The sequence below is a fragment of the Schistocerca serialis genome, chromosome 6 (genome assembly GCF_023864345.2).
Source record: "Schistocerca serialis cubense isolate TAMUIC-IGC-003099 chromosome 6, iqSchSeri2.2, whole genome shotgun sequence".
NCBI classification, from domain to species: domain Eukaryota; kingdom Metazoa; phylum Arthropoda; class Insecta; order Orthoptera; family Acrididae; genus Schistocerca; species Schistocerca serialis.
This window is the reverse complement of record NC_064643.1, coordinates 674,498,546-674,642,724: the sequence shown is the minus strand read 5'-3', so window position 1 is coordinate 674,642,724 and position 144,179 is coordinate 674,498,546.

The following is a 144,179-nucleotide window of genomic DNA, read 5'->3' as shown; positions in this document are numbered from 1 at the left end:
ATCGGACATAATCCAGACAATTACTGAAACAACGAGAACGCACCACAGACATTTGTGAATGTGGAGCAGACAGCAGCCCAGACCGTTATCGTCTGTTAGTGTGGCAAAGGTCCCGAGTTCGAGTCTCGGTCGGGCACACAGTTTTAATCTGCCAGGAAGTTTCATATCAGCGCACACTCCGCTGCAGAGTGAAAATCTCATTCTGTAAACAATATAATTAACAATAAAGTTATGATGAAAGCGTTACGAGAATGGTAGCAGAATCCGCAAACTAGATTGTCACCCAAGACGTGAGAAATCGAAGTCCCTTTCATGATCATAGTTCACGAAAGATTTACCAATTGAAAACAGATCAGGGTTCCACATGACCTCTCACAAATTAACAGGCATGATAACAGCAAAAACAGTCTATTTCAACACCGTAATGCAATCGAAGAAGGAGAATTCTAGCGAGCTTCCGGCGTCCAGAATGAATAACTTACGTGACCGAATAACTCACGTCATCTTAGGCAGGTCAGCCTTCTTTCAGAACGAGTGTAAAAGTGCCTGCTTCTAGATCTGAAATTAACATGGCTTGAAAGTTAAAATCTTGTAGTGGCCGTTCACCACATCTACAGCACCAAATACTACACAATATCACAGGCAGGTCTGCCTTCTTCAAGAGCTCCACATAAAGTGTCCTAAATCGCTTCCTTGAGGGCATCATTCCAGAAAAGTATTCGTCTCTACTTGACTTCAACTGTGCTCTGCCACTGCCTGCTTCCCCACTGGCTTAGGGCCGTCCCAGAAAAAATACATCTTTCTCGAGTTCTACAGACGTGATTTGACTGAAATTGATCACTTCCCTCACCAAACGAACGTAGTACAACAATATTTAAATAAATAAATATTCTAAACATTTAGTCACACACACACTTCACAATAATTACAAATAAGGGTTGGTTGATAGATAAATAAGCTAATATTGTTGTGTCTGTAGGCCGCTTTACCTCAGTAACATGAACCATAGTGTCTCATTATCCACAAGTAACGTTCCCAAAGAGTTCCAGACGCACAGGAAGGTGCTGGGCAAAATCCGTCAACAGCGCTGTGCTCGGCCGTTAACCCTGCTGCGCTTCGGTACGCCGCTTACGATTCGCTCAGCTGCTATCCTCTACGGAGACGCCCGTTTTGTTCCCGCGAATTGGACATTAGTTGTGTAATCAGGCTTTTTGCCCTCGAAAGGGGCCCCACCTGTGGATATTCATCGTCAGTTGACACAAGTATATGTCCATTCAACACGGCCGAAAGTGGTGCATGGAATTGGTGCCTGTCGGAAGGAGATCCATCATGAAGAAAAGATTGGAGGACCTTCAGTTTCCGAGGCGGTTATCGAGAAGGGTTAACGTGAAGTGCTTCAAAACTGGAGGATCCCCTTCATGAACTTACTGTTAGGACTCCTGGGAGTTCTTACGGTACAGCTGAAGGAACTTTGACGGAACAATTGAGGTAGCAGAAGTGTTGTGATTGAAGGCTACCGAGTATTTTAATAGCAGAACACAAGTAGAAACTCCTTCACTGTGCTAGCCACATTCTTCAAAATGGTGAAAAAGAAGGATTGTTGGACTCCATTGTTACACGAGATAAAACGTAGGTATTTCATTTCACTCATTCGACGAAAGAAAAATCCAAACAATGACATCACTCTGGGTCATTTACAAAGAAGTTCAAACAAACTCCCTCAGCTGGCATAGTTATAGCCACCGTGATTTGGGATCGTAATGGAATAATGTTGATCTAATTCAGGGACCCTGGAACAACAATCAACTGACACAGTTAAAATACAGCTAAGTGTCTTCTTTCGAATGATGTAAATTTCTGTAAGAGTAAACAATACTGGGTGCTTCAAAAAATGAAAGGAACCTTACTTCTGAAGCAACCCTCGTATTTCATGGTAATCTTTCAGAACATGCTGCTTCGGTCTCCAGCCTAAAGAATTTAACATTGTGTTAGGCGGCCTGTTAATAACCCAGATGGCTGTTACCTCGTTGAGGAGAGACACTAAAATTGTCTGTGTTTGTTTACAGCTACCTTTGGCGTTTACAAAAGCCTCCAATATATTTTTCCGGTCGGGCAGAAAGCGATGGAGAACATACTGGCCATGAATTTTAGTCTCCACCTCCACATTATTCTTATCGCTCTCTGCAAAAGATGTTCCTACTTGCTATTTACATCTACATCTACATCTACATTGATACTCCGCAAGCCACCCAACGGTGTGTGGCGGAGGGCACTTTACGTGCCACTGTCATTACCTCCCTTTCCTGTTCCAGTCGCGTATGGTTCGCGGGAAGAACGACTGTCTGAAAGCCTCCGTGCGCGCTCTAATCTCTCTAATTTTACATTCGTGATCCCCTCGGGAGGTATAAGTAGGGGGAAGCAATATATTCGATACCTCATCCAGAAACGCACCCTCTCGAAACCTGGCGAGCAAGCTACACCGCGATGCAGAGCGCCTCTCTTGCAGAGTCTGCCACTTGAGTTTATTAAACATCTCCGTAACGCTATCACGGTTACCAAATAACCCGGTGACAAAACGCGCCGCTCTTCTTTGGATCTTCTCTATCTCCTCCGTCAACCCGACCTGGTACGGATCCCACACTGATGAGCAATACTCAAGTATAGGTCGAACGAGTGTTTTGTAAGCCACCTCCTTTGTTGATGGACTACATTTTCTAAGCACTCTCCCAATGAATCTCAACCTGGTACCCGCCTTACCAACAATTAATTTTATATGATCATTCCACTTCAAATCGTTCCGTACGCACACTCCCAGATATTTTACAGAAGTAACTGCTACCAGTGTTTGTCCCGCTATCATATAATCATACAATAAAGGATCCTTCTTTCTATGTATTCGCAATACATTACATTTGTCTATGTTAAGGGTCAGTTGCCACTCCCTGCACCAAGTGCCTATCCGCTGCAGATCTTCCTGTATTTCGCTACAATTTTCTAATGCAGCAACTTCTCTGTATACTACAGCATCATCCGCGAAAAGCCGCATGGAACTTCCGACACTATCTACTAGGTCATTTATATATATTGTGAAAAGCAATGCTCCCATAACACTCCCCTGTGGCACGCCAGAGGTTACTTTAACGTCTGGAGACGTCTCTCCATTGAGAACAACATGCTGTGTTCTGTTTGCTAAAAACTCTTCAATCCAGCCACACAGCCACACAGCTGGTCTGATATTCCGTAGGCTCTTACTTTGTTTATCAGGCGACAGTGCGGAACTGTATCGAACGCCTTCCGGAAGTCAAGAAAAATAGCATCTACCTGGGAGCCTGTATCTAATATTTTCTGGGTCTCATGAACAAATAAGGCGAGTTGGGTCTCACACGATCGCTGTTTCCGGAATCCATGTTGATTCCTACATAGTAGATTCTGGGTTTCCAGAAATGACATGATACGCGAGCAAAAAACATGTTCTAAAATTCTACAAGAGATCGACGTAAGAGATATAGGTCTATAGTTTTGCGCATCTGCTCGACGACCCTTCTTGAAGACTGGGACTATCTGTGCTCTTTTCCAATCATTTGGAACCCTCCGTTCCTCTAGAGACTTGCGGTACACGGCTGTTAGAAGGGGGGCAAGTTCTTTCGCGTACTCAGTGTAGAATCGAATTGGTATCCCGTCAGGTGCAGTGGACTTTCCTCTATTGAGTGATTCCAGTTGCTTTTCTATTCCTTGGACACTTATTTCGATGTCAGCCATTTTTTCGTTTGTGCGAGGATTTACAGAAGGAACTGCAGTGCGGTCTTCCTCTGTGAAACAGCTTTGGAAAAAGGTGTTTAGTATTTCAGCTTTACGCGTGTCATCCTCTGTTTCAATGCCATCATCATCCCGTAGTGTCTGGATATGCTGTTTCGAGCCACTTACTGATTTAACGTAAGACCAGAACTTCCTAGGATTTTCTGTCAAGTCGGTACATAGAATTTTACTTTCGAATTCAATGAACGCTTCACGCATAGCCCTCCTTACGCTAACTTTGACATCGTTTAGCTTCTGTTTGTCTGAGAGGTTTTGGCTGCGTTTAAACTTGGAGTGGAGCTCTCTTTGCTTTCGCAGTAGTTTCCTAACTTTGTTGTTGTACCACGGTGGATTTTTCCCGTCCCTCACAGTTTTACTCGGCACGTACCTGTCTAAAACGCATTTTACGATTGCCTTGAACTTTTTCCATAAACACTCAACATTGTCAGTGTCGGAACAGAAATTTTCGTTTTGATCTGTTAGGTAGTCTGAAAGCTGCCTTCTATTACTCTTGCTAAACAGATAAACCTTCCTCCCTTTTTTTATATTCCTATTAACTTCCATATTCAGGGATGCTGCAACGGCCTTATGATCACTGATTCCCTGTTCTGTACATACAGAGTCGAAAAGTTCGGGTCTGTTTGTTATCAGTAGGTCCAAGATGTTATCTCCACGAGTCGGTTCTCTGTTTAATTGCTCGAGGTAATTTTCGGATAGTGCACTCAGTATAATGTCACTCGATGCTCTGTCCCTACCACCCGTCCTAAACATCTGAGTGTCCCAGTCTATAACTCGTAAATTGAAATCTCCACCTAAGACTATAACATGCTGAGAAAATTTATGTGAAATGTATTCCAAATTTTCTCTCAGTTGTTCTGCCACTAATGCTGCTGAGTCGGGAGGTCGGTAAAAGGAGCCAATTATTAACCTAGTTCGGTTGTTTAGTGTAACCTCCACCCATAATAATTCACAGGAACTATCCACTTCTACTTCACTACAGGATAAACTACTACTAACAGCGACGAACACTCCACCACCGGTTGCATGCAATCTATCCTTTCTAAACACCATCTGTACCTTTGTAAAAATTTCGGCAGAATTTATCTCTGGCTTAAGCCAGCTTTCTGTACCTATAACGATTTCAGCTTCGGTGCTTTCTATCAGCGCTTGAAGTTCCGGTACTTTGCCAACGCAGCTTCGACAGTTGACAATTACAATACCGATTGCTGCTTGGTCCCCGCATGTCCTGACTTTGCCCCGCACCCGTTGAGGCTGTTGCCCTTTCTGTACTTGCCCAAGGCCATCTAACCTAAAAAACCGCCCAGCCCACGCCACACAACCCCTGCTACCCGTGTAGCCGCTTGTTACTCAGCAAGATCAGGAACTACGACCACAAATAAAAGTGTTCAGTTTTAACTGACTGATACATATTTTTATACATCAGACACACATAATAGTATGTGTAATAATAATAATAATAATAATGATAATGATAATATCCCTCTCGAAAGCAGCACTATTAACGGTTCTGAGGCAACCTCTAAGGGAAGTTGAAAGTAAAACGGTATATCGCTCTGACTTCTAATTACCAAACGTTGATTACCAACCCCAAAAGTGGAAAATTAATGGCTGCACTTGCCACACGGTTTTGTCAGCATTACTCTCGCCACGCAATTACTTCCGGGATAGCTAGATGATCTAGACCAGTGTACAGTCCTCTCGAGCTCACTTCCTACTTTTACGGCAAAACGCATTCAGGTCTGCTCTGGTTTGTCGTTATCCGCGGCCAAACTCACACAGGTTTTTGACTGACCCGAGCATACGGCTACCTCGGTGCGAAGAGCCTTCTTCACTGCCTCTCTGGCCGTCTTTGTATATGAGTGCAGCGGACCGGCAAACGGAACATCTGCTATCAACTGCCCCTGGCTGCTTACCTTCTAGTTCCATGTCCGTCTTTTCCGGTTTCATCTCTCCCGTCAGGTGTGACATCTGTGAAACCCACTTTCTGGGACACTCTTTAACTGATTCACGACCTGGAGCAAACTTTGTCCTACTTCAGAATTCTCTCAAAATATTTTTTTGTTTAATGTGTGACCTGTACTCGTTAAGAAATACTGTTTTAAATTCCGAAAATTTTGCATCTAATCGTTGTGTCAGCTGACCATCGCAAAGCATCTCCTGACTAATGATTTCTAATTAAAGAAATTTTATGACGCTCTGTCCATGCATTTGGTAAAATATCCTCAAAATCATTCCAGAACTCTAATGGATGGATCTATTTGTCTGGATCAAAACGTAAAAATTAACTACACCCGGTAAAAGCTGCATGAACTGACGCAACATGCTGTACATTAGTATTACAAGAGCTACCAGACATTACTCTGTTTTCCATGTTAGCAACACTGCTATTTATTTCTTCTACTTGTAGTTCTGCTTCCTCCACTGCGTCATAAAATTTTTTATCAAGATCCTTACATAATTTGACACAGCCAGATTTTAGTTTCTTAATATTCTGATGTCAAGCATTTACTTTATTAGTTACTTCCTCAAACCCATTAGAGCAAAGTTGTGATTCATTGTATATTCTTTCTGATGATATCCCTTGCGTGAGGTCATCCACGTCTTTGAAATCTTTGCGAACTTCAGCAGTTTTGGTTTTGAATATACTATGCAATTTAGTTAGCTTTTATCGTGCTTCGGCTTGCACTTCATTGTGGTTAGAATCAGTTTTATAACTTAGATTATTCAGTTCTGAGGTGGTTTCATTCTTCATTCCTTTAGTTCCTTACTACGAGATTCAATCTTGTTGTTCAATTATTTGTAATATATTCAAGTTCAGATGACAGTGAATGCATCCAGATTGGTGCTTCTACCTCGCCCCTTGATTTTTCAAACTGTTTTAAAGGAGATCCCGGGTCCAAGTCCCGGTCGGGGCACACTTTTTCAACTGTCCCCGTTGACGTACATGAACGCCTGTATGCAGGTAGGGGTATTCATTTCCTTGTAATTTCATTCTAACGAACCGGATGGTCACTGATGTTATCTGCTATTCGGACATATCAGAAAGAACAGATACCATCTTCATTTATAAATATGTTTTAAAGGAGTTTGTTGCATTCGCAGAGTTGGCTAAATTTCAAAAGAATTTAACTCAGTTTGATTATCAGGTAACTTTATCAACTCCACTTTCTCATTTTTTAATTCATGAATACATCACCATCGATCGAACTTCGCAATAACGCTGAAATCTACCTCCGATTCTACCTTTCACAAATCACATTCAGATTTGTACTTATTACTTTGACGGAACCACCCTCGTGAAATCCAATTTTTAATTCTGGGGATTCATCGTCAGAGACTAGTTCTATCTTAAGTTTCTAATCATCCTTCTCCTTACATTCTCTCTTTTATAGGCTGTTAGAAACAATTAACAAATACTTTAAATATTCTTGACTTCATTTAATTCATTGATCTCAACGAGGGACGTAAAGCACGCAGCAGCAGCAGTACCTCTGGGGGTTTGAATTACGGTAGGTATCGCCTAGTACCTCCGTAGGCGGGGGGGGGGGGGGGGGGGGGGTTACTTTGACACCCGGTCAGGACACGCAGTACCTTGCAGGTAACTTAGAGGTCCACCACAAAGCTCTGTGATGATGGACCATCTTCTTCTAACCTCAGCGCCCGTGACAGCCACGATGTAGTATCATCTTACTTCCTTATCTAATGTTCAAGAATACTGTGGCCAACGTTCACAATTTAGATTCCACATTCACGAGAAATTCTTAACAATATTCTCGCACTGGTTTCGGCATTTTTCACTTCGATATCTGGTTAGTGCCTAGCGACTTCCCTGTTTTGTGTCGATCACTTTCACAGTGCAGTTTCCCGCCGATGCACCATATATGGGGCGTCAGGTAGATAATCCAGATAGTGAAGCTTCCTGGCAGAATAAAACTGTGTCGGACCGAGACTCGAACTCGGGTGGCTGCTTTATACGTCATTTAAAAAACACAGAAAACTATTTTTGCGGTCATCCAGAAAGCAATTTCCAGTCTGCAAGTCCACATTATTTTTTGTGCTTACTGAAATAAAATGTTTCTGTTTGCTAAGTACTTGGCATCATCAGAAACTATTACCATACATTAACGTTTCGAGTGTCAACTGACTGATTATCTGTAAAATGTACATGCACGAAATATAATAACATCCCTAGTAATAATAATAATAATAATATCGCCTTCGGAAAGAGCACTCGTAACAATTCAGAGGCGATCTCTAGGCTAAGTACCAAGTAAAACGGTCTATCGCTCTGACTTCTAACCACCAAAAGTTAGTTTCTCGCTTCAAAAGTGGAAAATTAATCTGCCACTTGCCACAGGGGTTTGCCAACATTGCGGTGGCACAAACACAGTTACTTCCGTGAAACGTAAGCGATCCAGTACGGTGTTCAGTCCTCGCGAGTGCTCTGGCTAATTTTACAAAACACGCGTTCAGGTGTGCCCAGCTCTGACATGATCAGAGGCCCAAAGCAACGGGCTTTTGACTGACGTTAACAGATTAAAATCTCGATGCGAGGAATCTCTTTTCGCTGCCTCTCTGGCCGCATTTATATATGGGAGCAGTGGTCCGCTACACGGAACATCTGTTATCAGCCACCATAGGTACCGGTAGCAGCGTCTAAATGGCCCGTTTCACGGATGCATATTAATTAATACCTCTGCCGTTTAAGTATTTATAATTTACTTATCTTTTTATATACAAATAAAATTATGTTGGCTTTAGTTACTGAGAAAGTCTTAGCTCGAGTGCATTTAAACCTTGCCGGCTGAATTCTAAGAACGGAACTGACAGTAGAACATGACTCTAGAACAGCCTTTTTTAATTCTTTCTTATTATTGTTATTATTTACAACAAAATCTTGAAACTTGGTACAGCAATTCTATTGCATTCAGTAATCAAGTGCTGTAGTTAGAAATTTCTATTACAAACACAAATGATTCTTAATCGACCACAAATACGGAGTTTCCGTTTTAAATTTGGGTTTTATTAAATAACGTACAAATTAATATATGTGGCTTATTGCTGTAACGTATATAAAGTTTTCACATGTAACTGAGGTTCTATACGAATTTTTATGATGCTGAGTCTAATGTTTAACTCCTTCAATTTATTTAAAAAACGCTGCTTTTGTCCAAAATATTACTGTGATCAAAGGAGACTTGTAACTTTTAATCGTGACATTCGTTTTCACATTCTGAAAAATATTTAGCTTTGTAGCCTTATTATTCAGCGCCAGTTATTTTTTTTTCAGGTTGTATAATTCACCTAACTTATTCATTTGATCACTCAGAGACTTTACCATTTTAACATAGTATACTTAAGCATCTAATGAAGCAGTTTTGAAAAGTTATCTTAATTTTTAAATTCACTCTTACATTACGCTGTCCTCTGTATGTTAAGCACAGGTGCGTTATTCATTACTTGACGCTCGGCTCACTCGCTCGCCTTTATATCTCTTACAATAACACAGCGTTCGTTTCGCCTGAAATGCACTAGTACCGAGCTCTTGATTACTCTTTCACAACACCTGTACCTGTCACTTACATGTAAACAATAAGTTAAAAAAGACGCCAAGAAGCATATTCAGAGCATTGTATACCTTTTAGTTTCTGGAGAATACCCAGTATTGCAGAACACTCAGTATAATTTCGTTTATTGAAACTGAACTACACTTTTCGAACAATCACTATATACACACAAAAACGTATAACTTGTAGAGAACCATTCATCAAGAGTGTCGGTGAGGTCTGTCGGAGCTGATCCTAGCTCGGCGAGGAAATGGGTGTACTACTGCTGCCCTGGCCTTATAAAGCCGGTGGAGGTCGGCGGAGTACTCCAACTTTCCCTATATCTGTGAGGCGACCTCTGCAGAAAAAGGTTCGCATTAGTCTCTAGCAAGTTCTGTTTGATTTGAAGAATTGTTTTTCTCTTGGTTGCGCCTGCAAGTGCTTGTGTACGTTGTATGGTACACAGGGTTGTCTTGAGTGTAGTTTGCCTGTCAGGGGTCGTCTGTGGCAGACGTAAGAGTTTCTGTGCTGGAGTATACTACGGTGTGTGTGATAAAATTAAAATATAAATTACATAATTCACCAAACCTGCTCGTATGGGGCACATTCGATACATAGAAATTGACTCTTCGCACAGCCTGGCGACCAATGCTCATGAATCATAAAATATGCTGAAACTTAGTTCCGTACTCTATACATTTTTCCCAACAAAGCGTCTATTAATATGACGTGTGACACGTAGGTTGATGACTGCTAGTAGATCTTCTGCCATACTTATGCCGTTCACGTTCGCTTGCTGTACTCAGTTATGTAGGAAGCTGTACAAGCGACAGAAGCAGCTGAATATTAAACCATCTTTGATCTAGGGTTTAACAAATGGCTACGTCTCCTCAACGAACGGTGTGTCTCAACAATTGGAGAACAAATGGCAGTTTCCTATGTACGACACACTAATGCGGCCTTATACAACAAACCCAATAGGCCTACCCATCTTAAGATGCCTGACTTCAGAAACACATTCACACAACGCTGTTCTGTATACACTGAAATCTTTGAAGTCCCAACACGACACCATTAGAGACACAAATGGTACAACTGTTCGACTACGATATCTTCAAGGCAGCCTAAGAAATGCAACCAAATAACGAAGAAGCTGGAAATTACTATTTCCCAAATACATCAATTAATACATTTATTGAATCTGTAAAATGTCAATACACGTGAATGTCAGAATGGCTTCATGTAATATACTGACGGACAGAAAAGAGAGGCATCCAAAAGAGGAGTAGAAAAGAAATGTAACTTCATGAGTTGAAAGTACTTGCCATGTTAATTCAGTAATTAAAAACTGTACTCCAATTTGCAAAGAACTTTGCGGTATGAGCCCATTGATCAGTACGACGCTGCATGCCCCCTGGTCTCGATTCGTGCACTGATGCTGGTGGAAAGGGTCTAAACCAGTTGAATCTTCTTATGAGGCGAGATTCCGTAAAACAATGGCAACAAGTCCTTCATATCCTGGACACTGGTGGTGGCTGTCATTAAAACAAAGGCGTTTTTCGGTGCGACAGGACCTCCTCATGATATTTCGATCATCAACTTTCTCCTCAGAGTGTGAAAATATTTTACTGTCACCCATCTACACGGGGAGGAATGATCATCATAACAAAACAAGAAAAGTCAGAGGTAACAAGGAAAGATTTAAGTGTTCGTTTTTTCCGAGCGTCGTTCGTGATCGAAACGTTAGAAAAGCAGTTTAAATGTGGTTCAATGAAACCTCTGCTAGGCGCTTAATGGCGAATTGCGGAGTAATCTTGTAGATGTTGCCTGAGAGGTAACCCATGAGGTAGGAGAATGTCCGTGATGCATTGCTGTTCGGTATAAAGAACCCATGAGTTCGTGGTGTCTGCAATCGGATCAGTTTGAATATACGGCATATATGAAAGAAAAAAAATCTGTATTCGACATCAGTTATTTTAGATTTCGTAAACACACACACACACACACACACACACACACACACACATATATATATATATATATATATATATATATATATATAGGGAGGGGTCCGTTGATCGTGATGGGGCCAAATATCTCACGAAATAAGCATCAAACAAAAAAACTTCAAAGAATGAAACTTGCCTAACTTGAAGGGGGAAAACAGATGGTGCTAAGGTTGGTCCACGAGATGGCGCTGCCATAGGTCAAACGAATAACAACTGTATTTGCTTTAATAGGGACCCCATTTTATATTACATATTCGTGTAGTACGAAAAGAAATGTCAGTGTTTTAGTTGGACCACTCTTTTCACTTTGTGATAGATGGCGGTGTAGTAGTCACAAACATATGGCTCACAATTTTAGACGAACAGTTCGAAACAGGTAGGTTTTTTGGTTAAAATGGTTCAAATTGCTCTGAGAACAATGGGACTTAACTGCTGTGGTCATCAGTCCCCTAGAACTTAGAACTACTTAAACCTAACTAACCTAAGAACATCACACACATCCATACCCGAGGGAGGATTCGAACCTGCGACCGTAGCGGTCGCGCGGTTCCAGACTATAGCGCCTAGAACCAATCGGCCACTCCGGCCGGCGTAGGTTTTTTAAATTAAAACACAGAACGTAGGTACGTTTGAACATTTTATTTCGGTTGTTCCTATGCGATGCATGTACCTTTGTGAACTTATCATTTCTGAGAACGCATGCTGTTACAGCGTGATTACCTGTAAATACCACATTAATGCAATAAATCCTCAAAATGATGTCCGTTAACCTCAATGCATTTGGCAATACGTGTAACGACACTCCTCTCAACAGCGAATAGTTCGCCTTCGTAATGTTCGCACGTGCATTGACAATGCGCTGACGCATGTTGTCAGGCGTTGTCGGTGGATCACGATAGGAAATATCCTTCAGCTTTCCCCACAGAAAGAAATCCGTGGATGTCAAATCCGGTGAACGTGCGAGCCATGGTATGGTGCTTCGACGACCAATCCACCTGTTATGAAATATGCTATTCATCTGCTTCAATCGCACACGAGCTATGTGCCGGACATCCATCATGTTGGAAGGGCATCGCCATTCTGTCATGCAGTGAAACATCTTGTAGTAACATCGGTAGAACATTACGTATGAAATCAGCATACATTGCGCCATTTAGATTCCCATCGATAAAATGGAGGCCAATTATCCTTCCTCCCATAATTTCGCACCATACATCGACCCGCCACGGTCGCTGGTGTTCCACTTGTCGCAGTCATCGTGGATTTTCCGTTGCCCAATAGTGCATATTATGCTGGTTTACGTTAGCGCTGTTGGTGAATGACGCTTCGTCGCAAAATAGAACGCGTGCAAAGGATCAGTCAATGTCCCGTAATTCCTCTTTTGCCCAGTGGCAGAACTGTACACGACGTTCAAAGTCGTCGCGAAGCAATTCCTGGTGCATAGAAATGTGGTAGGGGTGCAATCGATGTTGATGTAGCATTCTCAACACCGACATTTTTAAGATTCCAGATTCTCGCGCAATTTGTCTACTACTGATGTGCGGAATAGCCGCGACAGAATCTAAAACACCTACTTGGGCATCATCATTTGTTGCAGGTCGTGGTTGACGTTTCACATGTGGCTGAACACTCCCTGTTTCCTTAAATAACGTAACTATCCGGCGAATGGTCCGTACACTTGGATGATGTCGTCCAGGATACCGAGCAGCATACATAGCACACGCCCGTTGGGTATTTTGATCACGATAGCCATACGTCAACAAGATATCGACTTTTTCCGCAATTGGTAAACGGTCCTTTTTAACACGGGTAATGTATCACGAAGCAAATACCGTCCGCACTGGAATAATGTTACGTGATACCACGTACTTATACGTTTGTGGCTATTACAGCGCCATCTATCACAAAACGAAAGAAGTGGTCCAGCTGTAACATTCATATATCTTTACGCACTACACGAATATGTAATAAAAAATGGGGGTTCCTATTTTTAAAAAAACGCAGTTGATATCCGTTTGACCTATGGCAGCGCCATCTAGCGGGCCAACTATAGCGCCATCTAGTTTCCCCCTTCAAGGTAGACGAGTTTCGTTCTTTGTAGTTTTTTCGTTTGATGCTTATTTCGTGAGATATTTAGCCCGGTCACTATCAATGGACCACCCTGTATATGATTCAAGTCCATACCAGATTAATGAAACGTCCTGTATACAGTATTACCTGTAATTTTGATAACAATCCCGAGTAATCTGTGACAAATGATTTAAAATCTGTAAGAAGACTGAGACCTGAATGCATGTTTTCCTGCTTACTAGGCACATATGTTAGCCATTACAGCAGAACAGCACTACAGCTAGAATGGCTGCATGAACTTCTACAGTCCAATGCCCTCCACAATACAAACCTATTCACATCTCACCCTTATTTTCCCCCATTAGATCGTCACTACTGCTGAGGCTCTCCGATATTCGAATAGCACCTCACTGGTAGACGTAACGGGGATATCCTGCCTGTACCTAAGGCATAGGTCATATGTGAACTGAAGCTTGTGTGAGAAACGACATTGGAGTCGGGTAGTCTGTACAGCTATATTAGCTACAAGGTTTCGTTGGTGTAATGGCTGGCATACCTAGCCATCGCACAAATTTTATATCAATTCTTCAGCTTTCATCATTATCGTAGATAAAGATGAGACTCAAATCTCTCGAGGAAAATTTGATCATAAACCTGAATAAGCTTAAAGATCTTATCGTTTATTGACGATACGGTCAATTCCTTCAACTAGTATTATCTGAAATGTGTTCAAATGTCTCTGAGCACTATGGGACTTAACTTCGGAGGTCATCAGTCCCCTAGAACTTAGAACTACTTAAACCTAACTAACCTTAGGACATCACACACATCCATGCCCGAGGCAGGATTAGAACCTGCGACCGTAGCGGTCGCGCGGTTCATGACTGTAGCGCCTAGAACCGCTCGGCCACTCCGGCCGGCTAATAATAGCACACGTGCGGCGCACTATAGAATGTACATTTATGTCTTTCACAAGTAGAATTTTCTTTATATGGAGTCGGATGGTCACTGCTATTGTTATGTAAGACGTTTCTTGACTAGAAATTGAGTTTTGTTACGGTTCTGCGTCAACAAGCTTCTCGGCACTCCATCGATGTCATCTGCACCTGTCAACAGGGTATGAAAGTTCCGGTAGAAGTTATCATTCAGCTCAGCAGGAAGTTCATTCTAACCATTATCCTCTGCCCGCATCTCGTGGTCGTGCGGTAGCGTTCTCGCTTCCCACGCCCGGGTTCCCGGGTTCGATTCCCGGCGGCATCAGGGATTTTCTCTGCCTCGTGATGGCTGGGTGTTGTGTGCAGTCCTTAGGTTAGTTAGGTTTAAGTAGTTCTAAGTTCTAGGGGACTGATGACCATAGATGTTAAGTCCCATAGTGCTCAGAGCCATTTGAACCATTTGAACCAATTATTCTCAAATGTCTACAGGTTCATGTGTGGTGAGAATACTAAGAGAGAAGCCCATTAATTAGCCTTGGTAGAAACAATAACACCAATGTCTTGCCATTCTTTAAGTTCATTTGCAGTTTGGTCTCTAAGTACATGACGAACGGGACGGATCCTAGGTTGCGCACTGTCCTCCAGTGTAATTCTCAATGGAGAGAAGTCTTCCGAAGTAAGAGTGATTTCAGGTGTGGCTGAGGGGAGTGTCGTAGGACCGTTAATATTCATATTATTCATAAATGACCTTGTGGATAACATCGGAAGTTCACTGATGGTTTTTGCGGATGATGCTGTGGTATATCGAGAGGTTGTAACAATGGAAAATTGTGCTGAAATGCAGGAGGATCTGCAGTGAATTGACGCATGGTGCAGAGAATGGCAATTTAATCTCAATGTAGACAATTGTAATGTGCTGCGATTACATAGAAAGAAAGATGTCTTATCATTTAGCTACAATATAGCAGGTCTGCATCTGGAAGCAGTTAATTCCATAAATTATTTGGGAGTACGCATCAGGAGTGATTTAAAATGGACTGATCATATAAAGTTCACCGTCGGTAAAGGAGATGCCAGACTGAGATTCATTGGAAGAATCCTAAATAAATGCAATCCGAAAACAAAGGAAATAGGTTACAGTACACTTGTTCGCCCACTGCTAGAACACTGCTCACCAGTGTGGGATCCGTACCAGATAGGCTTGATAGAATAGATAGAGAAGATCCAACGGAGAGCAGCGCGCTTCATTACAGGATCATTTAGTAATCGCGAAAGCGTTACGGAGATGATAGATAAACTCCAGTGGAAGACTCTGCAGGAGAGACGCTCAGTAGCTCGGTACCGGCTTTTGTTGAATTTTCGGGAACATACCTTCACTGAGGAGTTAAGCAGTATATTGCTCCCTCCTACGTATATCTCACGAAGAGACCATGTGGATAAAATCAGAGAGATTAGAGCCCACACAGAGGCATACAGACAATCCTTCTTTCCACGAACAATATGAGACTGGAATAGAAGGGAGAACCGATAGAGGTACTAAAGGTACCCTCCGCCACACACCGTCAGGTGGCTTGCGGAGCATGGATGTAGATGTAGGTGTAGAACGTACACCACGAAATTATTCATCCTGCCAAGCTTTCACAAAATAAATCAGGGAACTCCTCAATCAACTGAGTAACACTGTCTTTTGGGTTGAAAGCAGAAACAGAAAGTTCATTGCCCTGAATACGAAAACCAAACAAAGCAAAAGAATCTAATTCAAATATATTTTCAAAGTCTTATGAAAGCAGAATTGTAAATCTCACGGTTCTGGTGTCAAGCATGAATGGGGCAGGCAGACTGCATGTGCCAAGCACTGGAATGTCCCGACCATTGTACATAGTAAGTTGAGTGTAAGATTTTGTCAACTGTAGCGAGCCAAACTGTTCATAAGTGACATGATTAAGCAGTGTGATGGAAGCGCCAGCGTCTCACTGAAGTTGCACAAAGCGTTCAGCAATGACTGAGCTGTTGTGCAGCATTTTAATGGTGTGAATGCACATATCATAATTGGTCGTGACCAGTACTGCTAGCCATTGTGCAAGAAGCTACATCCACTGAATGAGAAGTTGCTCTTCCCTTACGAGAGCCCACGTGGATAGAGCTCTTTTCCTGTCGCATGCACACAGACGGTACAAAACCTGGCATTCCACAAGCAAAGCAAGTCGCGTTGTGTTAAAGATTATTTTGTCTTTTAAGTGTAGAATAACTGTCGGGATACAATTTTACAGCAGACACATGCGTTGACACTTGTTTACTCTGGCTATATGGCGATGACCTGTTAGTGCAAGGTGGTCGATCTTAAGGCGGTATTTTTGGGCTACACTACAAATGGGACCTACCTCAAAGTTCAGATGGTTTCAACGGCTCTGAGCACTACGCGACTTAACATCTAAGGTCATCAGTTTCCCTGGAACTTAGAACTACTTGAACCTAACTGACCTAAGGACATGAAGCACATTCATGCCCGAGGCAGGATTCGAATCTGCCACCGTTACGGTCGCGCGGTTTCCGGAAAAGTTTTCCACGGCACTATCACTTGAGTCTTGAGGTTCAATAATTTGTTACACACGATTCAGAGTAGGATCTGAATGTTTGAGATTTTATTCTCGAAGCCTACTGTCTGGCACATTGCATCACAAAATGTTGTGCCACCTTAATACTGTCCACAGATACAATGAAAATGACACTTTCTGTGCTGGCTTTCTTCTGAAACTGAAGAAACTTGTAACGAGCTACAGCAATCTGTACCTGAGCTTCGTAATACCTAGTGAGAGCGGAAGCTAAAACCTTCAAACACCAGCATCTCGGACCTACTAGTTGGAAATAACTTCTGAGCGAGGTGGTAAACTCCTGTGCCGGCAGTTGACAAGAAATAAGTATGTTTTATAGTACGTTGCACTTGTTGGGTAGCACAATGAGCGCGAAACGATAAAATACCTGACGGCTTACCAGAGAGGACATTATCATCGTTGATAAAGAACGTCCGTCCTCAGAGACCAAAAACAGGAAAAGTTAACGTAATATTGGTAAACTGCAGGAGTATCCAGGGCAAGGTTCCTGAATTAGTATCTCTTATTGAAGGAAATAGTGCGCATATAGTATTAGGAACGGAAAGTTGGTTAAAACAGGAAGTGAACAGTAACGAAATCCTAGACACAGAATGGAATATATACCGCAAGGATAGGATAAACGCCAATGGTGGAGGAGTATTTATAGCAGTAAAGAATTCAATAATATCCAGTGAAGTTATTAGCGAATGCGAATGTGAAATAATCTGGGTTAAGTTAAGTATCAAAGGTGGGTCAGATATGATAGTCGGATGCTTCTATAGACCACCTGCATCAGCAACCGTAGTAGTTGAGCGCCTCAGAGAGAACCTGCAGAACGTCGTGAAGAAGTTTCGTGATCATACTATTGTAATAGGGGGAGACTTCAATCTACCAGGTATAGAATGGGATAGTCACACAATCAGAACTGGAGCCAGGGACAGAGACTCTTGTGACATTATCCTGACTGCCTTGTCCGAGAATTACTTCGAGCAGATAGTTAGAGAACCAACTCGTGAAGCTAACGTTTTAGACCTCATAGCAACAAATAGACCGGAACTTTTCGACTCCGTGAATGTAGAAGAGGGTATCAGTGATCATAAGTCAGTGGTTGCATCAATGACTACAAGTGTAATAAGAAATGCCAAGAAAGGAAGGAAAATATATTTGCTTAACAAGAGTGATAGGGCACAAATCGCAGAATATCTGAGTGACCACCATCAAACGTTCATTTCTGAGGAAGAGGATGTGGAACAAAAATGGAAAAAATTCAGAAACATCGTCCAGTACGCCTTAGATAAGTTCGTACCGACTAAGGTCCAAAGCGAGGGGAAAGATCCACCGTGGTATAACAATCATGTACGAAAGGTACTACGGAAACAAAGAAAGCTTCATCATAGGTTTAAGAGTAGTCGAATCATAGCTGATAAGGAAAAGCTGAACGAAGCGAAAAAGAGCGTAAAGAGAGCAATGAGAGAAGCATTCAACGAATTCGAACATAAAACATTGGCAAACAATCTAAACAAGAACCCTAAAAAGTATTGGTCATATGTAAAATCGGTAAGCGGATCTAAATCCCCTATTCAGTCACTCGTTGACCACGATGGCACCGAAACAGAGGACGACCGAAGAAAGGCAGAAATACTGAATTCAGTGTTCCGAAACTGTTTCACTGCGGAAAATCGTAACACGGTCCCTGACTTCAGCCGTCGCACGGACGCCAAAATGGAAAATATTGAAATAAACGATATCGGAATTGAAAAACAACTGCTATCACTTAGTAGCGGAAAAGCATCCGGACTAGACGAGATACCCTTAAGATTCTACAGTGATTATGCTAAAGAACTTGCCCCCTTTCTATCAGCAATTTATCGTAGATCGCTGGAAGAACGTAAAGTACCTAGCGACTGGAAGAAAGCGCAGGTCGTTCCCATTTTCAAGAAGGGTCATAAATCAGATGCGAATAATTATAGGCCTATTTCGCTTACGTCAATCTGTTGTAGAATAATGGAACATGTTTTGTGTTCTCGTATTATGACGTTCTTAGATAATACAAATCTCCTTCATCATAACCAACATGGATTCCGCAAACAGAGATCATGTGAAACTCAGCTCGCCCTATTTGCCCAAGAAATTCACAGTGCCGTAGACACTGGCGAGCAGATTGATGCCGTATTCCTGGACTTCAGGAAGGCATTTGATACGGTTCCGCACTTACGTTTAGTGAAAAAAATACGAGCTTACGGAATATCGGACCAGGTTTGTGATTGGATTCAGGATTTCCTAGAAGAAAGAACACAACATGTCATTCTTAACGGTTCAAAATCTGCAGATGTGGAGGTAATTTCGGGAGTACCGCAGGGAAGCGTGATAGGACCTTTATTGTTTACAATATACATAAATGACTTAGTTGACAACATCGGTAGCTCCGTGAGGCTATTTGCAGATGACACGGTTGTCTACAAGAAAGTAGCAACATCAGAAGACTCGTACGTACTCCAGGAGGACCTGCAGAGGATTAATGCATGGTGCGACAGCTGGCAGCTTTCCCTAAACGTAGATAAATGTAATATAATGCGCATACATAGGGGCAGAAATCCATTCCAGTACGATTATGCCATAGGTGGTAAATCATTGGAAGCGGTAACGACCGTAAAATACTTAGGAGTTACTATCCGGAGCGATCTGAAGTGGAATGATCACATAAAACAAATAGTGGGAAAAGCAGGCGCCAGGTTGAGATTCATAGGAAGAATTCTAAGAAAATGTGACTCATCGACGAAAGAAGTAGCTTACAAAACGCTTGTTCGTCCGATTCTTGAGTATTGCTCATCAGTATGGGACCCTTACCAGGTTGGATTAATAGAAGAGATAGACATGATCCAGCGAAAAGCAGCGCGATTCGTCATGGGGACATTTAGTCAGCGCGAGAGCGTTACGGAGATGCTGAACAAGCTCCAGTGGCGGACACTTCAAGAAAGGCGTTACGCAATACGGAGAGGTTTATTATCGAAATTACGAGAGAGCACATTCCGGGAAGAGATGGGCAACATATTACTACCGCCCACATATATCTCGCGTAATGATCACAACGAAAAGATCCGAGAAATTAGAGCAAATACGGAGACTTACAAGCAGTCGTTCTTCCCACGCACAATTCGTGAATGGAACAGGGAAGGGGGGATCAGATAGTGGTACAATAAGTACCCTCCGCCACACACCGTAAGGTGGCTCGCGGAGTATAGATGTAGATGTAGATGAAATAACCGTGGTACTCGTTCCATTCCTCTTGTTGTTCATTGAAAGCTTTGAACAATGGAATGCATGGAGGAAGGGCCATGGATGTGGCTGGCTGTTCTGGCGGATGCAGCAGCGGCTTGTGTGCTAATGAGCTGCTGAAACTGAATCAACTGCTTTAGATCAAAGCGAGCAGCAGTCGGAGGTGTAGGCGCAAGTGGTGTAGGAGGCACGTTAGAGGCCATTTTAATGAGAGGAGTGGTTCATCAAAGTAATTATTTATAAACAGCGGAAGCGTGGCGGCTAGTATATGAGAAATAAAACAATTAGTGGCAATGCACCTCTGAAAGAAGAACAGAGAAATATTAGCGATGCACCGGGACGGAGAGGTGTAGAGCGAAGGTAGCTTTGGTTCTGGAACCCGCATCACTAGATGTTGCGGGGGCTACTGTGGGAGTCAGCAGCGACACAAACAAGGAAACAGAGAAGTAGCAGGAATAAAAGAAAATCTGCGCAAAGTGCTTTCAAATCAATAGAAAAGTTAATTTCTATTAAGAGAAGAAACAATACTTCCTGTGTTTCCTGCGCCTCCTACAGGCGATTAAACTGATAACCTATTACCACTCGCAGAACGCAGGCTGAGTAACGTCTTTCTATTACTCAATACCGATGCTCTCAAAATCCACAACCGAATTGGAACGACCAGCGATGGGCTGTGGTCTGCTGGTAAAATCAGCGTTGACAGGTGGTGTTGAACTCTGTCTTCCTGGAGGTACCGCCTACCACTCTTTTCATTAGGGCGCGGGTCAGCGCCTTCTCGTTGCCGCTTCTCGACGCTGCGCTTGTCGGTGTGCTGTCGATGTTTTAAGACTGCACAGCATTATTCTTCATTTTTTGCTGATGCAATATGAACTGTTTGTGTAAAGTCTCGCTACTTAACTTCTCGATTTTATATAATTACCTCTTGTGTATTTTATTAGTTTAATGTAGTCAGCTTACATAAGCCGTTTAATTTATCTTACCCTCATTACCAGAGCCAATACTCGGTACTTACTATTAACTTCCGCTCTTAGGTCGCAGCACGCCGCGTCCTCAACGCCTCAGCAGATTTTTCATTGGCTACGGTACTTGTTTATTAGTCAGAAGCATGCCAGTGAACGCTGACAAACGTACACTACATGATACTGGCGCTTCGTGAGTTCATTTACCTCTCTTACTTTGAATACTTCGCTTCACGTGGTTTTTGTGGATTTTCACTCCTGCATGGTCAGTGTTTTATCGTTTCAGGATTTTTATGCTTATCTGACGACAGATTTTCTGGCATCAATCAATTTTATTAACTAAGGTGATTATTAACTAAGGTGATGGCCGCCATGGCTTTTTAATTGTAACTAATGCGGTCTCCACTGCCTCTTTAAGGTTTCTTTGTATCCTTGCAGCATGAGGCTACTCCGAATTTAATTGTTTAGGTAGGCTCTTGAAAAAACAATCTCATGTTACAATTACTTTGGCATGTTTTACAGTTAATATGATAGTGAGCAAAGAGCGCAAAAAGTATCATCTACTATAAATATTGATGGGTGGGTGTGTTGTCCTTAGCGTAACTTACTTTAAGTTAGATTAAGTAGTGTGTAAGCCTAGGGACCGCTAACCTTAGCAGTTAGCTCCCATAGGAACGAACCACAAATTTTTAAAATAAATGTTGCAACAGAGACTGTATTCTATTTTGAATCGCTAAAGTACTGTTGCTGCACCAGGTCAGAGTGGAATGCAGCAGTTTGTAACTTCAACAACATGTCAAAGCTATTGTACACTAAGTATCATGAAATGCATAATGAAATGTTACTTAAATGTGATGGAATGGCAACCAGTTGACGTCTGTAATGACACCTATATGTAGTGAAATGTCATCTAAATGTGTTGAAATACCCACTAAATGTAATAAAACGTAATGAAATTTCGACTCAGTATGATGAGCTGTCATGTTTTACTTCTTTTTTTCTTTCGTCGTCAGTCTTGTTACTGGTTTCATGCGGCCCGCCACGAATTCCTCTCTTGTGCAAACCTCTTCATCTCAGAGTAGCGCTTGCAACCTACGCTCTACATTATTTGCTGGATGTACTCCTGTGTCTTCCTCTACAGTTTTTGCCCTCTCCTGCTCCTTCTAGTACCATGGAGGTCATTTTTTCCCATTTCTTATCAGATGTCCTATCATCCTGTCCCTTCTCCTTATCAGCGTTTTCCACATATTCCTTTCTTCTCCGATTCTGCGTAGAATTTCCTCATTCCTTACCTTATCGTACACATAATATTCAACATTCGTCTGTAGCACCACATCTCAAATCCTTCGATTCTCTTCTGTTCCGGTTTTCCCACAGCCCATTTTTCACTACCATACAATGCTGTACTCCTGACGTACATCCTCAGAAATTTCTTCCTCAAATTATGGCCAATATTTGATATTAGTAGACTTTTCTTGGGCAGGAATGCCTTTTTTTCCATAGCTAATCTGCTTTTGATGTCATCCTTGGTCCGTCCGTCATTTGTTATATTACCTCCTAGGCAGGAGAATTCCTTAATTTCATCTACTTCGTGACCATCAATCCTGATGTTAAGCTTCTCGCTGTTCTCATTTCTACTACATCTCATGACTTTCATCTTTCTTCGATTTACTCTCAGTCCATACCCTGTACTTATTAGACTGTACATTCCGTTCAGCTGATCATGTAATTTTTCTTCACTTTCACTCAGGATAGCAGTGTCATTAGGGAATCATATCATTGGTATCCTTTCACCTTGAATTTTAATTCCACTCCTTTTATTTCCATAATTGGGTCCTCGATGTGCCGATTGAAGAGTAGGGACGAAAGACTACATCCCTGTCTTACACCCTTTTTTATCCTAACATTTCGTTCTTGGTCGTCCTCTCTTATTATTTCCTCTCGGCTTTTGTACATATTGTATATGGCCCTATAGCTTACCCCTTCTTTTATCATAAGTTCGAACATCTTGCACCATTTGACATTGTCGAATGCTTTTTCCAGGTCGACAAATCCTATGAACGTGTATAAATTTTTCTTTTGCCTTGCTTCCATTATTAGCCGTAACGTCAGAATTGCCTCTCTCGTCCTTTTACTTTTTCTAAAGCCAAACTGCTCGTCATCTAGCGGATCCTCAGTTTTCTTTCTCATTCTTCCGTGTATTATTCCTGCAAGCAACTTGAATTCACGAGCTGTTAAGAAGATTGTGCGATAATTTTCACACTTGTCAGCTCTTGCCGTCTTCTGAACTGTGTGGATAACCCTTTTCCGAAAGTCCGATGATATATCGCCAGACTCATACATTCACGCACCAACGTGAATAGTCGTTTTATTGCCACTTCCGCCAATGATATTAGAAATTCTGATGGTATGTTATCTATCCCTTCTGCTTTATTTTACATTGAGTCCTCCAAAGCTCTTTTAAATTCTGCCTCTAATACTGGATGCCCTATCTCTTCTAGATCGACTCGTGTTTCTTCTTCTATCACATGAGACAAATCTTCCCCCTCATAGAAGTTTTCGATGTATTCCTTCCACCTATCCGCTCTCTCCTCTGCATTTAACGGTGGAATTCCCGTTGCGCTCTTAATGTTACCACCCTTGCTTTTAATGTCACTGAAGTTTGTTCTAACTTTCCTGTACGCTGAGTCTGCCCTTCCGACAATCATGTCTTTTAGTTGTCTTCACATTTTCCTACAGCCATTTCATCTTAGCTTCCTTGCAGTTCCTATTTATTTCATTCCTCAGTGACTTGTATTTCTGTATTCCTGTGTTTCCCCGAACATTTTTGTACTTCCTACTTTCATCAATCAACCGAAGTACTTCTTCTGTTACCCATGATTTGTTGCAGTAATCCTCTTTGTACATATGTTTCCCGTCCCAAATTCTGCGATGGCCCTTTTTGTAGATGTCCATTCCTCTTCAATTGTACTGCCTACTGAGCTATTCCGTATTGCTGTATCTATAGCCTTAGAGAAGTTCAATCGTATCTCGTCATTCCTTAGTAATTCCGTATCCCACTTTTTTGCGTGTTGACTCTCCTGACTAGTGTCTTAAGCTTCAGCCAACTCTTCATCACTACTATATTGTGATCTGAGTCTATATCTCCTCCTGGGTACACCTTACAAACCAGTGTCTGTTTTCGGAATCTCTGTCTGACTATGATGTAATCTAACTGAAATCTTCCCGTATCACCCTGCCTTTTCCAAGTATACCTCATCCTCTTCTGGTTCTTGAACAGGTTATTCACTGTTACTAGCTGAAACTTGTTCCCGAACACAATTAGTCTTTCTCCTCTGTCATGCCTTGTCCCAAACCCGTATCCTCCTGTAACATTTTCTTCTGCTCCTTCGCCTATAATTGCATTCGAGTCCCATATGACTATTAGATTTTCATCCCCCTTTACATACTGTATTACCCTTTCAGTATCCTCATACACTTTCTCTATCTAGTCATCTTTAGCTGGCAACGTCGGCATGTACATCTGAACTATCTTTGTCGGTGTTGGTGTGCTGTCGATTATGATAAGAACAACCCTGTCACTGAACTATTTACAGAAACACACTCTCTGTTCTACGTTCCTATTCATAACGAATCCTACTCCCATTATACAATTTTCTGCTCCTATTGATATTACTCTATACTCATCTTACCAGAAATCCTTGTCTGCTTTCTACTTCACTTCACTGACCCCTACTATATCTAGATTGAGCCTTTGCATTTCCCTTTTCATATTTTCTAGTTCCCCTACCACGTTCCAGCTTCTGACATTCCACGCCCAGACTCGTAGAACCTTATCCTTCCGTTGATCATTCAATATTTTTGTCATGGTAACCTCCCCCTTGGCTGTCCCCTCCCGGAGATCAGAAGGGGGGACTTTGTCGAAATCTTTTGCTAATGGAGAGATCATCATGACACTTCCCCAACTACAGGCCACATGCCCTGTGGATACACGTTACGTGTTTTTCTTTTGCATTGGTTTCCATTGCCTTCTGCATCCTCGTGCCGTTGATCATTGCTTACTCTCACGCTTTTAGGGGCAGTTGCCCACCCCTAGAACGTGAGAGTGCCCTGAAACTCAGTACGATGCGTCGCCCTCTTTGACAAGGCCGTTGGCAGAATGAGGGCGACTTCTTATGCCGGAAGTCTTCGGCGGCCAACGCTGATTATTGATCAAAATTTAAGCAGCGGTGGGATTCGAACGCGAGACCGAAGACTTTTTGATTATTAATCAAAGGCAGCCGCTACCGTCCCACAGACTTTTACTTTTTTGTCTTTGTGTTTGTTCGGGGTGGACGTCCCATGACACTCATTCACGTTCGACGTACATCCATTCACTCAGATTTTTTGTTACAGAGGACCGCTATCCCTCTCACCGAACACTCTGAGCTTCCGTGTCGGCAATTAAGTGTCGGTATAAACCAGATGCTATGTCATCTAAATTGAAAGTGTTTCACATCCCAAATAACTTGTGTACAAGAGTCTGAAGTAACACAAATGGTACCTGACACGACGTCTTCTGGTGTTGTAATTGAAAGTAGTTATCCCCCTTTATATAACGAAAAGTTTAGTACCGAAACAAGAAACACAGGCCTACCATCTTGGCAGGTGGGTGCACTCTCCCTGCAGTCACTTCCATTACGTGAATACCTGACTGCATACAAACGACTTCAGGTGTGCACAATGAGAAAAAATAAGAATAACAAATCCCGTAGTGGTGCAACACGCTTCTCTCTGCTGCACATGAAGTTTTGTTATCGCACCATATCAAAAGACTATCTCGTCAATCTTGTGATGCAGCTGCTGAATCCGTCATCACACAGTGCTTTACGTGCTGAATATCCGCCATCAAAAATTATTAAGAAAAAGAAGAATGGTAAGAAATACCAGATCAGTTACCATCATTTCGGAATAAGTTAATACACTCACACACACGCAAACACGAACACACACACTCACACACACACACACACACACACATACACACACAAACACACACAGCAGCCTGAACAATTTTAAAAGACATTTCAGTACTGAACAATATTAGTAATACTACGTGGGAGATAAAAAAGCCCGCTGTAAACCTTCTTTGGATAGTAGAAGAGCACCACCCAACAACATTGAGTACTGAAACTAATGTCACCACAAACAGTAAGCCATGAGGCTGCAAGATGGCAAAGTATGTAAATCTATAAGTCTAGTACGTTACAACAATGACATCAACATAAGGGAATAATTAACTGCTGAGAATTTCCAATGCCATAATCGTAGTGTAGAAGTTATTCAAGCTATTGTACATTCTATTGCAGGGAAAATGGGTGCTTGGTGAATGTCATATCATTTGATTTTGTTACTAAGATTTGTGAGGTCACAAAAAGTACCCACATTTATTATACAACATCGTTGAAGGTGTTGGTGTTAAGTCGAGAGATGGCAAAATGCTAATGCAGGTGGAAGCTGAAACAGGAAATGGGGTCACGAAATTCCTGTTCCTATCAGTAACTGCATTCATAGTGGAATACATTTTTGGCATTGATTTCCTAAGGCAGAAGGACACATACTTCGAATTCTCTTCAGGCAAACATTTTCTAAACATCGATAGGCAAAAGATTTTGGCTGACTTAGTAAAAACAAAGAAAAAAGCACTGTAACACCACCAGGTCTCAAAGATGAAGTTTCTTCATACAAACTCACCATATGTCAGTGGTAGGCCTTCCAAAATTAATCAGATTGAGAATGCCGAAAATCAATAAAAAATAAGATCACAGTCTACTACTACTGATTCCTTTCAACAGACAGAATTAAATGAACTGTTAAGATATGTAAATGTATTTGGAAACAAATCTGGTACAATGAAAACGTACCTACATCAAATGAAAGTTTGCCCCTGTGACATATACTATCAGAATACCTGCTCCTTCCCTTTGACCAAGAGCCAAAACAAGTTATGTATGTAGTAACGCCGTGGAATACCTTCACAAAACATGTTCAGAAATATGCTACAAAGGCTACTGCAGTGGGTACAATGATTAAAGTGCATCAGATGTCACTAGAAAACATCTGTACATAAATAGGAAGTTACATGGATACTAATATCACGCTTTCACCCACACAGCAGTCCCATAACATGTGTTTTCATGAGTTTCTCTTTTCATCCAAGCAAATACACATTGGAGAGAATATTTAGAGGTATTTGAACTGATTATCAATGACTTGCCACTGTACAACACACACTTCATTTCAGCTGACCTAATTTGCAAAACAAAAGAGAAGAATGTCTTCAGATAGAGGAATGCGTCTGGGAAGAAAATGCATGACTAACGTTAGTGAAAACTGTGATAAATCTACTATAGTAAATCAGGATGGCAAATGCCATAATTAGGAAGGAGAATGTATTCTGGAGCAATATCACATGAAATTTTAATATTAAAAATTAACTCTAATGCAGGGGTTCTTACTAAAGGACGAAGCCGGTTAACGTATAAATTCAAGGGATTATGTTCCCACCACACTCTTAGAAGGTTCCTACATGAATGATTACTCTTATTTATTTTATGTGAGTTCCTAGTAATCAAACTGGTTATTAACTGTGATCAAGGAACTGGCTTCAACATATTGTTAGCAGAAATATTTTAGTGTAATATGCTGGCTAAGTAGCTTTATTAAGTGAAATAATATTATGAGATATGTACTACTGGTGCATGGACTTTCATTACAAAGAGAAAATTTAGGTTAGCCGTATTTAGGAGCTGAAGTTCATACTCACCAACCATTATAAATGTCAAATCATTTGATTCGTAGACACTTTTGTCCAAAGGTTATTCACATATATTTCACATATATATTCATATATATATATATATATATATATATATATATATATATATATGTATTCAGATTGGTATTAACATGAATACAACTTGGACAGCGTGCTATGAGAGACAGAATCTACTTGTCGTAGTGATAAACGAGGTAGATAAATTAACTCATGAACTAAGCAAGAAGTTTCACTTTTCTCATCATGGGACAGAGGTGAACTGATGGGACGCTCATCCGCAAGTTTTCACAGACTAAGAACTTGGGCGCTGCATGCACCAGAGACACACATGGACGCAGAGGCTTAGCCAGCTGTTCTCCGGTTTGGGTAATACATCTGAATGTCGCTGTAGCTACTTGGCGCGCTGTCACTATTGTTTTCAGGTGAGTATTTAAAACACTAATAAACTGCCCAGTAGAGAAATTTAGGCAGTGCATGTTGCGAACATTAATTACAAAAGGGATTTCGACTTAATAAACTCGTTCATCATAAATGCCAGCAGTTAAAATTCTGTTTATTAAGCAGTTAGAGATGAACTGTAGATAAAAGACGCCAAGGTGAGCCCGTTGCTGAACATGAATCCATTCCATACATTCAATTTGTCATTTTTGCTTCTTAAAAAATTTTTTTTCTACAATTACGAAGATTTTTCTATCAGTATGACTTATATAGAGCCTACATAGTGTAGCAGTGATTCTAGTGCACAATTGTTTCACGTTACTGTCTCTCTGAGGCAACCCCGAGATGCAAAGAAACTCAGCACAACTAACGACGTCACCTGCTCTTTAGCCTTGAGTCCGTCGCACCTCGTCATCGCTTATAGGAATATCCAGCCCTTCCTTCAATCAAACATCCAAAGAATATTAATGCATGTTGTTGCAAATAAAATGTTTCAGTAACCATCCTGTTACGGACACCACCTTTCTTATCATTTCTTGAACGCTGTGTATTATTTACGGAAACAACAGAACTAAGATGGACGAGAGGCATTCATTACGTAAGGCAACACATTCAATTTAGGTTGAAAAAATGTGGGATTTGTCGTGGGACTCATGGAATATTCGCTCTTAAGTCACTATAGTTTCATAAAGTTCCGATAGGTATAGCGGTGCTGTAAGAAATCTTCAAAATGGGGTCTGTAATGAAGGTGCGTTCAAAGCAGAGAGCTGTCATTGAGTTTCTTTTTGCAGAAAACCAGAGCATGTCAGATATTCATAGGCGCTAGGAGAATGTGTACTGAGACCTGGCTGTGAACTAACGCATGGCAGTTGACTGGGTGAGGAATCTGTCATAACCGCAACATAGCCAAGCAAAAGTGTCCGATTTCCCATGTGCAAGCCGGCTGCAAGCAGATGTGGCTCTTGCAGTGTTGGAATGTGTTAACATTCCTGTTAAAGTGATTGACGTGTAGCGTATCGACCACATTCGGTTAAGAAGTACGCCAAAGTGGAAGTGAGTTGCAACAGAGCTAGCCACAGGCGGCAAAGCATGTTCGAGCAGGGCAAGCGTACATCAGCAAAGAGACATCAGTGGATTCAATACTCAGAGCATAGCAGCAACAGAAGGTAATTGAATTCACAAAAGGGTAGTATTTCGGATAATTAATTCATTACAACTAGTAAGTATGGGGCCGAGATTTATAAGTTACTATGCAAGGAGCTTAATAATGAAATACGTTCCATGCTGTTTTAGTCAAAGGACAGGGCAAGATACCCAGTTGGAATGTCAAAGATTATGTGATAAGATTAAGGAAACCAACTGGTAGAATATTTCTTAAAAGATAAAATAGGGCAAGTGGGGCAGATCATCTGGAAATACACTCCTGGAAATTGAAATAAGAACACCATGAGTTCATTGTCCCAGGAAGGGGAAACTTTATTGACACATTCCTGGGGTCAGATACATCACATGATCACACTGACAGAACCACAGGCACATAGACACAGGCAACAGAGCATGCACAATGTCGGCACTAGTACAGTGTATATCCACCTTTCGCAGCAATGCAGGCTGATATTCTCCCATGGAGACGATCGTAGAGATGCTGGATGTAGTCCTGTGGAACGGCTTGCCATGCCATTTCCACCTGGCGCCTCAGTTGGACCAGCGTTCGTGCTGGACGTGCAGACCGCGTGAGACGACGCTTCATCCAGTTCCAAACATGCTCAATGGGGGACAGATCCGGAGATCTTGCTGGCCAGGGTAGTTGACTTACACCTTCTAGAGCACGTTGGATGGCACGGGATACATGCGGACGTGCATTGTCCTGTTGGAACAGCAAGTTCCCTTGCCGGTCTAGGAATGGTAGAACGATGGGTTCGATGACGGCTTGGATGTACCGTGCACTATTCAGTGTCCCCTCGACGATCACCAGTGGTGTACGGCCAGTGTAGGAGATCGCTCCCCACACCATGATGCCGGGTGTTGGCCCTGTGTGCCTCGGTCGTATGCAGTCCTGATTGTGGCGCTCACCTGCACGGCGCCAAACACGCATACGACCATCATTGGCACCAAGGCAGAAGCGACTCTCATCGCTGAAGACAACACGTCTCCATTCGTCCCTCCATTCACGCCTGTCGCGACACCACTGGAGGCGGGCTGCACGATGTTGGGGCGTGAGCGGAAGACGGCCTAAAGGTGTGCGGGACCGTAGCCCAGCTTCATGGAGACGGTTGCGAATGGTCCTCGGCGATATCCCAGGAGCAACAGTGTCCCTAATTTGCTGGGAAGTGGCGGTGCGGTCCCCTACGGCACTGCGTAGGATCCTATGGTCTTGGCGTGCATCCGTGCGTCGCTGCGGTCCGCTCCCAGGTCGACGGGCACGTGCACCTTCCGCCGACCACTGGCGACAACATCGATGTACTGTGGAGACCTCTCGCCCCACGTGTTGGGCAATTCGGCGGTACGTCCACCCAGCCTCCCGCATGCCCACTATACGCTCTCGCTCAAAGTCCGTCAACTGCACATACGGTTCACGTCCACGCTGTCGCGGCATGCTACCAGTGTTAAAGACTGCGATGGAGCTCCGTATGCCACGGCAAACTGGCTGACACTGACGGCGGCGGTGCACAAATGCTGCGCAGCTAGCGCCATTCGACGGCCAACACCGCGGTTCCTGGTGTGTCCGCTGTGCCGTGCGTGTGATCATTGCTTGTACAGCACTCTCGCAGTGTCCGGAGCAAGTATGGTGGGTCTGACACACCGGTGTCAATGTGTTCTTTTTTCCATTTCCAGGAGTGTATATTGTAAATGATTGTCTAATTTGGTCCACCCGAGAGACTGGATGTTGAGAAACGGGAAGGCAATGTAGCATGTCGACCATGTTCAGTCCAAAAGTACGGCAGAGTGGAAGTAAGTGGCAGCAGAGGCAGGCACATGCAGGCAATCATGTTATGCGTTACGAAGCAAAACGAGGTCAACAGGCATTGCGAAACAGAGCCAGCTGGAAATGGTGTAGCAAGAGTCGACGTTGCAGTAGCGGGAGGACGGAACCCTTGTCTCACTTGCCAACGTGGAAATGGTTAGAGTACATGCCATAAGCCCCAAACGAACAAACTCAGGAGCATATAAATACTCAACCATTTGCGTACTAAAATATTCTTCCCTCAGTATGCAACACCGACACCACGATGCCGAGAGTGACAGCATAGAACGCAATATTGGGTACACTGTTCGACCACGGGGCAGGGCAGCTTGACCTTAATCAAGACAGTAACCAACACTGGGGAAGTTAACTAAATACATTTACTGTCGTCCTCACGTCTCTATTTCACTTACCACCGATGATAATCCATGGATCATGTAATAGAGTGATCACAGTCAAAAAATTCTCTGCTCAAGTGAAAGCCTCTATTGATAGCGCTGGTAAACTCATCCACCATTTAGGGTACTCGAAAGTTTGTTCCCTCTGGCTTGCTCGGCTCCTGACGCTAGACCGTAAAATAGACCTTAAAATGCAACGGACGACCGTTTGAGCGGTATTGCTTGCGCTTTACACGCCCGATTCTGACAGCAGTTTTTTGAACAACGTTACAGGTGGTGAACCAGGGGCTCATCACATCAAAGTGGGTACAAAACGGCAACCCATGAAGTGGCGATACACAACCTCTCATCCGATGCAACGCTGCACCCTTAGCCGGCAGTGACGACGGCATTTTTCTGGTACACTGAAAGGGTTATCCTCTTTGATGGTCTCTCTCGCGGTGGAACGATCACCTCTGAAGTGTAGCGTGCTACTCTCATAAAATAGAAGGATTGACTTCAGCGTGTTCGTCGCCAAGGCTTCACCCAAGTGTGTGCACACAAGAGGACCTCCCAAAACATTATTTGACTATTCTTTATCATCCACCCCACAGCTTGGCTCTCGCACCTTCTGACTTCCATCTTTTTGGCCGAACGAAGGATGCATTCAGCGAGAAACATTACGTAAATAATGGGAAGTTTCTTGATGTAGCAAGACGTTGGCTCTGACATCGACCAGTAAAGTGGTACGATGCGGTCGCCCTACGAGTAAGGTGGCGAAAGGCCGTCGCGCTTAACTCTCTTGTAGAAAAATAACTTTGTGTTGCCAGAAATGTGAGAAATAATATGGTGTACTGTAATCCTGAATAAAACCTACCTGCTTTCAGAAAAAAAGTGTTGCAATACTTATTGAATGCGCTTCGTACCGACCCTTATTAAAAATATACACAGAATTTTCGATATTCTCATTCTTGAAATGATCGTACACCAAAATCTTAGGTTTTACGTACGAAAGAAAACGTCCTGCGGGAAAGTACATGCAATGTAATAGGATGGACACACCAGTGTTTAAATAGCAGAACGAAATGTTTATTTTGCCATTGCTGCAGTTGCTAGGTTTTGCAACCTCTTTGAAGAAAAAAAGTCCATTTTCATGTACATAAGGCTCTTTCCTTGAGTATGTAATTCATATGCTCCATCAAGCCATCATTTTGAAAGTGTGTTGAAGTTATTTCTTTTTTTGCTCACACATTTTCTCAGAATTGTAACGCTAATCCAAGTAAGCAAATAATGGTTTCTTTCATCATTGTCATCATAATCTGCAGCAGCAACAGTAACAGTGTTACGTATAGGACTTTTCATCAAACCATCACAGAAATACTTACTATAATGTGGAATGTAATTGAGTAAACGTTAAATGTCTTGTATTTTGTTCCTCGTAACAGCCTTTGGTGCCGTGCAAGTCTTTCCAGAATTAAAAACAGAGACTTCTGAGAACAGAAGGTCAAATATACGCTTATGTAAGCCTCCTATATATTAATAAGCCTCACAACCTTACTGCAATGTAGTACGTTCAGAGTGTCAAAACCGAATTCCTGAGCTTCTGGAACATGTCTGACTTTTGATGTATTCTGGAACCGTCCTTTGCTGTATTATGTTAGCCACCACTTACAGCTTCTTAGTTTATAGTAGCTTGCTATTTTCTAAAGCATTGGGAAACATTTCTCAATATTCTGTCTTCCTACTTATTTGTTCAGCTATTCTGGTTACCCGTTTCACAATGGCGTATTTCCCGTCTTACACATTACAGAATCTCCATGTCTAAGAAATATATTGTTCGATGTTATGAAAATGTCTAGCGTTCGCTAAAGATGCACACATCCCAGTCGTAGAGTTATTCTTATTTTTCACAAGCAATCATCCGAAAACCGACGTAACTGTAACAATTTCTGAACGATATTCTTTTACATAGTCAGAAACGAAGTACACCACATTTGCTCCTTTCTTAGCAATGCCTTCATGGTATATATGCATTACAGTCTCATTATTCTTCGTGCTATTGATAGAAAATATATTTACCCATAGCTGCGTGAAGTCTAAATTAGTACCAAGAATTGAATCACTATGTTGGAATATTTCCTAGGTAACGTTCATGCTTTTGGACAATATATCAGCTCAGCATTTGTGTATAATACAAGGATATCAGTAGCAGCTGCCTTTTAGCAGTATCGTTTAACGTAGGTCATCTGTGTTGTGATTTCTTCGCATTTCAGCTGTGTTTCAACTAGTGGTGGAGGGAATGAGAGGTTGAAATGTTTCCTGAAATATTTAGCATATCGACATTACTTGTATGTAATGGCAGAACTGGGATATTTTGTTTGAAACAAGGCGTAATTTGCCCGAAATGTGAGGCTGTTGTCAAAATATATAAATTCACGTGAATACTCCCGCGACTCTTGTATTGGAAATGACTCTATGTGATCATGAATGAGTCTCACACTTGCGGGTATCATAGCACGGTTCTTATTACCAATTCTCTGCATGTCTTGTGGACTCTTCATCTGTATCATTACTGACTGAAGCCTGCTTACTCTATTCACTGTTGTAGAAGAGAGACAGCAAAGCTGTACAGCATACTTTACGTCTTTGATTATTTACTGGCACAGAAAATCATAGGGAGACATTTGTGACCAGTTCCTGGTAGACTAATGCTCTGTGGCCGTCCTTCTTCAACGTACTGGATTTGCAACAAGAAAGCTAATTAAAAATGCGTCTTATTCATTTTTTTGTTGTGAACTTTAGGAAGCGCCGCAGTATATCAATACAGTCATTTTCTGGGCGCTTTTCAAACTACTTGAATTGGCAACTAGAAGATATCGAAACAAATAAAACATAATAATTTTCAGATGCAATATGCACCATCAAAAGTAATACTACATCTTCATTCAACTGTGAAAGCACTGAAGTGACCTGCATTGTTCACCGGTTTTTGTTTCTGAAGCGGGTGGTGTAGTCAGGACCTTCCACATTTGCTGCCTGTACTACACTTTGTTCATAGTTTCCAACAATACGTTCTAACTGCTTTCATTTCTTTGTACTTCCGTTGCATCCCGGCTCAGTACTCGACGCCATTTTACACCTCACTATACAAGTTCAGAAATGAAAACAGTTAGACTATGAATGGCAAAGCGTGACGCGTAATGCGTGAGGTATTTGATAGATGTCATGCGGAGATTGTCACCAGTGAAAGCCTTTTCAAAGATTACGCCGCTATATTGACGTCCCAAAACCACATTTACAATGTGTGGAATACATCCCTTTTCATGCAGAAAGGTAGATCTATGTGTATAGAATGTGATACCGTTCTTAACTCGTTTTGTCATGATTTTGAGTAAGGTGCTTTCAATAATGTCTGTATCATTCCTCATACATGACGAGTTAATCATAAGAATTTAATCTGCCAATATGACAAATCGCCTTTCAAAAACAAAACTGTACTCAATGTTTTTTAGATCCGTAAAATATGGCATATATTTCATTTTGAAAAAAATAACATTTGTCGTTCGTGAAGTGTCAACGGCTGAAGGCCATGTCGCAATTTTCTTAGGTTTACTGTCAACGGTACCCAGAAGGGGGTTTGTACAAGGAGGGGCGGGGGAGGGGAATATTTATCTAAATAGTCCCGAACTCAGTTCAAATTCCAGACATTAACAGCCGAACCATTTAACATTTTGTTACCAAAACATTAAGTGATCGGTTGTGATTCATGGCGTGCTTAAAACGTCGCGGTAAAAAAAAGACTCTTCAGTTAAACTTTCAGTATGGCGAAAACCACCTAGTTAGAAACCTTAACTAGATGACACTGTGTTCCTATAGTATTTTATAGTATATCCACATGTCACTGTTGCGTCAAGCTTGAATTCATACCATTCATTCTGAATTAATGCAAATACTCAGTCCCTATGTGAACTATAGTTGAATAGTGAAAACTAACTATGATAGACATTATCGTCGCCAGTCGAAGGGGCATTATGACGAATCATGCTATTCATAGTATCTGCGATCGGATCAGTTTCAGTTTATGGAGTCAGATCTTCTTCTGGCTGCCCTATTGTATCCAGACCGCCCTCCTGAAAGGTACTCTAGTCCTTACTATCACTTATTTGATTTGCGTAAGAGTCCTGAATAAGGTTAACCATGTTTACATTTATTGAGACAGTGATCAGTTCCTTCTAGTAACATTATTTTGGGTCTATGTAAAAATTGCAGCTATTTAAGCTGTTGGAAGTGGACGGTTTGCTAACTCCTTCAGGACAAGTCGACCCTGCAATCTAATTCTCTTTTTACGAGGTTCTATTATCATGACTATTCTCATGCAAATCATGCCTGGAACTGATATTTAATATTTTCACGGTCTTGAATCACCAAGTTTCTTCTTTCTCAGACAACGACTTCTGTACCTTACTTTCAACATGACGTGAAATTTTAGCTGGTAGTTATCACTGACACAGCATGAACTTCATTTTAGTCATCAACATAAAAATATCTACAGCTTCAAGTTATTCTTGTTACGCTCCCGCTGTCGTCCTTGTGATATGACTTAACACTTGATCAATTACTACAAAGAATTTCAGTTTATTAATTTTATTTTCTTCAATGGACACTTTACGTACGTCCAAGTGCCTTAAATCACTAGTAGCTGTGCCCTGAGGCGACACGCGTTAGCTCCACACACGAGGATGCCACTTTAGCACTGTTTGCGTCTACAAAACTTCGGAAGGATGGAACCATTTCTCATGTCACCACTACACTCCCCGACAATACTTATCCAGGGCAGCGCAGAATCGCGAAGTGAAGCGATCCACCAGTAGTCCAAACTTCTCGGTGATGGCGGAACTCTAAACACAGACGTTTTTCTGCCCCTGCATGGGAGTCCTTTAGTTGTTCTCGGATAACAGGCATATATTTGAAATCCTTACAGTGTGTTTGTTGCACAGAACGGCGATATTTTCTTTTGGGGGGGGGGGGGGGGAGGCGCAGACGTGGTCGACCGGAAACTACCTGCCCCTATGTTTCCATGCAGTTCAACACAAAGCCACTGACACATCTCAATGCCATTTAAATCTGGACACTATCAGAGTCGAGTAGACGGCCAAATTAAGACCCCCAATGGTGTCGCTTTTAAACTGTCTTAGGTGCTGATAACATTGTCTCAAGAAGTACGCTGAATATACGACCCCTTCACAATCATCTCCCACCGTACGAATCAGTTCATGCTTCTTACATAACAAACCACGCCTAGTAACAAGACTAAACACGTTCTACCTCTTACAGAGACATGCAGATCGGATCAGTTACCCGCCTACCGATTATATGTGCATGTACGAAATTATGTTGACGACTGAAGATGTCCTCTGGTTGCCAAAATATTTTGTCAGGCTCTATACATAACATGTTTGGATATAGACGTTGTTGGCCGTAAGGGGATCACAATCGATTTAGAGTGCCTTGATGTCGGGCATTGTTCATTGGCGCTACTTTAGGCAGCCCGAATCGATTGAAGCTTGTCGCTGATTGTCTCTGGCAGAGCGACTTATAAAGGAATCCTTAAGCAGCGTTGCTGGGGCAGTAAGAGCACGGGAGCGGGTGACAGCGGACTAGAGGGCACCACGGGTCGAGTTCTGGACATGGAGGGTCAGTCGGCCGTTATCTTTGTTTATGTCAAGACATGGTGTAGCTGGTAAAGTCGGAGTTACTTCACTGAGCTGAGAAAGCCGTCCCCGCTGATTTGTCCGGCTTTGGTATCCCACGCTGAGCAGGACTGCGTGCTGGGAGCCGCTCTGGATATTTCTGGATTATATCTTCCGCATCGTACTTATACGGTCAGTATTTCTCGCACTACGATCGGGCACCTTTAATATCTGCGCTTGATTGCTTATTGAAATAATTATTTTGGCGAAATTATCTGAGCTCAGGTCTGGTGGCTTCAGATTATTTATATTTCTAAAGAGTCGAATATATTGCTGCATATGCAATTAGGCCTGTACAAGAAATTTCTATGTACCTCTGAGAGCTTCATTTTAGTGTATTTGCGTTCGCAATATGCAGTGCGAAACACTAAATTCAGTGATTTACCTTAATGTTAGACTTTCCTAATTGACATGGCTGTCAGCTTTCTTGTGTCATATTATTCTGGGAAAATGTTTTGGCAGTAAAACGTGGCAAAAAATTTTGTAGCATAAATTATGATTGTGATTGTTTCAAAGTATTTCGTGTTCAATTTTAAATTTAGAATTTGTGTGCTTCAACAGCAATTTCTTAAGTTGGGGGAATAGGCGGGCGTCACACAAGGTACTGTTATCAAAGATGGCAGCGAAGACGTCATCGAATATGGCGGCTTTTTGGCGGGAAGTCTGAATTTTGGCGGGAACATAGGTCAATTGGGCTACCTCCACTAACCTAAGTCATCTGACCGCCACCTCTTCCTAGGGATTGGCGGGAAAATGACTGAGCCTCCGCTGGGCTTGTGGAGAGAGGAAGGAGTGTACTTTATTTATTTTGGGACTGTTTAATTATGGGTGGATTTTGAGAGATACCTTATTTATTACACTGATACAAAACGCACGCTCTGACATGCTTGGAGTCACGCAACACAGCCAACCGACCTGTAAACTACACCTAAATTACCGAAATAACGCATATATAACGCTGAGCAAACGCGCTTGCTAATTGTAAACTGTCGAAATAATGCATCGCACAGCCTACAGACCTGCAAACCACTCGCAAATAATGCAAAACATTTATATCCAGAGAGCCAAATAACTCGTAAATTGTCAAAATAATAATCCATCTAAAAGAGTCTGCAAACATGCTTGCTAATCGCCAACTGATGAAATCATTCACCACTCTTTATTTAAGCGATTCGAGGCACTACCGCCATCCAGTGTGTTCACCACGAGGTCCAGAGTCCAACTGACCTAGCGTACAGTACCATCACCCGAAAGTGCTGTCATCTGTTCCGTTCCGTGACGCAATCCAAGATGGCGGTGGAGAACAGAGGGAAACAGTGTATTCACCACGCGGTCTGGGCCTAGTGCACAATCTGGTACCGCACGCTGCGGAATTTGAATCCGCGCCAGACGTCATGGGCGTCGGAGACTCCTAGAGGTCTGTGCACCATCGCGCCGTAAGCTGTGACGGCGTGCGCCTCCTGACCCGCTTTTAGTGTGAGGGTGCCACAGTGGGACACGTCGTTCCAGCGGCCAATAGCTGTGCCCCCAGATCGTGTATTTACGCTCCTGCCTCTCGCTCAGCCAGCGAGTCTTATCGTTGCTTGCGTATAGACATATTGCCTCGTCAACAGACAGCGTGTTTACCATTCTTTGTTTTCATTATTAGTGGAGATCTTGGATTCGTTGCGTTGTTTGTCTCCCCGTTGCTTCTTGCGTGTTGTTGTCGTAAGGTCTCTCTCGATCGTCCATTGTTGTTTCGTGTCCGTCCTTTCCGTTTGTTGGTTTGTTCTCGGGCCACTCTCCGTGTTGGTCCCGCCGCGCTTCCTTGGGCACTTTGCGAGCATTCCGGTCGCGGTTACAACACACAGTACCGCCACTAGAGTGCGCTGCCACTGCTCTCATCTGTTCGACCGCTCTCTCTCTTTCTCATAAGTCTAACGGGACACGTGTGACGTGTCTAACCCGCACATTCACGCATAGTGACGTCACAGCGTCTAGCCTCTGTGCGAATACTGGTGTCACAGATTGTGCAATAGAAATCTGATCCACCAATCGTGATTCTAACAGAACACGTGTGACGTGTAGCTGACGGGTCGCCACATCTAAGAGGATTCTCAGCGTTATATTCAATTCGCATCATCATGTAAAATTAGGAACCAAGTCGAACTCTCAGAGCCGGCCGGAGTGGCTGTGCGGTTCTAGGCGCTACAGTCTCGAGCCGATCTACCGCTACGGTCGCAGGTTCGAATCCTGCCTCGGGCATGGATGTGTGTGATGTCCTTAGGTTAGTTAGGTTTAATTAGTTCTAAGTTGTAGGCGACTGATGACCTCAGAAGTTAACTCGCACAGTGCTCAGAGCCCTTTGAACAATTTTTTGAACCATTTTTCGAACTCTCAGAAATTCTATAGTGTCCCAGAATTACTTTATATTCGCTTTCTTTATGCCTCAGCTTGTCGGTATTGAAAAAAAAGTCCTGCCCAAACATAAACTATTTACCAAAGTAGCCTACAATTTCATGCTTTCCACTCTATACAAATCCTAAATACTAAAAGAATCTCTATTTTACCATCTCAAGACTTGTAAATGATTTGCTTCAGCCTTTACGAAGCTAAGCTACATGTAAAAAACACTAGTTTTATACCAGCAACCTAGAACTACCTGTATATAGCATTCACCTTTGGAAATCACTAAGTTCGCAAACTTTGAGCGAGATGCAATAAAAACACCTCCCTTCCTTGATCAAGAATATATCTAATTGCATTCACCACAGATCAGCTTGTCAAATACACATAATGACTTCAGATGCACACGTTGAATTCGATATCATCCAGTGGGTATTGCAAAAAGTATTTTAACTCATGGTATCAATTCTTTCACTGTAAATATATACATTATCATAGACTCAGTTTTCCTCAAGGCACTGGAAGCATCTGACTAGTTCACCTTTCAGTCAGTAGGCCTCTTAGAAGTCCCTCCCCCCCCCCCCCCCCCCCCCCGAAATGTTCAAATGTTCAACACTCATTTGTTCATGCTCAGATTACGTGATACTACGTCATCAATATAAGGAATCGCTCTCCAACAGTCTTTCTCACTCATCCTTAGTTCGTCTCTCATCGTTTGTGTGTGTGTGTCTGTGTTCGCTATTTCTTTTATCGCCGCAAGATGAGAATTAATGCGAACAACACTTCAGAATGTAGAGGAAAGAGACTTAGAGTGCAGGATACGGGATTGCCAAGTAAGTAAATAATTTCTATTTTGAGTGGGAATTTTCATGTTTATATCAAATTCGCCTTATGAATTCTGTCTCCGTGTTATAGTATAACTTGCGGATTTTTTCTTTGAGTGTGAGGAGCGGGCTGGACTGCAACAGGCTCTGGAACTCCAGCCTCCTGGGATCGGTGCACAGTCGAAATTGCCTTGTGAGTATCACTTTAATTATACTTTGTTCTTCTTCTACATTAGCCATTCAAAAATTTTTCTTATTTCATACTTCTTTTTTTTTCTAGGTCACCTGAAACAAATTCAAATTCAATTGGAAGCAGAGCTGGGCGCTGTTCCACGTAGCATTGCTGCTGTAGATAATTGTTTTCAGCCCCCAGCTGTAGATAACCGAGAGCAGCACTCACGTAAGTATAAAAAAAAATATTCATGTGTGATCTTTCAGTGTAACTCGGCATTCAAAGTAAATAAAATTATCTCTCATCCTGTTACAGGAACAGCTCTAGGCGATTTCCACTTGCCGGACATGCAGCTGGAGGCTGTTCATCAGCAAATGCAGGAACAGCCTCCAGCAAATAATGAAATGGCCAAGCAGAATACTTGTAAGTTACAAAAAGAGATTACCTATCACTAATAGTAGTGCTAGCACTAGTAGTAGTATAGAAAGATTTTTTTCTCTTACAAATCTTGTTTGTTGTTGTTGTTCTATGCGAGGACCGACAAGATCGATCATATCTCTCCGATGATTCTCTTGAGGGTGCAGTGGAGTCATCCCATGAATTTTTTATGCCGTGGAGCCAGAGCGAAAAAGGTAATTACTCTGCTTATAACCATGTGATCGTTAGAATTCATTCTTCCACCGCGCCAGCAGCGATAAACAATGTACTTAACTATTGTTTACTTTATCTGTACTTGTTCTACAGCGGTCGCGTCTGAACACGGCATTGCGCGCATACCGGTGGCGGCTAAACCGTCCTCATCATCAAAGTGTCGCCCGGAAAGGCACGCATCGCCTATAAGGGCACCGCCAGTTGCCGCTCGGGAAGCGCGCCACAACTTCCACGGCCGCCACCGCCGCCAACGTTGTCCCAGGCCCTGAACCTGCACTGGCAACCGCGACTTCCACATCATCGCTCTGGCATCCACGGGCCGCCCCACGCAGCAGGCCGATTTAGCAGCGTCTCTTCCAGCACCGTCATATGAGATACAGCGTGCACGCCTATCCACCTCGTAAACTCCATTGACTGTAATAGAGAGGATGCTGTGACTAGTGGCAGTTCCCTCCCCCATCCTTTTAGTGAGGGAATTTGGGTCAGTGATACCATACCGCAATAAGAGTATCCGGTAATTGCGGACTCCTTTGAGAAGCGAATCTCGATCAGCAGGATGAACAGCTCTTCAGGAGGGTATCGCAACCTTGTCGGATTTCTAAGCGCGAGCCTTTCTGTCATGGAAACAGAGCTCCGTCAGGTAATCAATGATACGCGGTATCCCGCCATTAAATGCAGTGCGGTGCTTTGCATTGAATTATCGATCCCTCCCCCCAAAAGTTGAGGCTGGTGTTGAAGAAATGAGTCTTCATTATCTTTTTGGGGGAAAATGGCGTGATAACGCGGAGTACATCACTCGCCGAGTGGTTTCGTTAATCCACCGTGAGTGCTATATTGGGCCAGTTTTCTGAGACTGAAGTGAGAGGGTCAGCTAAAGCAGCAGAATTCTACACCTGGACATCCATACACAGGTCTGCGATCCAGTAAATGAAAGGTCAAGCTATATCAAGCTTCCTAAAGATATAGCTAACAAGAGGGCATGTATTAATGTCGAAAATACAAACGACCATGCTAGTTTTGCATGGTAAATCCTGACTTGCGAAAGGAAGTACGATCTAGGGGGGGTCATCCTGAGCGTCCGAGTACATACCATGTAGGTGATAATAATATTCGTGCACGTTATAACTCTGATGGTATAGAGTTCCGCGTCAAGATCCAGGACGTACCTAAATTGGAGTTGTCCTCGATGGTGAGTGTTCATCGGAGGTGAGGGTATCATCTGGAGTGCACGAGGGAAGTGTGGTAGGTCCGCTGTTGTTTTCTATCTACATAAATGATCTGTTGGATGGGGTGGATAGCAATGTGCGTCTGCTTGCTGATGATGCTGTGGTGTACGTGGAGGTGTCGTCGTTGAGTTACTGTAGGAGGATACAAGATGACTTGGACAGGATTGGTGATTGGTGTAAAGAATGGCAGCTAACTCTAAATATAGATAAATGTAAATTAATGCAGATGAATAGGAAAAAGAATTCTGTAATGTTTGAATACTCCATTAGTAGTGTAGCGTTTGACACAGTCACGTGTATTAAATATTTGAGCGTAACATTGCAGAACGATATGGAGTGGCACAAGCATGTAATGGCAGTTGTGGGGAAGGCGGATAGTCGTCTTAGGTTCATTGGTAGAATTTCGGGAAGATATGGTTCATCTGTAAAGGAGACCGCTTATAAAACACTAATACGACCTACTCTTCACTACTGCTACAAAAGAATAAATAGGTTTTGGCAGAAAAGTACAGATGGGGGGAGGGGGGGGGGGGAGGAGGGCAGGGGAAGGGAATCGCTTGGCTTAGTCGGCTCGGACAAATTCAAGCATCCAAGAGAAAATATCTTTTAGCAGCAAAGGAAGTATGCAAATTGCCGTCATCACATACCCCTTTCAATCTCCATAATCCCACCCCATCTCACCGTATCCGAATTGGTTTTCATAACTACGTATGACCAGATTTAGTGCTACTTTGCCACTTGGGCTAGTAATAATAAATTTTGAGGAACTGCTTTTAAGGAATGCAGCCATCGCCGTTTGGCCGATATTTTTTGAACAGCCAGATTTTTGAGCAGCACAGGCAAATTAAAATATATTTTTATTCACAGAATTTAATTTAATATTCTTCGTATGAATGTTTACCGCTCCGCGGCTTTGTGAACTACTGAAATATTCCAAACCCAAATTCCACCGGTCTCCAAATAACGACCTCAGTGATAGTATTAAAGTGCTGTTGACAGGTAATTAGGCTACTGCGTTCATATTTTTAACTTACCCCTGCACTTGTGGACGAATCGAATTCAGTTATTTTCATATTTCCTGTTAGAAACTTTCCACAGTTAGAAAATATCACAATAGCACACAGGAGACCACAGAAATGATAAAGAACGGCAGCACTTACGTTAAACTCAACTGAAGATAAGAACTGAAATGATTAACTAAACAATACTTGAGTTCAAGAAAGGTCAACAATGTAAAGAAGTCGCTCATAGCAAATGAAAGGATGGATGATAGTCGATAGAGCTACCGATACGTCGATAGTTGAAATCTATCGATGCAGACGTTTACTGTCGGTAGCGGGTGCCTTTTTCGTTGTAAGGCTGAAAATCCAAATTTCTGTCACTGTCATTAAACGGCAACTACTTTGTGTGTAATTTGATTTAGCTTGTTCGGGAGAGGGGAGAGCGAGTGGTTCGGACCCCATAGGCCCTCCCCTATTGGTACGTCCTTACATCCTTGGTTTGGATATTGTCGCTGTGGGGACGACAGCGTGGATTTTGGAAGGTGTGAAGTTTTGATAGAGAGGAAGTCGTGAAGTGGTTTCTTAGCGTACGATCGATATATAAGGGGTGCAACATGAATGGAGAATTTTTGTAATTGTGAAGTTCAAATTTCTAATAATGTTGATAATTCAGAAATAATAGCAAATAAGATTACGTTGAAGGATATAACCAATTTTCTTTTCAATTCGTGTATTTTCGTAGTGACTATAGAGCGATTGTTGATGAAAATGTTTCAAATGGCTCTAAGCACTATGTGACTTGACATGTGAGGTCATCAGTCACCTAGACTTAGAACTACTTCAACCTAAGTAACCTAAAGACATCATACACATCCATGCCCGAGGCACGATTCGAACCTGCGACTGTAGCAGCAGCGCGGTTCCGGACTGCAGCGCCTAGAACCGCTCTTCCACAAAGGCCGGCGATTATTGAAGAGATTCAGAATGACTGGAGGAGCAAATCTAATTCGTTTAAATTAATTTTAGAAGTACAAATAAAACCATGTCACGAGTAACGACTTTCGCATAAATCGTTAAGCATAACGCCACAATTACACTACTGGCCATTAAAATTGCTACACCAAGAAGAAATGCAGATGATAAACGGGTATTCATTGGACACATATATTATACTAGAACTGACATGTAATTACATTTTCACGCAGTTTGGGTGCATAGATACTGAGAAATCAGTATCCAGAACAATCACATCTGGCCGTAATAACGGCCTTGATACGCCTGGGCTTTGAGTCAAATAGAGATTGGATGGCGTGTGCACGTACAGCTGCCCATGCAGTTTCAACACGATAGCACAGTTCATCAAGAGTAGTGACTGGTGCATTGTGACGAGGCAGTTGCTCGGCCACCATTGACCAGACGTTTTCAGTTGGTAAGAGATCTGGTGAAAGTGCCGCCAAGGGCAGTAGTCGAACATTTTCTGAATCCAGAAAGGCCTGTACAGGACCTGCAACATGCGGTCGTGCATTATCCAGCTGAAATCTAGGGTTTCGCCGGGATCGAATGAAGGGTAGAGACACGGGTCGTAACACATCTGAAATGTAACGTCCACTGTTCAAAGTGTCGTCAATGCGAGCAAAAGGTGACCGAGACGTGAAACCACTGACACCCCATACCATAACGCCGGGTGATATGCCAGTATGTCGTTGACGAATACATGCTTCCAATGTGCGTTCACCGCGATGTCGCCAAACTCGGATGCGACCATCATGATGCTGTAAACAGAACCTAGATTAATCCGAAAAAGTGACGTCTTGCCATTCGTGCACACAGGTTCCTCGTTGACTACACCATCGCAGGCGCTTCTGTCTGTGTTGCAGCGACAAGGGTAACCGGAGCCATGGTCTCCGAGTTGATAGTCCATGCTGCTGCAAACGTCGTCGAACTGTTCGTGCAGATGGTTATTTTCTTGCAAATATCCCCATCTGTTGACTCAGCGATCGAGACGTGGCTGCACGATCCGTTACAACCATGCGGATAAGATGCCCGTCATCTCGACTGCCAGTGATACGAGGCCGTTGGGATCCAGCACGGCGTTCCGTATTACCCTCCTGAACCAACCGGTTCCATATTCTGCTAACAGTCATTGGATCTCGACCAACGCGAGCAGTAATGTCTCCATACGATAAACCGCAATCGCGATTGGCTACAATCCGACCTTTATCAAAGTCGAAAACGTGATAGTACGCATTTCTCCTCCTTACACGCGGCATCACAACAACGTTTCACCAGGCAACACCGGTCAACTGCTGTTTTTGTATGAGAAATCGATTGGAAATTTTCCTCATGTCAGCACGTTGTAGATGTCGCCACCGGCGCCAACCTTGTGTGAATGCTCTGAAAAGCTAATAATTTGCATATCACAGTATCTTCTTCCTGTCGGTTAAATTTCGCGTAGCACGTCATCTTCATGGTGTAGCAATTTTAATGACCAGTTGTTTAAAGTAAACCCTGAGGACATTGACTCTAGAGGCTAATACTGTACTCATTTTCAGTTTTCCTCTCATTGATAATATTGAAACGTCCCCTTTTTTCTCATTTTGTTCAAGCGATGTGTCTAACTTTTGAAGATTTTGTTCCATTGTGTCTAACTTTTGTAGCCTTTGTCCCATTTGTTGCATTAACTGTAATAACAATGCACTGGTGTCTGAAACATGTTCTTCAGTGCTTTTCGGCAGTGAATTTGCACCGGCAACACTCACATTTTGACAAGCGGAAAAAGTGTCTTGACTCATTTGAGAATACGGTGAGAACCCAAAACCTTAGTCTACAGTATTTGCAATATTGTGTCCTGTCATTGCGGAATCCTGAGGCGAGCTGTTGCCGACCGATCGATCGATAATGCTTCCCTGTTCACTAACTGTTTCACTGTCTACACCATTATTTGCCTGCCGGCCGCGGTGGTCTCGCGGTTCTAGGCACGCAGTCCCGAACCGCGCGACTGCTACGGTCGCAGGTTCGAATCCTGCCTCGGGCATGGATGTGTGTGATGTCCTTAGGTTACTTAGGTTTAAGTAGTTCTAAGTTCTAGGGGACGATGACCACAGCTGTTAAGTCCCATAGTGCTCAGAGCCATTTGAACCATTATTTGCCCATTTCCCTATGCTCAATTACCAAATTACTACTTTGAATGTCTGTTAATTCATTACACAGTGGTGCTGATAAGCTACTCTCGTCGTCACTATTATTTCTCAGTTTACTTTGGAGCCTAGTGTTACGTTTTTCACACGCCATTATTGTCACAATATTTCCCACGATAACACAGAAAAGCACAATTTGAAGAGCAAAAATAAGAGAACACATTAGCATAGCACTGAAAAAAATATCTAGTTAATTGCAAGCGCAGCTGCGAAATACTTGGTGCAAATTTACATGCATGCCACAACTGTTTTACTGTACAACAATGAAAGACTGCAACTACAAAGAAGATTCTCTCTACAATTACGCGCTAGCAGTAAACTAAAGCTACACTAATTACACAAACTACAAGAAAAAATCAGAAGATTCCAGTGAGGTATCCTCGGCTAAGGGTCGACATATGAAACGTCCCCTTTGAACAATTATACATGACTGTGCTTAAACTGACACACAATATTTTTTGGGCGTAACGCAATCTGACTTTCAATAATCCCTACAAAAGAATGGCCCTGACTAACATTAACCTATACCTTTCACAAATCACTTACCTCACAAAAATCTTCATTACTCAAACTACTGCAATACAGCGGGCGCCTCTACTGCCAGCTAAATAAAAGATTCAAACTACGGAATGCACTTACTGATAGGCATAGATAGCAAATGAAAGATTTTAATAGAGAACAAACAATGTATTTACCTTAATAGTTGTAATATATATAGCAGTTCATGACATCCAGTCTTACATTTTTCAAAACTCCGCCATCTCCCTCCCCACATCCACCACTGCTGGCGGCTCACCTCCAACTGCCCAACGCTACGCGCTGTTCACATCCAGCTGCCCAACACTACAATGGCAGATATTCCAACAACAATGCAAACCAGCCACAGTCTGCACACAGCACATTCAGAGCGCTACGTGGCGTTGTCAATATAAAAACTTAAACAGCCTACTTAAAATATGTGACAATGCGCAGGGATGCTAGCCTTAATCGCATTTGCTCACGCAATTGGCAATTTTCAGCAATATATTCGATTTACACATGTGAGCCTCGCTAGTAGTCAATCAGTCTAAATCATAAATTTTAAAGAATTATAATAGCAAATGATGTCAGGCATGTTACAGGTGAAAAGAGGTTTTCAGGACTCCGCTGCCACCCCTGATGTGAGACTCGTACCGTCTGCGGCGAATCCTTTCTGTATTTGAGTGATAAATAATTACATTGAGTCATAGCTATAGTGTAGAACTGTTGGTCCAACCCCACAGTGTGACCCCCACAACCTCACCTGCCCGTGTCTGCCATCTTATGCACGTCATTTAAATGCCATTCGTCACGTGACCCCCACATAATTTTAATTAAATATTCTAGTGAAAAGGCAAATGACGTTAGCATTAATATATTGAACGTACAAGTGAAAAACGTTATTTATTATGATTCAAACAGCTGCCAGTAGTATATTCAAGTGCAGCTCCTGTTGAACAGAGAAGCGCCAAAGAAACTGGTACAGGCATGCGTATTCCAATACAGAGATGTGTAAACAGTCAGATTGCAGCCAATTTGTCGGCAACGCCAGTATGAGATAGCAAGGGTCTGGCGCAGTTGTCAGACCGGTTGCTGCTGCTACAATGGCACGTTATCAGATTCAAGTGAGTTTCAACGTGGTGCTATGGTCGGCGCACGAGCGATAGGACACAGCATCTCCGAGGTAGCGACGAACTGGGGATTTTCTAGTAAGACAATCTCACTAGTGCAGCGTGTATATCAGGAACCCAGAAAAACATCAAATCTCCGACATCGCTGCAGCAGAAGAAAGATCCTGCAACAGCGGGACCAACGACGACTGAAGAGAATCATTCAACATGATAGAAGTGGAACCCTTCCGCAAATTGCTACAGATATCAGTGCTGGGCCTTCTACAAGTACCAGCATGCGAACCATTCAACAAAGAATCATCGATATTGGCTCTCGAAGCCGAAGGCCCTCTCACGTAACTTCAATGACTGCACGATACAATGCTTTACCCGTCACCTGGGTCCATCAAACTGACATTGGATTGTTGACGCCTGAAATATGTTGCCTGGTCGGACGAGTCTCGTTTCCAATTACATCGAGTGGCTGGACGTGTATGGGTATGGAGATAACGTCATCAATCCAAGGTCCATGCATGTCAGGAGGGGACTGTTCAAGCTGGTGGAGGCTCTGTAATGACGTGGAGCGTATGCAGTTGGATTGATATGGGACCGTGATACCTCTAGATACGACTCTGAAGGGTGACACGTACATAAGCATCCTATCTGATCACCTGTATCGATTCAAGTTCATTGTGCATTCCGAAGGCTTGGGCAATTTCAGCAGGACAACGCTACACTCCACATCTCCAGAATTGCTGAGAGTGGCTCCAGAAAAACTCTTGTGAGTTTAAACACTTCCGCTGGCCACCAGACTCCCCAGACGTGAACACTATACATCATATCTGCGATGCATTGCCACGTGCAGTTCAGAAGAGATCGCCACCTCCTCGTACTCTTACGAATTTATGAACAGCCCCACAGGAGTCATGGTGTCAGTTCCTCGAGCACTTCTTCAGACATTAGTAGAGTCCACGTCACGTTGTGATCCGGCACTTAGGCGTGCTCGCGGTTTCCCTACACGACATTCAGCAGGTGTACCAGTTTCGTTGGCTCTTTGGTGTACAAACACACAACTGACTTCGACTACTAATGCATTATGACGGGTAAAGTCATGCGCTGCCATTAACCAAAGTTAAAAATAATAAATCCATTAACATATAAAGGGCTTCCCTAATGTGTGGTTACCTGAGTACACGAGGCATAATAGATTTACATCCAGGAGCTAAGAAACTGTTCGCCCACACGGCAACACCTTTGGTGTAAAGAGTTCCATCTGCAGGAAACAGACAAGTAAATATTTTTATTTTCTTCGGGACGTATAAACTACTGCATTATACAGTGATACAAACTAAGATCCCTGCTTCAAGAATGGAAACGGGAGGACTTGTGGTTTTAGTACAACTTAGTTATTGTAATACTTAATCACATTAAAATCGTAATTGTTGAGAGATATCAATTGCTAATAAGGAAGCATTTTCAGATATCTTTATTGCTATGTGCATTATAAACCTGATCTCAGTTGTAATTACACTGGTAAATTACTTTTACTTTGTATCACTTTTTCTTATGTAGCACTCTTTTTCTACTTGAGTGATTTACTTAGAACAAGGAGGTTACTTTCCTTCTAACAGATGTAACGGGTAACTCAAACATAGGATATGACAATAACATCTTCTGGTCGACTGAATATAGTTCGTTTTGAGGCTGTTCCTATTTACAGGTCATTTTAAAATTGAGACGAAGTGCTAGAGGCAGTATCAATAAGTTTGAAAACTTTTTCATCTACTGTGAAGGTCAGCAGTATCGCAAGCAATGATATAATTTCACACAAAATCAGACAGGTTTATTTGTGGAACACAGCAAGTAATGGGGCACAGTTTGGCAGGTCTGGTACAGAAATTAGAAATGCTCTTGTGAGTGCTCATGTTAGATGAAATCAACTTTTCAACCCCCGTCTGAGCCATATTACTCCCTCATTTCCTTCCTCTTTTTTAATAGAGTCAGTCCTGGTAGTTTAGGCAATTCAGGGCGTGAAAAGAAGATTCCATTGCAATGTCTAACATGTAATTCATTTTCAGTTTGAAAAGTAAAGTTGGGAATGTTGTTTAAGCTATTTTAGTAGATAGTTGCGAAATGATAGTTATAACATTCTGGAATATGTTATTGTCAGCTTCTGTTATTGCACATTACAAACTTGTGAAGAAAAACTGTTTTCATTTCATTCCAGTGTAATAAATTATAATGATCTTGTCTCGTTAAAGTAAGCATTACAGCATTTCATTTTCCTCTGCAATGTATTATAACGATGTTGCTTCAACAAAGTAAGCATGTCTGAGAGATAAACAGAGGTAGTCCTTCATTTCCTGCGTAATGTACCATGATGTCGTCGTCTCAGAGTAGTAAGCATTACAGAAATAGAGGACATTGTTTGTGGTGTATTGATCAGGGAGCTGAAATTTACTCATTACAGAGTTGATGTTGAGACAGATGTGGATGTTCTGTACATAACTATTTAACGTTGTGTTCACACTTGAGAGATGAAATATAATGATGAAGCAGTATGGTAGCTGAGACAGATGTGAAGATATCTGACCTGCACACTATTGAGAGGGGCAATAACAGCTTTCAAGATAGAAAATTATGGTCAGTTTACAGTATGGAGAATGACGGTCAGTTTGCAGATAGTTCCATTTTTGCCTCATCTACTGTACCGTCTCATCATTAAATTATACTTCACATGTGTGCACGAGATATAAAAAAAACCGTACAGTGTCACATAAGCCTCAATATCAACAACATAATCAGTAAACTACGTACCTGTGACTTGTGCACCAGAGTAAGCTTCCTCTCTCTCTATAACACTTATTCTGCTGAGGCAATGACATTATAGCATATTGCAATGGATGTGAAAGGAATACAGTTTGCCTCAGTAGCGGCCATTATTTCTCTGATTTATACACCCCAGAAAATTTTCGAGCAAAAATGTAATAATTAGTTCACAGAAATGAAAGGAATGCAATTTTCCCCAATAGCTGATATCATAGCTTTGATTTGTAGACCTTTGTAAATTTTTTCTGTGTCTGTAATGATAGCAGTACTAAGGTAACAACATATAACATGGTTTCAGTGGACTGAAGGGAATACAGTTTTTTCTCAAGTTTCTAGAAGATGATAACACTGTTTTCAACTGCAAGACAAAATTAATACCCTAGCATGTCACTGTAATTTAAAATATACTTTGATATCCGACGAGTTTTTGACGAATTTTGACATGGGTATAACATTCTTTACTTTGCTTCCCGTCATCGTCATTTAGGGTGTAAGTTACATGAGTAGTAATGCTGATGAGTATTTTAGAGGGGTATAGAATCAATTTTTATTTATTTTGACGAATTTAATGCATGGTACTGTGGTCAGTGACTAGCACATTATATGAAACTTTCTGGCAGAAACATGCAACGTATTTCAATAAAGCCCATAGGCAGGCTGCGTCTATTTTAAGAACCAATTTAAACAATTTATTCGTGTAAGTGTACTACTTAAAGATCCATTGAACTTAGATATTGTTGTACAACAATGGAACTCTCCCGAATAACAAGTGCTGCTTAACCTGTAAATTTTTGTTAGTTGGGCCAATATGCAAGTTATGTGTTTTTTTTAATCTCATAGAATAATTCATTTTCACTGGTACGCCACATGTTTTTTGTGCTCAATTTCTTGCATATTTGGAGAGATAAAGCAATTTTACTTTTTTCAAAGGTTGAATTTTCGTTTCCGGTCAAGGACTTACAATTATATCTACGTACTACGATATACGACTTGCATTGTTTTGTGCTCGATATGTGAAAAGTAATTTTATTTCATGCACAAGGATTTTATTTCTGAAATGTCCACTGCTCGTTTCAGCTAAGTAGTACCATCGATTTTGCCTATATTTCATCTCTTTCTTGTTCCAGTCCCATCTTTGGTCATATTGTGATGAACTAATCTAAACGTGACCCAAGTTCTCAATACATACTTTGAAAATTTGCAGCTTAAGTGCTAAATCACAAGGAAATTAAATCTATTTGAAACTCTTTTTTCCTTCCTTCCTTAAATCGCGTTTTGCCAGTGAAATGTCACAGAGCATGGCGGTGGTCGTAGTAAGGCAATGAATCAATGTAAGAAAAGCTATCAGCATCACGTATTCACCACAGTGGTAATTCAACATCATCATATTGAAAAACAAGAGCCATCGTCAAATATTTATTGGATCAACTTATTAAAAATGTAAGGAGGTTTTTGGAGTTTAGCCCCCTTACATTTCTAAATACAATGGCATGAGAGAATTAAACATAACGAAATTTAGACAGTGGGACTACTGACAGTATTAATTACAGTCGAAGGACTTGAAACAAGTACATTTGGCTTTTACTTAGATGTTTCCGTAAAGGGAGCAGCTGGAATTATGCCATGACGTCGATTGGTCCCTTGGGTCCGTGAAGTAGGTAATCTTAAACACTTACAGTGTATGATTTAACCACATAGCAATATTCTGACAAGATCAGGAATCACACAAGGCCATTTGAAGTTTTAATTGTGACTCAGTTCGGTTTAAAAGTAATTATTTAAAAGAGAATAGATACTTACAGGATTAACCTCTTGTAAATAATAATATGCGCTTAAAGGGGAAACACAGAATTTAAGGATAATTCTTTCATTAATAAATTAATGTAGAAATAATACTTGCATTAAATAACCAAAAGTAACATCTAAATCTTGTTTACATTTTGCAAATGAGCGTACCGTAACTCCGGCATGATTTGATAACTCCGAATGCTGATTCAAATTGGAACTAAGAGCAAAATCGTTACTAAAATCTATGTGACATCGAACGTGAAATCCAAGAACAAGCTCTATAGCAATGCACTGCTCGAAGAACAAGAGTTACCTTCAGCACTTTAGTCAAACGTAACAAAAGGAGATCGCCCTTTATCTCTCTACTTCAGTCCTTGACTGTGTAGTAAATATTGACATCTCAGCTTCCACAAACCAAAGGGGTAGACATAAGAAACTTGCAGGCTCTGAAGATGCAAACCTGTGAGAATAAATACACACAGAAGCAGTAAATACTCAAATGTGGTTGTTACACTTTCCACAGATGTCCGTAGCTCGATGAAATAGGCTTATGCCTTCAGTGAGAACTCACAGTTACTATGCAGAGCAGTGGGCAAACTATGACGCAAGGAGGCAGCACACATGCAGTTAAACCAGCTTGACATGTTGTTACACTCCTTCTGGCAGGACATCAGCAAACATGTCGCTTCGAAACGACGAGCTGAGAGGTTAATGAGTGGCAGATATGCACGCACGGGTCCGGAAGTTTGTTGGCCTTTTAGTTGTATTTTTTCTGAATTTGGTGTTTGCACATCACGTATTTTTATTGCATGTTGGAGTTATTTAGCAACTAATTATGGAAAATACCGTCTTATAGAGCCTTGCCGCCAAAGACTGTTTGGTAAATACTGCAACATTCATCGAAATTCTTTCTGTACATAACAATAACTAGACCAAATGATTTGTAATAGAAGCTAGCATTAGCCTATAAGTATCAACAGTTATACATCTATAATTATATGTGACACGTTATTTTCTCATTCTCTAAGATGTTGCTTGCTGAGGTGAAACATTACTGAAAAGCTTGTAAGAACGTTACAGTATGATCGTACATAAGATGAGCCACCAATAAGATGCCACCTAAAATGCAAATAGGAAACCGACTACGAATTGCGGATGTGGAGATACCATTGTAATACTTGACAATCAAAATATTCTATAGGTGGAGATGTTTTGGGATGGAGTGTGCCTTTCACCAAGAGTAGAGCCAAAAAAAGGCAATTTACATTTTTTCCTGTGGCTGACAGTGTCGCTAGCTTAGGACAGTATTTTAGCAAATATATGTTTACTGTATTTAAATCAAAGTCAGGTTAGTGTTACTACGTTGCCCTTTCAGGCCTATCTTGAAATGTCAATTGTTTATTTAGCATTTTTAAGTATTTACCCATGGAAACAGCACTGAGATAGTTGACTGTAGAATTTAATTTCTTCATAGTGCCCTTCTTCGAGATTTTGCAGACTTTGTAAATTTGATTTCACATTCTGACACTTCATAGAACAATTGAAATATGGAATTCAATTCAAGTGTCTGTTGTGCCATTCACCACGAGTGGTAAAACAACCCACGTAATAATGCTCTCATCTGTTGGCGATGTTAACCACCTTAGCATTTTTAAGTATTTACCCATGGAAACAGCACTGAGATAGTTGACTGTAGAATTTAATTTCTTCATAGTGCCCTTCTTCGAGATTTTGCAGACTTTGTAAATTTGATTTCACATTCTGACACTTCATAGAACAATTGAAATATGGAATTCAATTCAAGTGTCTGTTGTGCCATTCACCACGAGTGGTAAAACAACCCACGTAATAATGCTCTCATCTGTTGGCGATGTTAACCACCAAGATTATAAATCAGCAACTGACATTATTTCACGTTTTTAAGTTTTACATAATAGTGGTTGAAGTAGAACTTATCTTGAGGGACTAGATATTTCTGATACGTCAGTTGCACAGCAGAAGTAAACGCTGGTTTTTAAGTGTTTCCAGAGAGTACGTACGAGTATTATACTCATTCTCATATTCCATAGCGATTGCTTTATATTTTCTAGTAGAATTCAGGGATGTGGGATGAAACTTACTGATGAGACAGTAGAATTTTAGGCATACCGTAGTGACGATTAAAATCAGTTCCCAATATTTTATAGCATGTACAATGAGTACAGCATCCGACATATGACATACAGAGTCGTGTGTATGTGGTGGGGCGGTGGAAGGGGGGGGGGGGGGCGTGTGGGTGGGTGGGTTTGTATGTATGTCAGATATTCAGAGAAAATATTACAAATTCAACTCTATATTACGCATCTGTCTTTGAAAATGAGGCAAATTTAAGTAGAGCTTACTGTTGTGGCGGTATTAAGCGACTGTGTACACCAGAGTAGAAATGACGCAAAAAAAAAAGTGAAATGATCGCATTGGCACCAGGAAAGTTCGGCCGCTAAGTGCGTTTCTTATTTCAGTCGGCGCCACATTGGGTGACTTGCGTGCCAGCGGTGAGGATGAAATGATGATGAGGACAACACAACATACTGTCCACGAACAGAGAAAATATCCAAACCGGGTTGGAATCGAAGCTGGGACCGCTTCATGGGAGACAATCACGTTACCACCCAGCTAAGCAGCCGGACACTGAGACAACTTCCACTACTAATGCAAAACGCCACATAAGCGGGTCTGGCTAGAGCTCACTCAATGTAATTGCATTCGGGGCTGCTTACTGGTGCAACATGAACTGAGAGCCATTGCAGCGACTGTGGCCTTGTTACTCTTCCCCGAGCCATGGACCTGTTGTGGCTTACGTGATCAAAACCGATGTTGCAGCATAACGAGTAGGGGCCAAGACGTATAAATACCCCTCATTTTTAGTCGAAGGCAGTTCGCCTGCCACCAGTGCTAAGTGCGTTTCTTATTTCAGTCGGCGCCACATTGGGTGACTTGCGTGCCAGCGGTGAGGATGAAATGATGATGAGGACAACACAACATACTGTCCACGAACAGAGAAAATATCCAAACCGGGTTGGAATCGAAGCTGGGACCGCTTCATGGGAGACAATCACGTTACCACCCAGCTAAGCAGCCGGACACTGAGACAACTTCCACTACTAATGCAAAACGCCACATAAGCGGGTCTGGCTAGAGCTCACTCAATGTAATTGCATTCGGGGCTGCTTACTGGTGCAACATGAACTGAGAGCCATTGCAGCGACTGTGGCCTTGTTACTCTTCCCCGAGCCATGGACCTGTTGTGGCTTACGTGATCAAAACCGATGTTGCAGCATAACGAGTAGGGGCCAAGACGTATAAATACCCCTCATTTTTAGTCGAAAGCAGTTCGCCTGCCACCAGTACCAAGCAATGACCTGCGTCTATCCACGAGTGTATAGCAAGTCCCCGTGTCTATGTGGCTGAGCTAGACAGCTTCTCCAGACTCTTGGACCTGTAGCTGCACCCTGCTGCGGTTGCCAAGTGGGATGGGTCTTAGTTTCCTGCTATCATCAGGACATCTGTGGGTCTCCTTCAGCTGCTACCGATTTGCTTTCACAGAGGTCTCCAGCTCGAGCTCATTGCTGTGTCGCCGTTCAACCACCGTCGACCATGCGTACAAACTCCTCGCTGCCTGCCTCTGCATGTCTGGACAGACACTTTTCCAGTAACGTGCTTCTTCTTCATTGGGTCCACGGTGTGACCCCCATGTCATATCGCTCGTCCTCGGGGCTTCATTGGCTGCCCCTAGGCAGCGTTGCTGCTGATCTGGGACACCATCTTGCAGGTGTCAGTGGCCTTTGGAGACATCGCTTCCTCGCCTGCACGACACCGCCACCGCCGAACACAGCACATTGCTGGCCGTCTGAGTAGAGGTTACGTGTGCAGGTATTGGTCTCCGAGTATCGTCTAGACTATGGATAGGTTGATTAAACAATACATTTTTGTTGACAACAGCTCAGATGAGTACCAGACATTCACTCATTGTAGCTTTGCTACAACGTTCCTCGTGATGGGTCATCGATAACCTGACCTCCAGCAACCCCAGTCCACCATCCACTAAACAGGCCATCCACTGCTGCCTCTATTTTGTGTAATTTTTTCCGGAAATACAGGAATCTTCGAATCTGACGTTATTTTTACAGATTCAGATAACTGACTTCCTGAAGGGGAGGGAAAAGGGGAAATGTGGGGACGTGGGGGATAGGCAGACGCCAGAGCAGAGGGTATAAACCAGCAATGGGTTAGCTATGCCTCTGTTTACCTTTGATCTTTAAGTTCCTTCCTACCTGTCTCATACGGAATTTTAGTCACTGTAGATGGTAGAAACATGGGACTTAGGGAATTGCAGGATTCAGTGTGGACGGGGCCTTGCACAGTTACCGCTGGTTGCTCAGGTTCTCCTTTAAGAAAAAAAAAAGACGTACACTATACTTAGAATCAATTGCAAGTGAGGTTGACAATAATGAACAATTATCAAATTTGACTGTTAAGACACAATGTCTAATAAAGTTCTTAAGCAAGTTGCACTCACAGCTAAAGACCTTTAGAACCAGAAGTTCAAATTATTTGTCAGCTGAAGGTCCCAATAGTAATAACTCAAAAACAATTTGACAGCTGAAGGCCTGGATAGCAAATTCTTAAAAACAGTTAAACTTCTCCAAGAGATACTTAAATACTTTTTTAACAAAAACAATCATCAAAATTTCACTGTTAAGAGACAATGTCTAATTAAAAATGCTTAAGACAAATTTCATTCACAGCTGAAGGCCTTACTGACCAGAAATTTAAATTATTTGTCAGCTGAAGGCCCCAATAGTAATAATTCAAAACTAAAATATTAAAAAAACAATCACCACAATATGATCAAACCACGAGAGAAGTGTTCCTCCGACAGTGCTCCAGGGATCTGCCTGGGAAGTCGCTCAACTTCATAACCGACGAGACAGGCAGCCAAGAGTTGCATTCACTTAACCAGATGGCAACTCAGACTAGCGACAGTTTGAACGCAGATCAACACACTTGCTAAATCTACCTAACGTCTGGTAACCAACACAACGATGGAATAACCGAGGGAAAGCGGAACTGGCGGGTAGCACTGCGCCTTCAGAATCATGTGTTTAGAACATCTAGAAGCAGAAAGCATCACTACGACCAAGGTAGTCCAAAAGAACAAAATATCCGAAACACAATGAAGGAGGCTGTCGAACTACACGCCTTACCGGACAGCAGAGGCATGGCCGAGGAATGGTTCACTGCCGCGAAAATACGCTAACCTCCATGGCAGATAACTGGGGCGTTAGCGGCCACTAGGCAGGAAAATACCGCTGGTTGAACTTCATCAATAAACACAAGTAATTCAGTGATTATTAATAATAAGTGGAGGACAGCTAATTAATTTCGCCAACTCCTAACACTAAACTCGTTGCTCTTCGTCTCAGTGATCTTGCTAGCAGCAACACGCGAACAAATGGCGTGATCTCAAAATAGTGGAGGTTTCACTACTGGGTTAATGTTCACTCAACTCAAACGTCCTGGGTCCGGTGGACAACGAGGCTGTAACCCTGCAGCTACAGCCCCCAATCTAACACTGCCTGCGTGCTGCCAGTGGTCACATCATGTCCTTGCGGTGCCAGACCTCACTGCTGCTGCGTCCCAATGGAACTCCCGAGAAACCAGACCCGGAACACACTCAACGTCCTTCCAAAGATAGTACCACAGTACTAGATATCGATATACGCTGCTGCTGCCACTCATGGACAGACAACGTAGCAAACGTAGTGGCGCAAGTAAACATAAGACAAAATCGACACGCCACTATCGCTATTACACGATGCTATCCTACCAACAGCAGCAACTCGTGCCGCAACACTGCTCGAAGATCATCTGAGAAGACGTTGAAATTCTTTGGCCAAATACCAGTTTTCTCGAATCCTTTCGTTACTGTTCTCATGTTCGTAGCACACACAAAAGTTTGCCCAACAAGGATGAGATCTGCCACAAGTTCTATTTTTAAATATCGTTATAAAGTTGTCAATGGCAGGACAAATTGTTTCATCGGTTTTCCGTGGGTCATCAGTTTATTAATCGCCTGTTCAACTGCTTGTTACAATGTTTTTCGTGGATCAGTTTGTCTCTCCGTTTCCCATACATAATGATGTACAAATATGCAAACGAGTAACATAAAATACTCCGTAGAATGCGTCAAATGAAGAATAAAAGGCGACCGAGGCGGAACAGATTGTAGCAGTATCCCATTCCACAATAACGCGTATCTGTTGAGAAGATATGAGTAATCACCGTAAACAACTTTTCCCAAATGCATTGTATGCAAAGATAGCTAAGAACGTGCTGATTTAGATCTAATAAGCGTTGACTGTAAAGAAAAAGTTATGACGGTCTTAACTTAGATGGAAATGGTCGGCTAAGTTAGAACAACGAATTCGTGCACTTTTATATCTAGCCGACGTAATCGGTGCGCAGCAACAATTACCACTTGCTGAACCATGATAAGCATTGGTTTGGTAAACACATTTGTCTTAGCTTCCTCTAACGCCTTTAAACGAAATTAGAGCACCGGCAACTTTCTACCCAGGTCGTATATACCGCCGTGGTCTGTATGACTTAGATAATCACAACTGAAAAAGTCTTCAACAATTTAAATAAGAAAAATGTATGAATAAAATGTGAATGTGAACAGTAAAACTATTGTTTTCATTTTTAAATTGCTTCTTGTGAAATATATTGTTGTATTTCCTTTAATGCTTCAGTACTTCAATGAATTGTTGGATTTCAAGTGTGTCAAATTTCATTAACAGCTAGTGACCAAAATAATTTTTTATATGTTAAGAGTCCTTCTGGATTTCCAGTTGACCATTTCCATGTAATTAATGAAGTTATGAAATTCGTTATCATCCGCTATGATGTTAATTACGTAATCTACGTCATTTCTCAATAGCCACACTGCAGGTATTTATTGCGGTGGGATGCGCTCTGAGTGTAGACGGATACAGAATGTCTGTCATGTAATTGATTTTAGATCTCCTTATGAGCAGCACAAGTCTGTTCCTGTTCCAACTCCATATGTATAAGTGACCACAGCAAGTGAAACAGTGAAAGGGGAAATCAGCTAAACAACATGAGGAGCATTATCCTAAATTACTAAATACTATTCTGTGGCGTCTTCGTTTGTTGAAATGGTAATGTGGCCGTAACGTCGATGTATGTATTGTCAGGAATATGTTTGGCGATACAGTTTCGAAGCCGGTGGTTCGTTACTTGTAGTCTTTCTTTTTTTTCTTTTCCATGCTGTTTCCACTCACAATGAAAAATCTCTTGTTGTCAAGTGGCCCCTGTTTAGAACACTTGATTCTATGTAACTGGCTTAGAGGTAGAATTCTCTAACGTGTTTCAGTTTGTAATTAATTTTCCTTACGTCGATAGGGGTAGACGTACTTGTTGGACGTCCGGTTTGGTAAAACATTATTGTGACTTTGTCTGGACTTTCGTCTATCACTTTTGTTATACAGTTGAGAAACAACACCGTTGCCTTTCTGCTGATCAGCGGTAAAACAAGCCGCCGATATTCGTTGTTTTTGAGTCCGGCCTTCTTAGGCACCATAGCATCACAATTGTGTAATTTAAAACTGCAGAAAAGTGGTCCCAATGATATCCTAGAAACCGTGAGGGATGTCTTTGGGAATTCAGTCCAGTCCTGGAGCTTTGTACGCTGTTGGTTTAACACTATAGCGTAAGTTATCAGTGGAGTGCGGTTCGCGCTTTGGGTTGTTTAGGAGTGGACTCAGCTTCTTAATCTTAAATTAAATATTCTTATTGATAAGAGAACCTTAACATAAGACAGTGAAACAGAACTTAACCTGCGGCAAGTTCAGTTTTGAAAGCAGAGATTAGACAGGAAAAAACAAATAAAATGTCTTCAGTACAGTAGACAGAATTAAAATGAAGCCTTTGGCTCAGAACACAGAAACGGGCAACAACGGTAACAATCACAATACAGGTTGGTTGCAACTAAACTTTCGCTACTAGCAAGGGTCCTCATAAAAACGAGTGACCGTAGGACAATAAATCGTTGTGGAAACGGCTGTAAGGACATATTGAAGAGAAATGACGAACGAACCACTGAAATAAACACATTTTAGTGCCCCGTCAGTTAACTGCACACCATTAATACAACATTCTCGGGTTTCAATCTGCGTCAAGTGGTTTACTGCCCACGAGCTTTCGGTAGAGATATCCTATGCCATTGTCAAGTGGATGACTGTCGTGTGGTTGTCATTGCCGTGTTTATATAGCCGCGCCGTCGCTCGTGACGTCACTGGTGCTCGGTCCCGCACCATATACGGTAATGTCTGCCGTTCTTGGACGTGCTTGTCAGCCATAAACCCAATGGGTCTCTAGGCCATAGCGTTTACCGCAAGCCCACGCACACGAATCGGTATCTGCACGCCACCAGCATCCATCACCCAGCACAGAAACAGTCAGTTCTGAGGACCTTAGTACATCGTGCTGAAACCGTCTCAGACGCTGAAAACTTGCCGAGAGAATTGAACCACTTACGCAAAGTTTTTAAGGAAAACGTTTACAACAACAGACATATCTCACAAGCAGTGTCATCCAAACCTTAAAGGAAGAAGACCTCTGAAGAAGACACCAAGCAGGTTGCGTTCTTACCGTTTTGTGGTTAGACAACAGGGAAGATTAGTCGGCTCCTGAAGAGACATAAAATAACACAATCTTGAGGCCTCCGACAAAGATCCGGCAACTAATGAAATCTGTGAAAGACGATGTAGGCTTCAGAACGCCAGGAATTTACAAGATACCGTGTGGACGTGAGCAGTTATATGTCGGCCAGACTGTTCGCACTATTGAACAGTGTCACAGAGAACATGAAAGGTGCTACAGTGTGCGCTATCCTGAAAAGTCAGCTGTAGCAGAACATGCTCCGGGAAACGGACACTGAATGGCATTCGATGAGACGTATATTATTAAAAGTGCTAAAGGCTTCTGGGATAGCGTGATAAACAAGGCCATATAGATTCGAATTCATGACAACACCTTCAATAGACACGGTGAATTGCAGCTGAGTACAGCGTGGGATCCGGTATTGAGGGAGCTGAAGCGAGCCCGGCGGTCGCGCGGTCAAAACATTACAATATGTGGTGTGGGACCGAGCACCAGTGACGTCACGAGCGACGGGGCGGCTATATAAGCAGGGCAACGACAACCACACGACAGTCATCCACTTGGCAATGTCAGAGTTGATGTCTGCCGAAAGCTCCTGGGCAGTAAACCACTTGACGGGGCCTCAAACCCGAGAGTGTTTTGTTAACGGATGTCGCCGCGAAAGCATGCATTCCTACATAACTGCATACCATGTTCACCATTCAGGTTCCGAGTGTTGCTCCATGTGAACCCCATTTAGGTCCACGACAGCCTGAAACCGCACTATAGATTGTTCGCTGCACTTTTTGAACGGAACGGTGGACAGTGTGTTCACAGAGCTCGTGCACTGCTTGAAGATCACACATTGCGTCCAGTATTCTCAGTTCAAGCACAGTGCGGAAAGAGGACTTCTACATGTTCCTTTAATGCTTCCCGACTCCCAAACAGTTGTTCTTCTTTTGGTAAAAGAGCTTTACGAGTAAATCTCTGCGCACCTTTTCCCAGACCCATCTTGACTGCCTGTAGCTTAATGCACACTGATGCTTGTGTTTCAACCCTACGTTGTCGTACAAGTACCGGCGCCTAAGGACCTAATGGCAGGTATAACGTCACAAATCCTGCACCGCATAGTCTGAACACCATTTTTATAAAGTCGAGTACTTATACGGTAAATAGTTTTCCGTCTACACTCGTTCAGGCAGCGAAAGTTTTATTATAACAACCCCACACATACAGCTTCTCCAATCAATCTTGATACACTAAAGGATCTCTCATATTTACATGAGGTCATCAACATAGCACATAACTGAATGCAGTTCCACCGTTAGTGCCTTTACCTACTACTTTCTGCGACAGTCTACAAACCGTGCTCTACAAAACGACCCACACATCTGTCTCAATACGCGCCCAAATAACAAAAAATACATATTGATCATTATATGTTTTCGGGAGGAGGAAGGGGAGAAATGAAATTGAAGGGATTACTGATGTCAGCTGGATCGGAATCAACGGCAACGAGCGAAAGTGTGTACCAGGTCGGGATTAGAACCCGCAATCTCCTCCTTACTAGGCAGGTGCGTTAACCACTGCTCGATATGAAAGACAGAAGTATCAAAACTGCGCGGACTATGTCGGCATGCCTTCCAGCCGACCCACAATCGAGCCTTTTCTTTCCTTTACCTCCACGCCTCCCATCACCATCAATTTAGAAATAATGAATAACAGCTGTAGAATCTGCTTGGAGTCTGTTCTTTCGGACTTGTCCGAAAAAACAGTCCTACAGATTCACATAACTGATTCTCCTCTCTGGGCAGTAGATCCACCTTCTACAGTGCAGATGCACAACAACGTCCGAGAATCTCAGAGTAGCGAGCATGGAGGAAGTGAACTGCGGATAGTTGGTGGTCGGCGGGAGTGTGGGTCGCTTATGAGGTTGGTTGGTTGATTTGGGGTAGGGGAAGAAATAGCGGGGTCATCGGTCCCATCGGATTAGGGAAGGATGGCATAGGATGACGGCCGTGCCCTCCGAAACGAACCATCCTGGCAATTGCCTGAAGCGATTTAGGGAAATCACGGAAAACCTAAATCAGGATGACCGGACGTGGGTACGGCTGTTAGGCGTGCCGAGATAGTATGCGCAGTTGGGGTAGCACTCCGTCCCGGATAGCACAGTGGTTAACGCACCTGCCAAGTAAGCAGGAGACCTCGTGTTCCTGTGGTGGTCTGGTAGACATTTTCCCTCGTCGTCGATGATTCCACGTAGTGTCCCGAGGCATATGACATCAGAAATCCCGTCACATTCCTTTCCTTTCTGCCCTCCCCCTCCATCTCCACCTGTACCTAGAAATGTATCACAGCGTCAGAGTATCTGTTCCTTGGCGCATATGAGGAAGAACAGACTCCACGTATTCATATAACAAATTGATCAGTTGCACAAAGAAAATAACAAAGTGACTTTCTTTGAACAAATGGTATCAACGTATCAGTCATGCTTATAGCGTAGTAGCGTAGACGACCTTCTGTACGATACAATCTGTCACGCTCACGACCAGTAATTTAACAAAGTGTAATTTACTCTAGCTTTGAGAGAACACAACCACATGAACAAGGTGAAACTAGACAACGATCGTAACTTGTCACACGATAACAACGGACTTTGTGTGTTACTGCCTGCCAGCCATGTCCGCAGCTCATGATCTAGTAGCTTGCGTTGCTGTTTCTCGATCTCTCGGTCCCAGGTTCGTTTCACGGCCTGGTTGTGGATTTTCAATGCCCAGGGACTTTGTGTTGTCCTCATCCTTTAATCATCATCATTTGCGACAGTGGCAAGATTGGACTCGGTAAAAAATTGGAATGTGTAAAAATTGGGACTTGGTACGGACGCTGATGATCGTGCAATTGCGCGCTCCACAAACCAAGCTTCGCTATCATCACCACCAAACAATGCACTCAGTACACCAGTTGTACTCAGCACGACACACTGTACTTATTCATTCACCGGCCAGGATGCAACTGTCAACTGCTAAGGTAAGCAGTTAGTGCTTTCTTGAGATGCAGAATCCCCTTTCTCGGCCTCTACTGGAACGACCATCCTCTCACCCACAAAAGACCCAATCGCTCCAAACTTTTGCTCCCACACAGCGACCATCCCATGAGCCACCCGACAGTGATGTCCCCTGCATGGCTTAGCAACGTATCAGTTTGTTGAGGCTTACCGTACTTGGCCATGCAGCCACTGCGTCGTTCTTCGCCTGCCAGCCATTAACAGCGTCTCAGTAGAATCGCGTCTCAGTAGAATCCAGCATCCACCGCGGCCACAGCGGTTCTCATGCGGCGCTTGCACGGCAAGTTGCCAGATATGAGTCTCAGGCCGTTGGGAATATACTCGACTTCCCGCCCCCCCCCCCCCCCCCTCGCCTACCCGATAATCCAGCCTCTGACCTCGGCCAGCAGACAGAAAGCGGTATGAAAACAGTAATGCAACAATACATTGAGACGACAAAAAATATCATGTCGGACCTCCTTCTGCACGGACTCAACAAATCGTTGCAAGTTCCCTGCAGAAATATTGAGTCATACGTCCTCTATAGCCGTCCCTAATTGCTAAAGTAGTGCCGATGCAGGATTTGGTGTACGAATTTACCTCTCGATCGCGTCCCATGGATGACCAGATCATTCTCTGAAACTGCCTAGAGTGTGCTTCAAACCAACCGATTTGTGGTCCGCTGACATGGCACATTTTCATCGATAAAAATTCCATCGTTGTTTGGGAATCCCATGAATGGCTACAGGTGATCTCCAACTATACAGAAATACCCATTTCTTGTCAATTATCGGTTAAGTTGGACCAGAGGACCCAGTCCATTCCATCATTCCATGTAAAATTTGTGAAGCCACCCAGTGCTAAGTGCTTCAGTCTGGAACCTCGCGGATGGCGCGGTCGCAGGTTCTAATCCTGTCTCGGGCATGGATGTGTGTGAGATCCTTAGGTTAGTTAGGTTTCAATGGTTCTAAGTCTAAGGACTGATCACCTCAGATTAAGCCCCTTAGTGCTTAGAGCCTTCTGAAACATTTTTTTGTGGAGCCAGCGAAAGCTTGCACAGTACCTGGTTGTTAACTTGGCTCCATGGTATCGTGTGTTCTGCATCACACTTGAACCCTACAATCACAAAGCCAAATTACTGTACGAATTGCCTTTTTTTTTAAATTTTCGTATGGCTTCTGACTGGTTCCATGTGTCCTGTCTCGAATTCCTCTCCTGCGCCAATCTTTTCATCTCAGAGTAGCAATTTCTACCTATTTCATTAATTATTGGTCCCATGTGTTCCAGGCTTTGTCTTTCTCTACAGTTTTTACTCTCTGCAGGTCTTATTAACTGAAATCGGGACTCATTTGACCAGGCCACGGTTTCCCAGTCGTCCTCGATCCAAGCCATACGTACGAGCCTAGGAGATGAGCTAAAAACAATGTCGCTTAGTTCGAAATCGCTCTGGCGTTCGTCGTCTGCTACCGCAGCCAATTAACACCATATTTCGCTACACTGTTCCAACGGATACGTTCGTCGCACATCCCACATTGATTTCTGCTGTTATTTCACCCAGTGGTGCTTGCCTATTACCAATGACAACTCTACGCAAACGCCGCTGCTCTTTTTCTTTAAGTAAAGGTCAACAACAGCGTTGTCCGTGGTGAGAGGTACTGCCGTAATTGTGGAAGTCTAACGATTTCCGAAATGCAATGTCCCATGCGTCTAGCTCCAACTGCCATGAATTTCCCTTATTTAATTTGTGTAAGCGATAATACCGCCATCTGTAAATGTAAAAATCGCTATCCTATGACTTGGGCACCTCAATGTATACATGAATGGCTTGTGGCGACGTCCAAAGTCACACATATAAAACCTAATAATAATGGCTTATATAATAGTTCGAGCAGCGCTCTGCGTTCCTTAGCCGTATCCTTAATTAATACAGTGAAGTGGTTCACAATCCGAACGATCTCATAAATTCCCTCAATGAGTGGCAGGAGCTTTCCCAACAGCCTGGCCTCTGGCCTGCGTAGTTCACCCAACTTTATAATGTATATCTGATCTCCCACTCAAAAGAGATTCTGGCATCTGGCATTGTTGCAAGTCTGAGCCCCTTGTCCATGAACTGCCAAAATATTCTTCTGTGCGACACGCCACCTCTCCGCTTTTTGCTGGGTAACAAATCCTCGAAGGACTACAAGTCAGTCAACAGGGAGCATGTTCTGAAAACGGTTATGACAACGGCGTGAGCTTATGCGTTTTGTGACTAGCTGTATTAAAGGCATATATTAGCCATCCCATCTATCCCATTTACTGTTGCCAAAGTAACCAGAAGCAGCCAAAGCTGTCGTTAAGTTACTTAGTCTCTCCACGAACACCAGTGTCGGGTAGCAGTAGAACGCCTGATCCCTGGCCCAAAAAACCAACACTGAGAAGACTCTGGAGGAAAATGCGGTGGGATTATCCGAAACAAACACTCATAAAGAACTAAAAGAACCAAAACCCCCCTTCAACGAACCTTTTCAGTTAGTATACTCCAGATTGTGATTTCACCGACGTAACTGGAAACAGCCGGCCGGTGTGGCCGTGCGGTTCTAGGCGCTTCGGTCTGGAACCGCGTGACCGCCACGGTCCCAGGTTCGAATCCTGCCTCGGGCATGGATGTGTGTGATGTCCTTAGGTTAGTTAGGTTTAAGTAGTTCTAAGTTCTAGGGGACTGATGACCACAGATGTTAAGTCCCTTAGTGCTCAAAGCCATTTGAATTTGTAATTGGAAACAACCTTGAAAAGGCATCCAATTATAGTAGTGCATAATTCTACCTACAGTTTTCGGAACGGATCTACAAAACCCAGTCATAGCTTTTCCAGCGGGTGTCCTACAGGCTACAGGCTTGAAGCCAGCAGTCCATGTTTAGTTTCACATAGGAGCTTTCTAAGGAAACAGGTCTTGCCCACTTGGACCATAGCCCGAATACGTCCATCCATTCTCTGTTTTCGAACTCATCCAGGATCTTGCCTGATGTTTTGGAAGGTCGAAGTGTCAACCAAGTCCCCCCCCCCCCTCCCCCCACACTGGAGGTTGGTGTTAATAGGAGAATAACGTATATTCTGTAGGTATCGCTGGCCTGAGACAACTACTACGACTAGCATTACAGAATACGGTCTAATCATTCCCCTTTATCTGCTGTTTAATTACTCTCAAAGAGTCTTCTTCTCCTTAATACTTGGCAATACCCTTCAACGACACAGGCAAATCCCCCAAAATGTGCTTCAGTCCCTGTACATTACCATCCAGACCTGGCTCAATAATCTTAGCGCCCTCAACATACCCTTGAAACACGCTGCACAACGCAACCTCAGTATCGATCTGGTCGATCCCCTTTTCATTCCCAGCTACAAACTGGAAGGCCGAAATACGTGTCGCCCACCTGGTAATGCGGCCTGTGCACCTCTAACGCGACAGTGCCCAGCTCAAAGACTCATTGTCAGTGTCGAGCAAAGGGGACCTGAATATCTCCAGCGTAAACATAGCCACTCAAGCCATAACTTCTTCTTTGAAGGTATTAAATCCCTAGAAACATTTTCCCACCTCCATTCTCTTGCAGTAGTGTAGCTGGTTTTGAGGCCTCCGTTTGCGGGATGAATTGCCTGTGAATCTCTGATATAGTCAAACAGGAACAATTGTCAGGGTTTTTTTAAAGCCCTTGGTCGCTGCTTGTTGGGATTCACATCACTGGAATTTTAGACTGCTTTTAGGAGCTTATTCTGTGACCTGTTCAATTGTACGAAATTTAGCACAAATTTTCTAAACCAGTTTACCAAAGAAATCTTTAATGGCCATGGTATGCTCGGGATTAGTTTTACCTTCCATTACAAATGACTTGTCAGGGCATCCAACCATAGCTGTTGACATCTGGCCATAAGTCCTTCCTTCCTAAGATATGTGAAGACGTCCCTCAAGTGTTCCATATGATCCTGCCAGTTTTCACTAAAAGTCGTCACATTGTCCAGCTTAAATAATTTTAACATAATATCAATATACCACTCAGCCAATGGCGACCCTGAAATTTCCCTTTCTAATTTAAAACAGATTCTTCTCTTTGGCGAACGCCATGATACGTTTAGATTTGTCATACAACTAGGTTTGATGCTATGTGTTGTTCAAATGCTAGGCGCCTTTGACACAGCCAAAACAGCTATGCAAATCTGGTAAAAGAATGGAGAAGAGTATTGTCTTGTTATTAAGTCCTCTGTAATTTACTACCAGTTTCGATTGGCCTAGTGCCTTAGGTAAAAGGAATGTGGGAGACGAATAAAATTATATGGAAGGGTGAATAACGCCTTACTGCGTCCCTCTGACTTCTTCATTCCTTTCATGTATGGTGATGTAAGTCGCTATGAAGGTCTCCTCACTGACACATTATCGGTTAGTTCAGTCCACCATTTGATATAGTCAATCTTAACCTATCCATTAGGATATCTCTAAATCAGTTTCACAAATTCTTTGTATATTACCTCTTACTCGGTAGGAGATGGTTTCACTCTGTCGCTTCTCACTTTCTTCTGTTGTACCACCAAATGAAGGCCAAATGCGAACGCTCTATTTTTGCGAAACTATGGATAAGTTATCTTGGGCCTAACTCTGAATGAGTACTGTTTTTCTAATTATATTCTACCCTAGTACAGTTCAGTAGATAGCACCTCAGCTGCCGTTATTTTCCACGTAAATGCCCACATTTTCTGCTTAGCCACAACCAACCCTTAAATCCAAAACGCACTAGAATTCGCCATTGCATGTGGGTACCATCCGAACTCCATTTCGATCACCCTTATACTACCTGCTGTGTGGAAAACTAGTCATTCGTTACTGGAGTCACTGAGATATTTGTGACCAGTAGTCCACATTTTGGTTCATCATTAACGTCGAACCATACTAATGGTGTTATATGCCGTTGATGCATGTATTCTTACATGTGCAACGATAGAGCTGGCATGCTTCACAGTGTCCTTAGGGCACCGTCAGCTGCCAATACAACACATCTTCCTCTTTTGAGGACAATCCCTCTGAATAACCCCCAGCACACCATAGAGGAAACATCTGTTATGTTTTGATATCCCGTCGCACAATTCCTATACAGCTGTCGTACTCATTTGAGATTTGTACTCCATACCGTGGTGTCAACCATGTACCTTCTAGTTTTTCTAAATCCCTGAACGTATAGGGAGGGGAGGGGGTCTAGGACGAACATCATCTGCTAATTACTTCTGCTATATTAGCTACCACCTCAGGCTCAGTGGTTGGCATACAAAATATGCGTGCAGTTACGGAAACCCTGTTAACATAAGCTTCGCTACATTTCCTGTTTATACAACTAACATAAATTAATCAATTTCCACGATGCCATTCAGGAACTACCCTCTTACATAACAGAGGTGAAAACTCGCCAAGGCATCCCCTTGAGCTATGCCATTGCTATTATCCTTGCAAAGCTATTACTAGTGTGAGAGGATACTGACTATAGCTGCTCCACCTCCCTCAATGCAAACACATGTTTCGGTTCCGCCAAGAATACCATATTGTGCAAACAATTCACTGAAGAATGTATTGAATCCATTGAAAATTGCTTGTTGCTAAACAATGCAGCTAACATGTGTGGGACTAAAATAGACTGCTTTTCCACAATTTCTCCTCCCTTCCCAGCAACTCAATTTTATCATATCGCGTCCTGACATTTTACACCACCACGTTCAAGTCTGTTTGGCTACCTTGAATGCAACCGACCGTTAACAAATCACCAATGTTTACTCCAAGCCTCGCCACTGGCTTCTTGTATAACTAATCCAACACACACCTATTCTGCGAAATAAACAAATAATTAATTCTGTCCTACAAAGCCACTAACGTACACACTTAGGCTGACCAAATAGTGGTGATTGCTATACACGCACTTACCGTCGGCGCACGACCGATGGGACACAGCACCTCCGAGGTAGCGATGAAGTGGGGATCTTCTACTACGACCTTATCTCGAGTGTCCGTGAATTCCAGATATCCTGTAAAACATGAAACCTCCGTCATCGTTGCGGCAGAAAAAAGATCCTGCAAGAACGGCACCAGCGACAACTGAAGAGAGTCGTTCAACATCACATAAGTGCAACCCTTCCAAAAACTGCTGTAGATTTCAATGCTGGGCCAGTGTGCGAAACATCGAACGAACCACATGGCCTTTCGGAACCGAAGGCCCACTCGTGTACCCTTGTTGACTGCACAAAACTAAGTTTTAGGACTCGCCTGGGCCCGTCGACGCCGACACTGGACCGTCGATGACTGGAAACATGTTGCCTTGTCGGACGAGTCTCGTTTCATATTGTATTGAGCGGATTTCGTGTCCAAATATGGAGACAAACTTACGAATTCATGGAGCCTGCATGTCAGCAGGTGATCGTTCATGCTGGTGGAGGCTCTGTACGCGTGTGAGGCATGTGCAGCTGGACTGATATAGGACCCATGAATATGTAGATACTAGTCTGACAAGTGACACGTACGTAAGCATCCTGTCAGATAACCTGCATCCATTCATGTCCGTTGTGCATTCCGACAGACTTACGAAATTGCAGCAGGACAATGCGACATCCGACACGTCCAGAATTGCTACAGAGTGGCTCCAGGAACACTCTTCTGAGTTTAAACACTTCCGCGAGTCACCAAATTCCTCAGACATGAACATTATTGAGCGTGGTCTGGGGTGCCTTGCAACGTGCTTTTCAGAAGAGATCTCCACCAAATCGTACTGCAGGATTCATGTTGTCAGTTCCCTCCAGCACTATTTCAGTCATTAGTCGAGCCAATGTCAGGTCGTGTTGCGGCACTTCTACATGCTCGCCGGGGCCCTGCCTGAAATTAGGCAGGTGTACAAGTTTCTTTGGCTCTTCAGTGTAATTTCAGATTCAAATGGTTGAAATGGCTCTGAGCAGAATGGGACTTAAATGCTGAGATCATCAGTCCCCTAGAACTTACAAATACTTAAACCTAACTAACCTAAGGACATCATACACATCCATGCCCGAGGCAGGATTCGAACCATCGACCGTATCGGTCTCGCGGTTCCAGACTGTAGCGCCTAGAACCGCTCGGCCACTGCGGCTGGCTGTAGTTTCTGGAACCAGGGCCCAAAGAAAGCAAAGAAAAAAAGCAAAGAAAAAGAAAAAAAATACCTTCAGTGTAGTAAAGGTCTGCGCCACAATATATAACTGCGAAACAACAGTAACAGTTACATTATATGGTCCTCAGCAACAGAAGGGAAATAAAATAGTCTATTTTGCAGTGAGTTAGTAAAACGACGTTCACGTTTAAATGAATCCTCTAAATTGCACCTGACCAAATGTCAATCTACTATTATTGCATAAACCAACTAGTTTCTACCACATGCTACCGTCAGTGGCCGGCCGGAGTGGCCGAGCGGTTCTAGGCGCTTCAGTCTGGAGCCACGTGACATCTACGGTCGCAGGTTCGAATCCTACCTCGGGCATGGATTTGTGTGAAGTCCTTAGGTTAGTTACGTTTAAGTAGTTTTAGGTTCTAGGGGACTGATGACCTCAGACGTTAAGTCCTATAGCGCTCAGAGCCATTTGAACCATTTTTACCATCAGTGCTCTACAAAACAATCTATGTATCAGTGTCAATAAACGTCTGCACATCAGAACGCACCCGTATAGGAAAAGTAATAATCTGACTTCCTTTGTAAAAATGATATCAACAAATCAGTCAAGCTCACAGTGTAATACGAAGAAGACCACTTTCAGTATAATACAGTCAGTGACGCTCACGACATGTCATTTAGCAAGGTCAAAACGACTCTCACCTTCATGGAACACCCCCACATGCAGAGCATGCCAGCAAATGACTACCACGACTACTAGAACTACCACAACTTATCAGTGCATCGACCGTAATCTACGCTGCACACTGCACTGAACCACACACCACTATAAATCCGTGAGCTACTAGAGTGCTCAGGTAATGCTCCCCTCGACGTGCAGAAGGCCCTTTCACTGCCCCCACAGGGTGCGCCATCTTCTCGCCTTGGGAAAAGACACCAACCACCGCACCATTTTATTGCATCTACGTGGAGGTCAAGCCCGGTGCTGACCGATAGTGAGATCCCATCGACCACTCTGCGGAGTACCTGCCTGTAGAGGCTTACCGGAGTTGGCTCTGCGGCCACAGTTTCGTCAACACCGTGCAGCCACTGATCACACAGCTGACCGTCCCTGCGCACACCTCGGCCACGGTGCTACTACCAGCAATCATGTTTTCAAGCTGTTCGCCCTCCTGCGGAACCTGCGCGACAAGCACCCAGAAAAACTCTCTTGCCACGGGGAATACAAACGTACTGCTCAAACGGCTGAACAATGAGTTCAAATACTTCATCCAAGCTAAAATTTGCTACAAATTCTATATTCGTTTTTAGTGATTTCTCTGTTTGTCATTCTAACTGCTTCACCTATAAAATCTCCTTCGATGTCACTCGTGTAGTGGAGGTTCTGGTAATGCCACTGAATTTCATTCACCGTCTGGTTTTGGTGGCCGGGTACTTTCCCATTCTCTGTTTGCAGCTTGTATAAGAAAGTGTGCCTGCTGTTGCTTCGATGGGGTGATCATGGACATTGTCTTGGTTGCTACTGTAGATCTTGCTTTCCCTTCAGATCTTCAGGCCATTTAACTGTTTCATCTTGATGGTAGTGAGTTTTTCTTTAATGCTCCTATTCTTTTGCATGTGCTCCCTTGTAACGTTGGATTTATCATAGAGTTTTCTAATGGTGTGAGGAGTTCCATCCATCTATCTCACAGTTTCATCACGATAATGAAATTCCGTCCACCTCCTTGCTTCAACAATAGCCGGTCCAGTATTTCAGGTTTAGCCAGTTTAATGAAAAAGCTGTACTGTTCCAGATCATAACGTGCCGTGTAAAGATGACCATGTATGATTCCTGCTACATCCACTACACAAACGTGTACTTCCAGTTCCAGTGAAAGTGGTTACTCAGAACATGGTGACTTTTCGATTTCATACTGCGGGGTATTTTTCCCTTGGAAATTTCACAGACTTTTTCAATAACACGAGGCGTTAGTAGCAATTGAACATTCAACAACACAGTAGACACAAGACTATCGCACGTAGACGAGACGCAAACGTTGATGACACAAAACTAGTGAACAGTGCTAGAACCCGGAGTACACAGCACGTCCTCAAACTATCGCGCCTCAAGCGGAACTTTGTACGTTGGGCAGTCTACGTCACTCACGATGTCAGCGTATTAATTAAGTGTTCGATAAAAGCTGGTATGTGGCATTATTTCCAAATTCTAAAAGCTGCAGAGCACAAAACGTACAACATCTGTCACCCATTATATTACGATAGATCGACAGTTTTTTTTATTAATTTACCAAATTAACTGAAACCAAGAAAACTAAAGATACTTAACTTTCATGTATCCATCATCTATGAGAAATGGGACGATGGCTGGTCAGTATGTGAGGACTGATGGTATCACCTGCAGTCGTATGGTTTTAAAATTCCTTTATTTAGAAAGACCTGTTTCCGTCGTACCATGCGGCGACAACAAGTCCTATGTATACATTAATCTCAAAACAACTTTAGCCTTTCAAGGAAAACCAGAACAATATCACAATAAAAGCTACCGAATAGCTTTTTCGTCATAAATATAATGATATCTTAAAAGGTTTATCATATTATCATTAGAAGAAGAAAATTATACATAAATCGTAATTTGTGCTGTGTGGTAATTAAATTAATTGTAAATATCCTGTGCCTACAAAACATGCATATTTTTCAATTAGAGTAGTCAGTCGTTGAATAAATCAATTTTCGGGAGCATGTCCTAACAGTCTTGCTATTGCTCAGGGAGACAGGTTAGTCGTATATGTACATAAGCCAACCAAAATTAACCTGTGCAAAGTATGTCACCATCAATATATGCACTGTAGCAATCATAAGTCAGTCGAAAATGCATTGTCTGTCTAAGAAGCTCCACTATCTGTGTCTAATAGAAGTAAAACATTAGAAATGGTCCATAACGTCAAGCACAGGACTACAGCCCCCACAACAGCACAGTGTACAAACTCTGAAATGTAGCGTCCCATCTATAGTAAACAGCCCATCCTATCTGAAGTGGTTTAGAATTTATTGTTTTTAAACGCTATCCGTATCGTGTAGACGGCCATTTGACATTGCCTGATCAGTGATATCATGTAGGTTCGCAGGAACGTATTTTTTATGATCCTGTTTTCTGGTAACTGTAGAGCGCACTTTTGTGGCGGGCAGGGAATTTGGGCGGTTTATTACGGACGGGAGGGCCGCATTTAAGTGTTCGTACATTGTGCTGTTATTGGGGCTATACGCTTATGCTTGTTGTTATTTAGGAACTACTTCTGACGGTTCACTTATTTACTGGCAGACAGTAGAATTTCGTGGACAGTCAATGCATTTTTGACTAACATATTATTGGTACAATGCATGTACTGACAGTAACGTAAGTTGTACAAGTTCATTTTGGTGGCTTATGTACAGGGTAGGCAGAAACATTCTGAAAAGCGTACAAGGGTGTTGCAGGGTAGGTTAAGAAAAAACCTTCGGCACATTGCCTCGTTTCCAGGTTCATTAGCATTGAAGTTAGCCAACGAAGCCGCTGCGAGCGCTAATTCAAGGGGCCAACCGGAGATGGTATCTCCAGACTAAATCTTCTTTTGAAGTTGATATCTGTGCAGATATCATTGGTGATCTTGCAGCTCTCGAAGATTGAATTTATAATGAAATCTAGACCAGTGGCTGCTGACAGGCGTTGATAAATATCAACGGGGACCGTTGAAAAATTTGTGAACCGTCCAGGACTCGAACCCGAGACCTGCTGCTTACACGGAAGACGCTCTATTCGACTGAGCCACTGAGGACACAGACAACAGTGCGAGTACATGGACTTATATCTGCCACGCTCCCCGTGAGACCCACACTTCCCAACTTTCTGTCCACACACTACATTTGTTGTACCCTGCCCACCATAATTATTACTCGCGGCAATGAATCTACCGATTCCCGTAAGAGTTCGGGCAATTTGAGTGCATCCCCACTGAAGACGATCATTGGCCGGTAAGCCATATCTGTATGAAGCTGATATCTGTTGAAATATCATTGGTGATTTTGCAGCTCTCGAAAAATGAAGTTATAATGAAATCTACATCTTTCACTGCTTACAGACGTTGATAAATATCAATTGGGTTTTCTGTAACCGATCGAGAGAGTGACACCAAAATTGGCCGTGGTACGATTGCAAGGATCTAGACAGAGCGAATGGCTGAACAATCACGTTCGCTATCAGCTACGCCGTGAGAACAGCTGAAACTAGATGTATATGGCGATCCAGCACATTAAAGTTTTTCTTGACAATTATTTCTCAGCACAGCCTTCACCGCAGCACTCCTGTAAGCTTTTCAGAGCGTTTTCAGACTGTTTCTGACAACCCTGTATACGATTTACGAATCTCACTGAGCAACAGTCCTGTCTTTTGACATGTCTGAGTTAACAACTATCTCTAGAACATAATCTCGATCTTTAATTTATCCAATAACTGTATGCTGTTGCTAAGAAGTGACTTATTTTGTGGCGTTATGAGATATAATAGTATTTTAATTACTGGACGAAACAGATTACGATTTGCTTATGATTTTCTTCATCTAATGACAATACTCTAAATATATTTATTAAGGAAATAATATTCGATATCATTTATTGTAACGTTTTTTTTTGTTTCTTTTGTGACTATTGACGTTGTCAGGCTGATGTACGTAGGGCGTGATAACAGTGCAATGTAGCATCGAAACCGGTCGGATTGTGTAAAGGAATTTTGAGAACACACAGCTGAAGGCGGTCTGTCAATCCCCACCTAAGACAATTTGGTCATGAGACAAATCTGTACACAGTTTACGTCAGCTACTAAGAAAAATTATACAAAGAGGAAACTAAAGAATAAAACACGAAGAAAATGTTGCGAGAGAGCTTGTGAATAAATAACAGCTTATAGAGAAAAGTTCTCAATTAGTGCGATGGACTCCTGTGCAGTATATATGGTGTGTGCTACTAGATATTCTTTAGAACTGAGGATTTGGGATTTATCAAACAATTACTTCAATTGTATTTGAAGCCTATTGCACAAGACGTAAATAAGTGTTCTCTAGGAGCAAACAATTTACTTTCTCACTATAATGAAAACTTATGACAATGATTAATAATCATTTCGAAAGAACCTACATTGTAAACTGACATGAAAACTGCGCCCGTTGTAAACAGCACTGGGATTTGATCCGTTGGTAGGCGGTAGAAACTCAGTGACGGAACAATGAATATTACGATTTTCCAATGCTAATATCACTCACAAAGGAAACAAGCAGGATTTTACGCCATTGTGTGTTATGATTAGTAAAACATTCCGTTACGCCAGTCGATCGTTATCTCATCGTCAATAAATTATTGCTGTGAACTAATCTGCGAAGTTTTCTACCCAAAATTACAACATTACAGGATTCGTGTGAAAGCGAATTACACTTGAGACACTTTATGAATTTCAATATGAGCATGCGGATTCATCAGCGGCCAAGGAACACTCCATGAATAGCAGAAACCGAACAACAGTAACAGTCCTCAAGGCACATGCTAACGTTACGGAATATTTGTTCATCTGAGACCTGTAATGGAACACGTCTGGTGCCTGACGTCGTGTTAAGGTTGAAACTGCGAAACGACGTGTAATACCTAATAACAAAATACACATAATATATAGTCCTGTTGGTTTTGCGACTGTTATCAGCATTGTAAAGTCTTACTTTTCATTCTTCTCTGTACAACCTGCACTATTGACAGTTTTCTATAAAGTACCACCAGAACAAATACCACTTGTCTATTTTATGGGCACAATCTCTATCAACGGCAATTTAATTTTACTTTCATTTCAGATCTTAATTTCATGCTCGTTTACATTGCTCCTGAGGGATCATTTAACAAGAATATTTCTCGACAGTTATCGTCGCGTTGACTGAAAACACTTGACGACTGCGACTGTTGCGGTTAGTCCAAAAACCATATAAACATGATCAATAATGTACATATTTGAAGTGAACTGGAAATATTCAAAATACTCCAGCAGCATCAAAGAATCGTTTCCAGACAGTATGATATCTCATTTATTAAAGAGCTAAAGTTCTAAACATCAGGGATAATGAAAACACAAGAGAAACATGTACCACCTTTCTCGGTACAATTGTGCATAGAAGCCACATCCATCCAATCACAGCTGTAGCCGGCCATTTAACTCTTCTTCAGTCTTGACAAACACAAAGACTTTCGCGCTAATCCATTACGGCACTAATTATACATGCAGCGAAATGTGAAAGGTACTCGTCCGACAGTAGAGAAGTAAATTTTGGTATGCTTAGCGTCTACTTGATATGCATAATATTTTCGTTACAAGGCCTTTCATAGCAGCTGTAATACAAAATACATGAAGTAATGATTGTTGCTGGTCTGCTATTAGCAGTATGCAAATCGCGTACTATTTCTTCTCCTAAAAAAACATCAGAAAGGCTCTCTCCTTACTTCTTCCGAAAGCGACATTTTTAAATCTTAGTCACAATGTAAATGAAGCAATGGTATTGGTATTTATTAAAGTTTAGGATTTCGTCTACAATATATTTTGCTCTATTTAAGATTTCAGTAGCATTTAAAGCAGAATTAAAATATAAATTTGATGACGTTGTTAATGAGTTATACCCTAAGTTCAACACATTTGCTTTTTCCTTTACTGTGCGTGGTTAGAGAAATAGAACATTCTGAAATAATTTATGTCACTGTAGAAAAAATGTAAGTGACCGAAATTGTGATGCGCTAATTCACGAATTCGTCGAATAGCGCTTTTAGGAATCGATTTTCGTCTCCCGGACGCTTGCGTCCGTCATCTGCTTGCTTTTTTATTCGGTTTCCTAAGTTATTTCTCCATTGAGAAAAATAATCATGCCTGTAATGAGTCCCACGCGAGTAAGGAAAGGCATCCTTACAGTTATAAATCATTATACTTCACGTTACTACTCAAAACCATAGATTACAAGTGTTTTTATCATATTTACGCAGTATCGTCCTTCCACATTCACAGGCAAAGTTGTCTAATTTCGCTCAGTTTCTGATTTTCAACATATTATTCCGCGGAAATGGAACTCTAGGATGTGTGAAATGAGTTTCGTGTCGGCCATTTCTCCGACCAATGGAATTACTTCGAGTGAATCGACGCTCCCTCCGATTACATGTGTGATGTAACTGTACGCATGCTAATACAGTTGCCGAACACAGATGCCATCCCTATTTACTGCGTTCTCATTTGTCATTGTCGTTTTGGAAATCAACCCCATTAAGCTCGCCTGCCGGTCGTTTAGTATGCCATACACCGCTCCACCGTGTATGAGAACGTATACAGAATGCAAATACAATCTTCATACATCGTGCCAGATATTGCACATTTGGCTTTTCGTGATCCCAGTGGAGTAATTAAATCGGACGTATTTTTTCGTTCCGTCTGCAGTGCTGACCTTCTCTTTGGCAGTCGTTCACAGGTGCTAAAAAATATGTCTAGGATATTTCCGCATACCTGACACGTCTGAATTATGAGAATGTTCGGCATTTAGATAATGTTACTAATGATTAGTGGAAAAACGCTATATAACACGTAGTATCCTATTTAGTACGTTTCATGTTAGTAATAGTTTCATCTCCGCCACGCGCTCTGTCTTCCGAAATGAGAAAATTTTTTTTCTATCCAATAGACTCAAAGATTTCGGCATTCTGATTGAAGTCCGAGTAACTGACGTTACTTGCCTAGCCTCTGAAATTTTGCCTGACTTTTAGGAAAACAAAAATTTATTAATGCGCCGGATATGCGGAAACCTGAAATTATTCTGAAAATGCCCGGCACCTTATCGGTGACAGTTAAATGAAAAAATTAAAGCTATTTGAAGTGCTTTTTTCCGGTTTCGATCGAATTATAGTACTTATCTTCAAAATTAGGTCGTTAAAAAGTATCATTTGAAGTACTTTTAATGCCGCCGTACATAACGGGTAGTATACAGCTATGACATTCACTATTATTTAAAGAATAAATTGATTATCGAATGCATGGGAGTCCGGAAATTGATACGAGGGGCAAATGGCGACTCAAAAATTCATAAATTTCCGTATTTTATATTAATGTATAAATGAGTTGATCAGTTTCGAGATGGGTCACACAACATGAATTGAAGAGTGCCGCGGTTGGTTACACGAGAGTTCTAGCACAATGGCGGTAAATCTCTTTTAGAAGTAAATTACAATTCTGTAAGAAATAACACTCTGTACGCTAGATTCCGGAGGGGGAGCGGTGGGAGGCGGGGGGGGGGGGGGGGGGGGGGCAGGAAAGAGAGGTTGTCTAGTTCCCTCTTGCGGACGCCAGTGAGCCTGTGATGGATAGTCTTTGATAGGTGTTCAAGAAGTAGATCAAGCTTCAGCATTTCCAATATTTATAAATTATCAATCGTTTAAACGGCGTAACAGTTATCTTTAGCACCTAAGACACGTAAAAGTACTTTGCACCTAAAGAGGAACGAATTAACAGTCGCCTTGATATTGCACGAGCCGGCCATCTTCCCGCTGTTATTTTTATTGGGATTAGAATTAGAACTTCGCTTGTTTGTTATCAGGTCAAGATCGTGACAAATTTAGGCTTCGGTATTAATAACGTAAAACCATGTTTTACATCAGTCACATTCGAATTTTGGCTTCGGTATTAATCACCTAAAACCATGTTTTACAACAGTCACATTCAAATATTTCCCCTTTCGTCACGCACAAAACATTCGCAAAAGACGATTTTCATATGTGGGGAACGTTAATAACAGTTTACAACGCAATAGCGGCAAAATATTCTGCCACTTTTCTTTGACAAAGGCAATTTTCATTACAGGACGGAGTTACTAGAACGATGATTACACCAGATATTACGAAGCTAATAGAGGTGGCGACAGCTATAAACGGGACATAGAGAAAAGGAAGAAAACAGCCCTCAGAGATACTGTACGCATTTGCGACAGGAGTTAAAACGCCGCACTCATACTGAGCTAAAGCATAAGATACACGCATAGGAGGATACATCAAATACAACAGGAAAGTGTAATCTTCGTCTTTGTACAGCCACCTGCATCTACCATACAGTGCTTGGTGGAGGGTACCTCGTACCTCTAATGGTCATTCCCTTTCCTACTGCAGTCGCAAATGAAGTTATGGAAAAGTGACTCTCTATATGCATACGTACGAGACATAAAATACGAGCATTCATTTCTTCGTGGTCCTTGCGTGAAATGTGTGTTGGTGGCAGTAGAATAATTCTGGAGTGTGTCGAAAATGCCAGTTCTGTAGGCTTCCTCGACAGTGTTGTTCAAAAAGAAACTCGTCTTCTTAAGGAATTGCCATCAGGATTTAGGAAGCATTTCTGCAACCTTTTTTTTTTTTTTTTTTTTTTTTTTTTTTGTTTTTGTTTGGAATCATCAGTCGTCTGACTGTTCTTCTCCTGTGCTGACCTCTTCACCTCACAGTAGCAGTTGCAAACCTACCGTCCTCAATTATTTGCTGGATGCATTACAATGTCTGCCTTCTTGTGCAGCTTTTGCCGCTCTGGAAGTCGCTTACTAATGTCTCACCAGATGTCCTATCATCCTGACCCTTCTTCTCAGTTTTTTCCACATATTCTTTACCTCTGCGATTCAGAGCAGAAACTCCACATTTCCTACCTTGTCAGTGCACCTAATTCTCTACCGACCTCACACGCTCGATCCATATCATATTAACTAGCAATATTATACTCAAGTAGTTAATTAACGTGAATGTATCAGGCAGAATATCACTTATACTACATTCCAACATTACGTAATTGTTTTCCTGCTCAACTGTATTAACTTATACTTTGCCATATTTAGTGTAAGCTGCCATTCACCACATAAATTAGAAACTCTGCCCGAATCATACTGTACCCCCCTACAGTATCTCAACGACGACATATTCTTGTACACTACAGTGTCATCGGAAATCAGCCGTAAATTGCTGCTCAGTGCTCATCCTGTCCTCCAGATTGTTTATAAGCAACGTGAAAGTTCCAATTACATTTCCCTGGAGAACTCCTAGCGATACCGTTGTAGCTGACGAACACCCGCCTTCAAAGACAAAGTACTGTATTAAATTCCTTCAAAAGTCTTTGAGTCAATCACATACCCGACAACCTATCCAATGTGGTCGTACCTTCGTTCACAGCCTGCGGTGAGGCAAGGAATCAAACGCTTTTCGGAAATTTAGGAAAATGGAATCCACCTGTTTCCCTTCATCAGTCGTCCGCAGAATACCGTGGGAGAGCAAGGAAAATAGAGTTCCGCACGAGCGATGTATTCTGAGTCGATGCTAATTAGTGTACAAGATCTTTTCTGTCTCAAGGAAATTTATTACATTCGAACTCACAACGTACTCAAGAATTCTGAAGCAAACCGATGTCGATGTCATTGGTATGTATACAAATGTATCCACTGTTTAAAAGTCCATAACTTGCAAACTAATTGACGGAGTTGTCTCATTTTTCGTGAAAGTGTAGCTTGAAGTCAAACTTAAAGATATCACTCTAGGTGTTCAAAATGTTCATCATTAACATCCACACATAAACGATGCCGCCGAACTGCAGCACGAATTACTGACTGCAACGTGTTCAGTTCGATATTTGCACATGAATGTACGATGTATTCTCGAAGTTCATCCAATGTGCGTGGCTTCTGTCGATAAGCGACGTCCTTTAGTGTTCCTCACAGGTAAAAGTCTAGAGGAGTTAGGTCTGGGGAACGTGGTGAATACTCCACAAAACCTCTACGGCCTACCCATCTTCCTGGTAGATTTTCGTCGAGATACGCCCTAACACGATTTTGGTAGTGGGCTGGGGCACCCTCTTGTTGAAAGCAAAATATTCCGTCTCCATACAAGTCTCAGATGTCAGGTAAAATGGAAGTCTGAAGCTTCTAAGGTACACCTCACCGGTAACTGTGCCGTCAAAGAAGAATGGCCCAATCAAACCCCGATAAGACAACCCACACCACACAATTACTCCTGGCAAATTCACGGCTTTGTCTACATGGACGTTCGAATTTTCGGAGGCCCAGTGGATGAAATTGTGGCTATTTACGGTACCAATGAGTTTGAACTGTGCCTCATCAGACCACACAATCATCTCTGAAAAATCTTCATCGTTGCGCACCATGTTAGTAAACCACTCGCAGTTCTCCATTCTACGATCTGGGTCGTCCTCTATCATTGCCTGTAGCACTCGTGGGATGTAGCACTTCCACTTTTCTGTCTTCAAAATTCGCTGAACACTTGAGCGACTCACTCCAGTTTCACGTGCACACTGTCTCACAGACTTCTCTGGTGAGCGACCGAATTGTTGTAACACACGACGGGAGTTAGCTGGACTTGTTTCTGTAACAGCTCGTCCAGATCGTTGTTTGTGTACGTCTTTAGCACAGCCTTCGGCTTGAAATTTGTCTCGAATGCGACGAATCGTTAAACGTGTCGGTGGCTCTGTTTGATACTAATTTCACCATTGCCGTTGAACCTCATTAATGTTTTCGTACATAAAATACTACTTGAAAACTGACTTCTTTTCATCGAATGCAAGCAACGCTTATGTGGCGATTGCCGGAACTACAAACTAATACAGTCCGGAACCGCGCGACTGCTACGGTCGCAAGGTTCGAATCCTGCCTCGGGCATGGTTGTGTGTGATGTCCTTAGGTTAGTTAGGTTTAAGTAGTTCTAAGTTCTAGGGGACTGATGACCACAGCTGTTAAGTCCCATAGTGCTCAGAGCCATTTGAACCTTTTTTGAACAAACTATTACAGTACCAAAGATGAGACAACTCTGTCAATTAGTTTGCCAGTTATGGACTTTTAAACAGTGGATACATTTTTTGGACCCCTTTGTATAGTTATGGGATTCCTTATGTACAGAAATATCCTTTGCTTTCTTCCAGAGACTTAGCTCTGGGCTAGAGATTCGCGATAAATGCATCCAAGCTACATAAGGAGCCCCTAACGATGAATAATGTATGCAAAATCGAATAAGGATACCATCCGATTCAGGTGGCTTATTTGCTTGCAGCTCTTTCAGTTGGTTTTCAACGCCATGGGTTCCTGTTTCTATGTCGTCCTTACAGGAGTCTGCGTGATATTCAAACGATGGTATGTCCGTGGGATCGTTCAGCGTGAATGACTTTTTCAACCCAAAAATTTAAACTTCAGCTGTCACATTGCTGTCTTCTGATGGCAGACAAGACTGGTCGATGAGCCACTGAACAGAAACCTTCGACGCGCTTGGTAATATTGAGTGGGACCTGAATTTTCTCGGATTCTCTGCAGATCTTTTGGTGGAAGTTTTTACATGCTTTGCGAATGCGTGGTTTTATAGACGCAAGAGGTTCTGCTAACTTTTGCATGTAGATATTTCGACGTTCATTTTGAACCGAAAGTGCAACAGACTCTTCCTCCTCATCATTCCCAGAATTTATTTATTAAGCTATGGTGGGTTTTTCTGCTCCTTATGCAGTTACTCGGCACATGCTTCTGCAGACTGTTACGTGGAATATTTAAACGTTTCCCAAACTCCTCTCTTTAGCGAGTAGTGACTGTCGCCAAGATCAACGTCTTTTTTCCTATTTTAAGGAAATTGTTGCTTACGGATTTCTGCAGATCAGATATTGTTATTAGAATGTAAATTATTACTAGTAAAGCATATTAAGCATTTTTCATAACATACAATAAGAAGTGTAAATGGAATATACTTCGCTATTGACGGCGCCGGGAGCAAAAGTTAACGTAACTGAACAGGTATTTCTGAATTCTTATTTCAAGTGCCGGCTGTTACAGTTACAGCGAATGTCAGTTCAACTGGCGCTGTGTCACTGCTATTCCGACGTTTAGACAGTGTCTCTTCATTCACGTTCTTAGCCTTCATATTAATTAACGCGACGTCTTTGCTATGTATAAACATCTCTTCCAAGTTTCCTTATGGTACGGTCTGTAGTTTTCATCCGATTTACTACATAATAAATAGTGGGACGCTTATTTAGACAATACCAGTGCCTGACACCTTTCCAACATCTTCCACAGACTATTCGCTTACTGAAGTCTCATAATTTTTACCATTGCTTTTGATAGCTTTGACATTACAATGCCGCGCAGCTCTTATGAGTCAATTACGCTGAAGCATATGTGTTCATCGAGTTGTGCTCTGATATTCTTTAGTTCCTTATTCTTTAAATTATTTTGATTCTGCCCTGTACCTTTCCTTGTCTTGTGCAAATATTCAGAGTCTATACACTACCACACCCTACAGAATCTAAAACCAGATGGAATATTCTGCTTTCTGCCTATCAACAAACTTTGCTCCTACGCAATATCACATTCTGCTCCTGGGCTACTGGGCTGAGGATAAATCAGGTTAATTTTAAGGAAATGGCAAAACATATTTAAGGTTTCACGAGTCTGGATATATTTGCTATTAGCCAATATCGATATCATCTTCTAGTCTCTTCAAGCCAATGGTGAATATGTCTTTCGGGAGATGCAGGATACAAGTGGATTTGCGAAGACCGCTTGTCAAGGAGGGGGCAGGTGCTCAACCCTATCACTTGGTGGATTCTACTGCTTCTTCTAGTGTTAAGTTTACTCCTGCATGCAGCTCTAAACTGTTATTTCGTCTGGGAATATTTTTTCATACACTTCTTTGTTCATCTGTTATTTTAGTACGTCTTCATCTCATTCGATATAGTTCAAATTTAACATTTTTCGACAGCATCACATACAATGTAAATCGAGTTTCGTCTTCTTCTGTACACTCACTGGTGCATCTTTCACTGCACATTCGTTACCTTCTTATTGACGTTTTCTCCCGTCACTGACGATTGGTTTAAAAACAATATATAACTAATCACACTCGGATTCCTTCAGTACAGAATCTAAAGAAAATAATTGGGTGTTGGGAAGACTTAAAAATGTATAGAACCTGCCTTGTATGGTACGGTTTTACACACTAATTTTACGAGGTACTGGGTATCAACATTCTAGAATGTGATTCTGATGATGGTGTAAGTGAAACGCTGTAAAATTTACAATTTTTCCAAGATAGAATATGCATTTAAGAAGGATAAGGGTACTTTAAAAAAAGAACAAACTTCGTCAGCAAATTGCATTCACTTGGTTTTTTATCTGAAAATCAGTCTTCTTAAGAGTTTAAGCATGTACTGCACTTGCAGACTGCACAATCAGTAGATGTCAATTACGATTTGATGGGTGAGAACGAAAAACATCAAACGTCAAACAATCCCGTTTGCTGAAACGCAGTGTCTGAGAAGTTCGGATGATCTACAGAGAATGGGGTAGTGATTTAACATTAAAATCTTAATCAATATGAATACACAATGCGGCTGTGGAAGAAACCATACTGCAGAACATCGTTAGTATCATATTCTGATAGCTAAAGACTATCATGAGCCACTCTTGTAAGGATATAAATTACTAAAGACTAGGACAGTTTTGCTGGAAAGTCAAACGTGAAATTTGGTATCACGGTTCCCATAAACGGACTGAAGATGAAGACGATATATAGCTTACTAGGTATGTGACACAAAATTTTGCGAATCCCGGAGCACGTTATTACACGAATTACCCTGATATGACTTAAACATTATCGGAAAGATCAAACATATTGTCGCCCTTTTCAGTGGAATGATTTAGTAACTATTACCCTGCACGTAACAGTTCTGTACGTAAGCGATCGAGGTGGTCACTGTAAGAGAAAAAAGGCGACTTTGGGGAACTGATAGCACCGATGGAATAAAAGTTAAGTCGTTTTTCGAAGTACTACGAAAAAAAAATTAACTGATCACTGCTAATGCGAATCCACAAATCGTATTATAAGAAGATTGGCTTCGATTTGAATGGGACGTCATTGAGAAATCCTCTTCCGCTTAAGATGTGGTTTTCTTAAATAAAGCCTAAGAAATGAGATTCTGGTCGGGAAACTGAATTCTGATAAAGGTATCGATTCACTTTGCATTCTAAAAACACTCTAAAAGGGTATGTGAACAGGATGAAACAGCAGTAGTAGTAGGAGTAACTGGGAATTACATGAAAACCGTATGAATTCACTTACTCTCTCGTAGCATGAGAAACTATGAAACTAATAAAAGTAAAGGATACATGAAGAAAATTTTATTTCTCTTATTAATGCAATGTGTTAATCAACGATTGCATATGTCCACTTCTTCTGTTCCATACAGATAAGACGTCCGCATTGGCTACGTAATGCATTACCGGTGACGATATGTACTACGTCATCCAAGTAATATACAGGTTGTTACAAAAAGTACTACCAAACTTTCAGGAAACATTCCTCACACACAAATAAAGAAAAGATGCCATGTGGACATGTGTCCGGAAACGCTTGATTTCCATGTTAGAGCTCATTTTAGTTTCGTCAGTATGTACTGTACTTCCTCGATTCTGATGATCAAATTGTAAGTTTTCACAATCAACATGTGTGGACTGACGAGAATCCGCACGCAATTGTCCAATCACGTCATCAACACAAATTTTCTGTGAACGTTTGGGCAGGCGTTGTTGGTGATGTCTTGATTGGGCCCCATGTTCTTCCACCTACGCTCAATGGAGCATGTTATCATGATTTCATACGGGATACTCTACCTGTGCTGCTAGAACATGTGCCTTTACAAGTATGACGCAACATGTGGTTCATGCACGATGGAGCTCCTGCACATTTCAGTCGAAGTGTTCGTACGCTTCTCAACAACAGATTCGGTGACAGATGGACTGGTAGAGGCGGACCAATTCCATGGCTTCCACGCTCTCCTGACCTCAACCCTCTTGATGTTCATTTATGGGGGCGTTTGAAAGCTCTTGTCTACGCAAATCCGGTACCAAATGTAGAGACTCTTCGAGCTCGTATTGTGGACGGCTGTGATACAATACGCCATTCTCCAGGGGTGCATCAGCGCATCAGGGATTCCATGCGACGGAGGGTGGATGCATGTATCCTCGCTAACGGAGGACATTTTGAACATTTCATGTAAGAAAGTGTTTGAAGTCAAGCTGGTACGTTCTGTTGCTGTGTGTTTCCATTCCATGATTAATGTGATTTGAAGAGAAGTAATAAAATGAGCTCTAACATGGAAAGTAAGCGTTTCCGGACACATGTCCACATAATATATTTTCTTTCTTTGTATGTGAGGAATGTTTCCTGAAAGTTGGTCGTACCTTTTTGTAACACCCTATATATTAAATTAATGCTGAGGTCCATCTCCAGAACTCTCCAAGCTGTAGAGCACATTGTGTAAAGTGTGGAGAAACGTTTTATCGAACAACGGTTGTGAAATAGTTGATGACGATAAACCGTGGAATAGTTGATGAACTCGAATAGCCAGTAATGAGGACAACTGGTAAAAGATTCCTTTTTAATTTTTAGGTTAACAGTTTAAGAAAAAGTAGAAAATAAAATGAAGAGGCTGTTATTAGTCCTGTCTCAGCCATATATTTTATTTCTGCTTAATTGAGTGCACATCAAACCACTATTATGAATATGTCACACGAACTCAGTGTAAGACTGTATGGTACATTACATTCCGCCATATCCTTAGCAAATTGGTATCAGGTATTAAGGGAACATATACCTGAATCTCTGAATGAAACATTCAGTTTGATAAGGAGACGTTTTACATCATGAGCTGGTCCAAAACTATTTACATGACAGACTGGTATTTGGCATATAGCCCATTACCACTATCATATACAGTATACGTCTACATCTTCGTTTCTTTGCAGTATAAAATCTTTATGATGGTTACGTATGATTGATTCCTAAGGCACGTAGATAATAGTGTGTGCATGCTGTAAATGTGATACATTAAATGGCCAGACTTTGTAACGGGACGTCCTCATCTGGCATTATTTTTCTTCAACAGTTGTTGTTGATACCAGCATTATTTTTGGAATTTTGAACAGGTCAGTATTATCTCAGTTGCTTTTCTGAAACTTTCATATAATTTTGAACACAGTACGTCATATTTCAAGAGAAAATTAATAGAAAGGAATCACTTTATAAAATATTTCAGTCTCGATGTTGTAATAGATAAGTACTAGTTCTGAATATACAGCTAAAATTATTTTTTTAGAAACATTGGAAATACGAAATAATGGCCCACTTGAAATTTCTGTCATTAATTACGCAACCCTGTACTGTTTCATATATTTATGTATGTATTAATTTATGAGATAATAATCGAAATTAAAGCTAGCTGAATTCATTTGTAAAAAAGTGAACTCTTTATAGTATTGTTGTTTCCGCAGTGTGCGAGAATCGTAAGCATGCCTCTGATGTGATCGGACGTATTTTTGTATGTTTGTGTAAAAATGTAATTTCGGCTTTGTTAATGTGAAAAATCAAAGCACTGTATGATATGCTAAAATGTGAGAACATATATTTACACGTAAAAAAAAAAAACATTGCAACAGCAATCTTCAGATTATTTAATTCAAACCAACAGTGGGGACTTGATGTGACATTTTTCAGCTTCAAGAATCGGACCCTTAGCCAAGAATAACTGGAGCCAACTCAACATGAAAATCTGTGTAAACTAGAAAGTTTATTGCAGTCTTCGCTCCTCTCGTATCTTCATAAAATACTTTAATGCGAACAATAGACGGAAAAAGGAAGGAGGGAGTATAGTAACAACTTCATATTATGACACTACTGACCTATGCGACCAGTAAATGCGTGCCTGTGGCGTATCACATTTAGAAAATGTTCACAGGAAGATCTGTGCACCACAGATGTTACTATTAATTTTAACCTTAATAAAGTTTTATAGTTCGTTCACACGCCGTTTGATGTAAACATGCACAAGAGTATATCCCACTGAAGATGGATTCTTTATCCAAATACCGATACGCCAAATAAATACTTCTGAATTGCAGCTCTTGAGGTACAACAAAACGTCCTCTATCAAACCCACAGAAAGGCGGCTTAGCCAACAGGCAAGATTTTCAAAACATTTCCTTCTACAATAGGAACACTGTTGGTCATAAACGAACACGGTGTACTTCAAAGCCACTTCCAATTAATTTATGTTTTACTATCACGTCAGCAGAGGTAATAGGTAAGTGAGATTAGGATGAACACGGGAGCATACTTCTGCTCTTTCTTCTCCTTCCTGTAAATTTTCTACATCATGCGGTGTCTCTCGCTTCCAAGGTTCCACCTCCGTCTATCTTCCCAGCCATCTTCTTGCCCTGCCCAGTATTTCACTTCTCTCTCTCCGTCGTTCCAATGTAGCCGGGTCTTCGTCTTTCTCTGTTTCGTGGAGGTCCTAGGTGTCATAATTTAGAGGGTCATCTTTCCTCTCGAATTCTTCTAGGATATCTATACTATGGTACCCGTTTATCTTCAAATGGGTCGAAAACATCATTTCTAAATCCTGTCTCTTCTCATAATACTTCATTGCTTATTTTGTCTCTCCATGTTACTTCACATTTTCGTCTCCAAAACTCCATTTCCATGGTCTTTCATTTCTTCTCACTGAAACAGGAGACTTATCACAGTTCGGCGCTATACATAGCATACCTAGGAGGCAATTTCCAATCCCTTGGTAAGGTACTGCTACAGATCAAGCTTTTCGGTCAAGAAATCATAAACTTTCCCGGAAACAAAATCTCATCTACTGTGACGAACTATTATCAAAAGCCAAATAGAGATGCCACCGAAATGTATGAAAAATGGTTCAAATGGCTCTGAGCACTATGGGACTGAACATCTGTGGTCATCAGTCCCCTAGAACTTAGAACTACTTAAACCTAACTAACCTAAGGACATCACACACATCCAGGCCCGAGGCAGGATTCGAACCTGCAACCGTAGCAGTCGCGCGGTTCCGGACTGAGCGCCTAGAACCGCTAGACCACCGCGGCCGGCGAAATGTATGAAGTTTCGGATAATTTTAACAGAAGGAGAAGCCATGAAGCTTAGCGAATCATAGACATTAACTTTACAAAATCGATTGGTAAGTTTTCACTTTGACAGTTTTGTATAGTCAAGGATTATCACTGCCGATCACGAGTAAACTTCTACGATGCTCCTTTTTCACTGTATTTATGTCGCTCTCCGTTAGTCGGATAGACTGACGAACCACGGACGCCTCTCTAGATGCCCAGCGTTACTATGCAATAGACTTTAGGAACGAAAAAGTTTCTTCTTCCACGACCATACAACCCCGAAATTTTACCGGCAGCTAATTCTACTAACGCTGAGACTGCTGTAGATTCGTATAGATTAACATTGTTACAGGCATTTTCCATTTTGTTTAAATGCACGAACACTTCAGTGATACAAAAGTTCCATAATATGTTATTAGGGCCTTCCTTGTTCATTGTTAGTAAACGTCATTGTAGAATATAACGAAAGTTTCTCATAACTTAACTTACTCTACATATAAGTGGTGAGGCGAGGAACAGATAATACCGTTAACTCGACTAATAGACAGAACAATACAATCATTGTTGGATGTTCTGTCCATGTAGTTGTGAACTACACTGTAATGCTGCGTTTATTACGAGTTACTGTATATTACGAATGTGGCATACGAAGGCGGAATTTCAGCACTGTGGAACGATTGTAAACTCGATGAAATTTGATAAATGAAATGTTGATTCTATTTAATCGTTAAACTTGCAATCAACCATCTTTAAGTTTTCTTCCAACATCACACAGTCCTCTGCGCTGCTCGGCATTATTCACGACCAAGCCGTTGATCTGCGATACACATTACGTTGTCCGTCTTACTCTGTAAGGCGAGTTTGCAGGGCCTATGCGGTCAATGTTAAAAAAGCCAAGTTTTTGTACCTTAATTCTGGGACCAATTAAGATAAAAATCTGAAATACTTTACTGGTAACTTTTTCATATTGTTTAGGTCTACTGAAGTAGAATCAGGAGAGAAAAAAGAACCACGTATGTATTTTTCTAAACTATACTATCTCTACTGTGAATATCTGAAAATGTAAATCCCCTGAATCATACTTTTCACGTCACTACTATGTCTGTGCTTCAGTAGTCTGTACTTGATATATAGGTAAGTAAAGTATAAGAACGTAATTTTGAGACGAACGCTTTCCAAATTCAAAATAATAAGAACTCATATTATCAAATTGAGACTCAGAAACACTCTGTAGCATACTTATCGTTTCGCCACCTTCCTTCTCTGAAAGCTTCTCCAGTTTGGCTATCCTTGCTTCTTTGGTGGTGAACATGCCTGCACCCTGTTCATCGGCACGTCTCGTCTAATAATTTCAAACTCTTTACGGAATGAAAGCCTTGGGTGATATTAAGATGGGCTAGAACTCTTATTTCCCCATTTTTCAATTATTAAATGTTAATACGACACCACTGACTCCCAAATTCAGTGTATTCACGCCTAAAAACACATATTTGGGCACCCTTGTCCAGATAATACTGGAAGACTCATAGGCATTCTGAGCCCACCGATGTAGACACTTTCGAAGGAGGTCTGGTTCCTATAAATTCCGTTGACTGCTTCCAAAACATCTTCAGCAATAGAGTTCTTGTGTTCAAAATACGCTCCTGGAGCTTAACGTTTCCGGAATTTAAACCACCATTTACGTTCAGGTACGCAAAGTGGGTGTATCGCTGTCAGTTGGGAGCATTTGAAATTATGAGATCAAGACTCCATCCGTCACACTTTCGATATCATTTCCGTTATTCCAGATGGCTACTCTATAATACTGTTGAAGGCGATCTATTGTTTCATCGAGTCAATCGACCTCTCAGAGGCTCGCAAACTGACAAAGTGATTTTGAGAAGAGTTTGTTTTAATTTTATGAGGCGTGTATTCATCCTCTTTGGTACATGTCCATCGCATTTGAGTTCCTTTATCACCACATTTTCATATGCATTTGATTCAACTGTGCATCTACAGGCATTAGAAACGCATACAAAGATATGCATGACCGAAATTAGGTACTTTATGAGATATGCAAGTAATGTCATATAATTTAAAATGAAATACTTCGCAACGTCCCAAAAAGTTTTATACCATTTTGTGCAGGAATAGGTTAAGAATATTGTACGACTTGTTTCGTAAAACCTAAAAAATTTATTTTTTTTGCATGCAAACTCCCTTTAAAAGCGCTCTCACAGCCGTCCCTAAATCCATCAGATACGCTACAGCTGAAAAGTGCTTAGAGAAGCACGCATTACATTAGACTAGGCGAAACAAGTGGGTTTCCTGAGGAGCATTTGGCGTAAAGGAACAGACTGGCACTGTTACGTGAGCTGTTGAACGGCACAATAGAACACATTTTATTTTGATAGACAATTGTATCTCCAAGCTTAATATTTTTAATATCTACTACCCTCATGAGAGCCCGTCTGGTTAGCCGTGCGTTCTAAAGCACTGCTTTACGGGCGGGAAGGCATACCAGTCCCCAGCACGAATCCGCCCGGCGGATTAGTGTCGAGGTCCGGTGTGCCGGCCAGTCTGTGGATGTCTAGAATGTAAAACAGGTCACAGTTGCACTAAACTATGTTTATTTTAAACCTTGACCATGCTTTCTGCTATAATATAGCCTTCTTCAAGAATCATACACACTAATTAATGAAAAATATCTTAGCCCAGCGGCTGCGTCAAGACCAATAAAATAACTTCTACAGATATAAGCCTGTTTCGAACATAAGTAAAATTACATATGACATCTATGTCCTCCGCCACTATGTTATACTGGGTGCACTGTCGTCAAATTGACATTCGAAACAATCTCGTAACGGTTGCTGTTGTCGCTGCCATGATGAAAATAATAAGTCAATGGATGGTTTTTAAGGCGGTTTTCCATCTGCCTCGGCGAATGCGGCCTGGTTCCCTAACCCACCTCAGCTAGACTATGACGGCGAATGCTGCGCAGACACTGTCTCCACATACCCTGGGTTCGGTGTGGCCGGGCGGTGGGATGAGTGGACTGCTGTAGCCTCTTGTAAACCACTCATGGCCACGGTGGGGACGAAGCCTCAAGGTCGTTTCTAGGTCCCCAGTTTGATACAATACAATACCCTCATCAGATGTAAGAAAGCTTACAGCTTGCAGAACCAGGTTCAGTGTCGGAATCATAGCTTAAGCCTAATCGTTGCATCAACTCTCACATCCCTGTTGAGCCGCGGGTTTAAGACTCGGCCAGCAAGTTGCCCAGCTAGATTGTCACTGTCGTGTCCAGAGCAGACACAGGCGGTCGTCTTCGTTGATCCTGGACGCTTTGATTTAAACACTGTATATCCTGGTGTGTTGTCGTTCGTGATTTTCAAACACAGATTCTCGTCCAAAATACTACTGCAAATACGTATCTGGAATTTAGTGGATTACCCCTGTTTCTTCTCTTGATTGGTGGTGTGACTTGCGCAACTTTATAGTCTTTAGGTACGGATGTTCCGTTGAGCGAGCGGCTGTGTATAGTTGCTAACTATGGAGTTATTACTTCAGCATTCTCTGAAAGGAACCTAACCTTACCACACGCTTTGAACTAGCTAATAAATAAAACGAATTTCCTTAGACCGCTATTAAATGTTTTTGTACGATGAATCACAAATCCAGTCACACAAATGAGGCGAAACTTCATAGGCAAGCAATATGATCAGTTGTTGGTTGTGAGGAAAGGTATCAAAAGTCTTCTGTAAATGCAGAAATACGGAATCAGATCCCCTGAAGACAGCCAAACGTCGCGAAATTTCAGCGTCAGGATCAAAGGCTGATGTTTAATAAATCCTAAATTATTTTCCGTCTTTAGTTACTACGCTGTTGTCGAGGTCTTGAACGACGTTATTTAATGAAAGTAGAGGAATCGCACATCACGATGGTCATATTCGTATTTGAACCAGTTTCTCCCGGAAACTCATCAAATGGTTCTGTTTTTGTCTTCCAGTAATTGGATAAAATTTGGGAAATTAGCTGGAAGGCATAATATTTGACAGCCATAGGTTCCGCCTCTCAGATACATTTGACAGCAATGTAAACAATCTAATAAAGAATTAATTCCTCATAATGAAATAAAGGTGCATGGTGTTGTTATGAAGTATAAAGCCTCGAGCATTTTCCTTAGTTAAGTTTTACCGATGCCAAGTTTATTAGATTTCAGAACCGTTTCTAATTTAAGATGTGTAGTTGCCGATTCCGCGACATGTTACTGCTGGAAAAGTTCAGATACAATGTCCAGGAAGAGGGAATAAAGAGCTCTCAGCCTAGCACATGGTGCGGAAGTGTTACAAAGGATTCTATAGGCTACTTCTGTTAACGCAGAATGGAATAGGCTGCAGTTTGGAAAGACTGAAAGATAGACTGCAACATGCAGCTGTAAGCGACTAATACGAAACAGATTTTCTTGCTGTTTTGATCAGCCTTCACCTGAAAGACGGCGAAAACATTAATAAACAGTTAGGTCTTACACATCCATTCTCAAAACTAGTAAATAGAGTTGACAGTTGTGTAGCTCTTTAAGTCATAATAGACCAGTACTTATGACGCACCTGATTGCTATATGGAGTGTATCACAAAAAAGTCATACAACACTTAATATGTTTTGCTGGAAAAAGTCATACAACACTTAATATGTTTTGCTGGAAGGTATACTGATAGGTTTTCAAGAAGGAACCCATATCCGGAAACTCACGCTTGGGTGCTGTAGAGCGTCGAAGTCTTAGATAGATGTGCGTTCCATATTACGTCAATCAACCGAACGTGAGTAGCACAACAAGCTTAGAACTGCTTACCTCGTTCGTCAAGTCAGAACGTACTTCGTCGGTTCTGAGTTTCACGCACTTGAGCGGTTGTCCCTGATGTATTTCAGAGGCACTGTGGACTTGAGCAGTAAGTTTCTCCGCTTTGCAGGTGTGCCATGCGATATAGTCTTCATACTACCCCACACTAAACAATGAAGATGTTCAGTTCTGGCATCGAGCTGGTCAACTCCTACCAGTCCAGCGGTTGGGATGTGCGGCAATGGGGTGGTTCCACATATCGACATATAGTGTGCGGGGGCTCTGTGGTCTTTACTGCCACTACCTTCAATAATGTAGTTAAACATCACTAACAATTGTGTGGTAAATTCGTCCTGTTACTCTATTTGCCATTAGGTATCACCCATAGAAATAGTCACCCGTTATCCCAGATGTTAACATCGACGCTCTACCTGTGAGTTTGAATCTCCTACGCAAGCGGTTTTGGTAAGCCGAAACACATATGTTGTGCAAATTTAACATAGCGCGTCTACTTAACGTCCATTCATCGGTGAACAGCACCAGAGTCGGACATTGTCTCCTCTAGGAACATTCTCAGTAAGTGGTCCTACAACTACAGTGTTCGAACCGAGCATGGACGACCCGCATCACGTTTCCGTCCCTAGCAGAGGACCAACAACAGACCGGGGATAGTATTCACAAGTACCAAGCGCGAAGTGCTACTACTTTACCGTACCATGGACACACCTCCGGCAGAAAGTACCTACGTCCCACTTTCCGGCTTCTCTGAGGCGTCACTCGACGGCCGCGAACGTGATATGATTTGTGTTTGGAAAACGTTGCGGATACAGTTTTTGCTCTCTCCGATTGCAACCTGTTTTGCCGTGTGCAAGTACCACATCGGTCATTTTCGCAGTTGTGTACTGGTGCATGTCACACTGCTGTCGACAACGTTACTACACTGGCAGAACACACAAGGAACGCAGTAGGATACAAGGAACATGTGTGTGGAGGAATGTAGCGCATGAGCAGGATCTTTATCAGGCTCCGGTCGTCCATCCGCAGTTTACAGGTGGATAAAGGGTTGCAATCCTTCCGCCTTCAGACACCAAAACGACCAATCCTTTACAACCGTTCTTTCTCAGACTTCAACGCTCTCCAGTACTCTAGCCGTGCGTTTCTGGATATAGGTTCCTTCTTGAAAACCGATCAGTTTGACTTTTCACACAACACACTAAGAGTTTCCTGTATTTTTTGTGTAGGACAGCCGGTATAATACTGTAGAACACAGAAATGCTTTAAAAAACAACAGTTACGATTCCTCTTGTTGAAACATGCTTCCCATTATAATAACGACCGGGTGAAAACATGTCCGACAGATGCATCTAAAGGAGAAAAAAAGGACAGAAACATCACTGTTTTGACAAATTCTCAATTGCGTTTCGGGGATCATTACTCGGGGGTAGAGGACAAGTTGATGGCAGTGCACAATGACAGTATTACTTCTATTGATAACGCAACCACACGTAAATAACGTCGACCAACGTGACTGAATTTCGTGAGGAGTTAAGAACGAAAACTAAAAATTAGTATGCTACTAAATTATTTTCTTTATTCATACACATTTTTACACTTTTATAGACCCTGCAGTACAATTCGTTACCTGTGTTGTGACTTCGAGTCGCAAATCCTAACAGATAGGCTACCTTTTAGCCATGGGAGCTCACGGGTACAGCATACGCGTAAGGCGAAACTAGTACGTCACTATTCCAGCAACCGTTTACAGAGGTCACCAACGGCGAGGAATTATGTTGCCCATAGTAAATTGCCGTAGCTGTATTGAGAAAGATCCAGAGCTCCGAGTGTTAATAGGAAGCACTGAAACTGTAGTCGTTATAGGTACTGAATGCTGGCCGAAGCCGGCGACCAGTTCAGGACCCAACTTTATTCAGAAGAGGTATAGGTTGTTTCACAGTTCATGCTACAAGCTTCTAGAAGTTATGAAACGTCCCCTTAGAACAATTATACATGACTGTGCTTAAACTGACACACAGTACTTTCAGCGTAACGCAATCTGACTTTCAGAACTCCCTACAAAACAATGGCCCTGACTAACCTTAACCTATACCTTTGGCAAATCACTTACCTCACAATAACCTTCGTTACTCGAACTACTGCAATACAGCTAGCGCCACTACTGCCAGCTAAATAAAAGATTCAAACTACTGAAGGCACTAACTACTGATAGGCATAGTTAGCATATGAAAGATTTTGATAGAGAACAAACAATGTATTTACCTTAGTAGTGTTCAAAAGTCATAATATATATAGCAGTGCATGACATCCAGTCTTACAAATTTCAAAACTCCGCCATTTCTCTCCCCACATCCACCGCGATGATGTTACAAACTTTCAATCAGTATTTATTCCACTGTCAGAAGTATCAGGACGGATTTCGCTAACAGCTTTCGATTCGTTCGTTTCCGGTACATGGAGTCTTACCTCAAATAGATGCAGTAATCCTTCTCCATCATCTTATAAAGTTTGTAAAATCATCACGGAATCACCCTGCGTATATATGCAGTTACAGGCCGTGGAAACGTTGAAGCTCTGTATGGTCGTTGGATGTAGTTTCCAGACATGGGTTCCTAAATAAAACTTGACTCACTAAGTGTCCCCTGCAACCTGAAGAAGTGTGTAACATAAATTGTGAAGCACCCTGCAGATAAAACACGTTTGGTGGCTGTGTGTTTAGTAGGTGTTAGAAACAGTTTATGTCTAGCGACATTACGCCAGTTAAATCCTGTGAGTTACTGTAGGTTGAAGTTATACCCGTGTATCGGAATAGATCTTAAATCAATATTGGTACCTTTTAAAGAACCCAAACTCAGATGTTACAGTAGCCAAATCGTTAAAAGGAAACTTGAATATCATCTCAAACAGGTACCTCTTTCATAATGTTATAGTTGGTAGTGACCTCAGTCTACTCTCAATGTGGTGGTGGAAATAAACGTTCAAAACCGGTCGTAGGTATAAAACAACTTTACCTTATAAAACATAGTCCGAAATTATACAAAATTCTTTCTCTGAATAGAATATTGTTTTGAGCAATTAGTTCAGGGACCCACTCGAAGTGCAAATGGTTGTCAAAACAAGCTTGATCTCTTAGCAACAAATATTACCGATCAAACAAATAGTATCACGACAGATAAAGGGAATAGTCGTCACAAGATTGATATAGCAAGACTGAATATCGTACGATTCAAATATACCAAAAACAATGGGCAATACTGAGAGAAAAATACTGAGAAGCCACCTGAGTCATTTGTCTCAATAGTATGTGTACATTCAATGTAGTATACATATGCTTTCATCTACATCTACATCTACGTGATTACTCTGCTATTCACAATAAAGTGCCTGGCTGAGGGTTCAATGAACCACCTTCAAGCTTTCTCTCTACCGTTCCATTCTCGAATGGCACTCGGGAAAAAGGAGCACTACATTTTTTTGTGCGAGCCCTGATTTCTCTTATTTTATCATGATGATCATTTCTCCCTATGTAGATGGGTAGCAACAGAATGTTTTTGCAATCGGAGGAGAAAACCTGTGATTGAAATTTCATGAGAAGATTTGTCGCAACGAAAAACGCTTTCGACTTAAAGACTGCCACTCCAATTCACGTATCACGTCTGTGACACTATCTCCTCTATTTCGCGATAATACAAAACAAACTGCCCTTCTTTGTACCTTTTCGATGCCATCCGTCAGTCCCATCTGATGCGGATCCATCACCTCACAGCAATACTCCATAATAGGGCGAACAAGCTTGGTGTAAGCAGTCTCTTTATAGACGTGTTGCACCTTCTAAGTATTCTGCCAATGAATCGCAGTCTTTGTTTTACTCTACCCACAATATTATCTACGTAATATTTCCAAATAATGTTATTTGTAATTGTAATCCCTAAGTACAGGGCGTTTCAAAAAGAAAGAGCAGATTTCAAACATTTATTTCTCAAAAACTACAAATGATAGAAACACAATTCAAACGTTTCTTGTCAGAGAAAGGTTCAAAGTTTTTCAATGGTCCGCGCAGAAGTTCCATGCAAATCCGCAGTGGCGCTGGCGTTTGTTTGTAGGAAAATGGCGACGACACCACAGGAACGATCATTTTGTGTGCTGCAATTTGCAAAGTTAGAGTCCATTGTTGGTGTGCAACGTGCATTCCGCCGTCAATTCAACAAACAGCCGCCTCGTCATAAGCAAATTTATGAGTGGCATCACAGATTCGTAGAAGATGGTTGCATCTGCAAGCGAAAAAGCACGGGTCGTCCACGCACATCGGATGAAAATGTCGAGCGTGTCCGTGCAGCTTACGAAAGGAGCCCTAGAAAATCCACGACACGGGCAAGTCACGAACTAAACATGTCTAAAACAACGGTATGGCGCGTTCTGAGTAAGCGTCTGCACATGAAGCCGTACAAACTGCAGTTATTGCAAGCATTGCGTCCTGACGACCACAACAAAAGGTTCGAATTTTCAACTGCAATTCTACAGGACATGGAAGAGGACAATTTTGCCGAACGATTAATTTTTTCAGATGAATCAACGTTTCACATTTCTGGTAAAGTTAATCGGCATAACGTACGAATTTGGGCGAGTGAAACTCCGAGGGACGTTATTCAACATGAAAGAGACTCACCAAAGGTTAACGTCTTTTGTGCAATTTCGGTAAACAAAGTTTATGGACCTTTCTTTTTCATGGAGAAAACTATCACAGGAACCATTTACCTGGACATGTTAGAAAACTGGCTATTTCCTCAACTTCAGGAAGATTCAAATCACTTCATCTTCATGCAAGATGGCGCCCCACCACACTTCTCTGAACCTGTACGACGGTACCTAAATAACACCATTCCAGGACGGTGGATTGGAAGAGCAGGAGCACAAGATCAATGTCATCGTCTGTGGCCTCCCAGGTCACCAGACCTTACTCCCTGCGATTTTTATTTGTGGGGGTACATAAAGGACTGTGTTTATGTCCCACCTATGCCCGCTACTCTTCAAGAGGTACGACATCGAATTGTTGCGGCCGTGAATTCGGTAACTAAAGACCAGTTGCGTCGTGTGTGGCAAGAAATGAGATACCGGTTTGATATTTGTCGTGTAACAAATGGTGCTCATATTGAGGTACAGTTTTGATATTTGTTGTGTAACATTTGGTACTCATATTGAGTGAAGGACCGTTGGAATTGTGTTTCTATCATTTGTAGTTTTTGAGAAATAAATGTTTGAAATCTGCTCTTTCTTTTTGAAACGCCCTGTATTTAGCTGAATTTATAGCCTTCAGATTTGTGTGACTTATCGCGTAATCGAAATTTAACTGAATTCCTTTAGTAGTCATGTGAATAACTTCACACTTTTCTTTATTCAGGGTCAATTGCCACTTTTCGCACCATACAGATATCTTATCTAAATCATTTTGCAAGTCGTTTTGATAATCTCATGACTTTACAAGACGGTAAATGACAGCATCATCTGCCGACAACCTAAGATGGCTACTCAGATTGTCTCCTATGTCCTTAATATAGATCAGGAACAATAGAGGGCCGATAACACTTCCTTGGGGACGCCGGATATTACTTCTGTTTTACTTTATGACTTTCCATCTATTACTACGAACTCTGACCATTCTGGCCGGAAATCACGAATCCAGTGGCACAACTGAGGCAATAGTCCTTAGGCACGCAGTTTGGTTAGAAGACGTTTGTGAGGAACGGTGTCGAAATCCTTCTGGAATTCTAAAAATATGCAATCAATTTGACATCCCCTGTCGATAGCACTTATTACTTCATGAGTATAAAGAGCAAGTTGTGTTTCACAAGAATGATATTTTCTGAATCCGTGCTGACTATATGTCAATAAATCGTTTCCGTCGAGGTACTTCATAATGTTCGAGTACAGTATATGTTCCAAAACCCTACAGCAAATCGACGTTAGTGATGTAGGCCTGTAGTTCAGCAGATTACTCCTACTTCCCTTTTTGGGTATTGGTGATTGGTGTGAGTTGAGCAAATTTCCAGTCTTTAGGTACTGATCTTTCTGTGAGCGTGTGGTTGTATATAATTGCTAAATACGAAGCTATTTTATCAGCATATTCTGAGAGGAACCTGACTGGTATACAATCTGGACCGGAGGCCTTGCCTTTAAGTGAATTAAGCTATTTTGTTACAGCGAGGATATCTACTTCCATGTTTCTCATCTTGTCAGTTGTTCTTGATTGGAATTCAGGAATATTTACTTCACCTACTTTGGAGAAAGAAGTTCCGAAAACCGCGCTTAATACATCTGTTTTAGTGACGCTGTCATCAATGACTTTACCGTTGTTATCGCACAGTGAAGGTATTGAATGCGTCTTGCCCCTGGTGTGCTTTATGTATGACCAGAATCACTTTGGGTTTTCTGCCAGATTTCGAGACAGAATTTCGTTGTGGAAATTATTAAAAGCATCTCGCATTGAAGTACGCGACATGTTTCGAACTTCTGTAAAACATTGCTAATCTTGGTGATTTTGCTTTCTTTTAAATTTGGCGTGCTTTTCTTCGTTGCTTCTGCAACAACGATCTGACCCGATTTGTCAACCATGGGGGATCAGTACCATCCATTATTAATTTATGTGGTATACATCTCTCAATTGCTGTCGATATTATCTCTTTGGAAACATTCCACAACTTTCTACACTTACATAATCATATCGGCAGGAGTGAAGACTGTCTCTTAAAAAGGCGTTCAGAGCATTTTTATCAGCTTTTTTAAATAGATATATTTTGCGTTTCTTATTGATGGTTGTAGGTGTTACGGTATTCAGCCTAGCAGCAACTGCCTTGTGGTCGTTAATCCCTGTATTCATCACAATACTATTTGTACAGGATTATTTGTTGCTAAAAGGTCAAGTATGCTTTCGTAACCATTTACGCTTCGTATGGGCTGATGAACTAATTGTTCAAAATTGTTTTCTGAGAGAGCATTCAGTACAATTTCGGATGACGTTTTATGCCTGCCACCGGCTTTAAACGTATAATTCTTCCAGAATATCGAGGGTAGAATTAAGTCACCACCGACTATAATTGTATGAGCAGTGTACTTATTTGAAATGAGGCTAAAGTTTTCTTTCAACTGTTCATTAACTATATCTTCTTTCACATTACTTGCGTCTTTGATTGTTTACGAACATTGTCTACCAAATGTGAATCTTGTTATGTTTATTCATCTTGGTCTTCTTATATTTGCAATGATCACCATTGTCTGAATACAGCATCATGATTATATTAAGTTTCGTCCAGCACATTTGACTTATGTACAAAATTCTGATGTCATTTTACAGTGGGTGATTTAATAAAGTATTCACGATTTTGGGCATAATTTGTCATATTTACGGCGAGTGTTTGACTGTTACCGTCCTGATAATTTACCTTTACGTTTTTACTATTCCAATAACTCACATCACTGGTTTCCACTCGAGATATAGCCCTGATGTTTCTTCATATCTCAATATAGTTCATTAATGTTTATAAATTTACTCTTTATGTACGATTAGGTGGTCACTAATAAATGTGAGTGGCAGATATTTCGAGATACAGATTGCATTAGGTATACCTTTATGTAAAACTGAGATCTCGAAATCTTACATCCTACTAAATATGTGTTTTGAGGTCACGCTTCGTGATATACACACTGTATTCTTGGCTTTTCCTTAAATTTTCGTGAGTCATTCGATAATGTTCCATAAACCACACAGTTGTCGACCTACCTATTTATTAAGAAGATGTGTATTCTGAGACTTCATACATGAGGGCGTTGTATCTATACTTCACTAAAGTTTAGCGCATTCGTCTGTGGTATAGTAGGTCACATCTTCGATTTTTTCACTAAGGATTAACTTTCTCTGTGTTATTACCTGATGTAATTATAACCTTACCTTCGTATTATATAACTGTATGCCAGCTACACATTTGCAACTAGTAAAGGATGTTAGAGCGCATTTTATAGTTTTAACACCAGTTTCAATTATATATATACTCTACTTTTACCTTTACTTAAGATTTACAAATATAATATGATTATGTTGCACATGTTACATCTTGACGATTGTGGACATATGTATTCAGTGCCAATGATGTTTAGCCCAAAGTCTACGTAAATTGTGGCATTGTATCCATACTTCACTAAGAATTATGTTTTCCTGTTTCATTCCCTTATGTCATTATAATATTGACTTGCCGATGTCAACGTGTGACAATTTACATTTGCATTCACTAAAGGATAATCTGTAGCACGAGGTCTACATGTACATTCACATGTTTCTTCACGTGATCAACTAATGTTACCTTTCTAAGCTAGTGCGTTATATAAACACGATTATCTCTTTCACATTGTTGTCAGCTTCTCCTAAGAACGTTTACATCCACTCTCTCCTTTTATTTCGAACGTGTGTTTCCGTTGACTGGAAATACTTTCATATGACGATAACATGTTGAATAAAATCAAGGATTAACTCGATTAAACTATTTGACAATGCTTTACTGGCCTTTAAAGAACTATATTCTCTGTGCAACACAGCTTTATTTATTGTATAACGTTAGGCCTTATTATGACTGAGCCTCTATCCACACTGTGAAGTATTTATAGCAATACAATTCATTTGTAATAAAAACTCCAGCGTTTTTTTACTTGGAACGATGTACAATTGTTTTAAAAAAATTTTAGGTTTCACTATTTTTTACGGCTTTTTGTTTCCTTGCTACGTCAGCAATGCTAACTACCACTAGTTCTCGATTTATTTTCATCACAGATGCTCAGCATACATATACCACGTAACTCCTTGCAATTGATACTACATTTCTGTGTTATAATGTTACATTCTTAAAGCTGGTGCATGTATCACAGGCATTACCATCTGTGATGGGACTTTACAAAGTATCGTCTTTGCTTTTTTTATGTATATATGTTCCTCCATGCTTATAGACACTTTTGTACTAATTACTGTGATATTTATTACTATTGTAAATGCTATAGTTTACTGTTGGTTGTGTACTTTCACTGTGGTAACTTTGATATTATCCAATTTTCCCGCATCCTGTTCGTGTGTGGAACGGTTGCGAAACAGTGTGTAAAGGGTTAGAGGAACCTTCTGCCAGGCATTTACGCGTAAACTGCAGAGCAGACACGTAGATGGGGACGTACATCCCACTCGTCATGTACAGCCAGTGACGTATTATCACCGAGGGCTGTAACGTGGTTGCGTCGATAGCTTAGCTCGCAATGATCGTTATCCGGAGGAGAGTTGGACATAGCTATCCAGCAACGAGAGTCTTTGAGTGTGTCCACATTAGCAGTCGCTCCAGTTTCAGCCACATCGTGCATCGGACAAAAGGGAAAATGAAACACTTCGACAGTGCTTAGTGTAGGATAGAGACTGCACTGTGTGTTTTAACTTGTCTGCTGACAGGGCTGTTAGGACTTTCAATGTACACCAATCTTGAATATGTTTTTTGCAAGTTGGTTTTCGGTACCTCCCACTGTAACCTAGTGACAATTTTAGAACGCACGTGTAAAGTTCTGAGTAACACATCAGCTACACTAATATAAGTGGCACCTTAGAGTCTGCCACCGATGTACTACATTGCAAGGCTAGTTCACAACAAATGCTGGAGCCATGCTGTCCGGACAGGGCGCCTGAAAATTTATGTCGTAATCAGATCATAGGTTTTTCTGGCTACGAGACAGAATTATCCCCAGCAGAAATATCATATTCGTCGTAAACGACCTGTACTTAGCAGGAATCAGTATTGCGGTATTGTATTATTAAAAATTACTAACTGTACAGTAAGGGAAATAAATCAGTGGCAATAAAAGAAATACGAGGTTCTTCAAAAGATAAAAATGACAGGAAAGCAAATCTCAGGTTTCCAAAACGACAGTCACATATAATACATAATTATCGCATTAGTCAACCCATCCGATCCACAACTCTCAGCAGTGTATAAGTGCTTGAACCAGTACTAAGTATCGTGTATTGGAAATATATCTATGAAAATATTGTTCTATTAATGTACAGCAGCTCCAATCTTAACATTTCTAAGAAAATGCGTCCTAAGCGATGTAAAATGGAAGCATCACACAGAACAAGCTTTGGGGAAAACTAGTAGCAACAGCGAAATTCACTGCATGAATCATAAACAAACTCACCTACGAAACAATAACTTACTGAACGTTCGTCAAGTCTATTCTTGAGAGTCGCTCGTCCTTCTGGGAACATCACCAGTTATGACCATTAGAGATGACAGGAAAGAGTAAAAGAGGAACACGTATCGTTAAAGCTTCGTTTAGTATGCGCGACTGCGTCACGAACTCCAGTTACAAAAGCTACTAAAGTGGTTTTGTGGGTTTAGGAGAGACCTTACGTTAAAATTTTCAAAGGCTGAAGTAGAAGATTCAAGCAATCCACTTCTTCCTTCCATAACATGATGTGAGAAAACTGTGAGGGCAAAATCCGATGCGTTTGTGCTTACATGGAGCCTAACCCTCTGTAGTTCTTCCCTTATACAATTCTCAAATTGAACATAAATTCGAGAAATAGTATTTTCCAGAGGTAAATCAATTGCTACAAATACTATCTTCAAGAATTTTTGTGTGGATATAGAAAAACAGTTTTACTCCCTTTCCATGGCATAGTTTATATTTATCCTCAGAAATTAATTTTTGCAATACGCCTGTTACTTACAAAAGGCGAAAGAGCCACGTTAGGAGTTTTTAATTTACCACTAGCAGTTACTGAAGCTGCATAGTCTTGTCAAATTGGGAGTGCGATTTTATAACTTCGTAAAGAAAGTCAACTTAAATACACAACAAATTATACGTGACCATCAACAAAGCAGAATTGATGGAATTTAAGTTATTGAATGGGTTCGTAGGTATTTAAACGTAATATGTGGAACGCACCATCTTTTTGCTTTTAAAAGTCGCCTATTATTTCGAGGCCCATCGGGTCGAATTCCACTGAAGGTACCAACCGCAACCGACAATCCCTGCTAGAAGCACCACGGGTCTCAAGGCCAAGACGGTTACACTCATGTTGATGTTCACAGGTATCGGATGTACTTATCTGCAGGTAGAATAGAAACCTAAAGACTGCTTTACTTCTGGTTTTAACTAGATTCCTGTCACAGATGTAGTTTTCACACGATCCATTTATTCGTATAGGACATTCTCAGCAAAATGATATGAGCGTACTGAGTACAGTAGAGTACTTAATTCAGAATAGCGGAGTTCATGTATACTGCACCTATGAGAAGAGTTGCTTAAGTTCACCAGACGATGATCATGCTGTGATGATGCTGATAACGTGAGACGTTGTGGTTTCCTAGCATACAAGCAGCCATCATTTACTTTCATCTTCGTTTGCTTTCAATCGAATCAATAGCAGACTCTCTCAATGTCTTCAAAAATATATATGTCATTCGGAAATACAAACCCTCGAACTCTGACACAGAGGATGAAAAGCAGGTTGAAATATGATTTTCTTGTAAGTTTTATTGAAAGTCGAAAAGTGCATCATTAATTTCGCAATGCGTAAGAGTAGTGCAACCCGTTGCCTGCAACTCTTCAGCGCACATAGCATCAGCACCCTTTAGCTCCCTGTATAGACTTCTTTCTCCTTTATCTAAACTCCGCAAGCCACCTTACAGTGTGTGGCTTTGAGTACTTCTAGTTGCGCTATCTTTTGCCTTCTTTTCCTCTCTATTCACAAATGTCTCTTGGCAAGAATGATTCTCGGTGAAGAGCTGTATGACAGCTAACTTGTCTCATTCACCCTAGGCTTTCGCTTTACGAAAATTGGGGTAAGGTTCTCGTTTAGAAGAAGAAGAAGAGAAGAACTGCCATGCTTCGATACATCTTAAGTATAAAATTATTCCACATATTTAATCAACTCTTAAGGAAACTATGTCAAACTCTGACTCATTATGCTAGGGAAAGAATCTGCTTTCCTCTACTGGCTTTGTAGGAGACGAGCAAGTATCAGTGCTTAAAACTGTAGCCGAGTGTGCTTGTGGAGTAACATGGGAGAAGGAAAACGAATGTTACACCGTAGAATTTTAGCGCGTATTGTTGACATGGAGATGTGGCCAAGAATGAAAACAAAAATCATGACACTGATAACTTTCGTTAGGAATCTTTATTGAAATATTTCGATACTTTAAACTGCCTATCCGATTGCTTTTGCAACAATACACCCTTTCAATATGGTCTTCACACTTTCCTGATACACTTCGACGTGCAGTGTTCTGTCATCACATTAGAGGGATTCTCACTTTTTGTGTGAAGTTCTATTGTATTAATCATATGTAGGAAATGATTATTGTCGACGAACCTTTTAAAAATTTCCTTGTAAATCGTTTCGCTTTAACACCATGCTTCAGTTGTATGTAACTACGTTTCATAGTTACTGAAAGAGGACATTCACAAAACTGTAACTCTATACAAGTGAAAATTTGTGCCTGTCTCTACGGATACCTTAATTCGACGATGAGCATGCTGATTTATCATGAAATATCATTCCGTCCTGTAAAACATTACATTCAGCTTTATTTACTCCGATAGACATGTGTGAGGAAATAGCAAATCAATAGATGTTGGCTGAAGAGGGATCGCGAACTCGGAGAGCGAATGTATTCATTACACGACGTCCTGTCACGTATTGGCAGGCGCTGTCTGAATTTCCCATTCAGCGGATTTGCTTTTCGTTCGTAGATATGTTTTTAAATTTCAAATGTTATGGTTAGCAGGCAGTTCAGGGAAAAAAAAACAGAGTTGTAAAGTAGTAAAAGTAACGTAAGTGTGTTTGTCTGAGTTCAGAAGGCACATCTCCATATGTTGACCTTCTGTTGAACATTCGCTCGTATTGTTTGAACTTCGCATTCTCTGAAGTTCTTTTCATTTCTAGATATATTTTTCAGTTTAAAAGTATTGTTCTTGTTGTGAGTCAGCTAAGCGTAAAAAAAATCTACGTTAAAACTGCTGAGTATACATCATCGTCTCAGTCCAGAGACCACAGTTACAGTTACACATGGTGATGTGTACTGAGATCCTATCTGCAGTCATCAAAGTTTTCGTCGAACAATCTTCCACTGATTCTGCGACAGTGCTGTTTCGGTAAAAACTAGCATTATAAAACGGTACTTGAGCAAGTGAATTTGGTTACTGCGTTTTGCTTTCTACACAGCCTTTTTTCCCATCTGATTTAAATACATTTGTAGCCAGTGTTGGCGAGAGTGCTCCTGCTATTTCGTACCGACCATAACGGACGAGATATTCAGTCCACGCAAGATAACGCAGCAGTTCTGCCAACAGAGAGTGCGTTTGGAAAATCGAAAAAAGTAGGTGCGGGTAGGAAAAGAAATGCTTCGGCGCTGGGCGGAATATCGCGGCCAGCCGTTATATTCGCGCCCTTTGGCGCCCCCTGGCCCAGCCTCGTCTGCGCCGATCGCTATTCGGACCGGCGCCGAGCGCCTACATCCGCTGTCCGTGCCGCGAATTTAATAACGCGCCGGGCCGGCCGTCCGCCGAACTGTTGAACAGCATTCGGGAGTTCAGAATTCCGCCCTGAGACCGAAGCCGCAGCCCGACTGCCAATAGCACCAGCTGGACTGACCGAACCCATATATCCCCCCCAACCCCAACGCGTCTAGGAGCGACCGTCCACAAAGGAGCGCCTCTGTACCCCACGGTGGAGGAGTTGACACACGAAACTGCAACCTCTCTGCGCGCGGTCGACAGGAGGGGCATCTTTCGTCGTTTGATTCTTCAGAGTGGCGCGTAAGTGGAAGCGATACGTCACTTAGTGATAAACGTGCGATGCAACACCCTCTACGTGTGGCGGTCTCTTGTCGCCACATCAGAGTACATGCTTATTGTACATCCATCTGACTAATGGTCTGCAGTACTCCGGCCGTTCACTTACTTTTTTCAAAATGAAACAGCTGTAGCCATAATTTTGATCTTATTTTATTATTTTGCAAACAGTTTCGGTCACTCAGTACGCCATCTTCTGTTCTTTAGGTATAAAAAGAAATGATAGCATCATGAACCTCTCAAACATCCTAATACAAATGTTTAAATAAATATGAGTAATTAGAATAATTATAATTTATCGTTCCGTCTGTGATGCACATTTTTAGTTAGATTGTGTGTTTCGATCACACTTGATCATCCTCAGATCAAGGTCGTTGTATTAGCAACCCGTCTCGTCCACTCAGAACCACGTATCAGATTACTATACTTGGATAAGTGTTTATGGGTAGACAAGAATGGTTGCTGATGCAACTACATACACTCATGCTCATAAATGAAGGATAATGCTGATACAGTGCGAAACAACGTTCTGGTGGGTGGCTGGGGGGTTCAAATCACCTCGGAGTATGACCATGCGATGCATTTGACCTACGGTCGTCGCACGGTGGCGCTGGCAGCAGTCCATATACGCAGAGGTGTGTTGGTGCATGTCAGAGTACGGTGCAGCGAGCAAGTGTGCAGAGATATTCAGACATGCTAATGATGACTGAGTGTTGAAAATGGCTCAAAGAACTCATATTGATGACGTTTTGAGGGGTAGATTACTAGGGCGACTAGAGGCAGGTTAAACACAGCATGTCGTAGCACAGGCCCTTCGTGTGCCATAAAGTGCGATCTCAAGATTATGGCAACGATTCCAGCAGACGAGAAACATATTCAGGCGCTACAGTACGGGGCTTCCACAGTGTACAACACCACAAGAAGATCGTTATCTCACCATCAGTGCCCACAGATAGCCACGGAGTATTGCAAATAACCTTGCTCGGGACCTTAACGTAGTTTCTGGAACAGTTGTCTCCAGACACACGGTCTACAGATGACTGAACGGACATGGTTTATTCGCCCGGAGACCTGCAAGGTACATTCCACTGACCCCTGGTTACAGGAGAGCCCGTAAAGCCTGGTGTCAAGAACACAGTACATGGTCATTGGAACCGTGGTACCAGGTTAGCTTCATGGACGAGTCCAGGTATACTCTGAACAGTGGTTCTCGCCGTTTTTTTTTTTTTATTTTTTTTCTGGTGAACGAGGAACAAGATGCCAACCCCTTAATGTCCTTGAAAGGGATCTGTATGGAGGTCATGGTTTCATGGTGTGGGGTCGGTTTATGATTGATGCACACACACCTCTGCATGTGTTTGACAGAGGAACTGTAACAGGTCAGTATGTCCGCATTTTCAGGGGTGCAGCGGGTCCCACCTTCCTCCTGACTGATCATAACGCACGGCCCCACCAAGCTGCCATCATAGAGGAGTATCTTGAAACAGAAGATATCAGGCTAAATGGAGTGGCCTGCCTGTTCTCCAGAGCACGTCTGGAATGTTCTCGATCGACGTACCGTTGCACGTCTTCAAACCCCTAGGACACTTCAGGAGTTCAGGCATTGGTGCAAGAATTGGAGGCTGTACCCCGCAGCCGCTCGGCCTCCTGATCCAGAGTATGCCAACCCGTTGTGCGGCCTGTGTACGTGCATGGTGATCATATCCCGTATTGATGTTGGGGTACATGCCCAGGAAACAGTGGCGTTTTATAGCTCATGTGTTTCCCCGGACGGTTGTCTTAACTTATCACCAACACTGTGGACTTACAGATATGTGTCGTGCGTGTTCCCTATGTGCCTATGCTATTAGCGCCAGTTTTGTGTAGTGCCACGTTGTGTGGCACCACATTCTTCAATTATCCTTAATTTATGAGCATGAGTGTAGTGTTATCTAAGCATGTAATCTAGTTATAAATGTGCAAGTGCTACAGAACAGTCCGTGCAGTCGTGCTGTCATCTGTATCCTCGGTGGCTCAGTCGGATAGAGCGTCTATCATGTATGCAGGAAGTCTCGGCTTCGATTCCCGGTCGAGGCACACATTTCTCAACTGTCCCCGTTTATATTTATCCACTCCTGTAAGCAGCTAAACGTCTAGATTTCATTATAATGTCGTGTGCTACGGGCCTTCCGTCGGGTAGACCGGTGGCCAGTGCAAGTCTTTTGAGTTGCTGTCACTTCGGCGACTTGCGTGTCATTGAGGAAGAGATGATGATGAAGGCAACACAACACCAAGTCCCTGAGCCGAGAATCGAACCCCGGCCCTTTTGCACAGCATTCGGTCTCGCTGACTGCTCAGCTATCGAGGCGGACTGAACAATAAATGAGAATAATCTTAACTATATAAACAGTTGCTGAATCTCTCATGGCGATAACCTCGACTATAGTGACATTTGAATAGCTCTACGGATGGTTTACTTCTAAAATAACTTTCCCAATACTTCATGAATTAATACTGTAGAGCTAACGTTTGTAGTACACTGCACCCTCGCAGGCTGCTACCACTCATACTGGTAGACTGTAACGTAGATGTTAGGTCTGGACCTTCTAGTGGGTAGAATTCCTGCAAAGTATCTATCTTAACATTCATCTAACTCTCCTTGACTTGTCATTGCCATGTAACCTTAATGCCTATGACATTTTCTGAATTTATGGTAAATTACTGTCGGATTCTTTACTTGCTCACAAAGTCTCACTGAGTTTTGTATAAGTGATTGTCTTACACCGTTACACCACTTGTCATATTGCTCAGTCGCGTATGTGGGTTCCATACAAATAGTCCATGTCTTTTGTGTGTTTTAAGATCCTCCCTATGTCCACACCACATCTGACAGTATTCGGTACAGGATACATTGATAGGTCACATTTATTTAGTATCTTATGTCCGCTTTGACCAGATAGAACGAGTTAGTGAGTTATGTATACAGTGCAGGGGACAAAGCGGTATTTTCTTTGTATCCGATAGATATGATTAACTTTTCATGTGGTTTACTACTCAGCTTTTTGTATGTTTCCTCATGGATTGGTACTGTTGAGGTACTGAGGTATCCTTTATGTTGTACTACATTCTCGCATCCCTAGTACCACCTTTTATGGTTTAGTATGACGTAGGTGGTCAGGATGTGTCTTCTAGCGGATGTATTTAGTACAAGGTAGCGACCTTAGCATTCGTCTGTCTGTCCCTGTTTAGCCATAGAACCTTAATGTCTGTGATATTTGCTGACATTGTATTATATTACCGCCTGTTTATTTTTCCTGATTACAGAAGCTGTACAGAGGTTGGTGTACGTGATCATCTTACATTGTTACACGTTTTACTGACATTGGATACATGGTAAATGGATACGTCATATGCATAATTTTGTATTTTGTAGTTGTTGATCATTTTGTCAGAATAGGACCAGTATGTGGATTACATACACATCATTAATTGTAATACGATTTTTCACTTCTATATAATTATTTTGTACAACGCTGGATACATATGATGTTTTCACTGATAACTTATCATATGGCCCACCGATACTAAACGACACGTGGAAGTATGTTATTAGCTTCTGACATTTACAAGATTCAGATTGTACTTATCCTGGGATATATCTGTTATGGGCGTACATGATATGTGGGTGCACTCACACATGCATCATGTTCACTCTGAATAGTACCTTGTGGTGTTTTTAGAAACATTCTGTATGTTTTATGGCATAGATGGTTTTGTATATCTGGTTTTCTGACATGTCTTGCCTACTGACTTTATCCATATGACACAAGTATGCTCCACTATAGTTTTCACCTCAGCATTTTATAACTCTGACATGATATATGCATATTTATATGTATGAAATATGTAAATGACATAAATATCCCAATATATAGTTTTCACCCGAGAGTCTTATAATTTAGACATGAGATGTAGATGACATGTACACCGTCATTTGGGTAGATTTAGCTGTATCAGCAGTTATGCTGTCCTTTGAAAGGACTCTTTGTGTATAGATGCATATTTCTTTGATTTACTTATTTCTGATGTTTCTGTAGTTTCTTTCATACATCTGTAATTTCCCACGGTGATTTTCCTAGTACAGTAGGTTACTTCAGTATTTTGCGATTGAGTGTATCATATAGCTCACAAACTTTTAATCACTGAATATTTAATTATAATGAATTTAATAAATAGTACCTTTGTACAACTTATAGAGTGTAAATTCATTATGCTATTCTATATATAATTGTATTTTAGGTATGTGACAGTGGATTGGTTTTATGAAATGATTACTGTAAATTAACTTACACAATGTTGTTCTTGTTTTCTATTGTTTTTAATCTGGCTTTTTAATTGAATGGTTGAAGACGATATCATTACTGTTCGTGGTTTCAGGACTGAAGATGGTACTGAGTCAATGAAACTGGTTACAACATCAAAATGACGGGTGTACGCTTTCATTTTGTTATGTACATCAGTATTAGGTAAATTAGAGATTACCAAGAATGTGATGCTAGAAATGAAGCTCTGTATCAATTAGTTTTAACCTCGACGGTGCAGTCTTTCACTCAGTTCATTTAATATACAAATCCGATGCACAGTTAGACATTGGATCAAGAAGTTGACCCTGACACAAAATGACACTATTTCTCTACCTTTCCACTCTCTAACAGTTCCCGGGAAAAAGAAACACTTAAATCTTCTTGTGCGAACTCAAATTTCTATTAATTTGTTACAGTGACCGTTCCTCTCTATGTAAGTGGGTGTCGGTAAAATATTTTCGCATTCTGATGAGGACGTTGGGAATTGAAATGTCGTGAAACCAACTCGCCACCGTGAATACGGCTTTGATTTAATGGTTGCTACGTCAACTCGCGTGTCGCATCCGTGACACTCTCTCCCGTATTCTGCGATAATATAAAGCTTATCTGATGTTCTCCATCAATCGTATCTGGTATGGATACCATACTGCACAGCATAAATCTTGAGGAGCACGGAGAATCATAGTATAGTTTGTGTCTTCATTTGACCTGTTCCACATTCTAAGTGTTGCGCTAATAAAACGAGATCTCTTGTTTGCAATCCACACAAAGTTATCTATGAGATCGTTCCAGTTTAAATTGTTTGTGACTGTTATCCCCAGGTGTTTGGTTGAAACGACAGCCTTTAGACTTTTGTGGCTGACCATGTAACTGAAATCTAATGAATTCCTTTTAGTAATTATTTAAATAACCTCAGCTTTTAAGTATTTGTTGGCAACTGCCCCTTTTCGAAAAATACAAGTATATTGTCTGTATCATTTTGCAATTTGTTTCGATATTCTAGTAACTTTACTAGACGGTGAACAACAGCATCATCTGCAAACAATCTGCGATGGCTATTCAGATTGTTCCCGAAATCGTTTATATACTCTCCTGGAAATTGAAATAAGAACACAATTTCTACGACCTGTCACCTTTCTGACAGAAAATCACTAATCCGGACGCTCAACTGACACGATACTCCATAGGTATGCAATTAGGTTAGATTACGCTTATGAGGAACGGTATCAAACGCCTTATTGAAAGATAGAAATATGGAGTCAGTTTGAGATCCTCTATCAACAACACACATTACTTCGGGAGAGTAAAGAGCTATTTCTGTTTGCGAGAACGATATTTTCTGGATCTGTTGTAATGTAATGAAATAAAAAATTTTATTTGTTTTTGTAACTATTGGTGTCATGTACTAAAATAAAAACGAGCCGTGACTTATACAAAAAAGAAACACATTTTAATGCAATGGCTCAGCATAAAAGAGAAATAACTAATGTGGGAATATTATTAACAGTGTAATACGTTGTTTAATTTAGGCCGACGTGTATAAGCACTCAGTAAACTAGCTCAGTTCTCAGGGTAGTTACGTAATCGTCGATATATCGTGGTTTCGTGAAGATTCCCCAATATAAGATAACACGAGTAGCATCTACAAATGATGTCCTATAATGGTACTGGAATCCGGTGACCTGACCTTTTCTGCCAGGGATGTTATCTCGTTATATACAGTAAATCAACCAATTAAATGGTTAAATTATTAGTAGCTGCCACCGGTCTCGTGGGATCTGAAATAAAGAAGAACGTCCTCTTAGGTCCGAATCCTAGCAGATAAGATAAGCGAATGACAAAGGAAAGACATTTCATGCATATAAGCGCAAGAGTGCATGGAATAACATGTCCATTGTAGTTCTATCTCTCTCTTTGGCGTACTTGTCGATTATTTATAAAATTTGTCGTAATATTTAGTTTACATTTTTTTCTAACCGAAGTCCACCCAGAAGATACAGTACAATGTCCTCCTGGTATGGCTGGGACAAAAGGATGTATTTGGACCAGACATACCACAGTACTGTTCAGTCCTTCCACACGATTGTACATTCATGTTTATTCAGTTAGTTTCTTAAATTAGTTTGCGTATATCATTATTTAAAATGCTTGTTTTCACAAGGGGTAAGGGAGTGCAAGTATAATCTCCTTATTTGTTTGACAGAAGTTTCAGTCGGCATTCGGGTTCACGGGCATGGGAAAACCGGGAGTCAACAACCAGCCCAGATTCTTCTGACCATTACCACATTTATCCAGTGTCTCAAAAAAGAAAAAATCACAATCTGAATATTGTTATTGCTTAAGGACATATTAATTGAGTGTTCCCCAAGTGAACTTGGTCAGAGAAAAGATACAGTCAAAGAACAGACAGTGACAGTAGTTACTTATTGATATATATTACATAAATTTCTCATATGTGATATTCGGAGCACACTTTTGACCTTTTCGTGGGCGACACAGACTCCGGGCTACGACAATACACACAGTCATCACACGCAATACAAGGTGTCGATAGTCGATTCTCCGCAGTTGCGGCGCTGATGTAACGAAGATGGAGACGCGGCGATGCTGCACGTGACGAAGTTGCCAGGCGCCCCCCAGCACGCGCGGACTGGCGATTGTTGAGCAGCTGCCGTTGGCCCCCTGGTCAGCTGTTTCGCCTCTGCTAGCGAGCCGTCTCAGCATCGTGTTCGTTGAATGCACGTGAATGTGAAATTACCCATACTAGCATTAGCGTTAACTAATTCCGTAACAGATGTTACTGGCTGGGGGGGGGGGGGGGGGGGAAGAGAAAATTCATTCAATCAATATTCATTCACGAGTGTTTGTTTCAATGTTCTGTAACGTATTCAAGTCTCCGAGTAACCTTCAGTCCACTTTTCGGGACACGATGTGTTTTCTGTGAAATTCCGTAGAAAATTATACAGTTTATTACTCTGTAGCTCGATAAGTTTGGCACTCTTAGAATCTCCTGTGAACTTTAGTAGTCACTTTACATAAACTCCAACTCTGTATCGTCGTCCGCAACACACACGTACACAGCTGTATAACACACACTGAGTTTTCTACCTTGTCGCTATGGTTGATGTCTAAAGGTAGATTAACTTTTGCTTCACTTTTCCTACCGAGTTCCCCGTGTAAAACATTTAGCTTCACACGATATTACCATTCATATTATTTCGTGAAGTCATCTTTGCTGAACAGCTATAGTCTTCATACATTAACTATTTAAAACTACCTTTTCTATATCAGAACAAAATAAATTACTATGTCAGTCGTCAAACTCCAATTGTAGAGTCTTTTTCTCCTTAAATTGTTAACTGACAAACAAAGTGCACATTGACACAGTCTTCATTCGTTTGCTAGTATTTTTTTTTATTTTCTTACGTAGCACACGCTGATGCTTCTACAACTGACATTGTTTCACATATGCTGTCTATTGAAACATTATTTACCCTGTTAAGATTGCTATTACATTTTCAGTTTGACAAGACATGACATTGACATTTTGTCCGCATTAGGATTTGATGTTATTTATAAGATTTTATCATCAACTGTTCTCAACCATTCTTGCCGAAAGTAGACCTTGGGCCATCTGCAGTGTAAATTTTAAGTGAGGAACCGTTTGCCCTAAGACCATGTCTCAACTTCATGGACACAATCCATGCTTTCGCATGCTTCATTTCCTGATAGACCTCAACCTTAAACTTGGTGTCATGAAGTTACTTTCTCTACGTGAGATGCTCTCTTTAGTTCTCAATAGTGCCCCTCAGACGAATGCAATTACATGGCTGAAGGCCATTACTGGATGAAACAAACTATCATGTGGACTCAATAGTTTTCTTAAGTAATTATAATATGGTTGTTTATATTCACACACCGAGAAGTCAATTGTTAGTCACTATTTCACATTATTATTTCCCATGTATTCAGGCAAGTTATTGATCACATAATATTAAATCACATTTTATTTACTAAAATTTATAATCACAAAAAAACGCACGAAAAATTCTTATATTAGTATATACACACAAAACTGACAACTGTCTTTTAAATCTACCTTCAATGCGAGTTATTCATTGCTACTTCTGCTTGTTTCGAAATCAAGTTCATCATTCAGACTTAACGTTTTTTTTCCACCATATCTTATCCTAAAACTACAAAAATATCGATGATATAGACACATGAACATAACATTTCTTACTTACTAAAGTATTTTACTGTGTACACTACACGCAAGAAAAAATGTTCTCCATCTCAAGTGTCTGTCTTTGTCTATATGTACAATTTTAAGTCATGGTGTGGGTATAACCATCGTATTTTTCCTGAGTCGGGATACCCCAGAATATAGCACTCTTCATTTGGAATTCTTGATATTTTGTACGGTCCTGTGTAAATTATTTGCCTTTTGCGGTTTAATTTCCTTATTGCTGGTACTTTTGGGTGCGCCTTTAACTATACGAGGTCTCTTCGCGGTATTGTTGCACATTTTTTAATTGTCGGTCATATCGTCGTTTCCTGAGAGCCGCCTGCTGACTCAAAGCCCGTAGCGCCTCTTTTGTTTTTTCCTCGTGACTTTCTGTTCTGGGTAGCTGAGGTATGGGTCCAAGGAATTCATTTCGTTCCGGAAGGTCAAGCATTAAATCTGCTGGTGTAAAACCTGTGGCATCATGAGGCAAGTTGTTATATATTTGCCCAAAGATGTTGAGGTACTCTCTCCACTTCGTATGCTTATTTGCATCACATGTCCTCTTGAATCTATTGTACTCCCGAAAAATTCTTTCCACAGGGCTTGCTTGTGGGTTAAAGCAGGATATCAATATATGCTTGATCCCCTGATCCCTTAAAAATTCTTTCCACTTCGTTCTGTTAAAATACGAAGCATTATCTGACAAGATAGTAACCGGCCTGTCCACTTGCGGAGCAAAGTCCATTGCTATCCGCTTAATAATAGGGATAGATGTGGCACTTTTATAGCATATAATTTCGCATACTTTGTGAACAATTCATATATCGCCAAGATATCCTTTACACCTCCGCGAGCAGTGGGTAAAGGTCCTGCGATATCGACTGATACTAGGCTTAGTGGTCTATTCGGTATAAAGGGGTGCAGTTCCCCTCTTGTACCTATATGAGTGGCTTTAACCTTTTGACAGGTGGTACAGATGCGTATTAACCTCTATACATGTTTCTGTAGATTTGGATAATAGCAATAGGTGTCGATCTTTCTTGTACACATTTTTTTATACCGAAATGTCCTCAACAATGGTGTGTATACCAGATTAGATTTTCTAAACCCCTTTCTGGAATGCAAACAAGCCATTGTTCACAATTAGATTTCTTTCTGTAGAACAAAACATAGTCTATGATTTTATAGTGCCTCTGTAATTCACTATCCTCCCCACTGTTAATTATTTCTCGCACAGTTCGCCACAGCGGATCGTCCTCTTGCAAATTCGGTATGTTCTTAAACATAGACAAATATTTCTGCCGTCGAGCTCCATCCTGCTACAGCAGTACTTTATACTCTATTAATTCAGGGAATTCGCTTAAGTCCTTTGGTAAACGCGATAATGCATCCGCCACCACATTTTGACTTCCCTTTATACGTCTTATTTCAAAGAAATACTCCTGTAAAGCCAAAATCCACCGAGTTAATCGAGCATGTAGCAACTTACATGATAGTAAGAAACTAAGTGCTTGGTGATCACAAAACATTATTATCTTCTTTCCGTATACATAGTAGCGATACTTGCGGAAAGCCCAGACCATAGCTAGAGCTTTTAGCTCTGTGGCGGAGTAGGCTCGTTCACAGGATGACAAACACGACTAGCGAAACCAATAATCTTTATCTTTGTAGTCCCTGAGTTGTCATCCAATTGGAATAAGCACGTGCCCAGGCCTGTAGTGGAAGCATTCGTTGCAATGCAAAAAACCCTCGACATATCAGGATGGTGAAGTACTATAGAATTTAACAAGGCCTTTCTAATTTGATCAAAGTCGTGCTTGCATTGATCAGTAAACATCCACTGACTATTCTTTTTGAATAGTGACAATACCAGGCGTAATGTACTAAAATAAAATGTGAGCCGTGACTTATACAAAAAAGAAACACATTTTAATGCAATGGCTCAGCAAAAAGAGAAATAACTAATGTAGGAATATTATTAACAGTGTAATACGTTGTTTTATTTTGCCCGACGTGTATAAGCACTCAGTAAACTATCTCAGTTCTCAGGTTAGTTACGTAATCGTCGATACATTGGTTTCGTCTCGATTCCCGAATATAAGGTAACAAGAGTAGCATCTACAAATGAAATCCAATAATGGTACTGGAATCCTGTGACCTGACCTTTTCTGCCTGGGATGCTATCTCGTTATATAAAGAAAATCAACAAATAAAATTGTTAAATTATTAGTAGCTGCCTCTGGTCTCGTGGGATCTGAAATAAAGTTAATTGTCCTAACCGACGGCACGTCTCGTAGATGAGCTAAAAGAAGAATGTTAAAGATCTTCTAATATGGCGCCTAACAATGAAAATTCTTTGTTAAGGCCCTAAAGTACAACTTACATTATCAGCTGGTACAGCAAGATGAGCTTTACACAAGAACGTCCTCTTAGGTCCGAATCCAAGCAAATAAGATAAGCGAAGGACAAAGGAAAGACATTTCATGCATAGAAGCGCAAGAGTGCGTGGAATAGCATGTCCATTGTAATTCTCTCTCTTCTTCTTTGGCGTACTTGTCGATTATTTATGAAATTTGTCGTAATATTTAGTTTACATTTTTTTAAAACCCAAGTCCACTCAGGAGAAATAGTACACTGTGCTGACTGCGTAACAACAGATTATTTTTCACGAGGTAACGTTCGAACAAGTATATGTTCCATAATCGTGCTGCATATCGATATCAGTGTCATGGGTCTGTAATTCAGCGGATTGCGTTTCTTGAATAGTGGTATGATATGCGAATTTTACCAGTCTTTGGATATGGATCTTTTGATGAGCGAGCGCTGTGTAAGAATGTCAGGTACGGAGCTATTATGTCCCCACGCTCTGTAAGGAATGCTATTGGTAAAGTATCTCGACCGGATAACTTGCCTTTATTAAGTGATTTAAACAGCTTTGATACACCAAAGATATCGTTACTTATATTGATTGCAGTTCTTGATTCGAATTCTGGAATATTTACGTCATCCTCTTTGATGAACATATATTGGAGAGCAGTATTTAGTATCTTCGATTTAACAGCATTAGATCGATAACATTAGAGTCGCTTTCACTCAGTGTAAGTACAAATTCTGTCTTACCGGTGGTGTGCTTCAGATATGACAAGGATCTGCCGTATTTCGAGATAGAGTTTTGTTTTAGAGGTTATTAAAAGCGTCTCGCACTAAAACACTCCTGAAATTTCAAGCTTATGTAAAACTTCGCCAATCTTGGGGAATTTGCGTGCTTGTAATTTTTGCATCCTTTTTTCGTTGTTCCGCAACAGTGTTCTAACATGTTTTGTGTACGATCTGGTGTCACTTCCCTTTCTTATTAATTTATTTGGAACAAATCTCTCTGTTGGTGATGATACTATAACTCTGAATGTGAGCCGTATGTGGTCTATACTCTCACTGTTATTTGAGAAGGAAACAAGGCTGTGTCTTAGGAAGGTGTCAAGCGAATATTTACCTGCTTTTTTAAACTTATATAGTTTGTATACTTTGTGTTTATTTTCAGTTGGTTAGGGTGTTACGGTATTCAGTCTCTGTACAAGGACCTGGTGGTCTCTAATGCTGCGTCTTATTTTTTCGGGTTTATTTGTTTTTAGGAAGTCGGGTATGGTGTCGCAACCATTATCGCCTCGAGTAGGCTCCAGAAATAATAGTTTAAAAACGTTTCCGAGGAAATAATTTAGTACGATTTCTTCGGACTGTGTTTTATGCCTGCCATAGACTTTAAACACATATTTTCGCAAAATATGGAGGGCAGACTGAAGTCAACACCAGGTATGGCATATGACTTGCGTGTCTGTTTGTATCAAACGTATCCCTTGGGCACACCGTTAGGTCCTCTACAACAATTTCGGCTGATTTCTGGATTCAGCTACATCTGAGGACCTATAACGATATGCACCTCAGTGCTTTCTATTAGCGCGTGGAACTCTGGTTCATCCCCAACGTAGCTACGACAATTTAATACCTAGGTCAAAGGTCAACCCTTATCCTGAAGAGCAAATAATTATACAAAAGAGGAATAATTTTTAACAATATTTCCTACGGCATCTGGACTTAGTAGACAAACTCTATAACTTACAAATATCAGAAAATAAATCCAAAGTTAGGTTTTATAAAAAATACACAGTATGTTCTAAAGCAATACAAAACGGAAAATCGGTTCAACGGGTATCTTACTTTCAGCTATTAGGTTGTGTAATAATTTATGAACGTGATAATGACGTAATTTATAAGTTAATCATGATTCAAATGACATGTGCCCCCCTACATGGAACATTTTCCAATAGATCCGAAAGACACGAAGACTAAATTCTAATAAGCAATGGCAACACCTAATCACACATTCGAAATGACACCTGGACGATGACTAAGAAAGATCAAAGAAGAGTACAGTTATCTGAAACGAAATTTTCAAGGAAACTAAAATAATGTAGTCAGAGAGATCAAATAAAATAGTTATGAAATGAGGGAAAGCATAAATATATTTTGCGTGAATGAAAGATTATAATATGAAATAATAGAATGGAAGAGACACGCTGAAAGCTTCGAGGCAGAAAGAATAGCGACAAATATAGCAGACTGCAAAGCTAAAGGAAAGAGAGGTACAGGAGGATCAAGGGAAATGTGGCTTTTGTGAGGACGAAACAGGCTAATAGCCACCTGCTTGAAGTGAAGAAGAATAATCTAATTCGTTCGTTTATGTGTGTTGCAATAGCGGCTGAGCATACCAGACAGCAATTAATGATCCCAGTGCGTAAACGTATTATTCATAAGTTTTCCTGATGATTATCGCCGTCATTTCAGACGTTAGTAATTTTGTCTAAGATTTTGCCCAAAACTGCACCAACGAGCACAGTCGGTTTGGTATATTCAGTTCATAGCTGCTGTTCAGCACCTACGGTACATTTTCTTTTCACTGAAATAGAAAACAGTCGTCAGCGGCAGAAAAAATTAATTTCGCTTTACCTGTTTCAACAGGTGAAACGGCCACCTTAAGAAATTTGATACAGACTATGAACAGTAGAAACCTTTGCGTTGTGGTCCGTTTACTTCGAAACCCAAGATATCAAATAAGTAAACGTGCAGTTTGGCCAAACATTGTATCAGCTCCAGCATAATTATCGAATCGTTGCAGAAGTAACGAAAAAGGCATGCAAATTCAGAAGGATGCAAAGTATCCAAGACTGGTAAAGTTTTACAGAAGCCTGAAATTAGAACGGGACTCTTCGCGATATACATTCAACAAAAAACGAAACTCTGCCCTGATATCTGGCAGTAGCATCTTTCGATGATGTAGCATAACACAGATAAATTCCACAGTAGGCTCATTCTAGTAACGTGATCAGTAACTTGGGGTGGGGAGAAGATATTATCCACCCGTTTAGCTGAATGTTTAAACACTCAGCATGACTAACTGCCATTCGCCGGTGCGGGGGGTGGGGTGGGGGGGTAAGGGGGGATAAAGGGAGCTCGGGGATGTGTTCGTGTATACTATCCGGCACTTGGTAGTGTCCTCATAATTATCATTGACCCGCAGGTCGCCGAAGTTACCTCAAATAAGAAAACTTGCAGTAGGCAACAATCTAGGGTAGGACCTCCTGGCAAATCATTTAATTTCGTTTGTAGCTGTACTGAAGAGTTACCCTTTACGAACTTTGAAAAGATAGATATAGATTTTCAATGTCGGATCATCTGCAATTCCAGTAACCCAGAGTCATAATTCGAATGTAACACGGCATGTTTACTTAAAGTTTTACTATATAAACTTGATATATAATATTAATGCATCGGATGGTGTGTTCTTGGGATACAATATAAGAACTTTATACATGACTCTCATCGTCTTCCAATTAGTGATTTTATGAGCTGGAAGTTTCCATTTTTATTACGATTAAAAATTGTATCAAAGATATTGCATTAGGTAACTAGCCTACAGGTTCATTGGAAACAGCAATACAGCGGTAAATAAGTTAATAAATCTGAGTATTACTTTGCAGTCCATATCTGCAGAAGTCACCAACACGCTATGTTACGTAGTATGTATAGGATTCTACATTGGTTGTACAGGGTGTATAAGACCCGGGACAACCGGGAGATCCGGGAAAAACCCTGGATATTTTTAGAATTCCGGGAATTTTTCGTTGTTTTAGTTTTCAGTTAATTTTCGTAATTTTGACTTGTAAGAACCGATACTCTAAAAAAGGATATTACTGTATCCCGCTACTGCAGAATAATACTTCAACAATAAAATATAAACGAGAGAAAAAAACGAAAATAACTTAAATTGCAAAGGAAATGGGTCATATACGACAACGACACACAGTGCTCACGCAAGCGTCTGCCAATTGAAAATGTGTCAAAGGAAGACTATGTAGTGCTTCATAACAACAAATTGCCTCCAATGTGCGTGGCAACTGTTTACATTCGATTTCCTTTAGCAGTTACGCGCGGGCTCATGCGCATGTGCAGTTGGGTCACGTTTGAGTATTAGATTCTCCCGCTTTTGGCTACAGGAATGTGGCTGTTGGTTGTGCAAGCAATCACAGCAAGCAGCTAGATGCTATCTGGAAAAGGGGGAGCTAAATTCATATTCTTGAGGAAAAAAACTTGTTTCACAAAGCGCCTAGCATCCATCGCACGTTTGTCCATCGATTATTCAGATGATTTTGAAACCCTTCACTCTAGGTTTTGGAACATTTTTGAAAACATTTAAAGTTGATTTCTGAATGAATCATAAGTTGACTTTTGAATGCATGCATAGTGTACGTGATGTCTGTGTCAGGTGAATCCTCGTCGCATCTAGAAATAAACATTACGCAGACAAAAGGGGACGGGGCTATACGAGCTAAGGGAGTAAAGCCGAACGGATGAATGCCAATCGCTGTCTGATTATGTGGTTGATTGGGTTTGCGAATGATCAGCATTGTTATAATTACTATCGAAATCCATAGATTCAGACTACCAGAATTGAAATAAACGACTGACAGGAATAATAGGTAAGAAAGATTACGTATTATCTTCTCGGTGTATCCAAGAAAATGAAATTTTGACAGAAAATTTTTGGTCAGATTGCTACACTAGTAATCACCAGTAGCAGCCGCGTAAGTTCAATTCTGGAAGTAATGCGGAAAACGTGTTGTTCGAACACGCAATAACGCCTAACCGGAAAATAATCGTGGGATAACTAAACCTGTGATTCTGGAAGGGTTAGTAAAGTTAATCGGCGAACAAGTTTTGACAGTGGCAGCAATAACTACAGAACTGGTGATGACAAAATTGTTAGAACGGTGAAGGCGAAGAAACGGGGACATCACACAAATTATGTAAGAATAAGACGATTCCCAATTTATATAAAAATTTCGGAATACTACTTCTCGATCTCATGCCTGAGAAGCTGGTGCGTATGAATGAAATGTGAAACTATTTCCTAACATAAAGCTTTTTGCTTGTATGTAGTAGGACTAATAGGCATTGGATATTGGTACTTCGTGGATTATATTCTGTCGTGTTATAAAAATGGCCTTTTGTGCCAAAATAGTCTCGTTTATTTGGTGTGTTACTAAATTGCTGTCATATCAGAGAGGCCTATTTTGTTTTATCTAGCAGACAGTGACAAAATAGACATAATCAGATCAAGAAACCACGCAGTCTTGGGTATTATGGTATTAGCAGCTTTCTCAGTATTAGATAACGACATTCCGATATTTCATGTAGCAAAACGTTTGACGAACTTTGAAGAGATAATAGATTCTTTCGCAGAAAGAAATCACGCCATGTAAAGCTGTAGCAAGGTTAGAGAGAAAAATAATGCTAGGAGCTAAGGTTTGAAGAAATGTTTAATTTCTTGCTTATATCTTGTCAGTATTGGTTTTATGTATCCTATATTTAATTTTATGTCACACAAAACAGCAAGTTATTAACTAATGGATAATAAAGAGTTCTGAATATATAAATAGTTCTTGTTCTCTCGATAACAAATAATCCCATCCGCTATCAACCGCGAAATTTTTTTTAAAGAGGGGGCAGGCTTCCAAACCGGCCGGTGGGAGCAGGAGAGGCATCGCAGGACATTTCAATTTCCACTCTCCTGAATATAGTTTGGTCGTGCGGTAGAAAAATACTTTATGAAGAGGCGTGTCACTGCACTATGACGTACTTAGACCCAATAATATGTCTTACATTTCCTCGAATACATATGTTTTCTGTTTCAGACTTTTCAGAAAGGTGTGCGCTACAAGATGAACATATCTTGAAAATTCGATATTCTTTAGTATTGATCCGGTTCGTAAATGTAGATCCGGGGCTTATACGCAGAGCAGTCTCAGTTATAGTGGGTAGTCTCCATTCACATTTAATGATTTTGCTGTTTCCCCTTCGTTTGCTCTCACGTCAAATGAAAACAAAATCGGATATCTGTGGCCGGGTGGTATCAAGTAAATTAAAACACATTCACATAATTACGGAAGTCTGTAATATGTCATTAGTTTCAGATTTGATTTTATTTCCACCTTTCTGACGGTCAAGCACTAATCACCTTGCGGAACAATGAAGTTATTTTTGTCTGTTTTCTAAAGATGTTTGACTTCTGTTAACCTTTTCCGCAGAAGCAGTCAATGTATTTGAGACGAAATGTTTAATTCCACAGTTCTGGCTAGTTTCAACTGTTCGCTGCATTTCAAGTACACGTTTTCATTTTCTAGCACGTATTGCATTATGCTATAATAAAGAACCAAACATGATATAATACAGTACTGGTGCTCCAAGAAAATTTACATCCCGAAAACCACACTGAAAAGCTTAATATCAGGTCGAGGTCTACTTCATTGGGATTACGGACATACGAATGTGCCCTTTAAGTATGCACTTTAAATGTGCACGTTTTAATATGGTTCAGGAAATTCCGGTGCTCCTGCAGTATCCTCTGATGTCTTGTTTCTTTTATGACATAATGTATGATCTTTCAATGTTTTACACGTAAGTACATACGGGCTTCCTACGTCATGATACCGTGGTGTCGCCTGTTATCTGCGCTCTCTGGGAACTGCTGAAACGAACCTGTTTTCACAGTTCGCTGGAAAATGTGGTGCATGGTGGTTTGAAAAGCGTTACTTTCAAAGTAAATATCCTTTTACGTAAATTGAACTATGCGCAAGAATGTAGCATGAATTTATTAAATCGCAGAGCGTTTGACTCTCATTTAAAAATCATCTCTTTGATGACGAGCCATTTAGATTTAAAAATAAACTCTTTGATGACGAGCCATTTAGAAGAATTTCGAACCCAGAAGGTCAGACATTTATGTCATTAGTAAAACTTTTACTGGCACATTTGTGTGATAATATCTTCAAGTGTAACACGCGCAAAAAATATCAACAGTATATGCAAAAGTTTAGCTTCTCTTGCAGCTTGAGACCAATATTATATGTGAAGGCTTTTCTTTTCTTGTAGCAACACTATGTATATTAATTTAAACTACTAACTTTCGGCCGGCCTCTGTGGCGGAGCGGTTCTAGGCGCTACAGTCTGGAACCGCGTTGCTGCTACGGTCGCAGGTTCGAATCCTGCCTCGGGCATGGATGTGTGTCATGTCCTTATGTTAGTTAGGTTTAATTAGTTCTAAGTTCTAGGGGACTGGTGACCGCAGAAGTTAAGTCCCATAGTGCTCAGAGCCGTTTTTTTACTAACTTTCCCTGTTTGTGTATTCGTGTTACTTAACGGTGATGTTGCCGTTGGCTGACCAAATCATGTGTCTTATGCTCTTAATATCCGCTGTCATCGGCTGGCGAGAACACGTGACATGAGCTACGAACGGCTTACCGCAACGCATCGAAATCTCGACTTAAATGATTCGGAAACTAACAAGCGGTGTTGTGGTGGAATTCCAATGTATATTTTCGTAATACGAAAATACGCAGCGTACATGTTGCTGCACATCAAAGATATTTCCAAAACGTGTCTTTTTTCCCCGAGTTTCGTTTTCTAAAGTGCCGGGAAATTGTACGCCCGTGTATGAATCCATAACCATTCAAAGGATTGATAAGGGAAAATATACTGTCACCCGCGAGAAAGTGTACTTTTAGCAGGGAAATTCGGAAAAAATTCGGGAATTTTTTTTCCTTGTCCACGTATACACCCTGTTGTAGAAAACAAACAAAATAAGTGACTAAAAATTAACGAATGTTATGTCGAGGGATACTTTCATCACGAGAAGTGTACAAGATCGTGATCAAATGCAGAGCTTACCTGAAAATCGGAACGGTGGTAAAGCTGGCAACAGTACCCCACTCAAGAAAAGTATGAGAATAAAATTACAAGAGTTGTTACAGGAACACTATGTACTCAACGAGGGAGGAAGTATAGTGTATAATAAATCCAGATAGTCGCAACAGAGCGAAGCGATGATAAACTTCCGTGTTACACTGTAAATGGACATAAGTACACAGGCTGATATTGGTTTATCTGAAAGTCATATTTGCTCGCTGGACGCGGCGATGGTGAAGGGATGAGACGACATGACCTGCAAGAGAAAGACTCAGCCTTTTTTATGGTGTGGGAGCTGTCGACATGTTCATACGTCTTATGAGGCTGCCTGTATAATACACACAGTAGTCCTTGCTGCCGTAATACTGTATTCAGCTGCGGGAAATTCCATTCAGTCAGCTGCTGACCACTAAGTCCCTTTACTAACCTGAGCTAGCTATGTCCACAGAAAACAATGAACAATAAGCGCGTTCGACTTTCCACTATCTCTCCCTCTGGGCTTATGCGAAGTACAAAAAGTACAAATGATATTTCCACTAGCAGCGAATCTTGTACATATGGAGCAGTCACAGGTAAGACAGAGCTCGATGTCTTTATGGCACAATTCTTTCTTTACATTAGGACGTATCTCAGAGATCAGACAAATTTTCCCGGTTTTCCCTTCTGCATCTTTTTTCCTGTACAAAAAGGAACTACATTGTATCTTGAGGCTGTAAACTTAGCACTGATGAACAAAAATTACAGTTTCGTGCCCCGAACTCGGCAGATCAAGTTTACATTGTGTCTGAATATATTTTCAGGTCCTCACCGACAGTGACTTTTTACACAAGAGGTCTGTTTAAAAAATTCAGGAACATTGGTAATTTCGGGAAAGTGGTGTGTTGGAGCGAATTGCGGTTATCATCCTGCACACACTTGTATTTAATGTGTAACTGCCTGAAGTTTTATTGTATGTCTGTTAATTATTGTTCAGTGCTGTGCTGAGTAGAATGTTGTATAGCACAGTGTTCGAATTTCGAGAGGGCAGAGTCAGAGGAGCAACGCGTCGGTATTAAATTTAGCGTGACACTGAAGAAAACATTTACTGCAAGGAAACCTGTGCAGACGCAGACTAAATGACGCGGGAAGCCTACGGTGATTGTTTAATCCGTACTCAATGTTACGAATATTTCACATGGTTTAGAAATGGCTGGGCGGGAGTTAAAGATGACCCTCGTTCAGGACTCCTGCGACGTCCACCGACGACGTTCAAGTCAGGAACGAAAATGAAACTGTGCTTGCCAATCAAATATTGACAAAGCATCTTGGAATGATCATGTTGCCGACAAGTTCGTCCCATCGGACATGAGTCAAGGCCAGAAAGACCTTCGCCTCTCAGTCTCTGAACAGCTTTTGTATCGCACAAATGAGAACGAGATGGTGATGATTATTAGACGCTGTTGTACTTCTACATTGTTGAGACCAACGTCCAGTCTTCACGATGGATCGGGAAAGGTCCTGCAAAACTAAAAAAAGCTCTTCAGGTCAAGTCTTATGTCTAAGACCCGCCTGATAGTTTTATTTGACTTTGAAGGATTAGTTCCTCATTAAATCGTGCCACAGGGACTAAGTCTTAGTCGATGGTATTATTGTGATGTGTTGTGGCGCCCGCAATGTGGATAGCCAATTCACGGCTCTTGCATCACTATAAAGCACCCGCACATTCATCCCTGTTAGTGCGTGATAATTGCTCAAAAAATGAAATCAGTGAGCTGCCTCATCCTCCTTACTCTTCGAACCTGGCCCCTGCGGAATTTTTTGTATTTCCAAAGTTGAAATGCCCGTAGAATGGACGAAGATTTGAAACGATGGACTAGATAAAAGAACATTCGCAGAAGGCGCTTCGTGTGATCGAGCAAGAGGCATACGAAGACTACTTCCGGAATTGGGAACGGCGTTGGGAGCTGTGTATCAATTGTGGAGGAAAGAGTTCAAGTAAAATAACTAAACGGAAAGGGTAGAAATATTTTGTGGACAATACGCCGGAATTTTTGAACGGACCTCGTACACTAATGACAACTATTGTGAATTTCAAAATCTTGCCTCTGTCTGTGAATGACCATATCTTTCAACATTACCTTCCTTAGTGCTAAGAGACCTACATTTATGGCCTCACTACACTCCCAAGATCAACTAGTTCGCTTCGTATCACACCAGCAAGATCGTTCAATTCTGTTTTTGTGTCCTTGCTCTACTATGCTGATGAGACTTGCTGTATCTGAAGATTTAACATCGAAAATTTTATAATATTACGCCAGAGTGCAGATTCAGATCACCAGCCTAACTTTCTTAAAATTCTCATTAATAGATTAGTACAATTCCTCACCTTTGTTCATTTTAACATTCACGTGCATTTGTCTGGTACATACGACATCTCCAAAGTGATTCACACTATTTTAATTTATCAATGGTGACATTAGCTGGTAACATCGGCTTATTTGTCGTAAATGAACATCATAAGGCAGGTCCGATTCAGTCGATGTTAAATAAGCGAAGTTTACGCACCTTTGTGTGTGGAACCAATGGAGATAAAGGTGTAACAATTTTACCTCTAACTTATCCAAGTTAATTAGGTGTGCTGAAGGAAAATTAAGAGATAAGGTAATATTTTTTTAAAAAATAATGAATGTTTGTACGTGTACGGCAGTACGTTCACGTCTAGTCAAATCAGTCCTACAACTGTGCTTCAATACATATACTATGTTCCAATGAAATTGGTCACAAAGTTCCAAGAAGGTATCAAAAGGTGTTTTGGACCCATAGATATACGAAAAATAAAAATAAGTCGCTTTGAGAAAACTGCATTTAAAGTTTAAAACGATAAAACTCAATTTTAAATTAAGCTCAATTTTCCAGCATCATCTTTTTGCCACCTTTATTCCCAGCAGTGCGTGGTAGCCGCGCGGACTAGGGTGCCTTGTCACGGTCCGCGCTGCTCCCTCCGTCGGAGGTTCGAGTCCTCCCTCGGACATGGGTATGTGTTTTGTTCTTATCGTAACTTAATCATTCAATCTAATTTATAACATTCTTCTGTAGCATTAAATTTTGATTCTCTTTTTTCCTGTTTTCCCCATGTCCATCTTTCACTACCGTACAATGCTAATGTCCAGAAGCATATTCTTAGAAACCTCTTCCTATGTTTGATACTAGTAGACTTCCCTTGGCTACGAATACCTGTTGGAACACGATAGCCTGCTTTTTATGTCATCCCTACTCCATCCTTCATGGTTTATTCTGCTGTATTTTCTTCTACTTCGTAGCCACCAACCATGAAAACTTTCTCACTGATGTCATTTCTGCTACTTCGCATTACACTCGTCTTTCTTCGGTTTACTCTCAGTCCATATTCGCCACTCATTAAACGGTTCGCTCCATTCCGCAGATCATGCAATGCTTCTTCATCTCCACTCACGATATCAATGGGAATCCTATCACTGATATCTTTTCACCTCGAATTTTAATCCCACTATTGAACCTTTCTTTTATGTCCGACATTGCTTCTTCGATATACAGATTCAGCAGTGCATGTGAAAGAATATATCCCTGTCTTAGACTCTTTTTAATCTCGGTCATTCGTTCTTCGTCTTCCGTTGTTATTGTTCCCTCTTTGCTCTTGACTGACTGTATATTAGCTGTCTTTACTCACAGCTGACCGCCATTTTTCTCAGAAAGTCGAACATCTTACATCGTTTGACGTTGTCAAACTATCTTTCCAGGTCGACGAACATTATGAAAGTCTTTTGATTTTCTTTGTGCTTGCTTGCTACAAAGTACTTGGAAACCAAGTGTGAGACATCACATTCGTCAATGTTCATGCCCCAACGGAAGATAAAACAGATGAGGAAAAGGAAGAGTACTATGACGAACGAGAGCAAACAACTGAGAGCACACCATCTACAAATATCAACATAGTTCTCGGAGATTTTAATGGAAAAGAAGGAAAAGAAGAATAATACGTACCAACTATAGGAAGGGACAGTTCATTTGATGAGATCAATGACAATGGTCAGAGGATGATCAACTTAGCTATCTCAAAGAACCTGAGAGTAAGTTCGACTTACTTCGAACATAGGAGACTACATAAGGGAACATGGTGTTCACCGGATGGAAGAACCACCAACCAGATAGATCACATCTTGGTGGAACAGCGCTATAGCCATAGAGCCATGGACGTCAGGTCGTATAGAGGAGCCGACTGTGCGTCAGACCACTTCATCATTGTCTGCAGGCTTAAATTCATGTTCACCTACATGCATAAGAAGAAGGGGACACTAGAACCTGCTTTTAATGTCGATAATCTACGCGAAGGTGCCTTAAAGAACAATATACTATAGAAATTAAAAGCCGTTTCGAGGTGCTAGAGACCCTAGAACCAAGGCAGAACGTGGAGGAAAGGTGGAAAGAAATAAAGTCCACGGAACAAAGCGTAGGGTGGATATATTGGGAAAAAAGAAGATAATGAAGAAGAGGAAATGGTTCAACGGGACGTGCCAGAAGGCCACAGAAAAGAGAACGATGATGAGAGAGGAGTGGCTAGCTGACAGGGAGAAAAGGGAACATTTTATCAACATCAGAAAAAAGACAACGCGAATCCTAAGAGCAGAGAAGAGAATACATCTATCCAGTTTGCGAGAAAAAGTTGAGGCAGAGAGCCAACACAAGAACTCAAGGCAATTCTTCCAATAGATAAAAAAGTCGGAAACGTGGATTTCAGAGCCCAAATTTTTTCATTAGAGATAAGAACGGCAACTTGATAAATGACAAGGAAAGAATTGTAGAAAGATGGAAAGAATACTTCTGAGAACTGTTGAATCGCCCATACCAAGATGAGAAATTGCCTGCAAACACTGCGGAGGATAGGGAAGATGAAGAAGAATGGGAAGTTAGTGAAGAAGACGTGAAAATCGCAATCAGAGGACAACAAAGCCCAGGGGAGGATGGAATAACATCAGAATTAATCAAGGAGGGAGGTGAGAGCTTACACGTAGAGATATATAAACTGAACCAGTTGATATGGGAGAAGGAGACACTGCCAGAAGAATGGAAATTGGCTATAGTATGCCCCATACACAAGAAGAGAAGCAAAATGGAATGCGGTAACTACAGAAGAATCAGCTTATAGAATATAACGTAGAAGGTGTTCATCATTATCCTCAGAGAATTGCAACCGTTCATAGAGAACAGCATACAGGAGTACCATGCTGGCTTTCGACCAAACCGATCGACAACAGATCACACTTTCACACTACGACAATTTTTTGAAAAACATTGGGAATATGATAAAGATATCTACAGCCTGTTCGTCGATTTTCAACGTGCATATGACTGCATCCACAGGACTAGCATATACAATGCAATGCGGGACTTCAGAATCCCTGAGAAGTTGGTGAGAATGGTACAAGCTTATATGGAAGGTCAAAGGCAGTAAGTTCCTTGGAGCCACATCAGAAACATTCGAGTTTGAGACAGGGCTGCTATGCTATGTCATGTGTACTGTTCAATGTCATCTTAGAGAAAGTGATAAAAGAGTGTAGGCAACAGGAGTGGGGTCGAGTAGAGATGGACAGTAACGTCAATTGTCTCGCATATGAAGATGACATAGTACCATTAAGTGAATCAAAGCACGAGTTGAAAGAAATGTACCACAAAATGGACAATTATGCACAGAAGATAGGACTCAAAGGGAATCAAGAAAAAACAGAGTTCATGCAATCAGAAGGAAGACAAGAGCAGGTAGAATTTCTTGAGGTAGATGGCAAGAGGTTCAAGAGAGTAGACCAGTTCAAATATTTGGGATCTTGATTTGCCATGGACAACAACATAAAAATGGACGTCATGGAAAGAATAGCAGTGGGAATGAAACGCATGCATTCCCTCAGAGAGACGCTTGCCTCTAAATCGATCTCAGTGAACACTATGATGAAAATCTACAGTGTTATGCCCAGCAATAATGTACAGTTCAGAAACATGGAGCATGACTAAGCGAGAAAGTAGAAAACTATTAATATTTGAAAGAAGAGTAATGAGGAAGATATGGGGACCAGTTTCAGATAACGGAGAATGGAGGAGGCGGAAAAACGAGGAAATCTACTCGTACCTTCTGATGCAACAACAAACTATCCTACAGAAGATAAAGAGCAAAAGAATACAACGGGTGGGCCATGTAGCCCGTATGCCAGATGGAAGACAGGCGAAGATGGCACTATCGGGGAAACCAAACAACAAACGCCCCATTGGACGACCAAGGCAGCGCTGGATGGACGACCTGGCGAAGGACCTAGCAGCGCTGGGAATTAAAGACACCTGGAGGAACCGGGCACAAAACAGGAAGGAATGGAGACTGTTTGTGGAACCAGGGAGTGGTCTGCAGGGCCTGTGATCGCTGAATATCTATCTATCTATCTATCTTGCTTCCAATATCAACTGCAATGTCGGAATGGCCTCGCTGCCGCCTTTAACTTTCCTAAAGCCAAACTGATCGACATCCAACACATCCTCAATTTCGTATTCAATACTTATTCCTCAAATGGTTCAAACGGCTCTAAGCACTATGGGGACTTAACATCTGAGGTCATCAGTCTCCTAGACTTAGAACTACTTCAACATAACTAACCTAAGAACATGACACAATCCATGCCCGAGGCAGGATTCGAACCTGCGACCGTAGCGGCCGCGCGGTTCCGGACGGAAGCTTCTAGAACCGCTCGTCCACAGCGGCCGGCTATAATTCTTGCCAGCAACTTGGATGCATGCCCTGTTAAGCTAATTGTGAGATAATTCTCGCATTTCTCAGCTCTTTCAATTTTCGGAATTATGTGGATGAAGGTTTTGTGAAAGTCTGAAGCTATATCGTCATACTCACGCATATAACACACCATCATAAATATTGTTTTTGTGACACACTTTCCATAATGGCTTAAGACATTCTTACGAAGTGTTATCTATGTCTTCTGTCTTATTCGATCTTAGGTCTTCGAAAGCTCTTTTAAATATTCTTATTCTTGTTTCCTTATCCATTCTATACCCTGTTTGTTCTTCTATTATGTCATCAGACAAATCTACCCGATCATAGACGTCCTCTGAGTACGATTTCCACTAATGCTCTCTCTCCTCTGCACTTAAGAGTGAAATCAACATTTCACTCTTAATGTTACCACTCATGCTTTTAATATCACCAGAGATTGTATGCACTTCAAATATGCTGAGTCAGTCCCTCTAGAATCATTTCTTTTTCGATTTCATCAAATCGTTCATGCAGCCAATTCACTCTAACTTACTTTTTATTTCATTCGTATGTGAATTTTATTTCTGTGTTCCTAAATATTCCTGAAGGTTGTTGTACTTCCTTCTTTCATCGATCAACTGAAGTATTTCTTCTGTCATCCATGGTTTCTTCGTAGTTACCTCCTTCGTACCGGTGTTTTTCTTTCCAACACGTGTGATTGCCCCTTTTAGGTATGTCCATTCCTCTTGAACCGACCCACCTGCTGAGCTATTCAGTGTCTATTGCCTCAGAGAACTTCAAGCATATCTCTTCATTCCTGCCATAAACCACTTCTTAACGCAGTTGATGGTTCTTCACAAGTCTCCTTAATTTTATTCTAGTCTTCATCATAGCTAAATTGTGATCCGAGTCTATGTCTGCTATTGGGTACGCATTACAATTCAATACCTGCTTTCGGAATCTCTCCATGATATAAGCTAACTGAAATGTCCCCTTATCCTTCGTACCTCCTCCATTTGTGGTTCTTGAACTGAACGTCCCCTATTACTAAGTAAAATATATTTCAGAACTTAGTCTTTATTATTGGCATTACCGGGCCCGTATTCTACAGTAATCCATTCTTATACTCCCTCACCTACAACCACATTCCAATCCCCATAGCTCGTCTTCGTTTACTTACAGAATTCCTTGTTTAGTACCGTCACATACCGTCCGCATCTCTTCGTCAACGTCTTGCGACGTTCGCATTTATACCAGAACTATTGCAGTCGATCTTGGTTTGCTGTTGATTCTGATGAGAACAGCCGTATCACTAAACAGTTGACAGTAACTAACTCTCTGCGCTACTTTTCTATACATAGCGAATGCCACTACCATTACACCACTACGCTCCTGTCGATATTACGCTACACTCATCTGACCAGAAATGCTTGTCTTCTTTCCATTTCACTTCACTGACTCCCACTGTATCTATATTGACGTGTAGGATTTCCTTTTTCAGATCGTCTACCTTTCCTGCCACGTTCGCCGGCCACGGTGGCCGAGCGGTTCTAGGCGCTTCAGTCCGGAACCGCGAACCTGCTACGGTCACTGGTTCGAATCCTGCCTCGGGCATGTATGTGTATGATGTCCTTAGGTTAGTTAGGTTTAAGAAGTACTAAGTTCAAGGGGACTGATGACTCAGATGTTAAACCCCATAGTGCTCAGAGGCAACCTGCTACGTTCAATTATCTGACACAGAACGTTATTGAAGGTACAATAGGGCATTGCATTGGCAGAGCTGTCCTTTTTACAAAGATGATTTATGTGAAAAGATATCACGGACGCACATTGGGAATTAACTCAGAATGGTAGTTGGAGCTAGGTGCATGTGACATTCCACTTCGGAAATTGTTGGGGAATTCAGTATTCTGAGATTCAGAGCGTCAAGCGAGCGTCAAGCGAGCGTCAAGCGAGCGTCAAGCGAGCGTCAAGCGTGTGTCCAGAATACCAAATTTCAGCCATTACCTCTTACAACTGACAACGCTATGGCCAAATTAAGGAGAGTAGCGACGTTTGCGTAGAGTGGGCAGTGCTAACAGACAAGCAACAGAGGTTGAGAGAATAGCAGAACTCAATGTGCGAGACATGACGAACGCATCCGTTAGGACAGTGCGGAGAAAACTGGCGTTAATAGGCACAAAACTGACTCGAATCCTTTGCTGACAGCACTACATCGCCTGCGGTTCCTCTCCTAGGTTCTTGACCATGAAAGTTGGACCCTAGACGACTGGGAAACCAAGTGCTGGTCAGATGTATCCCTAAGCTGATGGTAGGTTTCAATAGTGGGACAGATTCCAAGTAGTCATCAAGGCACTAAGGAAGCTGGTGTGGGCTGTGTTTACATGGAATAGACCGGGTCCTCTGTACCAACGGAAACGATCTTTGACTAGGGTTGCAGTCAACCCTTTAAAGGAAGTAAGTGAATAAACGATATCCAGAAACCTGTGGCTCCAATGTGAAACTACCTATAATTTTTGAGAGCGGTATATGTGGCCTGAAGATGGCTTAATGAATTGCAAAACCTGGTAACGAAAATAAAATAAAAGGGTTTTGCACCACTGTTTGGCGAATTTCTTTGTTAATCACTTGACTATAATTGGTTATGCTCAGCTACTTGCAGATCATCTGCAGCCATTCATGGACTTTATGTTCCAAACCTTGTCACAGCACCACAATTGTTCCTCATTGTCAGACGTTGAATATACCGCTACAGTTGTAACATTCTTTTTATTTAAGACACGACCGGTATCGGACCCTTATACGCCCATTTTCAGGTGTCGTAAATTCGTTGCTCTGTACTCGTTGGTAGCACACCGCGTCTTGTACAGTCTACGGCGTCACTCAGGTTCACAGCACGAGGTTACGACAGCTGATGATGGGCGTATAAGACTCCGAAAGCGGTCGTGTCCTAAATAAAAAGAACCTTACAACTGTAACGGTATTTTCAACCTCTGATAAAATGTTCCGTTGGGGATGTTCCTCCGACAGGATTGTTTGTGTTTCTGATTGGTTTGAGGAACGTTCTGAAGCGTTCTAGCGAGTGATTTGCTCATCAAAATCTCTCGAAATGAATCCCATAGAATATTTATTGAGCATTGTCCTGAGTTAATAACGAGCATCAGAACGGATACAGGGATCAGTCACCACAGGGCCGTCGTAGCGAGACTGAATATTGCAACCCCCAAATCCCCCAAAAATAAACGAATAATACACCTATTCAGAAAAGCAGATATTATTTCATATGACGCCTTCCTGAGAGACAGTCTCCACTCCTTCCGAAGTAACAATATAAGTGTACATCAGATGTGGCTTGTTTTCAAAGAAATAGTATCTGCAGCAATTGAAAGATTTATACCAAATAAATTACCAAACGACGGACCTGATCCACCTTGGTACACACAAAGGGTCAGAACAGTGCTGCAGAACGACGAAAAAATCACCCCAAATTCAAACAGACGTACAATCTCCAAGATTGGCGGTCATTCACAGAAGCTCGAAATTTAGTGCGGACTTCAATGCGACGTGCTTATAATATTTTCCACAACAAAACGTTTTCTCGAAGCCTGGCAGAAAATCCAAAGATGTTCTGGTCGTATGTGAAATATGGTAGCGGCAAGACACGATCAGTGCCTTCTCTGTGCGATAGACAGTGAAGTTACTAAACACAGACTTCACAAAAGAAGACGAAGTAAATATTCCAGAATTCGAATGAAGAACAGCTGCCCACATGAGTAAGGTGGAAGCAGATATCGTCAGAGTAGTGAAGAAACTTAAATCATTTAATAACAGCAAGTCTGCTGCTCCAGGCTGTATACCCGTTAGGTTCCTTCGGAGTATTCTGATGCAATTTCTCCAAACTCAACAACGACATACAACCGTTCGATCGACGAAGGAACCGTACGCAAAGGATGGAAAGTTGCACAGATCACACCAATACTCAAGAAATGGAGTAATCCACTAAATTACGTGCCTGTATCATTAACGTCGATATGAAGCAGTATTTGGGAACATACATTGCGATCGAACATTATGAATTACCTTGAAGAAAGATATAGGTGTTTGTTCTTTCCGCGCGCTAACGAGATTGTAACAATAGAGAATTGTGAAGGTGGTTCGCTGAACCCTCTACCAGGCACTTAAACGTGATTTGCAGAGTATTCATGTAGATGTAATGCAGTCAAGATTTCTAGAGTCTCTGTTGTACACCTCACATTTTTGAAAGGTGCGATACGCAGTAATGTCTCTATCATTGAAACTCTCAAGTCCTCCTACTTTCGACACTGTCTCCTGGATAACGTACTATAGTTACAGTAAACCATCCATTACCATGTGTATTAGCATCATTATTATGCAAAGTGAAATTCAGAACACATCCACAAAAAACTGCAGGATCATGCAAAAAGACTTGGCAATTTACACCATTTTCAGTACTCATCCCGATGTTACCTACAGATTTATATACTCAAAGGCGCGAACGCCTTCTCCTCCTATAATAACGCGGCAACACTTTTCCAATGCTGGACGGCTACTGAGGCATAATTGCACGGTATTTCGGCAGGGGTTCCCAACGACTTGTTGAGTCGATGCCACGTTGGGCTGCTGCACTACGCCGTTCAAAAGGACGTCCGACACGATATTAGGTGGTATCCCAGGACTTTTGTGACATACGAGGTGTGGCTAGAAAAAAACCGGACTAGTACTGGAGAAACAATAAAACGAATGCAATAAGGCTGAAAGTCGCGTGGCCTGTCACGTGACTCTCGCTCCGCCTACTGCTCGAGTTTCATCTGCCTCCTGCACTCAGTCTGCCCGTGGCGTCTGTTTCAAGTAGTTGACGATTTGTCTGTGCGTCGGAAAATGTTGAGTGTACAGAAAGAACAGCGTGTTAACATCAAATTTTGTTTCAAACTAGGAAAATCTGCAAGTAAAACGTTTGTAATGTTACAACAAGTGTACGGCGATGATTGTTTATCGCGAACACAAGTGTTTGAGTGGTTTAAACGATTTAAAGATGGCCGCGAAGACACCAGTGATGACACTTGCACTGGCAGACCATTGTCAGCAAAAACTGATGCAAACATTGAAAAAATCTGTAAACTTGTTCCTTGTCAACTCCCGTTAACTCAGACACTGCTCTGATTGTTAAACGGCGATCTTGTCCAACAAGTTTGCCGATTTTTTCAACGTTTGCATCAGTTTTTGCTGACAATGGTCTGCCAGTGCGAGTGTCATCACTGGTGTCTTCGCGGCCATCTTTAAATCGTTTAAACCACTCAAACACATGTGTTCGCGATAAACAATCATCGCCGTACACTTGTAACATTACAAACGTTTCACTTGCAGATTTTCCTAGTTTGAAACAAAATTTGATGTTAACACGCTGTTCTTTCTGTACACTCAACATTTTCCGACGCACAGACAAAACGTCAACTACTTAAAACAGACGCCACGGGCAGACTGAGTGCAGGAGGCAGATGAAACTCGAGCAGTAGGCGGAGCGAGAGTCACGTGACAGTCCACGCGACTTTCAGCCTTATTGCATTCGTTTTATTGTTTCACCAGTACTAGTCCGGTTTTGTCTAGCCACACCTCGTAAATGTATGACCATGAAGAAAGTAGCCTGCCAAAATTTGTTGTTCTTGGAGGCTCGACACATAGGAGCGTCCAAGTTTTGGTACCACGCAGAACTGTGACTCGTCTGAAAAGAAGTAAAGCAGCCATTTCTGTGTCGAGTGCTGTCCTCGTGTATGACACTGACGGCTGACGCATGAAGGGAGGCAATGAAATTGACACAATGCAGAGGCTCCCTGCTGCTTTGGTGTTCCAGGCGTCGTCGCACCGGCCGTGTTGTTACCACTACTCCTGAAAATACGTTGCGGGTCTTGCACGACAGGGCGACCAGTTTCTTTACACTGTCAGGCGCTAGTCATGTGGAGTGGATGAATTGAAGCACGGAGATGGCCTTGACTACCCTGTATTTTCTATTTTCGCATAGCGGTTATGGGAGCCCAGCCAACGCAGTTAGCAATAGCTATCTAACGGCAAACCGTAGTCTCGGTACACCAGAACCTGTCTAAATCCCACACATACTGGTTGTCATTAATCCTTCCTACATGAGGCGTAACTAGGTGTTATTACAAACTACTGAAATCGAAATGTGATTTCAGAAACGTAAAAGCGCTTGTGCGTTCTCCGTGTGAAGGCTGAGGCACTTAAGTCAGGCCACCTGAGTAACTCAGCCACTTTTAGGGATAGAAGGAAATATTTCAAACAAAAGCTGCTTAGTTTGTAGCGTTCATCGTTGTTATGTTCATCATTTTTTCGTAGGTGGAAGGCTAGACTTATAGTCAGCAGTGTTATTAGAAGCAGATTCGCATTTAATACTATTTACCTTTTATATAATACGTTTTAAGTCACGTTCAGTGCCTTATGATTCTTTAGAAGTCCATAAAACTTTTGTAGAAACTGTTATAATCTTTTAAAAATTTTTTGTAATGGTATGTTAAAAGCGATTGTTATTGTCTAAAGTCACTGAAAAGTGTACGTAGATAAGGAAACGAAGCCTTTGTATACAATTCACACCCTTCCGAACAAGAAGAATCAAGATGGCGGCTCACAGCTGTCCTACGTGTAATTTCCTACCTTCCTGTTAGTTTCGTCTAAATTAGTGTGATTTGTAATTAACAACCTCCACTTCCTTTAACTAAGTTTGCTTATTACTTGTAAGTAATTATTATTGCTGCTTTCTTTTGGAAACTATGGAATATGGAAAATGTACGACTACTGTTAAAGTAGTAGTTAACAGGTCTTTAAATGGCTCAACAAGTGAAAAACAAATACCCAGCCATACAGCACACTTCAAGTGAAACCGACATATGTTGAACGCTGCCTTCATGGTGTTGCAGCTCTAACAGCCGGTACTGTATTTAGAAAATAAAAGTTATACCGCTGAATATTTCGCTTCTTATTCTATTTCAGGTTGATTGATTATATGAATATTTTTTGAATGCAGCTCTTATCTTAATGGTTTCGAGTGGCTTTATAAAGTAGTATTTTTGCGTTGAATACACGTTAGAACTACTTCCAAGTCCCTGTAAATTGCTTCCGCTTCCTTTACTACCTTTCATCAGATACTTTTTGTCGATACGTCTACTGAAGCTTTCTGAGATTCCAGGTTAAGCGTTTCTCTTCGTAAATATTACATTATTTGAAGAGATTTGACGAAGGCACTCTCCAGCTGACACCGGTTGTCGTTTAACTGGAGCTTGCGACCAAAATCTTAGTAGTTTCCTTTTCGTACAGAACACGTTTGAACAAATAACAAAATTTCCGCTGTTGATTATTATATTATATGAAGTATGATCATACCTGAGATACAGAGAGATGAAGGCAGCCCTTGTAGTTACGTGTAAAACGAGGAACTACTTCTGAGATTTCGAGACAAAAGCTGAGCCATGCGTGGCTCGTGTTCCCGACATAATGTATTTTAAGCCTTGTTTTTAACGTACTTCCACATCACCACGTTTATTTAAATTACTACTGTCACTGAGTCGCTGCTTTGTCTGACCGTGTGCGGCGTTACCAGCGTGTATCGATATATCCTCTTTCGTAATATCTTTGTTCGACTGCTGTTACTTCCCGGTCGTTGTCTGTCGTAAGGAGTTCGGACCGCGAGTTCGGGCGGTTAGTCAGTTGGAACGCGTCTGGAGCGCAGTCCATACCTGCCAATCCGGGAGTTGCAATGCGGCACTAGTGCAGTCGGGTTGGAGCAGCAGCGAGGTCTGCGTCGACATGGCTCTCCCGACCATTGCCACCTCGGATCACTTGAGCCGGGCCACGCTATTGGTTGACAGTCGGTCGATCGTCCTACCAGACGACGCATTTTGGCTCGCCGATCGTTCGTGAGTCGGCTGTGTGTGTGTGTGTGTGTGTGTGTGTGTGTGTGTGTGTGTGTGTGTGTGCGCATCGACTCCGGATTTGTCTCCTTTTCCGTGGGTGCTTAGTTACTGTTGTGTATCGTTCAGGTCTTCGTGCAAGTGTTTATCAGGTTTTGAGTGTAGAGGAGTCGGTCGGTTTTTGCGGACGGGGAAAGTAATCTCCGCGCGGTGCGGTCAGTTGCGTCCGCTGGCAGTCCGTGCGCAGTTTCGGAGCGTGTGTGGAGCTGTCGGATCGCTACGAGCTTCGTGGTTCACCAACCCAGGACCTCAAAGTTGAGTAGTAGTTTCAACTACCCAAGCCGCGTCCGTTCATGTTGTGGTGGTTCGTTTCGGTGGATTTCTGTTGGGGAGATTTTCCTGTGAGCAACACAGAGTATTTCTGCTGCTGAAATTTAGCCACCATGCGGTGCAATAAAATATTTTGGTTGACTACAATTTGAGTGTACCAGCGGAATTTTCTGCCTAGTGGCCGTTAGTGTTCTGTTTCCCTGCCCTCACCACTAACGTAATTTCTGGCAGCGTCCTTTACTCACTTGTTGTCGCTGTCCAGCATGGTGTGGAATTTTCACAGGTAATACATAGTCAATTGTGCATTATCACGTTTGCAACCTCTTGTGTTTGAGATCTCATGTATCGAAGACGGGGAGCAAGTCGTTGTGTCTATTGGTCCGTGGCTGTCCCCTGGTTGGGTTCCGAC